Source organism: Notothenia rossii (genome assembly GCF_949606895.1).
Source record: "Notothenia rossii genome assembly, chromosome: 2".
In the NCBI taxonomy this organism is placed as follows: domain Eukaryota; kingdom Metazoa; phylum Chordata; class Actinopteri; order Perciformes; family Nototheniidae; genus Notothenia; species Notothenia rossii.
In genome coordinates this window covers 32682634-32806483 of record NC_136904.1, presented here as the reverse complement: position 1 = coordinate 32806483, position 123850 = coordinate 32682634, and the positions used below count along the sequence as shown (strand labels likewise).

The 123850-nt window shown below is 40.7% G+C and overlaps 7 protein-coding genes and 2 long non-coding RNA genes across 19 annotated transcripts; 5 read left to right on the top strand and 4 right to left on the bottom strand.

Moving 5' to 3' along the window:
• Positions 1-2386: 2386 nt before the first annotated feature.
• jph3a (junctophilin 3a) lies at positions 2387-16023 on the top strand. Its single transcript, XM_079667391.1, is given in 9 exon segments — positions 2387-3391; positions 3393-3419; positions 3421-3525; positions 3527-3664; positions 3666-3744; positions 9639-10419; positions 11202-11326; positions 12140-13374; positions 14423-16023. Coding segments are annotated over 9 exon segments (2613 nt in total). The 5' UTR covers positions 2387-3349; the 3' UTR covers positions 14504-16023.
• Positions 16024-19220: 3197 nt separating this feature from the next.
• Positions 19221-23382, top strand: znf319a (zinc finger protein 319a). Of its 2 annotated transcripts, none has more exons than XM_079667389.1 (2): positions 19221-19557; positions 20554-23382. In XM_079667389.1, the coding sequence occupies exon 2, from the start codon at positions 20699-20701 to the stop codon at positions 22457-22459; it is 1761 nt and encodes a 586-aa protein (XP_079523515.1). In that variant the 5' UTR covers positions 19221-19557; positions 20554-20698; the 3' UTR covers positions 22460-23382. The 2 variants fall into 2 exon arrangements, with proteins under 2 accessions (XP_079523515.1, XP_079523516.1); XM_079667390.1 differs by lacking the exon at positions 19221-19557 and adding an exon at positions 19592-19737.
• Positions 23383-25161: 1779 nt separating this feature from the next.
• Positions 25162-35364, top strand: LOC307029922 (casein kinase II subunit alpha'-like). 2 transcript variants are annotated; one of them, XM_079666075.1, is made up of 13 exons: positions 25162-25431; positions 27913-28292; positions 29511-29622; positions 30340-30441; positions 30591-30641; positions 30801-30860; positions 31323-31406; positions 32507-32617; positions 32729-32830; positions 32952-33052; positions 33796-33944; positions 34527-34614; positions 34898-35364. In XM_079666075.1, exons 2-12 carry the CDS (start codon positions 28186-28188, stop codon positions 34598-34600), a joined length of 1053 nt encoding a protein of 350 aa, XP_079522201.1. In that variant the 5' UTR covers positions 25162-25431; positions 27913-28185; the 3' UTR covers positions 34601-34614; positions 34898-35364. The 2 variants fall into 2 exon arrangements, with proteins under 2 accessions (XP_079522201.1, XP_079522202.1); XM_079666076.1 differs by having other exon boundaries at positions 34527-34627.
• An 885-nt stretch (positions 35365-36249) lies between these two features.
• kiaa0895l lies at positions 36250-43476 on the bottom strand (the record flags this gene model as incomplete). The annotated part of the gene is made up of 6 exons (XM_079666071.1): positions 36250-38812; positions 39422-39519; positions 39884-40189; positions 41069-41201; positions 42546-42689; positions 42769-43476. 6 exons carry the CDS (start codon positions 43474-43476, stop codon positions 38651-38653), a joined length of 1551 nt encoding a protein of 516 aa, XP_079522197.1. The 3' UTR covers positions 36250-38650.
• A 3745-nt stretch (positions 43477-47221) lies between these two features.
• LOC307029226 (uncharacterized protein) lies at positions 47222-66689 on the top strand. Of its 8 annotated transcripts, none has more exons than XM_079664989.1 (6): positions 47222-48458; positions 59054-59378; positions 59546-59692; positions 59985-60061; positions 65086-65220; positions 65506-66689. In XM_079664989.1, exons 3-6 carry the CDS (start codon positions 59609-59611, stop codon positions 65507-65509), a joined length of 300 nt encoding a protein of 99 aa, XP_079521115.1. In that variant the 5' UTR covers positions 47222-48458; positions 59054-59378; positions 59546-59608; the 3' UTR covers positions 65510-66689. The 8 variants fall into 8 exon arrangements, 3 of the variants coding, with proteins under 3 accessions (XP_079521115.1, XP_079521113.1, XP_079521114.1); XM_079664987.1 differs by lacking the exon at positions 65086-65220 and having other exon boundaries at positions 47285-48458; positions 59054-59087; positions 59310-59378; positions 59985-60080; XR_013805255.1 differs by having other exon boundaries at positions 47231-48458; positions 59985-60108; positions 65086-66689.
• On the bottom strand, positions 57564-59042 carry LOC307029227. 2 transcript variants are annotated; one of them, XR_013805261.1, is made up of 3 exons: positions 58411-59042; positions 58275-58322; positions 57564-58187 (listed from the first exon to the last, which is right to left on the bottom strand). It is a non-coding gene; the product is annotated as an uncharacterized lncRNA (long non-coding RNA). The 2 variants fall into 2 exon arrangements; XR_013805260.1 differs by having other exon boundaries at positions 58275-59042.
• A 13255-nt stretch (positions 66690-79944) lies between the features above and the next one.
• On the top strand, positions 79945-84163 carry LOC307029069 (beta-1,3-galactosyltransferase 1). Its single transcript, XM_079664655.1, has 2 exons — positions 79945-80433; positions 81786-84163. The coding sequence occupies exons 1-2, from the start codon at positions 80399-80401 to the stop codon at positions 82993-82995; spliced, it is 1245 nt and encodes a 414-aa protein (XP_079520781.1). The 5' UTR covers positions 79945-80398; the 3' UTR covers positions 82996-84163.
• Positions 84164-102784: 18621 nt separating this feature from the next.
• LOC307030330 lies at positions 102785-103891 on the bottom strand. Its single transcript, XR_013805622.1, has 3 exons — positions 103784-103891; positions 103009-103069; positions 102785-102920 (listed from the first exon to the last, which is right to left on the bottom strand). It is a non-coding gene; the product is annotated as an uncharacterized lncRNA (long non-coding RNA).
• Positions 103892-108884: 4993 nt separating this feature from the next.
• On the bottom strand, positions 108885-112509 carry LOC307030589 (interleukin-17F-like). Its single transcript, XM_079667090.1, has 3 exons — positions 111867-112509; positions 111566-111756; positions 108885-110409 (listed from the first exon to the last, which is right to left on the bottom strand). The coding sequence occupies exons 1-3, from the start codon at positions 111891-111893 to the stop codon at positions 110172-110174; spliced, it is 456 nt and encodes a 151-aa protein (XP_079523216.1). The 5' UTR covers positions 111894-112509; the 3' UTR covers positions 108885-110171.
• Positions 112510-123850: the final 11341 nt, after the last annotated feature.

Here is a 123850-nt window from a genome sequence, read left to right as displayed (position 1 = left end):
GAATATTGTGATAAAGTTCTTTATTTTCTGTAATGCAATTAAAAAAACAAAAAATGTCATACATTCTGGATTCATTACAAATCAACTGAAATATTGCAAGCCTTTTATTATTTTAATATTGCTGATTATGGCATACAGTTTAAGAAAACTCAAAAATCCTATCTCAAAAAATTAGAATAGTTCCTCAGACCAAGTAAAAAAAAAAAGATTTATAACAGCAAAACACAATCAAACATTTGAAAATGTCCATTAATGCACTCAGTACTTGGTTGGGAATCCTTTTGCTCGGATTACTGCATCAATGCGGCGTGGCATGGAGGCAATCAGCCTGTGGCATTGCTGAGGTGTTATGGATGCCCAGGATGCTTCAATAGCGGCCTTTAGCTCATTAGCATTGTTGGGGTCTGGTGTCTTTCAGCTTCTTCTTCACAATACCCCACATATTCTCTATGGGGTTCAGGTCAGGGGAATTTGCAGGCCAATCGAGGACAGTAATGCCAATGGTCAGTACACCAGTTTACTGGTGGTTTTGGCACTGTGGGCAGGTGCCAGATCATGCTGGAAAATGAATTCCTCATCTCCATAGAGCTTTTCAGCAGACGGAAGCATGTAGTGGCTCTAAAATCTCTTGGTACACAGCTGCATTTACTCTGGGCTTGATGAAACACAGTGGACCAACACCAGCAGCTGACATGGCTCCCCAAACCATCGCTGACTGTGGGAACTTCACACTGGATTTCAGCAACTTGGATTTTGCTCCTCTCCAGCCTTTCTCCAGACTCTGGCGCCTTGACTTCCAAATGAAATACAAAACTTGCTTTCGTCTGAAAAGAGGACTTTGGACCACTGTGCAACTGTCCAGTGCTTCTTTTCCTTAGCCCAAGTCAGACGCCTCTTCCGTTGTCTTGAGATTCAGAAGTGGCTTTGACCATGGGAATACGGCTATTGTAGCCCATTTCCCGGACACGTCTGTGAACAGTGACTTTTGATACCTGGACTCCAGCTTCAGTCCACTGTCTTTGAAGCTCCCCCAAATTCTGGAAGCGACTCTTCTTCACAATGCTGTTAAGGCTCGCGGTCATCTCTCTTGGTTGTGCAGCGTTTCCTGCCACATTTCCCCTTCCAACAGACTTTTTGTGGATGTGCTTTGAAACTGCACTCTGTGAACAGCTTGCTCTTTGAGAATTTCTTTTTGTGTCTTACCCTCCTGATGGAGGGTGTCAATGACGGTCCTCTGGACAGCAGTCAGATCAGCAGTCTTCCCCATACTTGTGATTTAGTTTACTGAACCAAGCTGAGTGTTTTTCAAGGCTCAGGAAACCCTTGCAGGTGTTTTCGAGTTAATTAGACGATTCAAGTGATTCGGTTGAACACCCTACTAGTATACTTTTTCATGATATTCTAATATTTAGAGATAGGATATTTGAGTTTTCTTAAGCTGTATGCCATAATCAGCAATATTAAAATAATAAAAGGCTTGCAATATTTCAGTTGATTTGTAATGAATCCAGAATGTATGACATTTTTGTTTTTTTAATTGCATTACAGAAAATAAAGAACTTTATCACAATATTCTAATTTTCTGAGACAGTCCTGTACATACATTTAAATACATGTAATTTGCTTGTAATGTGATCAATGCTTGATTTGTTTGTAATTACCTGACTCTATTACCAGTTGTAATGGTAACAAAGGTTTGATTGTGACAACCATTGAGGGAATTGTTTGTAATCTTTTGCATTGCAACACAATAAAGATAATGCAGATGTGAACTTTAAAAAGACAATTTTACCAGTTTAACCATTAACACTGACACAGCCAGTGTCAATGACACCAATTTCTGGTCACCATCAACCCAGCGGTGGATGTGTTCGATAACAGATAGATTTCCAATACCATCATGCCAAGTTATTGATTAGAAAAATGTTTTACCATGTGACTACTCTGAAAGTAAAGATTGCTGTGAAGCTCCCATATATATTATAATGACAGGCAGATAAATTATATGTTTTAAATGTCAGTCTGAGTCGAATAAAGCTTATTTAAGTGACAGCTAACGTCCATTGGTTTGCTTACAAGATAATGGTGAAAAAGAGCAACAACAATTAGCTTTGCGGAGAGTGTGGAACAGGATCAATGAGCTCACAAACCTCCAGTCATTAGGGAAACAGATTGCTGACTGACCAGATTTCAGTCTCGGAGGAGGAGAGAGTGAAATGAGACTGGATCATTAGGAAAAGCAGGCTGTTTTCCCCAAAGGGGAAGAGCAGCGAGCTCCGTTCATGCAGCTATTCGGACCATCCCTCCGTCTCTATCTCTTTAAGAGCTGAGAGAAGGAGTGTGGTGTTCAGTGTGTGTGTGTGGGGGAGGGGTATTGGCTGGGGTGGAACAGTCCTGTAATGAGCAGATTTTAGAGAGAGAGAGAGCGAGAGAGAGTGAGGCAGAAAAAACAGGAGGACAGATGACTTGGTGGAATTGGGATACAACAACAATCCAGGTTATGGGCGATCGCTGAAATGGAGAGGACAAAGGGAAAGGGAGAGGAATAATTTATTTTGTTCTGCTGCACATCCTCATCTCCAAGGCAGGCTCATCTTGAGATCACAGCAGAGCAGAGGGGAGGAAGAGGAGATATTCCCTCTCCGTTATGTCTGTGTGTGTGCGAGGCTGAGGCTGTGTGTGTGGTTATGTATGTGTGTCTCTGAGCCTTGTTCCAGGCCATGCTATAAAGCTCCTACTTCTCAGATAATTTTTTTGAATGGCGTACCAGTGCAGCAGCATCCCTGCCCTTTCTCCCTCTCTGTGAGCTGGTGCAGCGGGGCTCGTGTGGATGCTGTAATGTCTGATTGAGCTGAGCCCGGTCGCTGCTGCTGCCACCACCGCCGCTCTGTGGGCCTCTGGGACTGCTGGAAAAGCCTGGGCCTCGCTTGTCTGGAGCACCCCGCTGCACCGTCTGAGGCGACGGGACGGCGAGCTTCACGGGCTGCGAGGCTGTGTTTAGCAGGAAGGTGGAGGAGGAAGTGGAGGAGGAGGATGAGAAGCACTCTGAGCCTGCATGCCCACTGGGAAAGCAGCATGCACAGCAGCTGCGTTCGTCACTCCAGACCCGCCGCTGAGGCTTAGACTGCTTCTCCATCGTAAGGCGATGGTCTTCGGAGCAATGTCCTGCTGCTTTTAAAGCGACGAGCCGGTGTTTTACATCCTAAACTTACAGGAGAGGGAGAGCCGAGGCCCTCCATGCTACCAGATTCAAGCGAGGCCTCCTCCCTCTTTGCTCCTTCTGAGTAACCAGGCCCTTGTTTTTTATTTTTCTTGACGTTCTAAGGATTTGCCTAAACCTGTTTCATGCATGTCCACTGGAGGCAGGTTTGACTTTGATGACGGGGGGTCGTTACTTCTGCGGGGGGTGGGAGCAGGGTAAAGGCCCATGGACGAGGGGTCTGCACGGGGCCCCAGGGTCAGGGCGAGTATGCGGGGCGCTGGAGCCACGGCTTTGAGGTCCTGGGCGTGTACACGTGGCCCAGCGGGGAACAACTACCAAGGCACCTGGGCGCAGGGCAAGCGGCATGGCATCGGAGTGGAGAGCAAGGGCCGCTGGGAATACAGAGGGGAGTGGACGCAGGGGTTCAAGGGTCGCTACGGGCAGCTGGAGAGCACGGCGAGTGAGTGTCCCGGTACGAGGGACATGGAGCAACGGGATACAGGTTGCAGATGGATACGGCACGGAAACATACTCTGATGGAGGTAAGGCTGCTAAAACTAATTTCCTGCTCACATGTAAAAAAGAAATGGTTCAGAGTTCATATAGACCTGTGACTTTTTCTGGATAAAACACCTGTACTCTTGGACTGATTTCCAGGCTGGAAGTGGATGCGACTAGCTTACTTAGCATGCTGCTAAATTCCACTGTAACACATCTCCAATGTAGGCTACATAAATAACATGTAGGTCACATCCACATGCATGCATGGATTACTGAGCAGGCCTACAGAGCCCAGGCTCGAGGGTTCAGCGGACCCATATAATGTATGAGTGTGCTGTAGTATAGTTTAACATCAGTGTAACAGTGTGGATCTGCTGTGGCAGGAAGCTAGAAACAGGAGTCAGACAGACTCTTAATTAGCATAGTCAAAATATTCAGTTTTACATGACATGTATAAAGTTCAGATTGTTCAATCAAAAGCACCTGAAAGTTCATCTACATCTCCAGAATGAAAGAAATGACTACATGCAATATGACTATAAAGAGATAGAAAAAAACAGCAAAGATATTTATGAGCCAAAGATAGACAAAAGGAATACAAATATATGCACACAAGCACTAACAAGACACACAAACTAATTATTAGGAAGGAACACAAAAATTACTAAAAGGACACTTAAAAAACTAAATACACAAAACAACTACTGTAAGACACCAAACAACTACAATGAGACACAATCCAAGTAGATAAAATACGACTCCAATTAAGGAGACAAAACAGAAAAACAACAAAGCAAGATGACTTTGAATAGTCATCTTGTAATAGTGAAAATAGATCAAAACAACTACTTAGAGATAAAAAGGAAGACATGACTATAAAGACACACACAACGACTATAGAAGATGCAAAATAAAAACTTAAAACCCAAGCACATCTCTTTTAGTCTAGGTGTTGCACCCTAGCTTACGAGGGTTTTGGGACCTTCTACATGGGCTCTAGCCTCATAATCTGGCCATGACCACATGAAAACATGAGGAGGTCCGTGGGACGGACCAGCCTTCACAATCATTTGATTCTTTTTGAAACAGGCTATAGATGTTAAAAAAATATGTGGATTTCTAATATTAGAAATCTCAGCATTTGCTGTGTCTAGTGTTTAGAGACGCACAGATGCTTAAAAACACACCTTCACCCCACTGCATCACACCCTGTCGCCATGGTAACTCGGAGACAGCAGGTCAGCGTGTCACTAGAGACCAGCTCAAGGCTCCTCTGCTCTCTGATTGGCTCTCAGCCACTGTCAGTCCACTTAGTAAAACTAGGCCGCACGGCCCGCCTCCGAGATTCACTAAAGGACCCGGATAATGAAAGCCAGGTCAATAAGTGATGCAGGTGGAATAAAAACACGGTGTGTGTGTTGGTGTGGGTGTGCTGCACTGAAGGTGGAAGTGTTGTTTACCGAGAGGTGGAGGATTCAAGCAAGTGCATTGAGGCTAAAATGCAAATGCTACTGTTTTACTACGATATTAAAATATGAAACAAAGAGGCTGAAGTGACAAAAGTATTAAAAAAGAAGAATGCGTCACGCGACATCTCTGCTCCCCTCTTCCGCTCACGTGGAAGACCGCCGACAGATGAATGTAGCACGCACCAGCTGACACATTTTCCACAACCCAATAAATGTGCAGGTCGCTGTTTCCACACGCACAATCACTTTAAGTCCTCTTTATTCAGCGAGCCCTTATTAAAAAATGATAATGAAACCATAAAATAGAACACATGCAGACAGAGACAGTCCAGGACTGGCTTCAGCACCACGGACAGCTCCTGATCTAAACAGCATTAAAAATACTTTATACACTTTAAAAAGGAATGTCGTTAAACGAGAAAATGTGAATTACTCAAATGATCGTTTACAAGTACTAACTCACAGTATTCACTTATACACAGTAGATATTCCCTATGTGTTAACATACTACATCTATACAGCTGACATAGGCCTACTAATGTTAGCATATTGTTTCTACTTGTCATTTGATACTTCTACTAAACTGCATTTCAGAGGGATATATTACCATTTTTACTAAACATTTGATAACTTTAGTTTGTTTGCAGAGTCAAACATATAACTATAGAAAATAATAACCCAGCAGTATATCAAGTCATTAAAAAGATAATTGTATTAGCTGCAACACTGTGATGAAAACAGTAACGCTTTGTTTTCTCTGGTCTTTCTGTGGCTGCTTAACCGATATCCACAGTTTCACTTCATCATGTGCAGCTAAGCGGCTGCTCTATTTCCTTTATTGCATGGCATTGTGGGAGATTATAGTCTAGCATATACAAACAAGAAACGTTGTATTTATTTGGCATACTGACAGTTTGGACTTTACTTAAAATAAAATAAACTAATGTTTAGTATCAAGTTAGGACACAGAATACGGGATGCGACCCAATTCCTGACTTCAGTATAAACTGGACGGATATATAATAATAAAATAAAGGCATCAATGAATTAACATTCGATACTGCTTTTTAACCCTTATCTCTTAGTTGATATTGTTTCTATATGTGAAAATACCAACAAACAACATAAATAACACAAGCAGCTGGGCTTTAGCCTCGCACACTGGAAAACTGCCAACATTAACTTCACTCAAAAATGGATGGATTTTTGTGTGTGCTATAGAGAGGCGAAGTCCCGCCCATCTACTTCCGACCCATGGGATCTTATTTCGGAATAATTATGTATTGAAGTCAATGGAGAGAGAAAGCATATCTTTCGATCCCGTTTGAATTGTGCCACAAATTACACATATGATGTCAATCTTAACAAATCATTTTCATGTCAAAAAAGTCACAGTTTGTCGTAAAACTGTTGAAATATAAGACTATGAAAAATACGCAACTAGAAAGACTAGAAATCCCAGAATCCCGGTCCCGCATGCTGGCTCTTACGGAACCGACTAACTCCCCTTTTGTGTATACAGCTCTTAACATACTTTTCCCGAAATAAGGTCCCATGGAGGTCCCCCGGAAAGGGAGGGACTTCGCCTCTCTATCGATAGATACTATTTTCCCAGAATGCAATGCACAAAGGAAAGAAATGTGTATGGCGTTAAAACTTAGTAACAGAAAGCTTTCACTTATGAAGTGTGATTGCAACAACTGTAGTTATAAATACTTACAATACTTATTGTTTATTATACATGTTCAAAAACTGTGATAGTAGACAAATTATTTGTATTTTCCCAAAAATATAGAGAACAGAATGGTTCATCGTAAACTTGTATGTCTCTAATTATTTCAGCGCCATGAACAGCTCCAGTCCCGGCCACAAACCACAGAGTATCTGATTTGAAAATTACTCAGAGAGACACTAAAACATATGTTCTTTTTTTTAAATCATAGTTTAAGTTTGAGCTGAAACAAGTAACAAATAAGTCAATCTAAAAATGTATCTGCAACTATGATAATCAATGAATCGTTAAGAGTAACTTTTCAAACAAATCCAATAAAGTGTTTCTCAAAGCTGGGAATCTTCTGCCAGTCCTGTTTTATATCTCTGTACACTGAATATGTTTGAATATAGGACTTAAAAACTAAGCATTTCATTGATTCATTGAGAACATAATCGTTAGACACAGCCCTAGATTCAGTCTGTGCACGATTTCCTGAGGCTCAGCACAGGTTGGATAGAGACAGTGTAGACAGCTGTTCAAATACCTTTCATGGCATAAAACTCTCTTAGCTTTGTCAGCAGAGGCTGCTGCTGTCGGGCGCTCCTGTAAATGAAACTGACGTGTTGAACAGGAGACAGTAGAGTGTCCTGCCTAATAATATGAAACTGTGGATCCTCTTGACCTCTGATCCTCTCAGGGACTTGAGGAGAGGATGGTGTAATTGTGTTCTTTCCCCACAACAGACCTGATCTTTGTTTGACTTTATCTGGGTACCTTCGTCCAGGAGGTCTGGGTGTCATTGGCTGTTTATGAGATTTTTATAATTGTGTTTATGTATATTTGTGAGGAGACTGGAGAAGGACATTATTTAGAAATGTGTGTAGATCAAAAGGTTTTATTGTATATTTTGATCATTTTCAGGAGTTTGGAAGAAATTCACAAGGAAGATTTCATCCCAACTGTAAATAGCAGAATTCTTCCACCATTCACACATCACACACACAGTAATCCGTTTTCCCTGTTGTAGTATGTTGGTTGGTCTCTGCAATCTGTCAAATCGTAAGAAGCTCAGGGACAAAGATTTCCGATTTACTTGGTAAAAATTGGCACTGGCATTTCCAGTTTTTTCAAAAGTGCATACGTGCTTTCCTGCAGTGTAGGAAATGCTATATATCTGGTGTTTTTCTGGGTGTTTTGGAAGCTTAAAGGTGGGGTAGGTCATTTTGGAGAAACCAGCTCAAGTGCGCTAGAATTTGAAAATACACAGCCGGAAGAAATCTCCCACTTCCTTACAGAGCCCCTCCTCCAACACACACAAATGCGCACATGACCAATGAGGGCACGAGATAAGTTTGTGCACAGATGGAAGGCTGACAGGCAGGTAGGCCATCCAGTTATTTTAGCCGGGCCGGCTAAAATGATTGGTCATGCTTTTTACAGTACTACGGCTTACACAGATGACATTTTTTTATGGATTTTTTGTCAAAGCACTTAAGATATTCATTGCTATCGGGATGTTAAGAGCATTCCATGGAATATAACAACAAGTGTATCTCGAGCCGGTTTCTCAAACTTACCTACCCCACCTTTAAATGTGGTGCTAACATGTCTCAGTTTGTCAGTGAAATATTTCAAAGGTTGTATCCCTGGTGTGGGTAGCAACAACATAAACCTTCAAAAAAATGAAGGATAAACACAAAATAATTATAACATGTCAAAATGCTTCTTCTTTACACTGGAATACTATACGTGGCATAGCAAATACTAATCTATAACACGTTGGAAAGTCCACATCAGGGGAGTTGCCAATTTCTGTCTGACTTGAGTTCTCCTTCGCCAAGCTAGCAGCAAGTTGGTCTGTCTTTCGGTCCACAACTTTGGTTCAGACTGAACAATCTCTACAACTACCAAATATATTTCCATGAATGGGTGTAAAAACAATAGCCAGAGAAAGAATGCTGCTGACATGACTGCTGGTGACCTACTCATTCAGTTTGACACCTTTGCATTTAGTAAAATGTCTTTACATTTGGATGGATTATTATTACATTTTGTACAGACAGGAGAAAGGTTTGTTTTGCAGGTATTTAATTTTAAATATATATATTGTAAATATTGAACCAATGTATGTTTTTAACTGATGATTGCACACAATGTTATCCCCAGGGGAACACGAATGTCTGAACCACACTTCATTGCAAAACATGTTGACACGTCTCGCTGGAAATTACAAATGTCAACCTCATGGTGGTGTAATAAGAAAAAAAAATTGAGAATCACTGAAGTAAGATATGATTAATCCTATCATGAATATCCATAGAAGTTTCAGTCCATCAAATAGCTGTCAAATTAAAGAGTTTTATGCTAATATTTTATGGGTTACAGATATATATAATAGTTACCCTGTTTCAAACTTCGGTTTGACATTACCTTCACTCCTTCTGATTTCCATGGGGTGTCAATCGTTAGAGACCAACGTATGCTCCTGAATCGAATGGCTTGTTTAGTAAACATTAATGCAAATCACTACCAACTGGTTTGCCAAGGTTTAATGATTGGGGTTGCCTGGGTTGAGGGCTGTGTTCATTGGCTGAAACGCTTGTCAACAAGCCACTCAACTCAATGGTAACCCTAACCCTAACCCTTCTGGGAAACATGAATTTGAGTTTCTTGACAATAGTTGTGGAGAAATGTCAGTTTGGACCAAAGTGTAGATCAAAACTGACTGTCCATGTGTCTGCTTGTATTTCAGGAACCTACCAAGGCCAGTGGCTGGCCGGGATGCGTCATGGCTATGGCGTGCGGCAGAGTGTACCGTACGGCATGGCGGCTGTCATCCTTTTCCCTCTGCGAACATCCATAAACTCCCTCCGCTCCGAGCACAGCCACGGCCCCCCGGCTGTGCTGGAGGACGGCAATGCCACCACGCCAACAGATGGGGTGGTAGCCGGCCTGGCAGGGAGCCCCGTGGGCCGAGGGGGGTTTGCTCTGATGGCTCCGAGTGAAGCAGAGCGCCAGAGGAAGAGGAAAGGCCGCTTCCGTCAGTCCATCCTGAGTGGACTAAAGCTGCGACGCTCAGAGTCCAAAAGCTCGCTGGCAAGTCAGCTCAGCAAACAGAGCTCCTTCTGCAGCGAGGCTGGCATGAGCACCGTCAGCTCTGCTGCATCGGACATCCACTCCAACGCCAGTGAGAGTGAACAAGGAGCCCCTGTGGACGCCACTGTCACTGAAATGTATGCTGGCGAGTGGCGGAGCGACCAGAGGGCTGGCTGGGGCGTGAGCCGGCGCTCAGACGGCTTGCATTATGAGGGGGAATGGACGGGAAACAAGAGGCATGGGTACGGATGCACCACCTTCCCGGATGGCACCAAAGAGGAAGGGAAGTATAAGCAGAACACGTTGGTGAGCGGAAAACGCAAGAACCTGATCCCACTGAGGGCCAGTAAGATCAGAGAGAAGGTGGACCGGGCTGTGGAGGCTGCGGAGAAGGCTGCGGACATCTCGAAGCAGAAAGCAGAGATCGCCATGTCAAGGTAACGTGCTCACCTTTTGGCAGTGGTGGAAGAAGTATTCAGAGGCTTTGCTTAGGTGAAAGTAGCTAACACTGTGAAAAGCCCTGTAATCAAGATAAAAGTATATGAAATGTCCATAAATCATGACATGGTTACTCAAGATTATCCACAGACCTTGATGTGAGCAGTTTCATGTAGAAACAATTTACTTTTTCATGTATCAAAGCTTAAACAGAAGTCCACATTTACTTTTTTTTACTACTTTGTTTACTAAAACTTCTAACAACAAAGTGTTCATATTATCTTGAGTAACCATTGCTGTTAATTTTTTCAAATGTCTTTTACAGCACCACCTGGTATTTTACAACCCTTCTGAGCATAACAAAATAAAATCAAGTCAAATGTTAATTTGAAAACTAACACTTTTAAATTTGATGTTGTGGAGTTCAATATTTGCCTCTGAGATGTAGTAAAATAGAGGAATAAAGTTGCATAAATTGTGAAAACTGGTACTATTCAAATATCTTCAAGTTGTACAGAACATGAATTAAATATACTTTGGATTCCACCTCTGTTTTCAGCAACACATGTGGGAGATGGGCACCAAATATGGATTTGTTTCTGTACCAAAACAGATTATGTAAAAACAGATTAAGAGGATGTGACTTAAAAAATAGCCAGGTGCTTATTTAAAGCAGAGAGAATATTTGGCATAAACAAGTCTAAAAAAAGAAACTCAGAGTGGATAATAAGCATTATAGCTGCAGCCTGTTTGACGGCAGTGTTTCTACCTGTGTATTCAGGATGAGCCACGCTCGTGGGAAGGCAGAGGCGGCGGAAGAAGTGGCGCAGAAGGCCACGGAGGAGTGTCGACTGGCCCGGATTGCTGCCAAAGAGCTCTCTCCCTCTTTTCACATCTATGGGAACGGTGAGTGGACCGCGCAGAAGAGTGTCCAGTTTGAAGTTAATGTGCGCTTTCACACATGCTGCTCTATTTCATTTAGGTGTCTGAAGTGCAGAATTACATGTATCATTTTATCAGACAAATTGATATCTATTATTTATGTATTTATATGTATATTATTTTATATTACCACTAGCTCTTATGTAAAATATATGATAATAATAATAACATTATGTTTTATTATGTTTGTGCATCTTAGATTCTTTAATACATTGTATTCAAAATGTTACAGTATTATTTTTTCTTTTGGATTTTCTGCCATCCTTTAAGTTGTATTGCCAGATTTCTGCCCACTTTTATGTTGCTTCATTTCCCCCCGAGACCAGGATTGTAACAATTAGTAATAAGTCGTGACTAAATAGTTTTTTTTAAAAGCAGCATATTATGAACTAATAGAATAAGACTCATTATCTTCATTTAAAACCTAGATAATAGCGTGTATAAGTAATGCCTAAATGTATCGTATATGTGGATTTACAGTAGGCTCAGTGTTTACATACATACTGTAGGTTGATCTCATAATAGACTACAGAGGATTAAAGCCTTTGAGAATTCAACTAAATCAAGTGTTTTCACTTAGTTAATCCCCTCTAAGCCAACAGTGACTGCCAGCACCAGATCCAGTTTGTATGCAGCTTTTCTCTCTTTTTGCTACCCTGCATGCTAATGACACTCATAAACACCAACACAACACACTCACACCATACACACTGATGGACTTGGCGTGGATTAGTGCCAAATCACTTCACTGGTGTTATTCACCAACTGTTTTCGCAGGGCTCGAATGTCAGAGGCCCAAGCACCAGGACGCCAAGGACAAAGACCATGAGGTGATCTCCACGGGAACAGACAGTCCGGAGCTGTGCACGCCGGACACCACGCCGCCTGTAATAACACCTGATCTCAGCCCTGTGCTGAGCGTGCCCACCTCGCCCCCCCACAGCCCTGGCAAACACGCCCATCGCCCCAGAAATGCTTGCTTTATGCGCCAGAGCGCCGTGGACGATCAGGGCGGGGCTGAGATCCAGGTGCTGGTGGAGGGGCGGGGCATGGATCTGCCAAGGGGCGGGGCTAACAATTGGACTGATGACATGTATCCAGATCGCGGAGGCAGCAGCCGCTCCACCACACCCTCCCTCCTGGAGGAGCAGGAGGGCCAAATCAACGGCCATGAGCAAGCCCCAATGTCCAACCACAAACCGCGGGAGAAATCCAATCACAAGTCACGGGAGCACGCCTCCTCCTACAGAGCGTGGGAGCACTCCAACCAAAAGCCCTCCAAGCAAGTCTCTTCCAATCACAAGTCGAGGGAGTACTCGTCGTCCAATCATAAAACATGGGATCATTCTTCCACCAATCACAAGGCCTGCGAGCATGCCTCTTCCAACTACAAGCCGCAGGTGCACATTTTATCCAATCACAAGGCCTTGGAACATAACATTTCCAATCACAAGACTTCTGAGCATGCTTCTTCCAATCACAAGTCCCAAGATTATATCTCCTCAAATCACAATGCAAAGGACCACGTCTCTTCTAGTTACAACCCTCGAGAGCATGTCTACTCCAACCACCATCCAAAGCAGCACAACCCTTCCAACCACAAGCTTAGCGAGCATGCTGTAATCGACCAAAGGCTAGATGGCCTCACCGGGGGCTGGACTGCTGAAAGCACCCTTAGGTGGAGCCCGGCCCACTCGCGCCTTACAGAACAGGACGAGGAGAGGATCAATGACTATACGGTTGACATGAGGCTCCAGTGCCCGGACTCGCAGAAGTCTCGGGGGCTGGGAGCAGAGTCCCCGGCCTCAAAACACAACAGGTTGCGTTCCCGGGGCCTTCGGCCGGTCAGAGAGGGATCCATGGACTCTGTACAGATGCTGGACAACCTGAATGTGGGGGCAGAGCTGGAGGAGTGGCCGCTGCACAGGGACCTCACCCTCTCCCCACCCCTCAAGTCTCAGCCCATCACTCTGGAGCAGGAAGGAGAGCACCTCACCCTCAAATCAAACTCAGTGAGTCATCACAATCAAAGTTTAGCTTTGAATCATTATTAATAAATAAACAAATATCTCGACAAATACTGATGGAGCAAATAATTATGTATTCCATAAATATAGAACTTTTCCTTTAGAACAATTACAATTTTGTGCATTCATAAAAACAACGTGAGTAATGCAACAGTCAGTACTTAATAATATCCAGGCACCATTTGTTCTATCCTTGCTAAGAAAAGACAATATAAATTGTGACATTTCTTTATTCAGTATTAATTATGCGAGCCACAATGTGTATGATTAGAACATTTTGATTTCAGAATCAATTTAGTTGAATTCATCGAATTTGACGTAATATTTTGTTCCATACAAAAATGTTGAGTTTGTTAAAATCAAGAGAGACTTATTGTCCATATCAATGGTTCATGGGTATAGGTCGAATTTAGAGCTTCTGTGTGAGTGTCATTTGGGCCCATTTGGACCCAAAAATACTTTTTCCCCATTGGCTTACATTGGGAAAGATATGTCTGTAAATCATTGGATATATTTTTTTTAACTTAATCAACTACCCAGTACAAACACTTTAAAAATCCCTTATTTAATTCATTAGGGTCTAAAATGCTCTAAAAGCAGAATCCAGTTATTTTCTCTCTCCATTAATCTGACTGAGCCGAGGAAAACTCAAGTCCACCCGCTCTATGAGCAAATACGGTTACTTTTGCTCTTGAGAGGTAGGGCATTTTGGCTTCATGCGCCGCTGAGCAACTTTCACAGGAATGAAAGTGTCCCGAATCCAATGCTGTATCCAGTTCTCTTTATCAATCCATGGATTTTCCATTCAAAAAGCCTGGTGGATGTAACATAAACCTATGGTATATTGCTCAAGTTAAAATGTAGGATCTCTTTTAATGAAAAAAAGTAATGAAAAAAACGATTAAAAACAATACGTGTTGCACTTTTAACTGCCATTTGTTCTATGATTGATTCAATGCAACTGTGTCATTTTCTGTCTTTTTGAAGTCATGCAACTAAACTCTTTCTTCTTTTCTCCTCTCTTGTCTTTTAGGGCTCCAGCTCTATTCTGGTGGTTATGGTCATCTTACTCAATATTGGAGTAGCCATTCTTTTCATTCACTTCTTTATTTAAGCTTATAACGGTATGATCTACTAAGACTTATTGATAACTACGGTATATTATATTATTACTTGCTGAGATGGACATTCTGCCTATTCGACTGGAGCCCGCAGTCCGAGTGACGGACACAGCAGAGCCTTTCTATTGTTGCTTCCGGTCTTTTCACCTCTGTTGAAGCCCGTTTCAGTTCCTCTGAAAGCACCGTTCCTTTTCGAATGCTTATTTTGAGCTTGCAACCATAGAAAAATAAAGTAAGAAAGTTTATTTAGAAAAAAGGAAGAGTGCAGCTTTAAACTAGCGTGGTGTATTGGGACACACATGCACGGATGTTCATCAGCTCCTGCTACATGGACTGGAGATGGCACAGGCAGTTTTGCCCATTTTTCCATGACTCTAGACAAGAATATAGCAACCCTTGTTTCCTAGGTTATCATGAGAAACATGCTAACCAAAAGCATGAAACACACATCATCCTAAACCCCACAGACAATTACCCCTTTTGCCTTTGAACCCTTTCCCCTTTTGGCCCCCATCCACCAGTCTCTACCCCTTATTCGCACTATGCGCTACATACAGAACTATGCTGCAAGAGTAGATCCATTTTAAAGGGCTCCGTCATTCTTCTTTTCCTTTTTCCACTACGAACTGCACACACAACCATTGCATGAGGATGTGTGGGGTTTTAAAAGTGCATTTTATATCCCTTTAACATCACTGTTCTGTCCTCATTCGTATGCACTCCATCTTGGTTATCACGCATGGCGGCAGATTTGGAAAGTCAGCCGCCAACGCCACCTTACGTCCAATCAAAAGTACAGAATCTGACCAAACCAGATTCATCAGCGACCAACACACTCCAAGACCCAAGAGTCTAAACTTCGAGGAACTTCCTGAATTTATTGCTAAGTGAAACATATTCACACGCAAAAGAAAAACACAACACATACACATTAAACTGCTGACATACTGAGGAGGGCTCAGCCTTGACCCTTTGTACAGCCTTGAGACTGTTATGTTATAACCACTAATTCTACTATATATGTGTATGTGTCATTATTATTCAAGTTTGTTAGTTTTTTGCAGTTTGCAAGACAGAGAGAATGCTGAGTGCCTCGTAATTATTCATTTCCGTCTCAAATTTATTTAAAAAGAAAAACCCCGACCCAAGATAATTAAACACCCAGGCTAAGAGGAGACGAAGAACTTCGACATTAAAAAAAGGTGACCCCCACCCAACCCCCTTTCCTGCCCAACACACACTCACACACACAAAAACACAAAACTTCCCTTTCACTCTGAAATGGCATGCACTGTTTGGTCTCTCTCCCAGTCCCCCTTTTCGGACCAGTCAAAAGGGAAAATGGGGTTTCTACGGTGTCATTTCCAGACACTCTTTGGGCCGGATGAGATTTTTTTTCAGCATGTTTGTTCAGCCTGCTCAATCTGGTGTCGGTTTGTGAGTTTCTCCCTCTCGTCTCTTTTAATCCAGCAACACAAGGCTACACGAGACATGGAGAGCAGTGTAAAATAAACGCTAGCTTTTAAACTCTCAGTGGATTACCGAAACGTCCCGAGTTTACGAATGATATAAAAAGAAACTCTCTGCTACTGTATGTTTTATACTTCGCACCCAGTGGCATCATCATGTTGTGACATCATTGCATGCCCGAGCATGCTCTTTCTTACTCTTTGGTTTATGAGGTTGTTTCAAAGTTAATGTGGAGAAAATAATGAAATGTTTGAAATTAACAAGTTTGGTGTGATTTATTCCTGCTCTCTCAACTACTCAATAAATTGCTTCAGTTTTATATAGGTGGGAAACATCATAACAAATGAAACCGACGTTCCGGTCAATGTGGTTATTTTATATATAAACTGTTTTTCAATAGATTTATCAGAAAACGTATATACAGCATCATATAGCAATATAAATATAAAATATCACATGCACTGTGGGAGAGGATTTTATCCATGATAACAAATTACATTTCTAAAGGCAACATTCAGAAGATTTAGTGATGAATACCACTGTTATTCAAGGTTACTGCAGGTAAGGAAAGCACACATTTTATTGTTGTAGTATGTCCTTTTAAAGGAATAGTTCAACATGTATGTTATGCTACTGGTTATACACACATGGGTGCGTACCCACTAGGTAGGTAAACAACTATCTGGACAGCTAGTTTTCTGCAGTAAGAGAAACATATTGTTTGCTGTGATGACATTGAATGGTAAAGTCAACCCTATGGGCTTAGACAAACACTGTATTACATGGATCATCTGCTACTGAAATATGTCCAAAGGCTGTAAGCATTATAGTTGTGATGAGTCCACTGAACTGAAATAAATCTGTTCACATTAATACTCGTACATTAATGTATATATTGTAATATATATTATAATAAAAGCTATGATTATTGGATTTGGAAACAACATTAAAGACACCAAGTATGATATACATACAATATGATACATCAAGTCAAAATAAACTAAAACCTGTATGTGTAGCTATAGCCAGGGAGTTTAACTTGAGCCCTGAAACATATGAAATCTCTGATGAATCAAGCATTACTAATCATAACTATTTCAATTAATTGATATTGTATTAGCAAAAAAAAAATGTCTATCTCCCTCGATAAACTTTTAAAATGCCTTATATGAAAATACAAGCATGATGTGACGGTTGTATATCAAAAATATATAAGATCAGCTAAATGTTCTTAAAGTATGGAAGGTCAGGTTACCTATTATCCAAAATATACTCACCCTTCTGTGAGTGATACAATATAGTGTATATTATAATAATAGACTATTATCACTGACTGAATTTTAATATTGCAGCAATTCTAAATAATGTACTAGGTGATTAAATTAACTGAAAAAAAACAATGATATACCATTTTCCCAATATAGGTTTTTTAATCTGAATGCAAAGGATTGGGTTATTAAAGCTGAAGAATGAATCAAAACGTAAATAATGTGCCTCTCAAAATAAATGGAGTAGAACTAAGGTAAAAGTCCCTCAAAATTTCAGGCTTAATTATTGATTTACATCAAACTAAAGTAAAACGGCCCACCTTCATTTGCAAATTAAGTTGAAACCTAAAATGCAAGATTAGTGCGCCTATTTAACCAGAGTGTGTGAAGACTTCCATGGCAAAAAACAAACAGCTGAATAAGAGCAATAGCTCTTGGAACACCAATAATATGAGGTGTGTAAAAACCTTTTTTTAAAGCCAAGTAGCCTTAAAATCAACCAGATATTTAAAATGATGTTAAGTGTCAGCGGAAAGTTTGAAAATAAAAAAACACAAACACATTATGGCCTGTGAACAATATTATTTTATATTATAATTTAAATGGGATATATCAAGTTGCAGTTTTATATGTACAATACCAGTGGTGGGAGAAGTACTCTGATCTTGTACTTGAGTAAAAGTAGTAGAATTTGGAAACAACATTAAAGACACCAAGAATTATATACATACAATACGATACATCAAGTCAAGATAAAATAAAATAAAACCTGTATGTGTAGCTATAGCCAGGGAGTTTAACTTGAGCGCTGAAACATATGAAATCTGATGAATCAAGCATTACTAATCGTAACTATTTAAATTCATTTATATTGCATTAGCAAAACTTTTTTCTATCCCCTTTGATGACCTTTTAAAATGCCTTATATGAACATATAAGGCACTTTTACTCAAGTAAAAGTATGTGTGTGTGTGTGTGTGTGTGTTTACTCAAGTAAAAGTACCCAAGTATTTGCATCAAAATATACTTTAAGTACTAAAAGAAAAAGTTCTCATTCTGCAGATTAGTCCATTTCAGAATAATATATGATGTGTTTTATCGTTATTGATCATGAAAGTGTTCTCAAAGCTGGTAAAGGTGCAGCTAGTTTGAATGACTTTGTATACTGCAGGGTAGCTTGTGAATTTACTCCAGGCGGAACTAAAATCTGATTTAACACTTGATTATATTTCACATCATTCATCAAAATCTGTAAAGTAACTAAAGTAAATAATTGTAGTGGAGTAAAACTACACCACTTACTTCTGAATTCTAGTGGAGTAGAAATACAAAGTAGCATAAAATGGAAATACTCAAGTAAAGTACAAGTATCTCAAAATTGTACTTAAGTACTTGAGTAACTTAGTTCTGTACAATAATTTAAAGACAATTTTTGCAGTAATCACATCAACTTTGGCTGTGGTCTAGACTCATCCGCTTAAACAGTGTTAAAATAATAATTCAGGTATTCAGGTAACTCGCATTATTGAATTATTTAAAATGCCTCTTTACACTTTATCATAATTAGGATTACTATGACTGATGCCTTCATGAGTAAGCTGAATGTAGTTTAATTGAATGCTGTTACTGGTGCAAGTATTTTTTTTAATAGGCTTACTGTTTGGTAGATTAAATTAGTAAAAATATATATATTATTTTTCATTACATGTTAATATAATTAAAGTTCAACTTTTACAACAAGGTGTGTGTAGACTACCACAGCAAACACACAATAGATTTTGTAAGGAGAAGAATAGCTCTTGATGTTACTATAAGGGCTGACATTACGCATTCAATGTATTTAAGGTTATACTTACTACTACTGTTAAAGTTGTGATTGTTATGGAACAAGTATCTGAAAATCGGTGAGGATGGCAGTTGTGGTTTTACAGTCTTTACGTTGCTTGAAGAAGAGAAACACTCCCCCCTACAGTCAGATTGTAGAATTACATTTGCTAAAATCTTTTCGGCTCGTATTGTGTTTGTGTGGATGCCCTTGAAACTAACTCAAAAAGCAGGAAATCTCCACCTAGGGCTGTTTTGGGGACTACTGAGTGTACCTCCAGGATGGAGCGGCTGTAGAAGCAGCAGATCCGCGGGGAAAGCTCACTGCGTGGCGGCTTCCGGTGTCCGTCCGTCTGCAGGAGGATGGCGTCCGGCTTCAACCGCATCCCCTCCACCGCCGGTCCTCCGAGTCCTAAATATACCGAAGGTTGTCGACCTCAGGTTAGAGACGGCAGTGAAAAGCATCGATAAGCGGGTCCAGTAAGGTATGTTTTTTATTTTAGATTGCAAATGTTGTTATTTGCAGATGTGCGAGGCTCCTCTAGAGGAGGTGAATTCCTCCCCGCAGCTCCGGGGAGGCCTAGTCTGATTTGGGTTCCGTTTACAGCGGAGGTTCGTATCGACCGGTTATTGTGGCCTTTCAGAAAGCGGCAATCGAAGCAACGGTAGCCCACAAGCCTCTTTGCTTCTGTCGCCTTTCCTTTTTGTGCTTTTGTTATTGTGTGATGCTGATATTGGGACGATAATACTGAGCAATGTTTATTAATGTGGGAAATAGCGGATAATAATCTCGGAGGAAGTCCAGTTAGCTGGAGCTAGCGGTTAGCTGTTAGAGTCGCTGCCGAAGCTGACAGGCTAACGTCGGGTAGCTACATCCTGGAACAGAAACCAAACCATTAAATAAACCTGCAGAAAAAGAAAACAATTCCCGCGATAAGAAATATAGATATGATTAAGACATTTGTATTGAGTAGCAAACGTTTTAAATACACATTACACTGAAAATGGGGACTATTACGTGCCTGGTTGGTATTTCAGGAAATAGACCGAGCCCAATTCAGGTTAAACGTTATTCTCTATTATTTCCGTTTATAGAAAGTGCGTCAGCTCTCTCCACGACACCATACTGTCTGTCTTACTGATACAAAGACGTACATATCCCATAACGATATATTTCCTGAATAACTGGAGGATAAGTTGCAGGCCCCTCAAGCTAGCTTAGGTGGTTTGTTTCAATTGTATTCTACAAGACTTGATCAGCCACTCACAATATTGTGAAACTGGCTAGAGGACCTCCTCTGGATGAAATGTAAACACACGTTATGAATGAGCTATTTATAATATATCATTGTAATGTAAACTGGCAGCTTATCAGCCCTGCATTTCATACTCAGACCCAGAACTGATTGTATGTACTCATTGCAATAATTTGGATGAAAATTCAATTTAGTAATTTATCTGTATGTTTTTTTTTCCTTTAGGTATTAACACCTTAAACGACGTTTTTAAGGGCAGATATAGCACTCAGCCTCTCCGTGTGCTGGCTACCATTTATTAAAACACATCCACCCTCTTCAGTTCAGCACTGAAACACCCTTCATCTCCTGAGAGCTGCGAATTTGAAGGATGACGGAGGCGTGGCAGCAGCAACATGCAGTGGCTCCACCTTCGGTTGTGCACACACTCCCCCCGGGAACGGAAAACTCTCTGGGCTGCACAGTGTATGGAGTGGTCCTGCAGCAAGATGCCTCAATGCAACAACAACCCCAGCACGGCCAGCAGCTTACTGTTCAAGCCCAGCAGCCCTCCTTACAGGTAGGGGGCGAGAGAGGGCACAAGTGTGGAGCCTGTGGCCATGACATCTCTCACCTGGCCAACCCTCATGAGCACCAGTGCATGGTGAATCAAGACCGATCCTTCCAGTGTACCCAGTGTATGAAGATCTTTAGCCAGGCTACGGACTTGCTGGAGCATCAGTGTGTGCAGGTGGAGCAGAAGCCTTTTGTGTGCGGTGTCTGCAAGATGGGCTTCTCTCTGCTCACCTCGCTGGCCCAGCATCACAACTCGCACGGCAATGGAAACAACCCAATGAAATGCTCCATCTGTGAGAAAACATACCGGCCAGGTTCTGGAAATAACTCACCAACCTCGTCAGCTGCCAACCCCCAGCAGCCCTCCACTGGTGAGACGTCCAGTGACGGTGCAGCAATCAGTGCCTCGTCTCCTCCTTCCTTTGAGGCCTCTGCACCAGACCGACCATATAAGTGCTCAGTGTGCCATAAGTCCTTCAGGCATTTGTCAGAGCTAACCCGCCACGAGAGAGTGCACACCGGTGAAAAGCCATATAAATGTGACACTTGTGATAAAAGTTTCAGCCAGTCTTCTCATCTAGCGCACCACCAGCGGACACACAGCTCCGAGCGGCCGTACAAATGTGCCGTGTGCGAGAAAAGCTTTAAGCACCGCTCTCACCTCGTGCGGCACATGTACGCTCATTCAGGCGAGCACCTCTTCAAGTGCAATTTGTGTGAAATGCACTTTAAGGAGTCATCGGAGCTCCTGCACCATCAGTGCCAGCCGGAAGGGGAGAGACCTTTCCGCTGTGGTTCTTGTGGAAAAAGCTTCAAACGCCCATCTGATCTGCGGCAGCATGAACGCACGCACTCAGAGGAGCGACCTTTCCAGTGTGAGGAGTGTCAGATGAGCTTCAAACAGCAGTACGCTCTCGTACGCCACCGACGCACACACAAAAATCCAGCTGATCGCCCCTTCAAGTGTAACCTCTGTGACAAGGGGTTCCTCCAGCCATCCCACCTGCTTTACCACCAGCAGGTTCACGGCATGGAAAGTCTGTTCAAGTGTGCGTCCTGCCAGAAGTCTTTCAGCCAGTCAGGAGAACTGCTAAGGCACAAATGTGGCGGGGAGGTCGAGAAGCCCTACAAGTGCGAGGTGTGTGGCAAAGGTTACAAAAAGAATTCAACGCTGCAGCGCCACCAGAACTCTCACTGCACAGAGAAGCCGCTGAAATGCTCCCTGTGCGACAAGCGCTTTGTGTCTTCCTCCGAGTTTGTTCAGCACCGCTGTGACCCGACCCGCGAGAAGCCGCTCAAATGTCCCGACTGTGAAAAACGCTTCAGGTACTCTTCCGAGCTGCAGCGCCACCGCCGAGTTCACACAGGGGAGAAGCCTTTCAAATGCGCCAGCTGTGACAAGAGCTTCAAGCAACGCGAGCACCTGGCCAAGCACCAGAGCGTGCACTCGCGTGAGACACAGTTTAAGTGTGTGTGGTGCGGGGAGCGTTTTGTTGACCTCACAGCACTGCAGGAGCACACAGTCCAGCACACTGCTGAGGGGGAGAGTTTCCCTGAAGCACAATGCATCCCATGAACTGAACTGCTCTACAGTCCTGGGGAGCAAACATGACATTCACCCTCGAAGGAACTTATGCCAGCCTCCGCTCCCCCATTTGTAGTGTATAACAAAGAACCATTAATTAGTTTAATGTTTTTGTTGAGTCATGACTGAATTCATCCTCATTCTTTGTTGTTTATTCATCGTCAATAACCGTCTTATTTTGGAACACATGGAAAAAAACGAATGAAAAAGGTGTAACAATATGGTAAGATCTGGGTTTTGTTTTGTGCGGGACATTATTCTGTGGTTGCACGTGATCGTCTGTTTTGTAACTGTTCATTCTGTTGTTGAGAATGATGGAAAGACCTTCCAGACTGTGTGTGTGTGTGTGTGTGTGTGTGTGTGTGTGTGTGTGTGTGTGTGTGTGTGTGTGTGTGTGTGTGTGTGTGTGTGTGTGTGTGTGTGTGTGTGTGTGTGTGTGTGTGTGTGTGTGTGTGTGTGTGTGTGTGTGTGTGTGTGTGTGTGTGTGTGTGTGTGTGTGTGTGTGTGTGTGTGTGTGTGTGTGTGTGTGTGTGTGTTCTTGTCTAAGCTCCTCTGAGATCCATGTGCCTTTTTGCACCGATTCATTCTGTGTTTTTTTTCTTAACGTCACGTCCAGTTTTAGCCGATAATTCCCTCCCATCCGTATAAAGCGGCTGGCTTGTGCAGCAGTATCTTTTCACATATTAGATCTTAGGTAGTATCATCTGTTTGTGCATGCATATTTATCACACTTTAATATCACTGTTGTATTATAGGTTTGGTTTATTTAGGAAAACATCCTATGAAGAAGAAAAAAAGTGGATTTGTGAAAATGTATAGCCCGTGTCCTATGAACTCTGTGTTGTTGCATCTTTGTATTAAAACAAACGACATATAGGTAACTAACCCATACCTTTCATGTCATACAAACACTTGACATGTGCAATAGAATATGCACAATGTAATATTTATGACTACTGATTCATGGCATAGTCTACTCTGTTATATTATAGATTGTGTGTATAAGCTTATGTAAACATTGAAAATTGTATAGTGCTTATGTTACCTGCTTTTGTATTCACTATGAATGAGCTTGCAGTATTTTGCAAGACATTTTAGTTTCAATTCCACATGAATTATCGGAAGATTTAACCCGACAAGACTTTAAAGCATTATATAACTCACTTGCCACAAACTAGCTGCATTAGTTACTGTGCGATAGATTTAACAAAAGTAATATTATTTTTTAAGTTTTTTAAGAATTTGCCTTGGAACATCCTCATGGGATCCTAGCCCCAGACGTTCAGCAGATAAATACGAGTAGCCTCAAAGTTACGAATCATGTGTTGGTTTATGTCGGTCATAAGGTAAAACATTTGTGTACTTTGGTTTACTGTGTGGATTTTTATATTCACAAGCTTTGCAGTATATTTAATAGAAGGTTTTTGAGGTTTACAAATCAAGGAGAAAGGGAAATACAGCGGGGAGGGGTGGGATGGGACTGTGTGGTTGTGCCATGGTTGAAGTCCTGGTGGGTCTGCTTCAAAACTTCCTGTTGGGAGGTGAACGAGTTTAATGAAGCGTTGGATTTACACATAAGGATATCAATATAGACTCCTGTTCATACTGTATACAGACAATTAAAATAAACCACCCTTATTAAAAAAAAAAGGTGTACATTTCTTCCATCACAGCCAATTCTACAACATGTATAGTATGATGATTTCAATTAGAGATGCCTACTTTCATCATAAGGTATACATTATTTTTACTTTATATGCAATATTATTTTCTCATAAAATCCTTATCTACTGACAAAAACATTTTTAGAATATAGTAAAATGATGTCTTCGATTGATTAGCACAATACATATGAATCAATCATTTAGATTGCTGCTGCCTTGGTAAATAAATGAATGTAGGCTAATTGTAGATATCGTAATAAAATATTAAGAATAAGAATTGGCGAGTACAGACAATGGCCAGGTCCTGATCAATTGAAGCATTTGCTGAATTTCTGTTGATATCAGACAGATAAATGTCATCACAACAACAAAGAATATTTGATTTCATAATCAGCAAGCTCTTAGATTGTTTATGGACACTTCTTTTTATTTCTAAGAAAAACATATTTTAGAGGCACTATCAAATATTTGATCACAACTTCTTGTTAAAGGTGTGATCATCCAAAACTTTAACTATTCTCCAAAACTTAACATTTCAAGATGTCAATAATCACGTTTTATGCTCTGGTCATTTATCAATCAATAATATATTATTTAATATATCAATATTGATTGACAAATGATCAGAGCATAAAACGTGATTCAATGAATATATATTATATATTATTGAATTCCTTTAAATTTAAAGTAATTAAGAGATCAAATAATTTACTTAGCATTTATGTACAGTTTCACTAATCCTATTATGAGTAATAACACCTAATCTAAAATTTAATAAATATATACGTTTTTTTTAATGTGTGTCCAGCTTCAAAAGTATTTTTAACACCTTGTTCGTGTTGTGTTGTTTGCTCTTATATTTATATATGTTTTTTTTCTTTCAAAAAGTAGTGGAGCATCTACATCTTTAGATATACATCTTGATCTAAATACATTCTTACAAAAAATCGTTTCTCTTTTTTTGGTATTATTATTATTTCCAAGGTATGTTTAATTGCTTCTTTTTTTGTTGCATTGTCGGGTCATTGAGCTTTTGATTCACATCCGGGTGATGTTTACCGCAAGAGGGAAGAGCATCCTGGTTCTGCTAACGAACCGCTGCTAAATGTACCTCCACCACCCATCCGAGGAAATTAATATATCACCGAAACTGCTGATATACACACACATTATCACTGTCGTCAAACCTGGAGCTGCTGCACCAGCTGTACGGAGTGCAACGCACGGCTAACGAGGTGCTAACGAGCTAACGTTCATGTCGGGCGGACTTCCTGTGAGCTCGGATATTTCTACGACGAGGTTAGCTGGCTAACTTTAGCCCCCGTTATTGATCTCACATTTTATCAAATGTCGACACTAATGAGTAGTTTGTAGTTTATACGTGTCTATTTGACCTTAAAATCCATTACAGTTTGTATGATAGTGTATTTCTCGTTCAAGGTTTACATTTTTTGATTTTCTGTTTTGCTAAGTAAGCTAGCCTAGGTCACCGTAACTAGCTAGTTAGCGTAGGATGAAATATCGCAAATGGTGTAAGTCCTCACAGATATGTCTACATTTTAGGATAACTCGACGCTAATCAAGATTATTTTTGTTAAGTAATCTCTTATTTAATTGCACATTTCACCTGTTTTGCCGGTGAAAAAGGCCCCGGAGAGCCCGTGTCGTGACGGGGTCCACACAGTTTAATGTAACGTTAACTAAAGGTAGTTACATTAAATTGTTGGCTGGGTTAGGGGCAAACTAAATAAGACATGGGTTTACCATAATTCATTATAGTAAAGGGTCTCTAAGCTGATCTAGTTTAGGTTTTACAAGTTCAAATACCTGGTTTCCAATAAAGCTAGGCCTGGTCTAAAGTGATCCAAACGAGAAAATGATGTGAAATCACACCTTTTCTGTTTTTCGTTGAGGTATTTAAAGCTTCGACAAACCTAAACCTATGTTTTAAACTGAATTGCATTTATGTTTGTCTGTTGCAGCAATACTTTGTCTAACCCTGGGTTGTTGTGATGTGGATAGAGAAAATGTATTGACGATATGAAAAGGAGATTTAGACCGTTTTATTGAATATAATTGTTAACCCTCTCCAGGTTTGATGAGAAAAAACGATAGATTTTCTCTTTTTAAAAATAGGATTAATCACAAATCTAACGGTTCTTTTTTAATCCATCCAGATTTACGAATGATCTGGCATTGTTGGGGGTTTTCCTTCTGATAATAAACCGTTCCCATTCTGAAACTAGGTGTTCATATTTATGTGTAAGAATAGGGTTATTTGTTCGGTTGTGGTCTGTATCTCTGGTCTCTGTCAAAGATAGTCACATGGAAATAAAATAAATGATTCTAAATGTTGAATGTTAAATGACCAACTCAAAATACATTTGTTGAGAGCTATGTCAATTCAGAGATATTTTAGTTGGAGATTGCCCTTGTCTTTTTCCTTAAATAAAAAATAGAATAAAAGCGTCACTATCTTAAATTGGAACCTGTGCATAAAGAGTTAAGAATTCCTCGTGTATCAAGTACAGGTTCAACACCTTTTCAGTAAAGTGTTTTAGATTTAAAGTTAAGATGGTATTGGTTTTGAAAAAGCAGTGACATTACCATTTATTTTTGTTATCTTATAAGAGGACTGATAAAATAGTCTGTGAGCATGGGGAAGCTGTGTTCTTGGAGGGTTACACAACCTGACAATACATTGTGTCACCAACTGGATGTTTGTTCTGTGTACAAGGTCTCCTTGTTTAGGTGCAGTGGTTTTTCAGGTTGACCTTGTCTGATTTTAGCCTGATCAGAAAAAAAGCAAAAGACAGACAGTTCCAAAAATACTGCTCTGGGTTTGCAGCACTCTGTAGGGTCTCCATGTTAATCTAGTCCAGGTTTAACAAGTCAAAGGGTGGTCGTTTTTGGTCTACACTCACTCTACTGTGGTCTTCATTGAGAAAAGGTAGTGAAATCTTTCTTTTTTAATTTGAACAAATCCTAATCTTTAAATCGTCAATTAGTGTTACTCTCATGCGAATTTTTACAGCTTAAAACATGTGGAGTATAACACTGTAGAGCTGCAATGATGAGTTGATTGATTTGTAAATAATCTAAATTGAATCAGTGCCTATTTTTTAATTTTACATCTCTGGTCTTTGTGAAATCCTTTATTCATCGCAAAGCAGGTACATTTACAATGTAACAGCAAAGAGAACAACATTCTGTGTTTCCCCTAGGTTTACTGCTTTGGGGGGTTGCTGCCTTGGGGGGGGGGGGGGGTATATATATTTTAAATCCTCCGGAGCAGAGTGAGGAGCTGTGGTTTATTGTTATTGATTAATGCATGAGTGTATCTTTTGGTCAAAAACATTAAACTCATGATTTAAAATGTAAGCGTTAAGTTTATTTAATAAAAGAGCACAAAGTGACCGTAGATAGATTACTTCAGTTGCAATTTGATGCTATATATATATATATTATATTAATAATAATACAAAAACACGGGGCGTGGGGCTCCTTTGTACTCAAATAAGTACAATCTCAAGGTAGAAAATATAAATAGTAGCATTTTTAAAGCAGCCAGATATCGGTAGTATATTTTGCTCTGTGTGACTTCACAACTGTATTACAGTCCAAACCATCAATGTAAAACAATAAATACATAGAAAAAATAGTTGCAGCCCTACATACAAGAAATATTGTTTGCTTTATTTCCAAATCAGAAGGCAACTCTGACCTCTTGTTATTAATGCCTCAGGTTATTCTCTCTTTTCTCCCTGTTTGTTCCTGCAGCTGGCGGCTCTTCATCCCATCCTGCCTAACATCTTGCTCAGGGGCTTCACACACTCGGTCATCGTAGCTCTGTCAGTCTGCACCACCGCTGCATCACACCGGCCTGACGCCTTTCCTCAGAGGGCGCAAGCAGCCAAAGCAGATGGTAAGCAAAGCACAGAGACCTTCTTAGAGCCACAAATTCTGGAGACTCGCTGCGCTGCCTTCCAGTATCGAGCCACGAAGCATTCAGAGGGAGGTAAAGGTCCTCGACACGGAGCCGCGAAGCTAGCTATGCCCGGATCCACGCCGGCCAGCAGCAAGGCTCGGGTGTACACCGATGTCAACACACAGAAGAACAGAGAGTATTGGGACTATGACGCGCATGTGCCAAACTGGAGGTAGAGTTAGTGTTTTACTATTTATTGGCTCTTATTCCATTGCTGCATTTCAAAATATTGTTTCATTCTGCTCACAGCGGGTGGCTTCTTTTGTGTAAAAAAGTTACAACCGTCCATCGAAATCTTGTCTAATTTGATTGTGTGCAGAATATGTCTTTTGTATATATATCCTTGTTTTCAACACATACTTTTACTGAGACAATTTTTATGACAGTGTTAGCATTTCATCGATTTTGAAAAGATAGCAGCCTGTCGAAGACAGTCCTTAAAGTGTACATTGTTTTACTGCATTTCCTTATACAAACAGAAATGAAATATTTATACAAAAACCAGTATATAAAATAGAAATGGATGATGTTTTATATAGAAAATTAAGTGAGTCTTTCATATGAGACAAAGTTATTATCGTGATTTTATTTGCATGAGTCTCTGCCCTGTCAACCACACATTTTGTTTTTATTTGAGAACCCAACATTGGATTTTAAACATTACTTTTAAGTTCACTCATTTAAAATATTTAAAGTTACAGTTAAAGGTGGGGTAGGTCATTTTGGAGAAACCAGCTCGAGTGCGCTAGAATTTGAAAATACACAGCTGGAAGAAATCTGCCACTTCCTTACAGAGCCCCTCCTCCAACACACACAAATGCGCACATGACCAATGAGGGCACGAGATAAGTTTGTGCACAGATGGAAGGCTGACATGCAGGTAGGCCATCCAGTTACTTTAGCCGGGCCGGCTAAAATGATTGGTCGTGCTTTTTACAGTACTACGGCTTCCACAGATGACATTTTTTTTATGGATTTTTTTGTCAAAGCACTTAAGATATTCATTGCTATCGGGATGTTAAGAGCATTCCATGGAATATGACAAAAAGTGTATCTCAAGCCGGTTTCTCAAACTTACCTATCCCACCTTTAAGCTGTAAATCTATTGAATATATACATATAAAAAAATGTATGTCCGAAAAAATGCCTGGTATAATTTCAAAGAGACCCAGGTGACACCTACAAATGTGTTAATATGTCCAACCAAGACTCCAAACCTAAGGATTTCAGAAACAAACATTTAAAACAGACAGTGTTCAGTTATTAATTTTTGAAAGGTTAGTAATTTATTGATTTTTCTTTACTAGTCTTCTTAAAAAGGAGACAGTTGCTTTTGCTCATGAAGATCTATTTTTGTTTAAATGTAGCTAAATGTTCCTCTCTTTCTCAGCAATCAAGACAACTATCAGTTGGTGCGTAAACTGGGTCGAGGGAAGTACAGTGAAGTGTTCGAGGCCATAAATGTGACCAACAATGAAAAAGTTGTGGTGAAAATCCTCAAGGTGAGTCTTATTTTTTTCCTTTATGTGACATTTTCCTACCTTGTTTTCCAACCGTCTGGACAGCTCAGTCGTGACTACATTTATTTTTCAAATCGTTCTGAATTGGATATACTGTTAAAATGTAGTTTTTTACTGTGTATATTTTAGCTTATTATCTGGATTCACACCAAGATTATCTCAGCAGCCCTCACAGCAGATGGCTTTTTCGTTCTTTTCTTTTTTTAATATAAAGTTACACCCGTCCATCCAAATCCTGTCAAAAGTGTTCTGATTTTTTTCCCAGTTTAAATATCCTTGTTGTCTACACGTCAATGACAATCAGTGACAAAGTAAGCATATTGATAGATATATGGCGCTGTCCAAGACAAACTGCTATCATTCGAAGATACCTGAGTTATTCTTTAACTAGCTCCTATTTTCCAATGAGTTTGTGTCTGAGGGACTTGTTCCAGTATTGAGCAACAGCACTGAAAAAGGCAAATACAATTTTTCTTTTTCTTTTTTTTCATCTGCTTGATCTGGTCTGGTGGGTTATGCTGATTTACCAATTTGCACTCAATAAGAAGCCTCAGAGTCTCACTGTAGCAACCTCTGCTGGTCAAATGTTGCTAAATTCCAAGTGAGAATATATAAATATAGGGGGCCCATTTAGAAACGTACATTTATTTATTTCATCATCAGATTGTTGTATTTTGAACCACCTGTTTTCTTCCGCAGCCCGTCAAGAAGAAGAAGATCAAACGTGAAATCAAAATTCTTGAAAACTTGCGTGGAGGAACCAACATCATCCGCCTGGTGGACACAGTCAAAGACCCGGTGGTGAGTTAGATCCATCCCTTTGATGCATGTGGGCCCGCCAGTGGAGATAATCCAGTCATGCGAGTAACCGTGTGTGTGAGTGTGTGATAATGATCTCCACCTACCTGCTGCTGTCCTCAGTTAAGCCTTGTGTTGTCCTCTCTTTGCAGTCCAGAACACCAGCGCTTGTCTTTGAGTGCATCAATAACACAGATTTTAAGGTACTTAAGTTTGGCCGTCATCATACGTGTAGAACGACCATTGGTATCATTATTAATAAAATGCATAATAACCCTCTAGTAAGAGTGTATTGTGTATGGACACCAGTTGAGCTGCTCAGTTTTTTTTTAATCATTTCTCCAAACATTGTTGTTCTGCAGGAGCTTTACCAGAAGCTGACTGACTATGATATCCGTTTCTACATGTATGAGCTGCTCAAGGTAAAAACACATTTTGTCTACCTTTCCATTTATCTAAATTCTATAATGACTTATTTATGGAATACTCACTGTTGTTTACCACTTTTAAACAAAAAACTGAGTGTGGACGTTCATTTATAGGGTTATCTTCAGTAATAGACAGTAAGCAGATTAATGCTGAGGAAATTGTAAAAAGTCAGGATTTGGAAGTTTCATACATGTAACCTTAGGCATTCTGCTATTTTCTGACATTTGTATTGATTAAATGATTAATCAAGTAGAACAAAATACAATCAAGTTAGCAATCAATAATGAAAACAACCTTAGTTATTTTCCTTTTGGCTTTATGAGTCCTGACTTTGTTTAATCATTGAGAAGAGAAATCTGGAGCGGTGATACCCACTAGGATAAAGAGAGAGCAGGGCAACATGGACTGTTACAGACTGGCTGCAGTGTTGACTGTGTGTCTCTGTCTCCTCTAAGGCTCTGGACTACTGCCACAGTATGGGGATCATGCACCGGGACGTGAAGCCCCACAATGTGATGATCGACCACCAGATGAGAAAGGTACTGGCTACGACATTTTTAGAGCGCTTTACCATTCTTTACAACCCCTCAGGACGCTTTACATGTTCAAGTGAGCATTCACACACATTCATACAGAGGCTTTGGCTGCCATGCAAGTTGCCACCAGCCCAAGTCATCTTAACATTAACAAAATGAAGGATATTATGACACTTTTAGGAAACACCTCAAAAGTTAGCTGTGGCCGATCTAACACACATAAAAGAATGTGTCAGAAGAATACTTTTGGTTTTCTTCTTGGGTTTTGTGATATTAGCTTGATTTTAAAAGGAGATTAAATAAACTTAAGTTAAAGTAAGAATGTGCATTAAAAAAATTATGAATAAACCTAAAAAATGTATTGGTAACATTTCCAAAGAAAATAAACAGTTAAAGGTGGGGTAGGTAAGTTTGAGAAACCGGCTCGAGATACACTTTTTGTTATATTCCATGGAATGCTCTTAACATCCCGATAGCAATGAATATCTTAAGTGCTTTGACAACAAATCCATAAAAAAATGTCATCTGTGGAAGCCGTAGTACTGTAAAAACTACAACCAATCGGCTAAACGGATTGGATTGCCGCCCTGTCTGTCAGCCTTCCATCTCGTGCACGCACAAATGTATCTTGTGCCCTCATTGGGCGTGCCGTCATTGGGCATGCATTGCAGCAGTTCTTCAATGACTCGCCAGCAACATGGCAGAGTTAGGTTCAACATCGTCTACTGGTCGCAAAAGAAAAAATGTAACGGAGCAAATTAAGAACAAAAAGAAAGTGGGAACTAGGAGAAGTCAAACCAGAGTCAATATCGGAGTTGCTTTGGCTGTGTAGTATTGCTAACCTAGATGTGTTTAGCTTTTGCCTGATATGTAACGTTACTGCAGCCTGCTCTCGCGGAGGAGGTGCTCTGTAAGGAAGTCTGAAGGAAGGGGCGGATTCTTTTTGGCTGTGCACTTTCAAATTTTAGTGCACTCGAGCCGGTTTCTGAAACTTACCTACCCCACCTTTAAATTAATTTGCGATATTAAAATGTAAAAAAAGATTGATGCTGAAGTGTTACACTGCATTGTAAAACTTTTTATTTTCCCTCTCTGTGTCTCAGCTGCGTCTTATAGATTGGGGTTTGGCAGAATTTTACCATCCCGCTCAGGAATACAACGTCAGGGTGGCCTCGCGCTATTTCAAAGGCCCTGAGCTGCTAGTGGACTATCAGGTAAATGCTTTTACAGATATTTACTCTTCAAATGAGGACAAAACACACAAGTCCTTGTCTTCTTTTAAATCGTTTTTTGGTGTCTTATTTTCTTTTATTTCCTCCATCCAGATGTATGACTATAGTTTGGACATGTGGAGTCTAGGCTGCATGTTGGCCAGCATGATCTTTCTGAAGGAACCGTTTTTCCACGGCCAGGACAACTACGACCAGGTGACCAGTCTATTATTTGAACATTCAAATGTCAAATCAAGAACTAAATATTGGGATGCATTTGTACTTGCCAATGTATCCAAAATATGTAATTAAGGGATTGCATTTGTTATTTTTCCAGCTGGTCCGCATTGCTAAAGTTCTGGGCACCGATGAGCTCTTTGGTTACCTGCACAAATATCACATAGAACTGGACACTCGCTTCAAAGACCTGCTGGGACAGTGAGTATCAGGATTTATTACCAGAAACATAATCAAATATATTCAAAACACATGCTATAAAACACAATACGTGAACAAGTTGTTTCTTTGGCAATGTATTTGGTCAAAGATGCAGTTTTATACAACATGTTTGTCTTGAATATGTTGCTATGTATTACATTGTTTTAGCTGCTTTTGTTTTTGTGCGTCATAAGACTAGAGTACTGAAAATGGTCAGTTTCCCCTTTCATGTTACCTTTAGTCATTTGATCCACTGTTGCCCATGTTTGGACATCTGCTCTGTTTAAAAACAAACTTACCTTTTTGCATAATGAAAACGTAATTATATCCTTTTTTAAATTGAGGTATTTAAGAAATCTGCAGTTGGTTCCATAAACCAGATTTTAGCATTTAGTATATGCAAAGGATAACTACTCAAAACACACTCTTTTTTTCTGAAAGTTTTAACTGAGGGAGTGTGTTTGAACCAAAAGCTGACGTTTTGACAGTAGGAAAAGCACAAGTGTAAATTATAAAGTGAACAATAGTTGATTTCTATTTAGCCGCATCAGTGTCCTGGTATTGTAGGTTTAACAGTCACACTTTAATAAAACACCATCATTGTTAATCTTATTAGATTACACCCTTGCTTTAGTAAATGTTTAAAAAGTCAAAGCTGCTAGTACTGTTGGATTGTCACCACAACTGTTTAATTCACATAACAAAAAAGAGACATTTTAGTCATGATAAATGTTTGTGTGCAGACAAACGAGGAAGCGTTGGGAGCAGTTCATCCAGTCGGAGAACCAGCACCTGGTGAGTCCGGAGGCTCTGGACCTGCTGGACAAGCTGCTGCGCTACGACCACCAGCAGAGGCTGACCGCTGCCGAGGCCATGCAGCACCCATACTTCTGTTAGTACTCACACCAACACATACGGACAGAATCCATGTTTTCTAAATACTGCCACCAGTCAATTATAGATTACAGATCTAGTTTCTCCTCTCCTACTTATTGTTAAAAACGCTGTGTGTGTTTGAGGTACATTTTATTTTCACTTTTAAATATCAGTCCAGATTAAAGAGTCTGTTTAACTCTCACCTTTGCAATCAGATCAAATCTAGCCACAAGGATTCTCCCTCTCTAATCCACATTTGCTAAATAAATCATGAAGAAAGAACATGAAACGTGTACAGTAAATTATATTTTCCTTATCAAACTGAATTCCATATTTCACTACTACTCAAAAGAGCTTAATCGCCTCGTAAATTCATAGTTACACACTTAATTTAAAGTTGACATAAATTAGGCATCACATTTTACAAGTCTGGTTCCACTGGTATGTTTATGTCCTTTTATGGACATTGCTGCATGTTTATAAAACTGGTCGGGCACCAGGACAAATACGTACCTGTATTTACTTCATTTACCTGAGGTCTGGATAAGTAAATCAAATGCAGTCAATGATAATAAAAATTCCAATGTTTCCCCATCAGATCCTGTGGTGAAGGAACAGGCAAATGCCAACACAGACGGCACAAAGGCCATAAGCAGCTCCAATGCAACATGATAACCAGAGAGCAGGTAATCCACGCATGTATGTATATTTACACTCATATCATTATATATAAATCATATTTTCATGAAGGTTTTAATATTTATTTAATGTGTTTGAGTCCTGTTCTGATTTGTATATACTGACACTTTTTTTATCGTTATTTCTACCCCGTTTGTATCATAGTAAACTCAGAGAAACAGCTCTCAGTAAAACGCATGGCACTTTCTATAATTCTCCTTATTATAAAATCTATCAGATGATCATTGTTTGACATTTAGTCTGTTTATCGTCCCTCTTTCGCCCAATCAGGAAGAATCTTCGTTACCTCAACTTGTGACCTTTTCGTGGCAGAAACCTCTGCCTCCACATCAACAGCCATACTGGAGCAAGATGTCAATTTTGCAGCATACACAAAACACGCACGGATTAAACTTTCTCCTAACAAAGTCCAGGGGGGGAGGGGGGGGGTCTGAGCTGCTTGGTCCGAGTCACAGATAAATCAGGTCTGAAATCAGATCCAAACCCCCCCCCCCCTCCTCCTCCTCCACCCTCCTCCTACTCCTGCCTCCCAACACCCCCAACCCGTTTTTAAAATGAGCAAAGTGACTGTTGTTGGATCAGTATCAAGCCAGTGTTGTGCCGTAAGACGTTTGTCCGTCATTACGATGCTGTGGTGACCTGAGATCCAGTTTTAGCACTGAGTGGCATGGAGGCTCTTTTCTGCTACGGATAGAACAAAAGCTATATTGAAAGAGAATAAACCATTTTTATTTAAAGACGCGTGTGTTGGACTTTCATTGACTCAGAAAGAGGTGAAATTCCACCTTTTCTGTTTTTCAAATGGCCGAATCTACAATCCAGATGGCAGTGGTGGAAAAGTACATTTACTCCAGAGTATATACTTGTCATGCCACGTTCTGCTTCTACTCCACTACAATTCAGAGGGAAATATTTGTACTTTTTACTCAACTACATTTGTCTGACAGCTTTAGAGACTTAACAAATTACTTTTTTTTTGTAAATAGAACATGTGAAAAGTTTATTACAAAAATGTGACTACCCAACAGTTAATTAAAGTGTAGCTGCAACAATCAATAAGTCAATGAGAGAAAACTACTTTGATCATACTAGTAATATTTCATGTAAGAACAGTTGATGGTTCTAGACTACCTTTTCTCCTAATTGTAATGCATTTGTATTAATATTGAGGTCTGAGCAAGACAAACTTGATGGCATTTCCCACTATTTTCAGTACTTTTACAAAAACCAAAACATGAGCAGAAATGACCTCCAGCAACCAGAGAGTACAATCCTGCTATTACATTAATGTTTGAGTTATAATCTGATGATTTAATATATAATAGTATGAAACGTTTTTTTCTATCCGACTGCAGACTGATGAGATTTTACCAGTAGTGAAAGAAGATATCAAATTTTTTTACTTAAAGTAAAAGTTGCAATATTATAGCTACAGGTAAATGTCCTGCTTAGTAAGTTTAAGTGTTACTAAAATATAAGTACTCATTATGCATAATGTCACATTTAGAGTATTAAATTGTGGGGCTCACAGGGTCCATTCTTATGTACAAAAGAAACATTTCCTAGGTGAATTTGTCAGCAGTGATTGTTTTGATGCTTTATGAAAAAGACCAGAGAGCTCATTAAATGTGTACTTTTTAATAAATAAACTGGAACTTCAAGATGCTTTCCAGAACATAAAACACTTGTGCAACATTCGTGCGTTACAAATAGGTGCATTCGTTTCGGCGAATCCAGGGCAATGGTTTGATGAGGTCAGCATACGACCACCTGCTCCAATTTAAAACGTACATCTGCTTACCCAATGGCTAAATTTGTAAACACAGCAGAATCAATTTTTCAATTACACAATGGTCTTTGGGTCCAAAGTATTTCAGAAGCATCACATGAGTAGAATTCACATTTTGTCAAGTTGTATTTTTGAGTTAAAAACTGGAACTACTAATGCTGTTTAGCCCACATCCCGGCTTTATTTCAGCTCAAAGACGGCTTGGCCCAAACTGAATGCCCTGACTGACATCTGAAGTTTTAAGTGTCAAACGCATAATAAAAAGCAGTCTAAAACCACACAGCTAGCTACAGCAGATGAGCTTTACACCCATCGAAGGCACACCCACAACACCCCCGCTTTCCCCTCAGCCAGTGACTCATGCCTGAGTGAAGAACCATGATGAATGGCTGCTTCTCTAAAAGCATGACAGTGAATTTAAATTGCCGCTTTTTTTTTTACATGTAAAAGAAAAGTTCTACATTACTGCAAATTCACTCATTGGCTTATTTTGCAGAGAGCTAGAGGAGAAGATTGATACCACTAATATCGACATGGCTGGTGTTAAATATGAAGCAACAACCGGTTAGCTTAGCATAAATAAAAACAGCTAGCTTAGCTCTAAATTCCCTTTTTTATGTAGTGTTATTTGCAGCAATATTTCTGGTTGTACAAAAGTACATACAAAAAACCAGCTCTGCTTTTGTTCTGAAAAGTACAAGTTTTGTATTATACATAAGGCTGTAATTAGCTTATTAAGCTAACATTAGCTCCATTAATTAAAATAAAGTTATGAATAGCTGACTCATTGTCGATATATATTAATGTAAAGTTTCTTAAATGCACTTGATGAATGTACACATATAATGCGAAAGGACTGATGCTAAAGCCAATAATTAGCCTTTAGTAGCTATAGTATAGCTAGTCCTTGTGTTAGAAAACATGTAGGTTGCGACTGCTCATTCTCACGCATACATGTATTTCTAAATATCATGATTTTATCTTCACAGGAAAAGGCTATCATAATGAGGTTCTAACTGATGTGTTAATGGCAACATCTGGAACCGCGTCTGAAAAGTAAATGTCTCTAAATTAAGGAGCGGGACAGAGCCGCTAAAATTACCATAAACACTGTGATAAAGGGCTGCACAGTGGATGTTTTTGTCATGAGTGTAGCCTTTAACTACATAAACAAAAATTATATGCGTCTTGGCTTTGGAGATTGGAGGCATGCTAACATTTGAGCAAAAAAAACCCACTATTTATTAACCTTTCCTTTCTCCTGGTTCTTCGGTTTTAGGTTTGAGTAAGACCAATTTTTCAAACAACATATCTATCTCTTTCGAGCCCTATGGAGCTAGCCTCAATGGATACATTTGAGTTTCCAAGCTATGATTGTTCAATCAATGCTCAGTGTAGGGTCAATTGCTGTTTTTATATTTCGGACAGAGCGAGGCTAGCAGTTAGATGTGACCAATATTAATCTTCTCATCTACATTTCTGTAAAAAAAAAATATCCTTCACTTTAGCATGAGAAAGATTGGCTTCTGCAGAGGGGGAGCTAAGGGAAGGGGTCACATCACAGTAGCTTATTGATATGAAAAGACCACCAAGGACACTGCTTAGACAGTAAGAGCTGATTTTCTTCTTAATAACACTGATATCTTTAAAAAGTACCCTGGAAAAGCTTAAATACTTCACCAAGTCCACTGGCACTTGACAACTTAATGATTCATGGTCTCAGTAAATATATCCTCAGGGTTTATAATATGTCCGTGCTTGGTGTCTTTTTAAAAATGCAAAATATCTAAGGCATAAAAGCAATGCTGTATAAAATAAAAAAGTTATAAAGCTAAGACCAGAGACATTCATTGTGTTCTCTTAAAAGTAAAAAACTTAAATAATTGCATAAATAAGCATGTGATTATGTATAAATCTGTACATGACATGATAGTGGTGTCCTGTACAGGCGCTGAGAGCAGTGATTATGTATGAGTCTACATATTTAATGTTGGTTACATCGCAGAGTTGCAGTATTGAGGTAACTTCATAATAGGAGTAAAGGCGAGGAGGGTACATGCAATTGGACAAAATGTATATAGAGGTGTTAGTGTGTTTGTCCCTTTTTGTTCGTAACATTCAAGTTTTTACAAAATTTGCTAAAATAAAGCATAATACTGATTTCTTTTAGTGATATCGAACACACCACGTGCTCCACGTCTTCTTCTTTGATTCAGGTGGTGCGGGGGGGGGTCTCAGGGTAGCAGGTGTTGAAGCGCTGAATCGTCCAGTTCGTTGACGGAGACGATGTGATCCAAGTGTTGCAGGTAACGCTCCTGGTCCCGCATGAAGTGAGGGATTCTGGTCCGTGGGAGGACAGCCAGGGGACGCAGCCTCTCCACGTCTTCGAAAGACACCTGAAGAGAGGAAGAAGAAGAAGAAGAAGAAGGTGCATCGGTGGAGGGGAACACCTCTAGGACAGTGGTGGGGGTACATTTTCTCAAACTCTACATATTTAAAAAAGGTATTTGAGAATTTAATTTAATTCAACTATCTACATCACTGTCAGAGGTACATTTTGACAGCTTTAGTTACTTTTCAGATTGGTTTTCTTTGGATAATGCATCAGAAATCCTCACAGAGCTAAAAAAGGGCTGTTTTTTTCCCCAGGACAATGCTACAGCCATACAGTATGAAACTGTTACGGAAAATAATTGATTGCGACCTCTCAGTTTATAGAATTACATTTTATACTGAAAACGTCCTGCAGGGGTCAGAAGCTGCACATCACCCTTCTTTAAATCTGAACAGGAGTCTGCATTTTTAAAATCAATCCAAACAAGCCGATAAGACATCTTTATTATAATCTTTTGATATTTTAGGAACTGGTTTAAAGTTGTTCATCTACTTCATTATTAACAGAAGTTAAAGGCGGTTTAGAGATAAGGGTTCCTTACTTACCTGCCATATAGTAATCGTTGTATTAGGAACAAAGGCTCTTATTATTTGAAGCTGACGACACTGACCTTGCCTAAAGAAGTCAACATCTTGAAGTCAATGTTCCTTCGATGCCTAAGGATACGAAGGATCCCATCCAGGTAAACCTGATCTTTACTGAAGCAACCTGAGAAAAACAGACACACAACTTGCAGGAAGAAATCAAATAAAAGTATAATCTTTCAGGAAGACCCCTTCATAATATAAAGATAAGTTATGGAGAGGACTGGGTTTCGTCTCTCAGTCTACATTAATGCTACTTTCTTGTTTTCCAATTGGTATCTTGTAACAATAGGCTGTATTACATTTGGACATAGACTGTGTGTGTGTGTGTGTGTGTGTGTGTGTGTGTGTGTGTGTGTGTGTGTGTGTGTGTGTGTGTGTGTGTGTGTGTGTGTGTGTGTGTGTGTGTGTGTGTGTGTGTGTGTGTGTGTGTGTGTGTGTGTGTGTGTGTGTGTGTGTGCGCGTGCGTGCGTGCTGCGCATGCTGACCTGGCTCCGAGGTGTCGGTCTGCCCCCTCTTGGCTCTCAGGCAGTACTCCCAGCGGACGTCGGGGTCCTGTACGAAGCGGGCGATGTGGCTGAAGACGCGGCTGAAGCTCATGCTGGCGGCATGGTACACGGTGTAGTACAGCAGGGCGGCACGCCACAGGTAGGGCTGTTTCCGTAGCAATACGCTGTGCAGGCTGGCCAGGCCCTCCTCTGTGGGATTGGCCGGTTTGAGGCCGAACTGCTTCCTGCCTTCAGTGGTGCACCACGGCTGCAGGTTGTTGTTCACCCCGCGCAGGTAGTGTGTGCCTGAGGAGAGCATAAAGGGCCATGAGTCAATCAACATGGAATCTTTGGTTATTTTATTTCCCTTTTTTCACTTTCTATTATTTTATTTTTGTATCCATTATTTTATGCCGTTTTTCTTAGTTTCTTTACATTTTTCAGTTTACTTACCTATTTCTACCATGTTTTTAGTAAGTTGTATTCATATAGTTAATTTTTCTTCCATTATAATTGGTTTAGTTCTGTTTTTTTCTTTCTTCTATGGCCTTGTTATGAGAAGGTAGTATCTGATGCTAACCTGACTGATAGTACTGATCGGTTTACGGAAATGTTATTGGGATACTATTTCATTATTAAGCGCTTTGAGCACCAGGAAAAACGCTTTATAAATGTAATGTATTATTATTATTATTATTTTTATATGAGGTTGGTTGTGTTTTTTCTTTTGTGAGACATCTTTTCAACCCGCTGGTAAACAACCTTTATCCAAATGTCATCTGTGCTCCTCTTTTTCTCCAAACAGGTCGGATATCAGCATGCTAATGTTATTGGTATCAGATGGGTCAGTTTAAGGTGAATTTAATGATGCCTACTGATCAAATGTCAACATGTTCCATTGTTTTCCTCTATCTTCTCCACCCAGTGAATACACTACTGTTTCTGTAGCTGCTAGTTACACTAAATGTTTTTCCTGTACAGCATTAAAGGATGTCGTTGTGTAACCCTATTTTGTCAATGAGAGCAAAGATTAAAAACTTTTTTTTAAACCTGAATGAATCAACTCTGAACTTCGAAACTTCTGCAAATACACTCACTGAGAGATTCCTGTTGTGTTTGATGATTCATTAAATATCCAACTACTTTGTTAATGATAGGATTCTCTGTGTTTGAGCGGCAGCATACCGATCTCATGTCTCAGCATCCCCTCCAGCCAGTACTGCCGAGCTCCGGCCAGGTTGATGGTCAGGGTGGGGCGACAGCTCTCCACCACCATCACCGCCTGAGAGAGCAGCTCGTCGGACAGACGCACCACCACCTGCACACACGCACACACATCCTTATTAATGATATCTTATTCCTCCTCCAAATCCTGGCTGGATTTTTCGTACCAATACGATTTTGAGTGTTCAATCAGAACTAAATGTACAAACAGTTTCCATCTTAGGCAAATAGAAAGGTTAACTGTAGCTGCTCAAGGCCGGACCTAGTTTGTTAGCTGCCCTATATTGCTTTTGGGAGGTTTTCCCTTTCCTGTAATGTGTTATATGAGGAATTTTGTCCCCCACACACCTGCCTGAAATGCACCAATCGGACTCCTTTGTTTACTTCCGTGACATAGTAGACGGAAACATTGGTTTAATCTTTGAATTTTTTTTGTATTTTACACCATTTCTTCATAATTTTTTATGTCAAATCTTAATCTGAAAAGTATTAAATAATGTGAGGAATAATAGTTGTTATGGGGGGAAAAAATATGATTATTTCCCACTGAGATGTAGTGGATTACCTTAACATCTTGAAGTACCTGAGAACGACTAATTCAATACTTCTCAGCAAAATAAGCATATGGTTGCAACTAACTAACAAATTAAGAATGATTTAAATTGTCTAATTTTCTACTGTTTATTAGTCAAGTTATGCCTACATTGTTTTTCCTCATATATTTTCAGATGTATCTACACGTTAATTTAATCTTTTCTTTGAGTCGTGTTATATCCAGAGGCTGAATTTGTGTGCTAGTGGTTATATGTGATGTACTTGTGCCAAGCTCAGGTTCAGGTGGAAAAAACATCAAACAAATCTCACTGCAGGACGGTAATGGGGTGATTTTAGCAGGGTAGGTCAGGGAGGGTAAACACGGTGAAGACCACCAACAATGTATTATGTGTTAAAGACATCACAGACATCAAGTTCTCACAGTAAAGTCTAAAGCTTGTACCAATTGATGATAACACTGCAAGCTTTATACTTACATTTCTACTACAGCGTTTTTATTGGGCATTGTTAAATTAGATCAAAGATGTTGAGAACTTGTTTCTTAACTGGATTTCCTTTATCAAACTACACTCTGCACACATGTTGATATATATCAAACCACAGGTGTGAATAATAACAATTCAATTAAGTAGAAGAATATTATCGTCACAAGTTTATGTCCCTGCCCGGATCGAAAAATAAAGAGTTTGGACGGGTAGCTCGTCTGCTGGGGTGTCTGAAATGTCCATGAGCAAGGCAGCTCAGACTTAATGCATTTGTTTGCGCATACAAGCATTTTGGGCCTAAATGTGGGTCACTTGAATAAAACCAAAACCTTTGTTTTTTCCTGCTGAACGTCAAAATACCTGCTGTTGTTTAAGTGTCTGTGCTGCATGTCACTCACCTCTCCCACGCAGCCTTCTTTCTGCAGATATTTACGAACAGCAGCCCAGACTTGACTTTTAGGGAGGATGCTGCCGCCTGTCACCACCTCGAAGTTCTCATAGCAGCCAAACTTCCTCAGGACACACTCCATGATCCCAACCGCCTGCAGTGGAACATAAAAATCTTCATCACCATCATCATGTGAACTCACAGGTGATATGTGCCGATGTGCAGTACTGTACCTGTTCCAGGAAGAGGCCGGATCCCTCTCGGTACTTGTCCAACACGCTCCTCGGCTCCGGCTGGGCGTACTCAAACTGAGGCTCGTACTTGTAGTCGGACTGGAAGAAAGTCTGCTTCTCCTGCTCCAGGTTGAGAGGCCTGAGGGCCACCAGCAGACAGGGCCTGGAGGATGTGGGCAGTGACCTCCCGGCCACCCCCTTAGGTATGTGTGGCAAGGAGGTGGCAGGCCGCATTTGCCCCCTGCTGGCTCGTAGACCGAGGGAGTAGTTGACGGAGCAGGTGCTCTCGCTGCGCCGCATCCAGCCTGCGCCGAGGCTCGGGCTGGTCAGGCTGCGTGTGGGGGGCGAGGGGGCGGCCGGACCACTGCGCCAAGGGGGCTGCACCATCCGCCTGTCTGCCATCTGCTCCTGAGACCCTCTCAGCCGCTGGGGTGTCATCTCCAGGCTGAGGGGGCGGCGGAGAGGCGGTCTTGGAGTAGCCCCGCCTTTTGATGATGATGATGGCGTCCTCTGTGCCTGGCTGCTGTTCTTCTCGGTCGGAAGTCCATTTTGGGACACCTTCTCTTTCTTGGCATCATTGCTCTTCTTGGCGGGAGGTGTGGCTTTGGTTGGATCTGCTCGGACGTTTGGCTCCATCAGGTCCCTGCTGCTCCCAACACTTTCACCCTCAACCTGATCCATGAAGACTTCAACTGAGTCTAACACCATCACCACGCCCGCTACGCCTCAGTCTCAACCTTCCTCCAGCCCCAACGCTGTGGGCACACAGATTCATGCATACTGCTTACTGTTGCGAGTGATGGTGTTTGTTTGACAGATGAGGAAAAAATGGGTTGATGTCTTTCACTACACGTGGTGGAAGTCCTGCATTCAAACCTACATTATAAAAAGTAAAAGCAGTCACTGCGCAAAAATGTTCAAATGTTAATGTCATATATTATGTTTTTGGATTGATACAACTAGGTGTATGTTGCATTTTTCTTCTGAAGATATTTAATGTTGTTTTAATTGTAACTCTTTTGTATATAGAAATTCTATGAGATCATCTTTGAAAGTAGAATGTATTATAACTTAGGGTTACAGCTTTGTTATGATGCAATCTCCAGCTGATCCAGGGGGAGGCTGAAGCAAAAAAGCTTTGAAATACTTTTTTAAAATAATAGGAGAATTGTATCACACTTCATCCCTGTCAGACAAATGCAGTGTAGTAAAAGGAACAATATTTCCCTCTCAGATGTAGTGAAGTAGAAGTATAATGATAAGAGTGAAAAACTCAAGTAAACACAAGTACCACACATGTTTATCCAAGTACAGCAGTTGAGTAAATGTACTTAATCCACCACTGATGCTGTTTATTGTTGCTGCTGGTATGAAAGAGGAGAACACGAGGCTGATGTCACTGTCAGTCACTGCTGATGCTTTAATTAGATTACAGTTGAGAAGCATGTCAGTGAATGTGTCAGTATGTATGGACACAGATTAACCAACAGGAAACAGACAGTCCATGTTGTCTGGACAGGAACAAAGCACTCATCAGAAATCAGAAATCATAAAGTATACAGCTAACCACTAGTAACATACTAAGCTAACAGTTACTTATATTACATGAAAGAACAGAATACATTTTAATTTTGAATTATCCATGGAGACAGTAGACCAAATAACAGACACAGGGATTAATTCTGAAGACAACTCTTAAAGAGCCCTTTAACTCACAAACTTAAATAAATAAGCTTACTTACCGAGGAACAGCGAGTCCCAGGACTTCTTTAAAGATGCCTGCCGTTTCGTTCACTCATTCCGGCCTCAGCTCCACAAACCGGGCCGAGGAGGCTGTGTGTTTGCCGGGGAATGATGGTAATTAGCGGATAGCGGTTCAGTAAGGAGCGGGGCCTGAGGCGCCTGCCTGGGCCGGCCAGGAAGGAAGCGGCGGTTGTGTTGGAAGATATGACGCGTTACGCCGGTTACGTCTGTACGTCATGACGCTACCTTTTGCGTCCTTAAAAAAAACCAAATTATGTCAAATACAGAATAAGGCACATTGACATCAATGTCCATCATATAAGCGGCACAACTTTATATTAAGGTACACAAATTAACCATCAACTAGTTGTTAATTAACATGCATATTAACAGTATATTGGCTCTTTATTAGTCATTATAAAACACTTATTAATGCCTTATTCTACATGACCATATTCTACAAGTAATAGGCCATTAGTTGAGAGTTTTTCCTCAATAACCCTGTAATTAGTCCTTATTTATTGCAAGGAAGGAAGTTGTTGTATATGAGCTTTGGTCTTAATATGCTCTCCTCAATATGTCTAAATAACTCAAAATTAGGTATTTCTATGTTCCCTTGTCTTGTTCATAACCAATAAGCTAGTAGTTTGACTCTAATTGACCTGAACAGGTTCCCTATTCTAAAGTTGCCTCCTCTTCACACTTTGTAAATACATTATAGCACACAACTACTGAAATCAACCTCAACAGTACATGAACAAAGTAGGCACACGTTGAAATATCTGTTTTACTAATGAACCACTCAAGAGAGGTTCAGACACATGTACCAAAACGTCAAGTTTCTCCAAAGCTGAAAACACATAATGCAGCCTGTAATTTTTTATAAAAACCGATTTTTAACAGAGTTTATGTATTTGTGATCATACTGTGTGACCTGCTTGTATACTTACACACTAGGTGTACTGTTCTCTCTCCCTCTGTTGTACTGTCTCAGTGTGAACATAGATTAAACAGCCCGCCAAACTCTTTTGAGAGCCAGGGAATGAGCAGCCATGCTCCTTTATTGACTTGTTTGCAGTCCACTGACATTCAAACGGAGTGAAACTATAAAAAAAGAAGTTACAAGGCACTTAATGATCTCATACATGCAATTGTAACATACACAGATTACTTGTAAAATATGGTCATGTGGAATAAGTCATCAATAAGTGTTTTATAATGACTAATAAAGAGCCAATATACTGCTAATATGCATGTTAATTAACAACTAGTTGATGGCTAATTTGTGTATCTTAATATGAAGTTGTACCGCTTATATGATGAACATTGATGTCTATGTGCCTTATTCTGTATTTGATATAATTGTTTCAATGAAAAAAAAAAGATATAAGTCAATATATTGAGTTAGTAAGTCAATATATTGAGATAGTAAGTCAATGTATTGAGATAGCTAAGTCAATATATTGACTTATTGACTTTTTTTTTTTTTCCTGTGGCGCAAACAGCCTTCCATAATATTCCATTACTCAATTTTTTTTAAACATATTTTTAATGCTTAAACACACTGCCGCTCCTGTATTTCCTAATTTTGGATCAATAAAGTATCTATTTATCTATCTATTTATCTAAGATATGTGTGTTAACGAGCAGTTGAACAGGTGTACCTAATAGAGTGGCCAGTGAGTGTATGTTGAGCAACTCCAAATATAAACCTGTAGCATAAGGCTATAAGGATGGATAAAGTGCATTTACTATAGCATATGTTTGCACACTTACGATTGGTGTCTATGCGTTAGCATATTTTTAGCCCTAGAACCTGCTCCTGCCACCTGTAGCTCCTTTGCTTTACGTCGTTGCTCAATAACATGTAATTGCTGCTATAAAGATAATAACGTCCTCTGTGGTGTTTAATAAAAGTATGATAGTTGTTCAAACAATAGCCTTGAGCAATTACCAGCCTTCTATATACACAAATATATTGTGGTTTTTACATCACATTTGCATTTGCAAATACATCAACATTCATCTATTAATCAGGCGGATACAAAAAGAAGGGCAAGGACCTTAAAAATGAGTGGCAATAATCTGAAAATAAAAAAGAAAATGCTCCCCACTAAGGCCCGGCTCCCGGATGAAATGACTGACGGGGCTGTTAAAAAATCAGAGGGGGCGATTTTTTTTTCACAACAAGGAAAAATACTGGTAATGTAATTAATTGACACACCAAGCTTTTTTCCTCCTTACTGCTCTACAACTCTTTTTTTGCTTCTTTATTTGTATTCCGGATTTACTCCTCTCGTTCTGTTCTTTTCCTCTGATCTTTAATGATAGTACATTATTAGATGGCTGCACTTTGGTTAAGAGACTAACATTGATTTCTTCAATGTATAAATTGACAGGCTCTGTCATAGCCGTGGGAACATGTTTCAAATGGGGGGTGCTGTGGGGATGACACCAGGGGCTGGTTCTGACCAATGTGCTGCCCTATAGGCAAGATTTTAGCTGGCAATGAAAAACCTCTGCAAAAGACAAATACACTACAAAAAGAGAAACATATTGACATGGTGGACAGCTTATATAACAAGGCTTCAAATGTATTTAGTATTAAAACATGTTTAAATTGGAGGGGTGGACTTCACATCCTCTAGGGGGGTCCGGGGGTGCTCCCCCGGGAAGATTTGTTTTAACATTTTGAAGTCAAATGCTTCAATCTGGTGCACTTTGAGCGCCCAATTACTAGACTGATCTAGAGGGTACAACAGATCGGTTTGCATTTTATTAATCAAATAAGTATGTGAACATTTCCAATAACCTACCATAGCCAATAACAAATAAATGTAACTTATTTTATTTGTGTTCATATTTGTGTTTATATTTTTAAATCTCTCCAGTTTTAAACGTTATTTTTGGTTTACTGTCCTATAGTATACATTGGAATGATTTCAAACCTGTTTTTATTTATCCTAATAATTATAAAAGGTGTGCCTTGGAAATATTTGTTTACATAAATTGTGATCAAAACGTTTGAGACTCACTGAGATAACTTAGACTAAAGTGAGTTATCCAAACCCTCAGAGTCCTTTACCTCACTGAGCCTCTCAGTCTGATAGGACAGAACTCTCCCTCCACATTATTGTAGAAACAGCTTCTTATATCCGTTAGCGCAGCAGAAGCTAACAACAATCCCCGCCGGTACCACGGTATCCCCGCGGTATCCCCTCTCTCTATCTCTCTCACTTTGGCTGTGAGCTGTGGGCGCCTGCTAAGCCAACATCCTCCACTTTCATCACTACAGCGCCCATCATACAGGGCAAATGGCAAATGTAACCGGGTTGAAAAAGGGTGTTATCTTTACTTAATTATGAATGTTGTACATCAAGGCTGAAAATTCGTTTTTTTTTGTATTATATCTTGTTGAAGTGCAGATCCCCTGTCCTCCACCAGGGGGTGGTGCAGCACCCTCAGCACCCCTACTTCCCACGGCCCTGGGCTCTGTAATTATACCATAACCTTTTCTCCTCTATCCCTTAACTCGTCTTCCTATAGGCTACAGATTTACTTACTTACTTACTTATCTACTCTACACTGTAAGACCGAACAGTACAAGCTTCTTGAAGAATATGGGTTGTTTTAACCCACACATTTATAAAAGTTAATTCACCGCAAATTTTCTGATGACTATGAACTGATTTGTAATATTGTGTATACGGTATTCATCCACTTTGGGTCATATCGGGGATTGTACTCAAATGTTTTTACTCTGTCTGGCGTCATCACGTATGTCCTCCGGCCCCGACGTGCCTCACTGCTCTCACCATGGCTCTCACCCATGCGTTCATTTGAGTCCACCATTACAGCTCCTTTCGGATGAAATCACTCAAACTTTCAGAAGTATACTTTGACCAGACTCTCGAGTCTCACTGCCGGAATTTGATCGCGCTACTCTGGTAAGTTACGTCTTGCCTTTGCACAGTATTTAAATGATGTTTTATTAATTTCTGCATCTAATGCACTTTGTGTCGCATGGTGTTTGATTTGAGCTCTTGTTAGCTAACCTAGATTTAATATCTGCCTCTCTTGAAAAATTATTTAAACCTGTAAGACAGTATTTTATATTGCTTTAAGTTATATCTAAAAGTGGAACGTTTGTGTTGCAAAAGTTCTCTGGAAAATTCGAACCGCAAATGGCGGCAGTTTTTACAATCGGTTTCAAGTTAGCTTGCTTTTACAAAACATGCAGAACGCACGGTTATGGTACAACGTTAGTGGATAAAATGCCTCTAGTCAGCCTTTCCCAAACTCAGGGTCGCGACCCGTTTTGATTGGGTCGCCATGTTAAATGCATTGCTACACACACACAGCGTCAGAGCTGATGGCTGCGTTGCAAATACAATTTTTTTTATAATTTTTGTATTTTATTTTTTATTTTGAAAATGAAATTATGCAATATAGCATTGTATATTGAATTATTTAATTTTCTAAATACAAATAAACTAAAATTAAAAGATTGTATTTGTATCAGCTCTGACGCGTCCCCCGCGAAAGTTTTCGCGCCGTCTCTTTATATTGTTTATAGAGAACCGCAGTGACGCGTCGTAAAACCCGGAAGTAAACTTCTTCCGGTTCCGTCGCGAAAAACCAATGCAAATTCTCCATAGGATTTTGGAAAATAGCTCGAAATAAGGTCTGTGGTTGACACACATTTAAGAGAGGGATCACGTTTTGTTCAGCCGGATAATCTCCACATGTCAACCCTACTTTTATAATTTTTGAATCATAAATCTAGTCGCCAAAAGTGAAATGCTAACATTATGCTATAAACGAACTACAAGCCAGTACAGCAGCAGGGTCGCACGACTTCAACGTCACGCCAACTTAAGATCGTTTCAACTGACTTGCACTGAAACTGCTCTTTGAACACTTTAAATATATTAACATTTTAAACTGTATACCCCGGTTATCTAGGCCCGTTTTGTTTAATGTATACCACGTTTAACTAGGCCCTTTTTGTTTTATGTATACATGTCACACTGTGGGAAACAATATTTCGATATTCCTGGATGTATAACACATGTAGAGTTTTTGACAATAAAGCTGAATTTAACTTTCGCGTGCTTGCATATTTTAACAAAGCTTTTTCATTTTAGCCACACTGAATTTAACTAGAAGTCATGGCTGTGTCAATTACCAGTCTGATATCGTTTTACAAAATAGAGGAGAGAACCACTACAAGTCAGGACACGTTACAGTGCAGCCTAGATGAAGGTGTGCTTACCGGTGTTGTCAGGGCTAGCATGAGGGACAAGGTTTATAGTGTCGGTGAGTAGTTATAGCAAGAGTTAACCTTTTAAGACCGAGTTAATTTATTCACATTAATTCCCATCAACAAATCAATTGTATGTGTCACATGAAATCTTTATTAGGCAAGGCAAGGCAAGTTTATTTATATAGCACTTTTCAACACAAGGCAATTCAAAGTGCTTTACAAAAAATGAAAGACATTAAGAAAATGGCATTTAAAATCAGTCATTAAAAAGAAAAGCTAATCAAATAAACATTAAAAGAAAAAATACATGGATAAAAGTTACAGTGCAGTCTAAGATATGAATAGTTCAATTAAGAGCAGCGACAAAAAGAAAAGTCTTCAGCCTGGATTTAAAAGTAGTAAGTTGCAGCGGACCTGCAGGTTTCTGGGAGTTTGTTCCAGATATTTGGAGCATAATAACTGTACGCTGCTTTACCATGTTTAGTTCTGACTCTGGGGACAGAAAGCTGACCAGTCCCTGAAGACCTGAGAGATCTGGATGGTTCATCATTTAGCAGGAGGTCAGAAATGCATTTTGGTCCTAAACCATTCAGTGCTTTATAAACAGCAGCAGTATTTTGAAATCTATTATTTGACACACAGGAAGCCAGTGTAAAGACTTCAGAACTGGAGCGATGTGATCCACTTTCTTAGTGTTGGTAAGGACTTGAGCAGCGGTGTTCTGAATCAACTGCAGCTTTCTAATAGATTTTTTTAGTGAGACCTGTGAAGACACCATTGCAGTAGTCCAGTCTACTGAAGATAAAAGCATGGACACGTTTTTCCAAATCCTGCTGTGACATTAGTCTTTTAATCCTAGATATGTTCTTTAGGTGATAGTAAGCTGATTTAGTAACTGTTTTAATGTGACTGTGGAAACCAATAACTAATTTAACCCGCTGACAAGAGAGCTCACCTCCGAAGATCGTGACTGGCTGAGGGACAGACTCTGGGGCAGGTTCTCAGGAATTTCTTGGCTTCTCTCCCCCGAGCCAGAAGAGGAACACTACAGCTTGGAAACACTTACTGTTCCTGAAATTATCAAATCTGTTGGGCATCAGGGACCTGAGGCAATTGTGGCAAGCATGGCCTTGTCTGAAGAGCAACAGAGGGCAATTCAGGTGGCTACCACTGGTCAGCGAACCAACCCAAACTGGCATTTGTTCAGGAAAGGAAGGTTGACTGCCAGCAACTTTGGAGCTGTCCTGAGGTCAAAGCGTGTGACTGCTTCCCTTATTGCCAGGGTGCTAGGGCAACAACAGGCCCTTGATGGAGTTGTGTCTGTACAGTGGGGGACTATGAATGAATGTGAGGACGTCAGGGCATCCACCACTGCAACTCAGATGCAGGTCCATGAGTCAGATTTGTGGCTCTCCTTATCAGGATTGTTGGGGGCATCTCCGGATGGTCTGGTAGGGTCTTCCGCTGTGCTGGAGGTAAAGTGTCCCTACGGAGCCAGGGAAATGACAATTAGTGAAGCATTGCAAATCAAGGGCTTCTGTGTCATTAAGGAAGGAGAAACATTCAGCCTGCGTGAGGAACATCCTTACTGGCACCAAGTGCAAGGTCAGCTTCACCTCACTGCAAGGAAGAAGAAATAAAAAAATTGTGAATTGTTTTTAATTTACATTTACTCGCCTTTGCAATGTTGTGGTTGTTAGAGTGTTAGGTTTCCTGTCAGCTCGTCTGTTGGGAAGATATAAAATATAGTTTCATGGAAGTCACACCGTCACATATACTGTAAGAGCATTAAGACATACAGTACATAGGCTAAAACAAAAACATCTAAAGATATAACCTTGCACTTTGATAAGTCTTGTGAACATTTTCACTATTTTGACATTTTTATAGAGGAAAATTGAACTAAAGAAATAAATGGTAGATTAATCTATATTGAAAATAGGTGTCAGCTGCTACACTAATTATAATAGTTATATTTCTTAATTAAGATAAGATATTACTGTATTGATCCCAATTTGGGAAATGTTTGTGTTGCAGCAGCATAACAAGAAAAACAAAATATAAGTTATTATATATACAAAAGTATGTGAGGGATGGAATATTAAATTGAATATAAATGTAAAATGTACATGTGATTTTACGTCCAAGAAAAGCTATGGAGCAGAGAGTTCTCTGCCAGCCAGAGGTGATTTGTTATTAGTTCAATATGTCAAACTGATTTCCCTGACTACAATCTTTAGTTACATGGTGAAACGTTATGCTGCTTGTACTAATAAGACTTATCATATAAGCCACACAGGTTTTAATAGGATGTATTCATTATCTTTACTTATGTTGCGGTCTTTTAAGCAGCGCCATCTCTATAACGGCAATACAGTCACTACCCATTATTTACATTTCACCGTGACAGGGACAAAAATGTAACGTCAGCTTACCTCATGGCACGAATCCAGACTCTCCTTTGGAAAACATTGGCCGGGAAACGATAGAACAAGCACGTTTCATGCGAAGACCTGTGGCTGCAACCCGGAGCAAAGCAACAAACCATTGCGTAGCTAACTAGTAGCGCTAGCTTTAGCTAACGTTAGCCAACGAAACGAACTGCCGAGTAAAATTGGAAAACACTGGTAATTAATTATTCTATAATTTTTAAAACTACGGTGTTAAAAACGACAATTTCAAAAATACAGATTCTAATGGTCAGATATAGATATACAGATACTAAAGATAGGCAGGTACTTGCTTTCAAGCAGAACACAGGGGAAAACAAACTTAGCGGGAGTGTTTACGTGTTCGGCGTAATGACGTACAACGGCCTCGACAATTTCTGTAGTCCTATTCAGCCATTCGGTAACAACCATCGTTTTTCAGACACGTAAACTCTTCAAAAATCACCAGTGGGGTCACTGCTGATGTATTTAATGTCGTAGAACAAAACGTCAATTACCTCTTAAATTTGTGTCAACCACAGACCTTATTTCGAGCTATTTTCCAAAACCCTATGGAAAAAATGCATTGCTTTTTGAGGAAGGAACCGGAAGTGCTAAAAATGCTAACTTACTTCCGGGTTTTACGACGCGTCACTGCGGTTCTCTATTGTCTGTTGATTAATCCCGATCGTACATGATGGCAAAAAGACGATACAAAGAGGAGTTTTTAAACGTTGGCTTCACAAAAGCTGTTAGAAATGGAGAGGAGCGGCCTCAGTGTGTTTTTATATGGAGAGGTGCTCAGTAACGAAAGCTTGAAAATGAACAAATTGGACCGGCATCTCCAAACAAAACATCCTCTGCATCGGGACAAATCGAAGGATCTTTTCCTCTGCAAAGAAGAGTTGTTCAAGAAGCAGTGCTTTGACGGCGGAAAAGTAAGTCACTCATTTTAATCATTTGATTTGTGTGTTTGTGAGTTTGTCAGGGTCTGTTGTGAAATTGTTTCGTTAATGCAAAGTTGGATGAAATGCAGACTGAGGCTCGGAGCGGACCGCCAGCTGCGCGCTCTCGCGCGTCCTCTACCTGCTCCCGCGAGTCCACTACATTCTGCAGCGGCACAGAGCGATGTTTCAACTTTTACTAGCCTAAAATGTTTTTATAACGGCCGGGAGAAAAACAGAGAAACAATAACCACAGGAAGATTAGAGGGAAATGGGCAGGTAGTATGAGAAGGAAAGCGAGAGAAAGCTTTTTTTCACTGCAGCCGCACGGACGTGACTGCTGCAGTGTGATGCACAATACATATGGGGGTTATTCCCTATCTTTATTCAAGAGCGTGGTCTTTAAATTTGAGAGCATACTTTATTGATTTCAGGTTCAGAATATGTATTGCTTTCCCTCAAACCCTGTCCTCACACTCAAATAGTGCCTGCTTGCACTTATGGCGCGTTTCCACTGCAGCGGGTAGCTTGCTTTAAGCGTGCCGAGCCGTGCGGGGCCCGTTTTTGGTTTCGTTTCCACTTGGCCTAGTACCGGCTAGCAGGTCCTAATTCACAGTATTGAGTATGTATGTCGCTTTGGATAAAAGCGTCTAACAAGTAACATGTAATGTAATGCGCTATAAATGTGGTTGCCAGGTCCACATTAGGTATACAGCGTACGCCGGCTGGTGTTAAAAATCACCCAATAACCCAGCAATGTTAATGATGATATCTTCTCTGTTATTTTCAGGCATTCAAAGGGAACAGAGGGGCACTGAGGGTATCCTATCAAGTCAGCCTCCACATTGCCAAAACAAAGAAGCCCCATTCCATCGGGGAGCAGCTGATCAAGCCTTGTCTTAAAGATGTGTGTCTCTCTGAATATAGTCGCGCACTTGTCTCAACTACAGGAGAACTTCAAGCTGTACTTCCCTGACTCACAGAGAGCTCAAAACCTTCAAGTGGGTGAAGTTTCCCTTCCAAGCTGTGCCATAACAAGACCTGGGTCTCAGTCAGGCAGAGTTAGAGGCACTGGTCACACTGCAGGTCAACAGGGGCAGTAAGATGCTGTTTGAAACAACCACTTTGGCACAGTTTTGGGTTGCTCGTTTCCAGCAGGCTGAGTTCTCCTGCTTGGCTAAGATAGCTGTAGAAGTATTGATACAGTTTGGCACCACATACTTGTGTGAATCTGGGTTTTCTACTTTAGCATACCTGAAAAACAAGTACAGAAACAGGCTAAATCCTGAGCATGATCTCAGATTGGCACTGTCAAAAACCCAGCCCAGAATAGATCTGCTGGTTGAAAACTTCAACCAGCCACATACCTCTCATTAGATGTAATTGTTATTATATTTTATATCATGTATCAATATATTATATAATACCCCTTCTAGCATGTCAGATGAGAACATATTGTAAATAAGTCAGTAAAGTTAATCAGTTGCCAAGTGTTGGAGTTTCTTTGTCTCTCAGAGTGTTTTACAACAGCTCTGTTCATTTAAAAGGGTGTGTACATAGTTTTTGATCTAGTGACAAACTTAATGTTGCACTTCTGATAATTTAAATGTGGTTTCACCTGTGATGTACTGTATACTGCACTTCCTATAGTTAGTGTTTAGTCCCTTTCTGTTTACAACATGTTTGTTCTTTGTTAATTTAAAATACTTTAAAATGGTGTGTACATAGTTTTTGAGCTAGTGACAAACTTAATATTGCACTTTTGATAATTGTATCATTTAAATTAGATTTGTACTGTATATACTTGACTGCACTTCCCATGTTTCGTCTTTTTGCTTTGATCCTTATTTTTTCTGGGCAAGCTCAAAGGGAAGGTTTTTATGGTGAGAAACCTAATTGCTAAGAAGCACTTTTATAATTAAATAAACATTTTCATTTACATTTAAAATTCATGGTGTGTTGCATTCTTTGTTTATAAATGTAGATATTATGGAAAATCTTGATTTTTTTTTTTAGCTTGGGTCCCTTAGGACCACAACATTTCTGTTTTGGGTCTCATGCTGAAAAAGTTTGGGAACCCCTGCTCTAAGTTAATAAAACACTATAGGCCCTGACTGCAGCACGCAGAATGGGGCGTGGTCAGATGTGGGCGGGGCTGGACGTCCGATGGGCGGGGTGTATGGATATCGTAGTGAGACAAACAGCATCATCTGCTGGACAACTACAAGACGTACAAATACAAATCTGCACTCGACTAAATATCATTTAAAACTAAATATAAAAACTTCATACTAATTAAATGCATGAATGTATTTAAATATAACTTTTTATACCACATGTGCAATGTGGTATAAAAAGTCATATTTTCTATATTAGTGTATTTAAGTTCATTATTTAATATTTGTTTTAATTGATTATTCATTTTGTCAGTTCTGTGCATACTCATATCTAGTCCATATATTTCAAATGATACATTGCAATGCATTTCATAGAATGATAGAAAAAGCATTTATTATTTACAACATTTATCATATAACAGAACAATCATTAAGAACCGAAAAAGCAAATACAGTAAATATAAAAACCAAACCAAGTATATATATATATATATAAAAAAAATCTATACAACAGTGAAAGGCTTTGCTGATGCAAACATTCAACCGCGCTCTTCAAAACAGGCATGAACCTTAAGGTTTTTTTTATCAATGCACTGCTGAAAAAAAATTAAATAGTCCGACTCTAATTTGAACCTGAACATAAATGGGTCCATCCTGTCTTCCCAGCTGTCTTCGTCCCTCAGGTTGCTGGCTTCACCAAGGTTATGGAGAGCTGCTTCTCTGTCCAGTGGGGCCATGGAAAGAATTTGTGGCAGGATGACTTTATCTCCCATTTTCTTTGCAGAGCACCACTGCGATGCCGCCATAGCACTACTTATAAAGGGGTGCTTCTCCTACAGGAAGAAGAGAAATAGTTTATGCATTGCTACTACACTGTACATTTACTATTCTTATAGTGCTGCTGCTGATTTGCAACAAGATGAAGGTGAGATTATATACATTATATACACATATTAGACCCTCCAGAAAAACGCGATTCTGCGATCGCAGAATTTCCCGCATAATCAGCAAAATGCCGCAGATTTTTAAAAGTCCGCATATTTATCAAAAGGCCGCATAATCCCCGCATTTTTCCACACAAAGTTGAGAAAAAAAATTAAGAAGTTAACTCGTCTTGACGAGTAGTGATGATGACGCAACGTCATCAGCCCGCGCATCACATAAGGCAAACACCGTCGTGTGAAGGTGTGGAATTCACACACCAAGATGAACAAATCGAATCCATCACATTTACCCACGAACATTTCAGCTAAAGACCGGTCAAAGCAGTACCCCAATGTCTTGCACGAAAGTGGGGGGAAACTGTTCTGTACCCCGTGCAACTGTGTGTTGGAGCATAAAAGGAAATCGACTGTGAATACCCACTTCGATTCGCTCAAACATTCAAAAATGGTTTCTGCTGCGGACAAGAAAGCCAAGCAACTCACGCTCACAGAGGCTTCAACCTCCAAAACCCTTTCGAGGGTTGCAAGAAATGAGGTGAGTAGCCTACAATATTGAAGCTGGTCAGATAACGAACGAGTAAATGAAAACAGAATGAGGAGGAGGAGGTGGTGTGTGTGTGTGTGTGTGTGTGTGTGTGTGTGTGTGTGTGTGTGTGTGTGTGTGTGTGTGTGTGTGTGTGTGTGTGTGTGTGTGTGTGTGTGTGTAGCAACTCTTTAAAAGTACTCCCTTTCATTCAGTAGTAGCCTAGTAACAGGGTGCGGGAGAATAATCACCTTTTTTCCGCTTCCCGCATATTTCACAACTGTTCGCATATTTCGCAACTTTCCGCATATTACGCAATTTTCCCGCATAAAAACCCCGCATTTTTATCGCATAATCAAGGATTTTAGCCCGCATAATTAAGGATTTTGGCCCGCGTTTTTCTGGAGGGTCTAACATATACACACACACACAGTGTAGGAATCCAGGAATCAAACTCAATTAGTGTGCATCATAATTACTAACTTGAATGTCGTTTGCACAGAATTCTCTTCAGGGTCCAGGTGACACAAGCAGAGCAACTTGTCTAATGGGGGATAACACACAGCTGTATAGACAAGGACATTCAAAAAAATTGAAAACTGGAACATATAACTGGTTGAATATTGTCAAACTGGTGGAACCACCAACTTTTGAACACTGCAGAACTGCAAAACCACCAACAGTGAAATAATGCCGAACAGGTTGGCCAAGAGCTTGATTTTAAGGAAACAAACAGAAAAGAAAGCTTATAAATGGGTGGTAAGTTAACAGAACATTCCCATTTTAAATGTCTTATGCTCAGTTTCAGTGCAATCTTTTGTTCAATAACATGTCAATTTATGCTTGAGGTCATCTTTTAAATGTAAAACTGAACACAGAGCCATAGACAAAAATAATACAAATATAAGAACAGAACCTTAAAACTAAACATAATTTCTGTGCTTAAAAACCTCAATGTTTCCATTTGGCTTTCATCACGGAAGCCAGTGCCATTTAGGGAATCTAAAAAAAAAGATCTCCCTTTCTTGTGGCTTCATTATCTACAAAATAGTTACCACAGAAAATAGAACACACAATTACAAAATTTGAGCTGAAATACTTATCTTAATTTTGAAATTACAGTAACAGTATAAGAAGATATTATACTTTATTGATGAAATTAGTAATATTTTGTGTTTAGCTTGAAATACAGATAAGTAAATTCATATCACTGACACATATTGTCCAATGCCCTGGGCGCCACACAGGAACCAGAATCCACTGGAAATCGTCGGCTTTATCCTTGTGAGAGATTGTAAAATGAATAGTTTACATTCAGTGATTCTCATATGATTCCAGAAAATATAATAATGATAATACGCATAAGTACCGGGAGATGCTGTTCAGGATTCTGCAACATAGGTATAAACCAAGTGTGAACGACATAGCTGTTTGCCGAGAACACTTTGATGCCCTGTAAGACAGTTGTTATTTCAGTCCAGAAAAGATTATAAACAGAAGGGGATACATTTATATTGGAAAAGGTATGCAACTTCACTACCTGGTCATTGGCCAGCTTCTCTATGACCTTGAGGCAGCTGTTTAGGATCTGTAAAAGAAGAGGAAAATGGCAACATTGCCTACATTTGTACTGATAAAATAACAACACTTTGTCTATGCATTATTTCCATACTTACCATCCCTTCAACATCCTGTGGTCGTCCCAAAGTCCAAAAGTCAGTGCGTGTAAGGATCTGGTTGTTTACATAGGCAAGGCGTTCATCTGGGCTCCCTATGCTGTCCAATACCTGTGAAAGCTGACAGACACATTTAGAAAATTATTTTTAAAATCTCCATGGTGTGTTCTAGATTCAAACAGTCTATTCACCATATTTTCCTGTGTTTGAGTCAGCTTCTGTCCCCAACAGGACTGGTGGGCCTTTACTGTATGAAGAGTCAGTTGTGGGGTCGTCGTCTCTTTGCTTTGATGCCTCCGGGCCGCTCAGCTCCGGGCGCATTACCGCCATCTACTGATGTGTAATGTGGACTCACAAGGCGGGGTCGGACATCCAACCCCGCCTTTTATCCGACCCCGCCCCATTCCGCGTTCCGCGGCGAGGACCTTCTCATAAAACATGCCCAGACATGCATGCAAAAGAGAAGAAAAAAAACTGCCGCCATTTGCGGATCGAATTTTCCAGAGAACTTTCCAGTATGCATGCGGTAACAAAAGAAGAAAGCGCGCCGCCTGCCTCCATTTTATGCTCGAAAATAGTGTTTCTCTGATCATTTTGTGAAAACTTTGCAACCCAGCTAACCTTCAATGTTTTTTCTCTTTAGGAGCAACTGGCAGATGAAGGGCTTCTTCAACCTGGTAAGCCTTGCAGTGGATAAACTGTAACGCACTTGGGGGGGGGGGGTGCGCTAGTGGAGCCTGTGGAGCCACGCAGCAGCGAAACTGTGGTGCGCTTACACTGTAGGTGCGCCGCGTTTGGGGGGGTCGGTGGTTGGGTGCTAGTGTGTGTTAAGATGAGATAAAAACCATCCCTTGATTGCAAAGTTAATGCAGACTACCTTTGCCCTGCGGCGCAATGAGATCATCAATGATGAGCTACCTGTTGGAGAGATCCTGGAATGCTGGCTTGCCTTGACAATGGAGTCACAGGTGAAAATATTTGAGATATTACAACTATATAATAATTTTGTGTGCCTTTGTCACCGATAACTTTGGCATGTTTACTCAGATTTAGCATGTCATGTTTCTGTTTATCTCTGCTGCCTTCAGTCCACATATACATTGTACTCTGAATTAGTCATTTTATATTTTGGCAGATTTGTGCAGAGTTTCACAGGACCTCAACCTGAAGAACCATTTTTACGCGGAGTTGGATCGGCATGCCGTTGAGCTTGTTCAGGAAGAAGGCGGCACGCAAAGGCGAAGTGTCTGAAGTTCAGCTCTTCACTGCCTATGACCTCCAGGTGAGTCGGTTAAGCCTCTTGGAGTGAATTTTCTGTGTGTGTTGGGGGGCGGGGGGTCAGCCTGATAGACTTAGATTTATTATTAAGATAATTGTGTTTGGGGAGGGAACAGCAGTGTTAATGTTATTGCACGTTGTTGTTGTGCTAATGAGATATAGGTGGGATCGCAGACGCCTCAATTGCTTCAAATGGTAATCTCTTCAGTCATGGAAGAGCCCTTGGGATATCAATTGTTGTGTGGCTATGCTGTTTAGCATTCAAAGTAAAACAAAGATATGTTTTTGCACTCAAGTATCAAGGTGACGTCCATAGCCGACGTGCTGCTCTCCTCCCTGGTCTGCTTGGATTTCTGCATGAGGATGACTCCAGGTTTCTGAGGCTGTGGCTTGTAAATCAGCATAATAACTGTTTTGAATGTATGTGACAGATCATCAACAAATATAGTTCATCTTATAAATATACATACACACACAGACAGACAGACACACATACACACACATAGACATACACACACACACAGATAGACACACACACACATACATACATAGACACACACATACACACATACAGACAGATGCATACACACACACACACATACACACAAACAGACATACACATACACACACACACACACACAGACACACACACACACACACACACACACAAACACACATACACACACCAGGGTGTCCGCGGGGTCTTAAAAAGTATTAAAAGTTGATAAATCAATTTAGCGAAAATTAAGGCTTTTAAAAAGTATTAAAAAGTATTAAATGGCATTTTCCAAGGTATTAAGAAGTCCCACAGCAACGACAACATGAAACACCCTTTAATTTACTGAAACGACATGTCGGGAAACCCCACAAGGCGGCCCCATGCATAGCGCGCCGTAAAATGTTGCTTATTATTTTAAGTTTCGTTGCCTTGCTCCGCTCTGTGTGTGTGTGGGTGGGGGGGGGGGGGGGGGGAATAAACGACTACGGTAACGGGTCCCAAGGTGGGAAGACCGGCATACGCAACGCTCTGGGGGTCCAACGGCTCCGTGTGTGCCCTATATGATCATTTTCTGATAACGATGAAAGAGCCCGCCTCCCTCTCCCCACGTCTCCTGCTGCTGCTGGGCTGTCAGAAGAGGGGGAGGAAAAGAGAGGCAGTCACCGTTTATTAAATATTATTATATTATTATACAGAGAACAGAGTCGTTATCAATTTGTTTTAAAGCTCAATAAATAACAAAGAAGACCTCTGACCGGCACTTTCCTAATTTTGTACGGAAGATTTAAACTTTAAGGGACATGTTGACCGGCGGAACATTTTTTTTACGGAAACTGCCGCACGGTCCCCTCGTTCCTTGGAAAAGGCGGAGAGGTGGGTGTTTTTCATCTGCTGGTGGACTACCTGAGAGATACAGCAGGAGAACACGCCGTCCACCGAGGAGAATAAACAGAAGGGCAACCATGGCAACCATGCTCCGGGTTCTTCTTCGCTGCTTTTGGTGTATTTCGGGCGGCAGCAGCGCCACTTACAGGCATGACATAGTACTACATCGTTTCCAGCATTTGCAGCGGTCTAGTGTGAACGGACACGTTAATGAATCGAATGTGTTTGAAAGGAAGCCTTTTTTGCGCTTGCGTATGCGTTTTACCGTGTGGGGCCGGGGTCTAAGCCAAACTATATACGGTCACAGAGATCTGCTATTTTAAAGTAAAGTCAACACATATAGACCCTAAATATAGTCTATATTAAGAACGAGAAAAGTCTTAACATATATATCCTTTTTTGTAAACATATGACAAATGTGTGAGGGTGATGACGTCAGAGCATCGTCCTATGTGCCAGGCAGGGGCGGATCTAGACAAATATTCATGGGGTGGCCAGAGGGTGGCAGGAGAATTTCAGGGGGGGCATCCCCTGGCAGAAGTATATGCTGATTTAATCGCAGTCATATCGATCAATGTTAACTTGGAAAGCCACAATATTGATATTTTAACTCAATAACATTAGGTGAGATTATTGTGGCACATCAGTAAAGCCTTAAATATAAATATATAAGGTGGCACACGTCATTTAATGAATTTTAACTGAATGAGTTGGTTTAACTCTTAGACCAGCAGGGTTACCAAATATGCAGACTGCTGCAATAAGTACATTAATTAACTGTCTCATCGATGTGTGTCTGTATGAATATGATAATATTAACAATCATATTATTCCTATCAGCTGTCAATCACTGTTATGATTCACATATTCATTTATTATTGAATAAACTATATTTTTTGGAGGAGTTAATGATGAACGTTCCTCAAGATTCTTGCTCACCCTCCTTCACATTTGAAAGACCAGTAATTATATCATAATTCAAAAGAATCAAAGGAACAGTTCAGCGCCCCACGACTTCATTGCAATCAGTTACAACCTGGACTTTACATCAGAAAGAACAAACATTAAAGAAGTGACTAACTGCATCAGTTAGGGTGTATTCAGCTAAAACATACATCGCTGAATTTATGATCCAGTGGAAAGTCTGTTCTCAGGACTTGAAACTGTTTTTTGGGGGCAGACCCCCACAAAGAAGAAACATATATTTACACATGTAAGGTCATCTTCTTAAACAGTTTATTATTCTCATCGACTCATCCGTGAGCAGAGCATCAAGTTGGCATGCCTATAACAGCTGAATGTGGCGATTTCCATCTTGTTCAGCAAAACACCTCACAAACGTATTAAGATTTAAAGCTATGGTGCGTTTTGATTCAATGCTGAGTACAGCCAAACTTGACAGGCTCTTCTCTGTCATAGTAGACCGCAAACAGTTGCGGCGCCAGAGTATTTGTGTTGGGTAATCTGTGGTAGGGCTAACCCATACAGTGGTGGGGCTCAAGTCAGTATTTTTGTTGGGTAATCTATGGTAGGGCTAACCCGTACAGTGGTGGGGCTCAAGTCAGTATTTTTGTTGGGTAATCTATGGTAGGGCTAACCCATACAGTGGTGGGGCTCAAGTCAGTATTTTTGTTGGGTAATCTATGGCAGGGCTAACCCATACAGTGGTGGGGCTCAAGTCAGTATTTGTGTTGGGTAATCTTTGGTAGGGCTAACCCATACAGTGGTGGGGCTCAAGTCAGTATTTGTGTTGGGTAATCTGTGGTAGGGCTAACCCATACAGTGGTGGGGCTCAAGTCAGTATTTGCAATGTAATTACATACACGCTCCCCTTGACAGTGAAACGCCACGCGTGAGGTTTATATTATTTCCCTGTCTCAATCCAAATTGAACTGTATGAAATAAAAAGGCACATTTGTCTTGTAGCAAATAAAAAGGGCGACCTGGAGCCAATCCTGCAATTTCCCCACAGGTCAAAGAGTTGACATGCTGAAAACCCAACCCCTGCAGAGGGGTCTGGGTGGATTCTCCCCCAGGAGATTTTTTGAAATACTAACATCAAATACAGATTCTGGTGCTCTCTTGAGAAGAAAAATAAATAAATATTACTACACAACGTATTTAAAAAAATGAATGCCATTTTAGTTTTTTGTTACTTTGTTCTGAAAGCTGAACCTGCTGCTCCTCACAGAGAGAAGAGGGAGGGGCTGAATTACTTTACTTTGTGGATAAGGGTGGATAGCCCCCATTGTTCTGTGTGTCAAAATGAAAGACAGCCCACACACCTATCAATCATCAAACCGTGGGGTCTTATAGTTGTACCGATGTATATCGATATGTACTACAGCAAAAGTATTCTCCGTCGGGACTTCCTGCAACAACACCACGCCGTTATCTTGATTCTGATTGGCCAGAAGACATTATCAAAGATGTTCTATTGAGAAGACGATCACTACGCGACAAAAGTTTTCAAAACCGTTTCTCTTCGGTATTTCCAGACAAGTGGCTACTGAAATCAATCTTACTAACGGCTGCCTGTGCAATTTATTCTGCGCGAGTTGGCAGACTTTATTTTGCTTACTTTAACATCATTTTTCATGGTGGGACTAAGCCATTTATTGGTATGGCTGTAGCCTACCCCAGTCATACCCTGACCGCAAATACCTCATTCCTTCTGTCTACTTGTATCCGAAATGCTTCTCGTTTTGCGCTGTCCTCCCGTTCAAATGAAATCGCCGCCAATCATATTTCCAAGCTCGCGCCAGGGGGGGGAGGGGTTACAAGGCTCGCGTCTTGTGCTGCATTCACTTGCACTCGGACATTAGAGATTTTCTCTCATAAATGTCCGATGAGCCACAACTTTTCTTTCAAAACAAAGCTGCCAAATGGGGTGGCAGCTGGGGTGGCAAGGCATTTTTCTGAGGTGGCAGCTGCCACCCCGTGCCACCCCGTAGAACCGCCACTGGTGCCAGGGCTTAGCCCCGGACAGCCCCAGCCCAATTTAACCCCTGGGTATTTGTGAGGGAGCTCCTATATGGGATTACCCCGCTGAAGCTCACCAAAGTTTAACATATTTCAAAGTTTTGTCAATTGTTTTGTTTATTGGTCAAATACTGGTTTCTAATGTTTTCTGAGGAGTTTTACTGGAATGAAAGAGCACAGAGTACAGAAGCAACAAAGCAGCATACTGCATTAAACCTGACCTTCACAGAGAGGTTGAAGTTCATGTGGAAAGGAGGCTTCAGTAGTCTGTCTGCACTCTGTTTAGTTTTGCTATCTTACAATCAATATAGTAAATTTGAGGTAAAGTGTGTTGCCAATGTAACCGGTTAGAACTCAAAGTTGCGATGAGGTCTTAAAATGTATGGAAAGGGTCTTAAAAAAGGTCTTAAAAGGTATTAAATTTGACTTCAGGATTCCTGCATATACCCTGACACACACACAAACACACATAGACACACGTACACATAGACCGACACACACACATACATAGACACACATACATAGACACACGCACACACACATATACAGACACACACACACATAGACAGACAAACACACACACATGCACATACACACACACACATAGATACACACACAGATACACATACACACACACACACACACACACACACACACACACACACATATACACACATATACAGATAGATACGCACACACACATACATACAAACAGACACACACACAGACACACACACACACACACACACACACACACACACACACACATAGATACAGACACACACACACATACACACACACATACACACACAGACACACACAATCAAGAGAGGGCTTTCTTTCCTGCAGCACCAGTGTTCATTACAAAATAATCCCTAGTTTTCCCCATATATTTTTGTATGTATAGTAGGGTGAGATTATACTGTAAATATATATTGACAGAGCTCTCAAGTCTCACGCATTTGGCGTGAGACACACGCATTTCACTCCATTCACACGCTCACACGCCACACCTTGTATTTCTCCCGCAGAAATTTCTTTCCAGGGTACCGCCCACCAAGTTGCGCCGCAAGCCAGAAGTTGGAGTACCAAACGCCGCTGCCAAAATCTCACTCTGAACTCTGTTCAAAACTTGAGAGCCCTGTATTGAGTTTCCAGTTTATTAGGTACAACTAGCTAATAGTAACGCAGTCTAATACAGTGATGCAATAAATACTACCCTTATGAAGGTTATACATGTTTTTTCTGTAGAAAGAATTTATGTCAACTGATTGGTTATTTTAGAGGTTTCTGGTGCAATGCGAATAGGCGTTTCCTTAAACCCACGTTATGCACAAAACATTAGGTTATTTTATGTGATATGTCACTGATGTATTTTTCAGCAAACATATTTCTGAGATAGCTAAGGCAATTTGGGGTAATAGGTAACGTGTATCTGTTCTTGTCATCAGGTAGAGCAGTCTGAGGATCCAGAAATAGATGACGTCGCGGTCGGACTTCTCCTGATCAGTGCCAGGTCGACAAATGCCACGCTCTCAGAGAAGATCGCTGTTGTCATAGAGGGGGACAAAGTTATGGAACTCCCCACACTGGCTGATGCATTCATCCATCTTTTTGCACTGATCTATGCCCTCCATCTGAGTTACCCGAAAGAGTTGGCAAACACTTTCGACTTCATCCAGAAAGTATTGATGGGCCTGGATGAGGGGAACATGAGGCCCAGGGTATAACACACACACACCACACTCCCTTGTGGCTGGACGCTGGCGTTGTGCCACACACACACACACACACACACACACACACAGACAGACACACAGACAGACACACAGACACACAGACACACAGACACACAGACACAGAACACACACACACACTCTTTAAATCTGCTCTATGCATTGTAATATGTGCAGGGTTCGTACGGGTGCTTGAAATCCTTAAATGCTTGAAATTTGACGTGGCGTTTTCAAGGTTGGGAAAGTGCTTGAATTTTGGGAATGGTGCTTGAAATTGAGAAAGTGCTTGAAAATGTAAATAATTTACTTTTACAATAAATTGCTGTCTGATTGAATAGTTCGCTTTTTAGATTAAAAGAAAAAAATTGCTTCGCTTCTACATAAAACAGCTCCGCTGCGGCCTTCCCGCGGTATGAGCGTGAACTGCAAGTGTTTTAGTTACGTGTGACCTGGGCATTTTGATGAGTGATAGATGACAGTGTGCCAGGAGGTTGCAGTTTCAATGAGCGTTGGCTATCAGAAGACAAATGCAAGCTATGGCTAATGTGTTACTGTTCAAGTTTGTTTGGTTTGTAAATGTTAAAAAAGGATGGAAAACATTTTCACATACATTTTTGTTACCTCACAATACATAATCTACACACACACACATACACACACACACACACACACACACACAATGTGTACTTTAAATCTGTTCATTGAAAAATGTGTTACTGTTAAGCTTCAAGTTGAAGGACTGTTTCCCATACATTATTGTATACTTTTAAAAATATATATCTGTATATTTGTCAAGGCCTTAGCACTGTTTAATTTATTTTGTATTTAAAAGTTAGTTATTTGCTATAATTTATATTGTTTGGTAAAGTGTGTGTCACTTAATAAAACAGTAATTTGAATTTAAATCGTCAGTGTTAAAGTGCTTTTTAATGTCAACAAACGTTTTAAGTATTCGACATTCCGTTTTGAGGACTACTCAATTAACTCATATTGGGGTTTAGAGATAATAAAAATATTTAAGTTAAATCTACCTGATTTTCATATCTACTGTGCTAACAAAATAGCTAGTTGAAGAGATATGAAAATGTTTTAAGTTAAAGATACTTGATCTTTATATGTACAGTGTTAACCAGTGTTGGGTGTAACGCGTTACAAAAGTAACGGAGTTACAGTAATATATTACTTTTTGCTGTAACGAAGTAATGTAACGCATTACTAATGACATTTGGGTAATATATTACCCGTTACAATTCTCAGTAACGCAGTTACACAACATATTTTAACCCGAAATTAAATGGTGTTTTGTTTTTTAAGAATTCACAAATATCGCGAGACATTCCGACACCAGAGAAAAAATGTACGGGTAGATTAATAAACCTGATACATTGTTTACTATTGGGTTAAAATGGCAGGAGGAACTTTTGAGCGATGGGTGTTCTCACATTATTATCAGTTCATTAGAGAAAAAGAGAAAAACATAATAGTCAAGTAAGTGCAATCTATGTTCGTCGGCAGCAAAGGAATTGTCTACATCAAGAAATAGCACTAGCAACTTAAAAAAACACCTGGACCGGTGCCACGCTAACACTAAGTTAGTCGAGAGATCTGCCGGCTCGGAGTAAAGAAAACATACAGAAGACGTGAGTGCAGGCACGCCGAAGCAACAAAAGTTAACATTCTCTCGGTCTTCCTTTATTCTGGAACCCCGAGAAGTTAAGAGACTCGTGGCAGAGTATGTTGTGGAAGACATGCAATCTCTGTCAACTGTGGAGTCGCTCGCATCTTATTCCACTCGCTTTGTACATGGTTAGCTTAAATGTTATACTGCTGCCTGGTGGTAAAAAGATGCATTGCCTATACATAAGCACCTATCATTACAGTAATATTAACGGTATCCAAATATTATTTAGCCAAGTTATAAATGGAGCATTAGTTTATTATCTAGCATGACTTTAATATCTCTATCTTCTTAATTTTCAGCGAGTGTTGCCAGATAGAAAGACATTTGCCAAAGAGTTGAATAAAGAATATGCTATCATGGAAAAGGAGCTGAGGAAAACTATCGATGCCCTGGATTATGTGTCAACGGCAGACATATGGAGTGCTAACAACAAAAGTTTATTGGGGGTGACTGTGCATTGGATCGATGCAGATACCTTGAAACGAAAGAAGGCTGCGATCGCTTGTAGAAGATTTAGGGGTCGACACACGTACGACGCAATAGCAACAGAGCTGGAGGACATTTTCTCCCAATATGGACTTACCAACGATAAAGTGACTGCATGTGTGACGGACAACGGGAGTAACTTTGTGAAGGCGTTCAAGGAGCATCAGCAGTGGCAAGTGGAGTCCGATGAGGAGGAAGATGAGGTGGATGGTGATGGTGAGGCAGACTTTACAGACCTTCACAGTGTGCTTGCCGCCGCCAAAGATAATAATGCCCGGGACGGGCTATGTGTACTGCCTCCCCATCATAGATGCGCAGCCCATACACTTAATCTAATTGCGAACAATGAGGTTGATAAATGGCTGTCATCTAACGTAGAATCTAGAGCTGTGTATCGTAGTGCTACAGCCAAATGTTCAGCGTTGTGGACGAAGGCCAGCCGCTCCACAGTCGCATCAGAGTTCCTGGAAAAGGTCAGTGGTAGAAAGTTGATTGTTCCCACAGTAACAAGGTGGAACTCATACTTTGACGCCTATTCTCGGATCACAGAAATTCCCCTCACTGACATCAATAATATCTGCACACAATTTCAAATGAAATGTATGAACGACAGGGAATACCAATTTCTTAAGGAATACTGTTCCATTATGAAGCCTTTCACAGTTGCACTGGATATCTTACAGGGTGAGGACACTTGTTTTTATGGAACGCTTCAACCAACACTAGAAGTTCTCATGGGAAAAATATTAGCAATGAAAACTGGCCTATCAGCAATGACCACTGGGCTGCCTGAAGTTATTGTGGGAGCAATCAAAACTCGATTTGCCGCAATAATTGACTCCAAGGAAGCGCTGCTTGCCGCTGACTCACTGCCTAAGTTTAAGCTGCGTTGGGTAAAAGAAGAAGCCAGAAGAGACCATATCAAGATACTCCTCATGTCAGAGTGTCGTTCCCTAACAACACAAGAGAAGAGCCTGCAGCCCTCATGCCCGATGTCCCTCAACCTGCTGCTGTTGCCTCCAGCGAGGAGGATTTTTTTGCCTTTGACTTACAGCCCGTTACCACAGCTGATGCCCATGTCTGTGGAAAACAGAGGTAAGGTCTTATTTCAATTCTGCCCCTACGATGGAAAGTCTGCACCAGTTTCCAAGAATTAAAAAAATCGCACTCCGCTGTAATGCCCCAACGCCATCCAGTGCACCAGTACAAAGACCTTTCAGTCTTGGAAATCTTGTGCTCACCCCAAAACGCAACCGTCTCGGTGATGGATGCTTTCAACGCCTTCTCCTGATGTGCTTCAACCGTCATTTCAGTCAAGGCGGTAGTGGAATAGGCCAGCCCCCCACCATAGAAAAATAAGTAGGCTATAGGTCAAGGCTTAAGGGCTTTCATACTTAAATGTATTTTACGAGCATTAATTGGCTGTATTCTACCTCTGTTTTGGCAGTAACAGGTTTCCTGTTTATTTTTTTATTTTCAATATTCCAATGTGTGTGTTAAATATAGTGGAGCTTCATTTGTTTTGTGAAGTATTTCCTACGAGGCCTTTTTTGTATTTAGATTTGACCAGACTTTGTTTGGTAGCCTATGTTCTAGGCGTTGTTTGGCAAATAGCAGGGCTCCTATTTTTGGCCTACGTTGCATTTAGTAGCAATCTTAACTTAAGCAATGTTTGGCTTACATGTTAATAGTGTTGGACTGAAAATGGCTGAGCCGTAAGCTATTCCTTGAGGCCTAATCCTTTTTGTATTTTTGATAAAGCTTCTTCTTTGTCCACTCAATACATTCAAACTTCTTGTGCTTGGAACTTGAATTAAATAAAAGAAAGTAACAAAAAGAAAAATATATTGCACACCTTGTCATTTCATAATGTTATAGATTTCATTATAGTGAGCTCTAGCTCTATTGTATTTAATATATATAGGCCCTAGACTTATAAATATTTACAGTATCTCTACTATAATTGACCAGACTTTGATCCTTTGTCTGCTTTAAATAAGTTTATAAGTTGTTAGTACATTACATTACATTACATTGCATTTAGCTGACGCTTTTATCCAAAGCGACTTACAATAAATGCATTCGACCAGGAAGATACAACCTTTAAGAAAACAGAATCATATAAGTACATCAGGTTTCATAGAGCCAAACATTTCAAGTGCTACTCAACTGGCATTTAGAAAGCCAGCCCTTTATTAGTATATAAGTGCTTTGTTAGTAATTCTATCGCTCGAAGTGGAGTCTAAAGAGATGAGTTTTCAGTTTGCGTCGGAAGATGTGTAAGCTATCTGCTGTCCTGATTTCAATGGGGAGCTCATTCCACCATTTTGGAGCCAGGATAGCAAACCCACGTGTTTTTGCTGACGGGAACTTGGGTCCCCCTCGCAGTGCGGGTGCAGCGAGCTGTTTGGCTGACGCAGAGCGGAGTGCACGTGCTGGGGTGTACGGTTTAACCATGTCCTGGATGTAGGAAGGGCCAGATCCATTCACAGCATGGTACGCAAGTACCAGTGTCTTGAAGTGGATTCTAGCAGTTACTGGAAGCCAGTGAAGGGAGCGGAGGAGCGGTGTGGTGTGGGAGAATTTGGGAAGGTTGAAGACCAGACGAGCCGCTGCATTCTGGATGAGCTGCAGAGGTCGGATGGCACATGCAGGTAGACCAGCCAGGAGGGAGTTGCAGTAGTCTAGGCGTGAGATGACGAGAGCCTGGACCAGAATCTGCGCTGATGTCTGGGTCAGCTGGGGACGTATCCTCCTGATGTTGTAAAGCGTGTATCTGCAGCAGCGGGTTGTAGCAGCGATGTTTGCAGTGAAGGACAATTTGTTATCTAGGACCACACCCAGATTCCTTGCAGTCTGAGTCGGGGAAACAACAGAGGTGCCGATGTTGATTGTTAGGTCAAGAGTGGGACAATCTTTTCCCGGAAGGAAGAGCAGTTCAGTCTTGTCAAGGTTGAGCTTGAGGTGATGAGCAGACATCCACCGAGAGATGTCTGCTAGGCAAGCAGAGATGCGTGCGACGACCTGGGTCTCTGAGCGGGGAAAGGACAGAATTAGTTGGGTGTCGTCAGCGTAGCAGTGGTATGAAAAACCATGCGGGCTAATGACAGACCCGAGCGAGTTTGTGTACAGGGAGAAGAGGAGGGGACCAAGAACCGAGCCCTGAGGGACCCCTGTAGTTAATTGACAAGGGTCGGACTCGGACCCTCTCCAAGTAACCCTGTAGGTGCGGTCGTTGAGGTATGAGGTGAGGAGGGAAAGTGCAGTGCCTGAAACTCCAAGTTCTTGGAGAGTGCGAAGGAGGATCCGATGGTTCACTGTGTCGAATGCAGCAGACAGGTCCAGAAGGATGATGACAGAGGAGAGGGAGGCTGCTTTAGCAGTGTGCAGTTCATCAGAGACAGCAAGGAGAGCAGTTTCTGTTGAGTGACCTGCCTTGAAACCAGACTGGTGCGGATCCAGAAGGTTGTTCTGATGGAGATAACAGGAGAGTTGTTTAAAGACAGCGCGTTCAAGTGTTTTAGACAGGAACGGGAGGAGAGAGACGGGCCTGTAGTTAATAACATCAGACGGATTGAGAGTGGGTTTCTTAAGGAGAGGGTTTACTCTTGCCTCCTTGAGACTGTTTGGAAAGTGACCAGAAGTTAGAGAAGTGTTGATGAAATGGGTGAGAAATGGTAGAATATCAGGAGCGATAGTCTGAAGGAGGTTTGAGGGGATAGGGTCCAGAGAACAGGTGGTAGGACGGGCAGAGGTAACGAGGGTAAGAACCTCACTTGGAGAGAGAGGGGAGAAGGAGGTCAGTGTGTGGGTGAAGGGAGGGTCTGGTGACCCAGCGGTGAGTAAAGGTGAGTCAGAAAAGGAAGAGCGAATATCATCAACCTTTTTTTCAAAGTGGTTAACAAAGTCGCTTGACAGAAGGGAGGAGGGGGGAGGTGCTTTGGGAGGGTCCAAGAGGGTGGAGAAGATAGAAAATAGTTTTTTGGGATTGGAATAGGAAGATTGGATCTTATCTTGAAAGAAAGTGCTTTTTGCCTGAGAGATGGAAGCAGAGAAAGAGGAGAGGAGAGCCTGATAGGTTAGGAGGTCGTCATGGTGTTTGGATTTCCACCATTTCCGCTCTGCTGCCCGAAGGATGGTTCTATTAGCACGCAGTGCGTCATTTAGCCAGGGAGCAGGAGGGGACTGACGAGCCGGCCGCGATGTGAGAGGACAGAGAGAGTCCAGAGAGGATGAGAGAGTAGAGAGGAGAGTTTTTGCAGCAGCGTTTGGAGGCAGGAGTTGGAATGAGTCAGAGGAAGGGAGGGCTGAGAGCACCGATGAGGCAAAGGTAGAGCCTTAAGGGCCTACACAGTTGTTATGCTATACCACATTGCCTTTCACTAGATGTATAATGAGCTGCACTAAACTACATTTTAGCATTTAAAATACCTAGCCATTCTTTTGCGGTTATTTTGGTGAAAGTAACTAAAAAAGTATCTAAAGTAGTGTAACTCATTACATTTCAGAGACAGTAATATTGTAATGTAACTTATTACTTTCAAAAGAGAGTAATAAGTAATATGTAATATATTACATTTTGGAAGTAACTTGCCCAACAATGGTGTTAACAAACATTATTAGTTTAAATAACTTAATATATCCATGTTTCTTTAACTTAAAACAATATGTTGTGTCACTTAAAAATTACTAGTAAATAGAACTCAATTGATAAGATTATACTTTAACTTAAAACATTTAAGTTAAGGTACTCAAAAATGTCGATGTAATCAGTTTTCAAAACACGTTTGAGTTCTATTAACTTGTCAGGTTTTACAGTGTATATCAGGATTAAAGAAAAAATCATCTGGTTTATTTTTTATTTCCAGGATTAAACCCCACTGCAGTCAGCTGGTCGTTTTGTCCCTGGGCAAGACACTTCACCGCAAATTGCTCCTGTGGGGATTGCCCACAGTATTGAGTATGTACGTCGCTTTGGATAAGAGCGTCTAAGAAGTAACATGTAATGCAATGAATGTTCAAACCAAGCCCTAAAACCTGGCATTTCATAACAAAGTGACTAATATATAAACCAAATGTAACATTAGATAACATACTACACCAAATGGACAGACACAGATTAAACATAAAGTCCCCTGGTTTTTCTAGAGTCTAACTGCCATGAGAAAAATCCAATCAATGTTCCAAAATCCGTCAGTAGATGTCGCTCTTTGTACCAATACGGTCAGAGCCGGCCCGGCCCATTAAGCGACATAAGCGTCCGTTTAGGGCCCCGCAGCCACTAAGGGCCCCCTAGCAAAATATATAATAATAATAACTTCCTTCACCATCGCCGTGAAGAGTATGTTTAATTAATTTTGTTAATATGCCTAGATTGCCTACTCTCAAAATCATGTATTATATTATTGAATCAAAAATATAATACATTAACCGTGCTTTGCCTGAACCTCATCATGACACTAGAGGACGGCAGGATTGTAATTTCCCGTGTTCAGTGAATGCTGTAAGGGAAACTTCTGCAGCAATGGAGAGTCAGGACTCAGAGAGACACGAGGAGAGTTGGAGCTTTGATGTCAAACACTGAATGTTTATTTACAAGTATCGGCCAGAGAAATTCACATCACAAGTCACACAGCCAGAGATTCTGACTGCCCTGGTGGGTTGCCATGTCAAATCTGACCAGCGTCTCTCTGATAGACCTTTTAACTAGTTTACAGAGAGTTAATCCACATATTGGGGAATGGTGCGTAAACACTACACTGGCGATATCCCCGATATCTGGAAATACTCAATCACCTGTCTGTGAGGCTTAGCAAGCCAGCGTTCTCACAGTCGTAAAACCCTCTGTGACCGATAATAAAACTGAGAATAACATCACATGACTGCATTATCACATTCCTTACGGGAGATAACAGACTTACGGCCCGTCCACACCGCGGCGTGCGTTGACGCTTGGCGGTGGGCGTATCTTTCATTGGCTGACGCTTCTGCCGAGGCGCCAAAAGTTGAACATTGCTCAACTTTTGAAGCGAGCCACGCCAGCAACGCGTCGTGTCGCTTCCCAAAATGCAGTTCGGCAAAAAGTGACGTCACCCCATTCAAATTAAATGGTGAAGCGTCAACGCACGCCGCTGTGTGGACGGGCCGTTACGGCCCCTACACACGGCGGCGTGCGTTGTCGCTTTCCGGCGGGGGGGGCTGAAACTCGACCAACAACCAATCACATGAATCTACCGCCCCAGACACACAAGCACGCGGTTTGATTGGCTAGAGCTTGTACTGGCATATGATTCGATTGGCTAACGCCTCCATCGAGGCGGTAAAAGTAGAACATTGCTCTACTTTTGCAGCGAGCACCGTGAGAGAAGCTACGCTTTGCTCCCACAATGCAGTTCGGCGAATCGTAGGACGTCACCCCATTCAAATTGAATGGGCAGAAGCGTTGAAGCGGCAACGCACGCCGCCTTGTGTAGGGGCCGTTAGGGTTGGTCGTAAACAGGCAGAAAGGTTAAATATCTAAAGTAAAGACAGAAATATTCCCTCACAAATGCAAAAGAGGCAAGACACCAGACCAACCAGAGAGTTGAATGGAAATAAACATCTGTCTTATTGGCTGACAGGTAGGCTTACCTATCCTGTGACAAATTGACAATGTTTAAACTGTCAGTCGGACTCAGAGTTTTTGAAGATAGACATAAGAACATTTTTTCTTAAAAGATACGACAATTCTCAAGTGGTGGCTCACACAACAACCCCAGAGCCACCACTTGAGCCAGGTAAACAAGGTATGTATGTCAGTAAACTTCCAAGTTATAAGAACATGGAAGCAAAGCATAAATTACAGCTACGTTGACGTTACTTTGAATCGCGGGGTAAGCTAAACCGTTAGTAAGTAGCTATAGCTAGCCAGCTAACACGTTGTCATACAATCTAAATGCAATGTTTTTTAGCTTATGAAGTTACCAGAAAAGAGGAACAGACGGCCACCAATAACTCCTGTTTGACAGATACTGGTCGTAAAAAGAAATAGATGACCCATTACCACAGACGCTTTTATCCATATCCAACACTATTTATTGTTACTCACAGAAAACAGTGTTTACACACCACTTGTTTAACCAAACAAGAGCTGACATACATGCTATTCATCATCTCTGCCATGATGTGTTTGTTTAGTATCTGAAATCAGTATGGTCGGATTTAGTTTATTACAGTTTATATCTCTATTTAAATCAATATAAAAAATAATCCTTGGATATGAACACATCAGATTTGCATGGTGGTAGATAGTAAATAAGTTAATTTACTCAAGCACAATATTGAGCTACCTTCATTTTCATCTCAAAGGTTGATTTGATCCTTTTACAACACTTTTATTTATGACAGAATAGAAGCAGTATATGTGTTCTGGTTTCAGTTAATAAACCCTCCACACACCTACTTCCTCATCAGCGCCTGACAAGGCACTTTAATGGCCTTTGTGTCACAATCTTAGTTTTATGTCACGGTTTTGTTTGGTCTGTCTTGTCATGGTTTTATTTTTGCAATTCTGTTCTCCCTGTGTCTTGTTTTCCTCCCTGTCGTTAGTTTCCCTGGTGTGTCTGATGGTCTTCACCTGTTGCCCTTGTGTTTCTCCTTCCCTGCCCGGCTGTTTTTCGTCTCGTGATTACCCCTCCCTGTATTTAGTCTTGTCTCTTCCTGTGTTCGGTGTTGGTTAATTATTTGTCGTTCATGTCTTCCTTCATGTTGGTCACAGTCACCTTTGGTTTGGAAGCTGCCTCGTACCTGTTCATGGATTCTTGTTTTGTTCAGCTTTTGTAAATAAAGCTCGACTTTTTGTTTCCTTTTGAAACCTGCTTCCTCCTCAATCTGCATTTGGGTCCTATTTTTCCCCAACCCTGACAATAGGTCTCAATAGGCTGTGTCCTTGGACTCTGTCACCGTGGGTGATATAGGTATGCAGTTTAATTGATAGCATGTACAGCTTAGCCTCTTTGAAAACATACTCATTAACTGCTTTTTAAAACAGTTTCTGATCCATCAAATTGGCAGAGCATATTCGTGTTGGAAGCCTTTTGTTGTTGTGCGCTCCTTTTGGAGTGATTTGTAAACACCCTGATATAGTGCACGTGCCCTAACAACTAATGAAAGGAATATTAATTGTAATGTATTGTCTTTCTGATTTATTTCTTGATTCTTTTTTTGGTTGAAGTCAATACAAAAATCTGTGTGCCTTGGTTTATTCTTTTTTTGTTGTTGGTATACCTGTTTCCTGAAGTGCAAGTCCCCAGGTGGTGTTGTCTGCCTTATCGCTTCTTTAACCATAATTTAGTAATTTGCAGTACAGATTATTAATACCAAATATAAACAGCAACACATTCTGATACATTTTATATAGAATACAATAAAGTTATTAAATGAGCTCCACCTTTACCAGCTGCAAATTAATCAATATATCAATCAAATAACGAGTGTTTAACTTTTTGAATGATTCTTTAAATTTCGCTCCTACCCTCACCTATGCTATTGTACGGAGCCCTGGAGGGTTCATAGAGAGAAAAATAAATAAAACGTGGCCACGTTTTACTAAAGCGTGCGCACGAGTTACTAAAGCGTGCGCACGAGTTACTAAAGCGTGCGCACGATTTAATAACTAAAGCGTGCGCACGATTTAATAAAGCGTGCGCACGAGTTAATAAAGCTTGGCCTTGTTTTATTTATATTGAGGGATTCCTGTCCGTGACTCACAGTATCTGCTGCCCACAGCTGTTTTATAGAAGGAAAACCTCCTTCACTTTATGAAATCTCTGCGGCACCAGTGGCCTGTGCTACGAAGCAGGATTCGCTATTTACACTATTCATTCATGAAGTATGACACTGCGCTGTCAGCACGCGTCTCCATGTTTGTGATTGGTCAAATGTTGCTAACCCCGTCCCTTTCACGTGAACGCGCTCTCAGCCGGTCAGAGAAACCCTGGTTGATTTACTGAGTTGATAACCAGCTTCGCAGGACCGCTTATCGACATTGCGTTTGTTAGGGCTAGTTAAGCCGGGTAAATCGAACATATCCAGGGTCTGTTGAACTGGCTCCGTAGTACAGGGCTCTGGAGGCAGTAACGTGTAACTCAGCAGAATCTGAGAAGAGCAGCACCAGCTGCAAAGAGCTGTGCCTTTTACTGTTTACTTCACTGTGTTTCCCTTCATTAGAACCGCTTAATAGAGATCGAGGCTGCTACGTTTAACCACACACACCTCTACACACATCGAACTACCAGAGTATTCCGCCTCGTTTTATGAAGGAGATGTCCTGTCACCGGGGCGCATGGTGTGTGTGTGTGTGTGTGTGTGTGTGTGTGTGTGTGTGTGTGTGTGTGTGTGTGTGTGTGTGTGTGTGTGTGTGTGTGTGTGTGTGTGTGTGTGTGTGTGTGTGTGTGTGTGTGTGTGTGTGTGTGCACGCTCAGCTCCGCTCTGTGTGCGTGCTCGGTGTGTTTGTGTGTGTCCGACACCACCGGCATTTGTTTTCAAATGACCACGAACAGTAATTTACACAAATCTGGTTCTCCATAGTTATATGTGTATTCCCAAGTGAAAGAAATTCGTTTAATCTTAATCTCGATGTGATAGTCCTGCCGGAGTACACCGGAACGAACGATACTATCATAAACAAATGCCGCCCCCCACCCAAACGCCCCTCACACAAACACACACACACACGTGTGCGCGCACACACACAAAACGAGGCCACGCTTTATTAAATCGTGCGCACGCTTTAGTTATTAAATCGTGCGCACGCTTTAGTAACTCGTGCGCACGCTTTAGTAACTCGTGGCCACGCTTTAGTAACTCGTGCGCACGCTTTAGTAACTCGTGCGCACGCTTTAGTAACTCGTGCGCACGCTTTAGTAAAACGTGGCCACGTTTTATTTATTTTTCTCTCTATGAACCCTCCAGGGCTCCGTACTATGGTCATGAGTTGAACCGCTCCTCCTTCGCGTTGAAAGGAGCCAGTTGAGGTGGTTCGGGCACCTAGTAAGGATGCCACCTGGGCTCCTCCCTAGGGAGGTGTTCCAGGCACGTCCAGCTGGGCGGAGATGATGTGAGACCGAGGGGTAGACCTAGGACCAGGTGGAGGGATTGTATCTCTTCCCTCGCCTCGGAGCGCCTTGGGATCCCCCAGTCAGAGCTGGTTGATGTAGCCAGGGAAAAGAACGTTTGGGGCTCTCTGCTGGAACTGCTACCTCCGTGACCCGACCACGGATAAGCGGGAGAAGATGGATGGATGATTCTTCAAATGTAGTTTAATGCAAATACTGGCATTAAAGCACTATACTGTAATTTAACAAAGGTAAAACACTTAATGCATGGCTTTTAAGTCACTGTTTCGTCCAGTAAAATATTTGACTTCTTGTTGAACCACTGGTTGTATTCAAAAACATGAAAATATTTACATGCACATATTTGCATAGACAACCAACAAAAAAAGTTTTGTGTGTAAACATTGAACTCTGTCACTCTTTAACTGGATTAATCATTGATTGATCAAGGCTGTGCTGGTTTGAAGGAATCATCCACGTCTGCTGGCATGATTGTCAGAGCGAGTGCACCTGTAAGAAGAGCAAGTTAATCTCTAACTGGTCCATTCAGAGGTCACAAACGTGTTGTACTCAACACAAAAGGAGAGTGTTCTTGTTCATGATGTGTTGTTGGCTATTGGGTTAATGAAAAAACGTACCTTTTGACTCGCCTACTTTTTATCCGGTGATTCAAGAAAATCCAGTCATTGTTGGGCAATCACCACCCCAATACGAGAACTTCTGTATTGTGAGCCTCTGTATCACATTATCGAGCACATTGGTGGTGAAACAAGACTCCGGGGTGTGTGTGACCAGATGATTAAAAGATCATAAATATATCTAATAGGCACATTTGTGAAAATATAATTGGATTTACCTGTTGGCCTTTTACCCCCTTTCCCTTCCATTAGGGATAATGGTTTTTCAAAGATGCAGTCAGACCAACAATGGGCTTTCTGTCCGAAATGAAGTCCCCTTACTGATTAGCATGAAGCAATTCTGAAGAAGTGGGGATGTAGCACTGTACCAGCAAATGCAATTCATTTGAAAACAAAGATTTCAATAAATTCTCAAATCCACCCAAGTGCACATTCATTGGTAGGATACTTTGAATGCTTTCATTTTTGTACAACAAATGTATGTCTTGATCAATGTAAAAAAAAGTATAATTGCCACTTCAAGGTCTAAAACTATTCACATGAGATTATAAACTGAAGTATGTTTTGTGCAGTGCTTTTCACAGGTGTTACTCAAGCAAGAGCAGGCCTATTGGATGACTCAGAGTGTCACCTGAAACAAACGCCGCACCCTACCCACACAAGTCCATGCATTGTTTAAACAGTCTTGACACCTTTACAAAGCCTCCATGGCGTCAAAAAAAAAAGGTCTTTCTGAACAAGGTCGCTTGAAAACTCAGCATTCAGTTTTGGCCTTTTTTTCCATTTGCTGTGTTTGATATTCAAAAGGGATACTTTAAGGAATCCTTTGAACATTTATGCAGCATGGTAACCAAAGTTCACTTCCACAAAACCGGTCTTTCAGTTTGACAGCAGACTTTTTCCCCTTCTTCCTCTTCAGTGTGTAGACACACACACACACACACACACACACACACACACACACACACACACACACACACACACACACACACACACACACACACACACACACACAATCTATGTCCAAATCTAATACAGCCTATTGTTACAAGATACCAATTGGAGAACAAGAAGGTAGCATTAATGTAGACTGAGAGACAAAACCCAGTCCTCTCCATAAGTTGATACTTGATACTGATGATACTTTTTTATTTATTTTTATTCTTCCTGCATGTTGTGTGTTTGTTTTTCTCAGGTTGCTTCAGTAAAGGTCATTTTTACATGGGATTTTACATTAACATTGACTTCAAGATGTTGACTTCTTTAGGCAAGGTCAGTGTCGTCAGCTTCAAATAATATGGCAGGTAAGTAAGGAACTCTTGGTTTCAGTTGAGAGGAGGTGTTCCTAAAGCCTCTTGTGGTTACAGGCATTACAAGCTTAGAGGGAAAACAACACTAGCGGACCATATGGGTGGAGCAAATAAAGGTGTGGCTATACCTGCAGGTAAAAGAGGTCGGAGTGCCATGGTTACATGATAGACCCAGGGGCTGGCTAGACAACTGGAGTTTCTCCCTCAGTTACAGAGATGGCAGGATCCGGACTTAATGTTTGGAGATCTGATTTGTATGTCCTTTACCGCTCCTGTTTGTCGTAACAGGTATGAGTTACACTTACCTGTAACTAAAAGCCTCAAAAAGTCAAGCCATGAATTTTTCAGCGTGATGTTTCTTCTATTACTAATCTAAAAAAGGACGGCGGGGGTATCATCATGCTGGAGAATGGCTTTGCTGACAGAAAACCGAGGTATGTCAGCTTTTCAAACAGTTTTTTCTTTATTCACGAAGTGGTTCTACCAAGAAGAGGAAGCAGAACAGAGGAAGGAAGGCACTCTTTATGTTCAGATAAATGTCAGAGTAAAATATATTTATGGAAATATATAAAGGTAGGGCATTTCATCTGTAAAACGTTCTTTCAATCATTCTACAGAAAAGGTGGAATCTGGGTGATACAAATCTGCTGAAATATATTCCTTCTAAACAAATCTAAAACCTGTTAAATAGCAACAACTAACTCTTAACTTGATGAATCCACAAGTAGAGCTTAAAGTATTTGTATTATTTGTATTATTTTTATACATTATACAAAGCTTATTTATATCGTCACTGGTGTTACGTGTTACCAGGAAGAAGAGTAACACCAGTGACAATTTGGAGAAAACACTACAATTTTAACAAAATTGCTGCCATGTGTCAGACCAAATATGGCTTCAGTCATTATCAAAATCGTTTAACTCTTCAATACAATACATTTTCCCATTCAAATGTTCACCCCCAGGGCTATGAAAGAACTTGTGTTGTAGCTGCTTTATAATGAACCTTTTTAAGACTAGCATTTGATCATGTACAAAATCGTATATATATTGTTACATTTAAAACACTGATAATACATTGTCTGCTAGTGCCAAGAGATTTGACTTAACCAATAGTGGGACTACCACAGACATACAGCTTTTTTTTTAAATTAAAAGTCCTGCATTCAAAAGTGAAAGAAAAGTGTTAGCATTAAAGGGGACATAGAATGCTAATATTCTTATAGTATCTGTATAGTTGTGTTTTATATTTTTTACTATCCATTGTTAACATGCCTTAATGTTCGAAAACCAGCCAGTTACAATGCACCTTAAAGGATTATAGACTTGTTTTAAAAAAATAGCATGTTGCTATAGCACATTATATGACTGAAGCATAACGCAAGTTTATATGTCGGCACAACGCAGCATGTAAAAAGTAATATAATGATGAGTGACAATATAATCTTTAGGTGGTGCTGTCTGTACCTTTGACCTCACACACCCACACACACGCACACACACACACACACACACACACACACACACACACACACACACACACACACACACACACACACACACACACACACACACACACACACACACACACACACACACAAACACACACCTACATTTACATATAAATCAATACCGGTTCATACTAATGAGTGTGCATGTGTAGGAGTAACAATATATTATAATTTACCAGTGGATTTAGACTATATTTTTAATAAAGTAAATGGTAACTGTCTTTGAGTAAATTAACTTCATTTCCCTGCTCCTTGTCTCATGTCTCTGCTCTCAGCCAGGTTATGGTGCTGCTGGGAAAGTGGAGAAGGGGTTTTTCACGGCGCCACTGCCTCTTTTTCGTCCTTGTGCTCACAGCAGTTTTGTTTTTCTACTGCACAGACATAAAAAAAATGACGACTGGCTGGAACACAGCAAAATGGTGGATTCCATTTAAAGATAACAGACAAAACGTGGGCTCTCTCAAAAATGGCTCACTACCGTCTGAACTGACTGGATTCCAAACTCAGTCAGGCTTGACTGTCCTTCTTCAAACTGAAAATATCACAGCAACCAACATGACCAACAGGACTGCCACAAATACAAAAGCTTCAGCGGTGACTCAGCAGTTGGCACAAACTATACCACCATCACCAGTTCCATATAAATCTCCGGGCCTGTACTTAGTGGAATACCCATATAAGTACAGCTTCATCATAAACGAGCCAAAGACATGTGAACAGCAGAAGCCCTTCCTGGTTCTGATGGTTCCCGTGGCGCTCCACAACAGGGCGCATCGGGACATCATCCGCAGCACTTGGGGAGGTGAAAGTCTGGTACTGGGCAAAGTGGTGAAGCTGTTCTTCCTGCTGGGGCTGCCAACCGGAGAGGGAGTTCAGCAGCTCCAGGATCAGCTGCTACAGGAGAGCCGAGAGCACCACGACCTGCTGCAGAGCGACTTCCTGGACTGCTACAAGAACCTGACCATCAAGACCATGGTGATGCTGGAGTGGCTGGACTCCCACTGCTCCATCATATCATACGCCATGAAGATTGACTCTGACATGTTCCTGAATGTGCCAAGACTCGTTCATATGTTGTCAAGTGCTCCAAAGACAAACTACATGACCGGACTAGTGGCGAAGGGAGCAACAGTTCTAAGAGATCCACGATCCAAGTGGTTCGTTCCTGTGGAGCTTTACTCTTTGCCAAAATACCCACGTTACGCTTTGGGTCTGGGCTACGTTTTGTCTATTGACCTCCCTAAAAAGCTTATTTTGGCATCCAGACATGTGAAAGCTATTTACATTGAAGACGTGTATTTGGGGTTGTGTATGCAGTACTTGGGCATCCCCCCAGCGAATCCCCCAAACTGGGGATATTTCCAAGTGTTTCCTGTGTGGTACAGTCGCTGTGCTTACTCCAGGCTGATAGCCACTACCACACATGATGACACTAATCGTGTGAGGGATTGGAAAGACTTTAAAAAACCAGGTCCATACTGCTGAAATGTTGAAAGAAAAGACATGACATTTATTTTAATAATTATGGGTAATGATTGCCATTCTATGTCCAGTATAACAAAATACTGGAGGAAAAACATCTAAATGGGTTAACCCTTAGATGCACAAGTGGGTCTTTTTTGACCCGATGAGGTGGTTTTCTTAGAGTATCTTTGTAATTACATTTTTTTATCATTTAATATTCCAGCTATTCCTCAAAAAACATGATTTGGAGATCATGCCATTCACATTTTTTATTTAAATGTTATACATTTTAAGAAATTGTAGTTTTTGTATTACTACCCCAAGCTTCCATAAGTGGGTCATAAATGACCCGCATGCATTTTCTATGGAATTTCGTTTTTTTTTCAAAATGTTATTTTATTTTATAAAATTATAAATAGTGACAAATTAAATATAAAATATTTCTAGTGTGAACCAAAATATAATACTAAATATTATACAAGTGATCTTTGTTAAACAAAATGACAAAAATGGCATAAAAACACATATTATTCTAATACGGGTCCTTTTTGACCCACTTATGGAAGAGTGTAGGGTCCAGTCACTCTTGCATCTAAGGGTTAAACATGTACACAACACGTATACATTTACATTTTTTAAATCAATCCCATGATTTAAGAGAAAGAAAGAGAAAGTGGCACTAAGGCAAGTCATGAAGGACGACATACCTCTCCGCCCTCAATTGCAGGGCAGCTGAATGAAGATGAAGGAAATAGACGTATGTTTGCTTAAAGCATAGTAATCTGATATGTGATAGGTAGTTTGCTTGAAGAAATAAAGTTTGTTAGGCGTTTGGTTGTCACCACAAACACGTTACAGCCTTGAATACATACTGTAACATTGGTAGAGCCACATCAAGGCTCTGTGCCATCTGTTGTTTTTGTATAAACCCTGAGAAATGCTCCCCAGCACAAGACATGTTGGGACATGTGACAGCATTTAGTAATACCCTGCAATGTATGGGCTCAGAACAGTCTCATAATACACACATGCACACAGAAGGAATCACACTTGTATTTCATGATCCGCAAAAGGATTCACACTTGTATTTCCGAATCCACACTTGTGTTTTTCAATGCACACACAAATGTGTTCCGCTTCACATGTAGCCTAAATAAAATCCAAATACAGAAAAAAGTTTTATGGATGTATTTTTGATCCTCACATATTTGTTTTCCGTTTAAAACCTCTGAACCTGCAAACACAAACCACTTTCTGTGCATGGATCGCTGTGCATTCGTGTGTGGGTTTTTTGAGACTCCCCTGACGGTCAGCCGATTCGTACTTGTAATTTTTTCTATCTATAGCCAATCAGATGTCTCCTCAATTCTAAGCCAATCACATGAGCGCGCCCCCAGGGTAGATTTCTTGCGTTCATGACGTATTCATTCTAGCTTGTGTAGCGTGTATACAAGATCATCCTGCTGACTCCCATTCATCGGCTCTACAACACTGTCGATTGTTCTTTTTTAACATTCAAACATAAAAAATAACAATCGACATTAATCTGAATGAGGGAGGGGATTTATTATCATTACAACGTCATTTCCCGATCATTTAAATATGAATATGGTGAAATACATTCTTACAATAAGCGAGAAATTGATTTAACTCCTGTTTGACAATAACTGTGAATTTATTTCCTTTTATTTAAAATTAGAAATCAAATTTGATCATACGCCAATAGCTCTGATCCCTCCTCCTTCCCTCTTTTCCTGTGAGAAGTACTTAGTAGAAGCCTCGGTCACCATTTTAACAACCCCGATTCATCTTATTCTTCTCCTTCTCTCTCTCTCTACCTACACTCATTCGTCTTTGATCAGACCCCCGGTATACGCTAGTCAGCGCCCCTAGTTACACCAATCAGCGTAGGAACCTTCCTAACCAAGTGAAATGACCCGGAAGTACGTCAGTGGCAGCCATGTTAAGTGCCGTTCCAATTCTCTAAATGAAAGGAAAGGAGGTTTCAAACTTCCTTTATAACCTCCTTTAGCTTAGGAACAACTGGACCTTCCTAACCGAAAGGATAGGAGAAAAAGCTGCCCCACAATGCCTTGCAGCCGCAGAATTTGCCGTCACACAACAGTCGGCCGTTCACGGAAACAAACGATTATGACGGAGATATGATATCATGAAAGTTACGGTGCTTATTAAGCATTTTAAAACGTATGTGGTAAGTTGCCAAAGTGCTTTGTTTTGAACGTTCATCAGTATTATAATCAAAAAGAGAAATATGAACGTTAGTTTTTACTGAAATGATCAAATAAAGTCAACATTTTACTGAGCTGTGTGGGGTTTGTTCAACTTTTAAAAGATGTTTGAATGGTGATGTACACAGTGATAGGTGTTAAGGACTAACGTTTATAATAAATACGAAAGCAAAGCAACAGCATCAGAGCACGGTGCAGAGTCTCTAGATGAGTCTGTCGTTCTTATTAAACATCCATGTTGTAGTCCGCTGTATAGAAAACTAGTTTCCATAGTTTCCCCACAGCAGCAGACGCACAAAATGACGTCCGCTGGCGCATCATAAACACTTCGGATAGTGAAAGTGCATTCGGATTCTCTAAAGTACCGCAGTCCTATTCTCCTAAGTCCTTTTTAATTCTCCTATCCACTATCCCTTAACTCCGTGACGTTTCACTCAGAGGTCAAGGAATAGGAGATAGGGTTAGAATTTAGGATCTGATTTTTGGATTATCGGAACGCAACCGAATAGTCCATTTAGCTTAGGAACCTTCCTAACGGAGTGAAATGACCCGGAAGTCCCTCAGTGGCAGCCATGATAAGTGCCGTTCGAATTCTCTAGAATGATAGGAAAGGAGATTTCAAACTTCCTTTATAACGTCCTTTAGTTTAGGAACCACTGGACCTCCCTAACCGAAAGGAGAGGAGAAAATGCTGCCCCACAATGCCTTGCAGCCGCAGAATTTGCCGTCACACAACAGTCGGCCGTTCACGGAAACAAACGATTATGACGGAGAAGTTATATCATGAAAGTTACGGTGCTTATTAAGCATTTTAAAACGTATGTGGTAACTTGCCAAAGTGCTTTGTTTTGAACTTTCATCAAGCGAAGTCCCTCCCCTTCCGGGAGCCTCCATGGGACCCCGGAAGCGGAAAATTATACATTGAATTCAATGGAGAGAGAAAACGTATCTTTTGATCCCGTTTGAATTGTGCCACGAATGACACATATGATGTTTGTCAATTTAAAAGAACATTTTGCAAGTGAAAAAAATTAAAATGTGTCGTAAAACTGTGAAGTAACAAAATTTTTTGTGTTAAGCCGCTCAGTGAACTACATGTCTCTGGGGATAGGAGGCTCGGAGGACAGCTTGGAGTGGTCGCGGACGTGCTGAGACTGAGTAGACGGAGATAGGAGTGAACATTGAAGTGAGTGCGAGATTGAGAGCAGCTGGTGGAATGGCTTCTTGAGTCCTGGAGAGGAGGATATGGAAAGTGCATCTAAAGGAGGATGGAATGAAGTAAGGAAAAAGACTTCAAGAAAGAAGATAGACATGTCAAGTGACAGTCTTAGTGAATCTGATTCACAGAATGAATTGAAGAGAGTGAAGAAAAGGATTGAGAATGAAGAGTGGAAAGTGATTGTGGAGTTTGGTGAGCAATCCGCAGCTAAGCTACATCCAGTGGCCCTGACTAAAGCAATTCACAAAGAAATTGGATCGATAAAACAAGCAAGATTTCTTAGCAAAGGACGGATGTTGGTTGAGTTGATTAATGCAAGACAACAGGAAAAGTTACTGAAAATGAAGACCCTGAATGAAGTTCGAATTAAATGCCATGTTCCTGGAGCAAATCGGAAAATACTTGGAGTTATCAGTGGAGTTCCCATAGAAATCGGCATAGAAGAACTCAAGAAGGAAATTAAAGGGGGGAAAGTGACTGTAGTAAAGCGTCTTCCTACTAGGTACCAAGGTAAGATAGTGGATAGTTTGTCTGTTCTTCTTCAGTTTGAAGAAACAATACAACAGAAGGTAATGATCGGTTGCATGAGCTTTCCAGTAAGAGAATTCATCCCTAAACCTTTGCAGTGCTTTAAGTGCCAAAGGTTTGGGCATGTGGCAGACAAGTACAAAGCAACTAAGCCCAGGTGTCCAACATGTGCGGGGGAACATGAATATGGTAGTTGTACTGCAGGTGCTAAGGTGAAATGTTGTAACTGTGGTGGGGAACATAGTGCTGCGTATCAGGGCTGTGAAGTGCAGAAAAAGGCCAAGGAGGTGCAGAGATACAAAGTGCAAAATAAAGTCTCATATGCTGAAGCAACAGAAAAGGTTTCACTAAACATAGCTAGGAAATCCCAAGTAGCATCAAGTATGTTCTCTTCAAAAGATTATCCCAAACTCCCACAGGCAAAGGAAAGCTCCACAAAGTGTTCACATAAGTGTGTGATAGGAGAAGATGCATTGATTGTTAATAAGTACAAGTTTGTGGCCTTTATTGGAAAAGTGGTGAATGTTGCTTTACAACAGACAAAAAAGAGGTCAAGATTGAAAACAATAGTGGAGGCAGCAGGTGAATTTTTGGGGATAAAGGATATAACTGTTGAAATGATACATGAAATGCTAGCCACCAATAATGATGATTCACAGATTTGTGAATAGATGAATGTTTTTTCTCATTCTGCAATGGAATGCTAGAAGCCTTATTGCAAATGGACAAGAATTCAAGACCTATATATATCAGTCAAAAGAAAAACCAGACGTTATTTGTATTCAAGAAACATGGCTGAAGACTCATTTGGACTTCATAATTGGGGGATATACTGCTATAAGACAAGATAGAAATGATGGCCAGGGAGGGGGATGTTCAATCTTTATCAGAGAAGTCATGTGTTATAGTAAGCTAACTTTTAAGAACAGTCATGATTTAGAAATAGTGGGTGTAGAAGTTTGGATTAATAAAAGGAAAATTAGTGTCCTGAATTTTTATAATCCATGTAATAAACTCAAAATAGAGGAATTAGACAGTCTTTGCCAAGGAAATGAAATAATATGGTGTGGCGATTTTAATGCACATAATACAATGTGGGGAGGGAGATCAACAGATTACAACGGACAGGTGGTGGAGGATTTAATGGAGGCAAAGGAATTAGTTTGTTTAAATAATGGGCAAGGTACAAGGATCAATTTTAGAGATGGAACAGACTCTGCGATCGACCTAACTCTTGTAACAAGTGAATTAGCTTCTGGTAGCAGTTGGGAAGTATTGGCAAATAACAGTATTGGGAGTGATCATCTTCCGATTATAATCAAGTTTGATATAAATCATGTGGTTGAGCTAGACGGTATCATGAGATGGACTTTTTCTAAAGCAAATTGGGAGATGTTTGCTAAATTGTGCGATAATGAATTGGATCAGATTGATATGGCAGAGAGTATTGATGAAATAAATGAGCAATTTACTTCAAATATAATTAAAAGCGCTAATCAAACTATTGGGAATAAAACTGGGAAACTTGGTAAATGTGTTAAGATGGTACCGTGGTGGAACAAAGACTGTAATGATGCAATCCGACACAAAATCAGGCTGTTTGGAAAGCTAAGAAAGACACATTCATTACATAATTTATTACAATATAAAAAGGCACAGGCTCAGGTAAGGAACATTGTTAAAAGAGCAAAAAGGGAGTGTTGGAGAGGATTCTGTTCAAGTATTGGGAGAACTACACCATTAGATAAAGTATGGGGAATGATTAAGAAGATGAGGGGAATAAGACATCAGAGTAACCTGCCAGTATTAGAGATTGGAGGGGAAGTTGCCACTGGTGCTTTGGAGAAGGCAGAAATTCTAGCTGAACATTTTGTCAAAGTTCATTCTTCGGAAAATTTGACAGAAGAAGGTAAGATCAGGAGGCAGGAAGTGTTAGATGAGCATCCTAATGTGTATGAAGAAAGACATTCGTCGCAGAGTGTTGTAAATATACCTTTCTCTATTCAAGAGTTGAGAAGAGCATTAAGTAAGTGTAAAATGACTGCTCCTGGGAAAGATAATGTATGTTATATAATGTTGACCAAATTAAGTGATTTTGCATTAGGAAAGCTGCTGGAGAAGTCCAATAAGATCTGGGAGAAAGGGAAGCTGCCAATAATATGGAAAGAGTCAGTCATTATTCCTGTTAGGAAACCTGGGAAAGATCCAACCAGTCCAGGCAGTTATAGACCTATAGCTCTGACATCACACTTGTGTAAAGTTATGGAAAGAATGATAACAGAAAGGCTAACATACTACATTGAGAAAAATGAACTAATGAATCCTTATCAGAGTGGGTTTAGAAGAGGGCGGAGTACTTTAGATCCACTGCTGTGCCTGGAGTCTGAAGTCAGGAAAGCCCAAGCGAACAAGGAGTGTGTTGTAGCTGTATTCTTTGATGTGGAAAAAGCTTACGATATGATGTGGAAGGAAGGATTATTAATAAAACTGGACATTATGGGTCTGGGAGGTAATGTACAGGACTGTCTCAGAAAATTAGAATATTGTGATAAAGTTCTTTATTTTCTGTAATGCAATTAAAAAAACAAAAATGTCATACATTCTGGATTCATTACAAATCAACTGAAATATTGCAAGCCTTTTATTATTTTAATATTGCTGATTATGGCATACAGCTTAAGAAAACTCAAAAATCCTATCTCAAAAAATTAGAATAGTTCCTCAGACCAAGTAAAAAAAAAAGATTTATAACAGCAAAACACAATCAAACATTTGAAAATGTCCATTAATGCACTCAGTACTTGGTTGGGAATCCTTTTGCACGGATTACTGCATCAATGCGGCGTGGCATGGAGGCAATCAGCCTGTGGCATTGCTGAGGTGTTATGGATGCCCAGGATGCTTCAATAGCGGCCTTTAGCTCATTAGCATTGTTGGGTCTGGTGTCTTTCAGCTTCTTCTTCACAATACCCCACATATTCTCTATGGGGTTCAGGTCAGGGGAATTTGCAGGCCAATCGAGGACAGTAATGCCATGGTCAGTACACCGGTTACTGGTGGTTTTGGCACTGTGGGCAGGTGCCAGATCATGCTGGAAAATGAATTCCTCATCTCCATAGAGCTTTTCAGCAGACGGAAGCATGTAGTGCTCTAAAATCTCTTGGTACACAGCTGCATTTACTCTGGGCTTGATGAAACACAGTGGACCAACACCAGCAGCTGACATGGCTCCCCAAACCATCGCTGACTGTGGGAACTTCACACTGGATTTCAAGCAACTTGGATTTTGCTCCTCTCCAGCCTTTCTCCAGACTCTGGCGCCTTGACTTCCAAATGAAATACAAAACTTGCTTTCGTCTGAAAAGAGGACTTTGGACCACTGTGCAACTGTCCAGTGCTTCTTTTCCTTAGCCCAAGTCAGACGCCTCTTCCGTTGTCTTGAGTTCAGAAGTGGCTTGACCATGGGAATACGGCTATTGTAGCCCATTTCCCGGACACGTCTGTGAACAGTGACTTTTGATACCTGAACTCCAGCTTCAGTCCACTGTCTTTGAAGCTCCCCCAAATTCTGGAAGCGACTCTTCTTCACAATGCTGTTAAGGCTGCGGTCATCTCTCTTGGTTGTGCAGCGTTTCCTGCCACATTTCCCCCTTCCAACAGACTTTTTGTGGATGTGATTTGAAACTGCACTCTGTGAACAGCTTGCTCTTTGAGAAATCTCTTTTTGTGTCTTACCCTCCTGATGGATGGTGTCAATGACGGTCCTCTGGACAGCAGTCAGATCAGCAGTCTTCCCCATACTTGTGATTTAGTTTACTGAACCAAGCTGAGTGTTTTTCAAGGCTCAGGAAACCCTTGCAGGTGTTTCGAGTTAATTAGACGATTCAAGTGATTCGTTGAACACCCTACTAGTATACTTTTTCATGATATTCTAATATTTAGAGATAGGATATTTGAGTTTTCTTAAGCTGTATGCCATAATCAGCAATATTAAAATAATAAAAGGCTTGCAATATTTCAGTTGATTTGTAATGAATCCAGAATGTATGACATTTTTGTTTTTTTAATTGCATTACAGAAAATAAAGAACTTTATCACAATATTCTAATTTTCTGAGACAGTCCTGTATATAATTGGATTATGGATTTTTTGTTTGGCCGTGCCATCAGAGTCCGAGTTGGCAAGTCATATTCTCGAAGGCATGAAGTTGAAAATGGAAAGCCCGCAGGGGAGTGTCATCAGTCCTCTTTTATTTTCTATCATGATCAATGATATATATACACAAGTAGGATCTGATATTGGTAAGTCACTTTTTGCAGATGATGGAGCTATTTGGAAAAGGGGCAGAAATGTAAAATATATTGTAGCTAAGATTCAGGAAGCCATTACGGAAATTGAAAGCTGGTCTCTGACATGGGGGTTTAGATTGTCGGTGGAAAAAACTGAAACTTTATTTTTTACGAGGAAAAGGATAGGTGAGGAGGTTAGGTTAAAACTTTATGGAAAAGATCTAAAGAAAGTGAAGACATTTAAATTTCTGGGAATATGGTTGGACGAGAGAGTCACATGGAGAACTCACATTGATAAAGTAGTAGATAAATGTAAAAGGGTTTTAAATGTTATGAGGTGCTTGGCAGGCACTAAGTGGGGGGCTGATAAAGCTGCTTTGAGGAACGTATACACAGCCTTAATAAGATCAGCCATAGAATACGGACTAATAGTGTATGGGTCAGCTGCATATTCTTCTCTTCAAAAATTAGATAGAGTCCAGGCACAAGCACTAAGGATATGCTGTGGGGCAGTAAGATCTACACCAGTGTCGGCACTTCAGGTAGAGGTCGGAGAATTACCTATTTCTTTGAGGAGAAAGCAGTTAATTGTTAATTACTGGGCAAATCTACAGGGTCATAAAGATACTCACCCTACTAAACAAACTGTACAAACAAGTTGGGAAAGTAACAAAATAAAAAAAGAAAGTTTTTGTTTTTGTGTTTCGGAAATATGTAAGGAATTCAAAGTTAAAGAATGGAATATTAGTCCGACGGTGTTGTTATCAGCTGTTCCACCATGGTTGCTACCTCAACCTATAGTAGATTTGTCACTAGTGAAACGGGTACATTCAATGAAAAACAAATTCAATGTACAGGCTTATGTGAACACTGTTCTACATGAACAATATGGGCAGTTTATAAAAATATTTACTGATGGATCCAAAAATCCAGAGAATGGTCTAACTAGTTGTGCATTTTATGTTCCTGAGTTAAAAGTCAAAGTGGGAAAGCGTACAAGTGATCACATTGCAGTATATACAGTAGAGATGATGGCTATCTCTCTAGCACTTCAGTGGGTAGAGGAAATACAGCCAATGCGAGTGGTCATTTGCTCTGACTCCAGTGCAACTCTGGAGAGTATAAACAACTTCTCTTCAGAATGTCGTCAGGATATTTTACATGAAATTTTACAAAGCATGTTTAGGTTAGTTCATCTGGGAATTGTTGTTCAATTTGTGTGGGTTCCAGCGCATGTGGGTATTAGAGGGAATGAAGTAGTGGATCAAGTGGCAAAATGTGGTTTGAAAGCAAACCAGATTGATATTATGGTACCCATCAATAGAGCAGAAGTCAAATCTTTTACAAAAGTGGTTATCAAGCAACAATGGCAAAAACTATGGGACAGTAACACCAAAGGAAGACATTTATATCAGATACAAAGGGAAGTAGGAACAGGAAGCACGTGGGGGAGTAGTAGAAGAGAACAGAGCATTAACAGCAGGATAAAATTGGGACACTCTGGACTAAACTCATCACTGCATCTGATTGGAAAACATCCAAATGGCAATTGTGATGGTTGCCAACAACCAGAGACAATACATCATGTATTTGTTAGCTGCCCGGATTATAACAGACAAAGATTCATTCTGAAAACTGCACTGGAACAACTCAACATCAAGGACATGGATTTCAAGGCAATATATGAAAGTAAATCAAGAAATGAAGCAAACAAGCTGATCTTCAAATTCCTCAAAAGCACTGGTCTGAGGATAAGGATTTAATATGAATATGTAATAACTCAACAGTAGGTGGCGATATATGCTCCAAGTGGAAGCGATTCGCCATTAAAGAAAAGAAGAAGAAGAAGAAGAAGAAGACATGTCTCTGGTCCCGCACAATACGCGTCACCAACACAAAGATGGCCGTGACGTTGGCACATTTCACCTCATTCTTTCAGAATGGTAAATGGACTGTACTTATATAGCGCTTTATCCAGTCTTTAAGACCCCTCAAAGCGCTTTACATACTACATGTCATTCACCCATTCACACCCATTCATACAGAGCAGTTTACCTTACTCTATAGGACCTAACATTCATACACATTCACACACCGTTGGCCATGCCATCGGGAGCAACTCAGGGTTAAGTATCTTGCCCAAGGATACATCGACATGTTGACTGCATGGGCTGGGATCGAACCCACAACCTTCTGGTTGAAAGACGACCGCACTCCCTCGCAGCCACAGTCGAATGAGAATAAAAGTATAAAACGAGGTGAAAATCACTACAAGTCTGGGCACGTTGAGAGCTGTACATACACGAAAGGGGAGTTAGTCGGTTCTGTAAGAGCCAGCATGCAGGACCGGCTTTACAAGGTTTCGGTGAGTAATATGAGTGCAATGTTAACAGGTTAATGTCAGTCAATAAGGAGGAGAATGAAAAAGAAGATGATGAACCACAGACCCGGCATATAATGACTGCAGTGTGCAGGGCTGTGTTAATTTATGTTACTGTTATCAATAGCATTAGTTGACTGAGAAAACCGTCAAGAAAAGAAGTTTAGCGATGTTACGAGTCGACTAGCATAATATGAACCACGGCTGTGATTGACAACCTGGACAGCCAGTCAGAAGCTAGAATGCCAACCTAGAGAGCCAATCAGAACCTAGAACGGGTGTACTGTATACGGGTGTGTATGCTGTGGATAACATTAGTGTTCACAAGAACAAGGTACACTCCCGTGTTTTGTTTTAGTTGCTCTTCCGATTGAAGCGGCCAGTTTTATATCGACTATATGTGTGATCTCCTTTTTACATCTCGTTGTGTCATTTGAGTTTATTTGCTGTGTGTAGATTCAAGGATTTTGGTTACCTTGTCAATTTGTTTGGTTATCTAGGCACAGCTGTGTGTGACTCCCTCTGGTACACTGGTATGTGTTTTCCTGATTAATTCATAAACTACACACTGAGTCTAGATCCTGACCAAATCCCTTTTTGTTGATCAAATGTTTTTCAAAAATGTAATACACGTTTAAAAAAACACAATGTACAATCACAACCAATACAACACAAATTACAAAAAATTCAGAAAAAACAAACAACAACAACAATCAGACAAGAGGACAAAACTATGGAAAAATAAACCCTCCCACCCCCAGATCTGGACCATCCTTGTATTGCTCATTCAATCTATTATAGCATGTTAACAAACATGGTACTTACTTTATTTGTACAGATCTACATGGGAGAGGATGGCGCGATGCAGAGCGCTGTCTGTGGTTGTGCACGGAGGATGTACAAATGCAGCCACGCTGCAGCATTGGCAATATTTGCCATGCGGCAGATCAGCTCCACAGAAGTTGAGTGCCAGTGGAGGAAGCCTGGCACTTCAAAAGTAGTCCAGCCGGTGTCTCAACTCTACCAACAGCAAGAGGAGACATACAACCCACTGGCCAGAGACATCGCCACTGAGGAAGTAGACTGGTTCAGGTCTGCACTGAGGGGCGCAGCGTGGCATGGCATGGCTTTTGTCACCTGAGCCAGAGCTGCAGCCTCAACATCAGGCAATTTTCAACGTGCCGGAGCTGGTGAAGGAGCATGGGGGTCGGGGGTTTGAGGCAATTCTTGCCTCAATGCGACTGAGCAGAGACCATTAAGCTGCCATCCAGACAGCCACCGTAGGACAGCAGACAAATCCTCAGTGGCAGTTACACAGGCAGGGCAGGTTGACAGCCAGCAATTTTGGTGCTGTGCTGAGGTCGGGACTTTCATCCACTGCATGCGCGTCCCTCATGAAGAGGGTGCTTGGGGGGTACAATTTAGACGGAGTCATGGCTGTCAACTGGGGAGTTGTAAACGAGATGTGTTTGGCCAGTGTGTTTGGCCTTTTAAGTGTGACACATATGTAGTGATAAATGCTTCACCTGACCACTGTTCCTAAATTTAAAAAAATGTCTGCATCGTCAGTCATTTTTTCCAAATAATTACCAATATTTCACAAATTCTTCATGTCAACTTAAGAGCACAGCTTTGTGTCAGCTTTGCTTGGTTCATCTTACTGGGGGGCAGCTACATGGATGTCAGTGCAGTCCACAATCATTTTGCAGTTGAAGGCAGAATTAATTTATTATTGACTCAGAATGAAGCACAACTTCATGTCATACAGTACATTGACTTTATTTGTAATTGTGTAAAAACATATGAGCATTGATTAGCAAGCAGGACCTGCAGGAACAGAGAATGGTGATGGATGGAGCTAGGAAGAGAGAAGAATAAAGAAAACATCAACTTTATTATCGGATATTAAAAATTCAATTTCAAAACAAGTTGCCGACCCCTACAGTTTTCTAGTATGTAAAGATGATTTCACATGACCTATGCAAAATATCACACTCAATACATGTGTCTCTCTGGGGGGTGCATTGTGCCTTTGATGTATATAAATAATATACCATAACCAAATACTATTACGTACAGTGGAAATCAGGTTGCCAGAGCAGGTCAGTCCAGTGTGCATGTTCCTCAGGGTCTCAGCAGTTACAGGTGAGGTAAAGAAAATAAAAGAGAAAAAGGTCAGTAACAACACTTTAAAGTAACAACACTGAATAATTATCTCTTTTAATAATTTTCTCTCAGTAATCACTCAACTACTGTCTTTCCAACCAACAGATTGACTCACCCTCACTGTCATCACAATGACACATGTCCAGAAGAATGTCATGCAAAGCTCCCTGCCTGCCTGCCTTCCTTTGACTCTCCCTGAACTGCTTCCTTAGCACCCGGTGGAGGGCGCAGTAGGCTACTCTTCAAATGTTACACGAAATACTTACCATGATGACTACTTTTACTGTTTAACATTTTGGTGTACTTCATGTAATAAAATAATAACTTCATGGTAAGGCTACTAAAAAGGACAAGGCTAAGTAATGTAATGCTAACTAACGTGCTCGCTACTAGCTAGGTAGCTAACTTGACTATGTTCCATGCACAACATGTATATTACCTATGATATTACCTGATATGTCTGATCCAGCGACTCCTGGTCCTTTCATAAGACGGGAAGCGATAGAACGAGCAAGTGGTATGATCACTTTTGTGATTACAACATGTTACAAAGCACACAGGCATCTTATAAAAGTGAATTTATTGGAACAAATCAGTTATGAAATCTTCTTCGCTTTAATTACGAGTCGCAACCACTTGGAGCATTATCGCCTGTGACATCACATGCGCGACCCAGAATGGGATTTGTAGTCTTTGTAGTCGCGTCTTATATTTCAACAGTTTTACGACAAAATGTGACTTTTTTGACATGGAAATGATTGTTTAAGATTGACAAACATCATATGTGTACTTCGTGGCACAATTCAAACGGGATCAAAAGATACGTTTTCTCTCTCCATTGAATTCAATGTATAATTTTTCGCTTCCGGGGTCCCATGGACCGGAAGTAGATGGGCGTGACTTCGCCTCTATTATAATAGAAAAGAGAAATATGAACATTAGTTTTTACTGAAATTGTCAAATAAAGTCAACATTTCGCTGAGCTGTGTGGGGCTTGTTCAACTTTTAAAAGATGTTTGAATGGTGATATGCACAGTGATAGATGTTAAGGACTAACGTTTATAATAAATAAATGTGTATTTATTTTAAGATATTTTCATACAATCATACGTATTAGGATCATTTGTATTAATGTGGACCGGATGGAGAAGGTGACGAGCATAAATTTCACTTTCCTTTTTTATTTCAATTACAACTTTGGTCATGAAGAATATGTTTCTCTGTTGTCCAAGTTCATAAAGCATAAAACAACAACATCAGAGCACGGTGCAGAATCTCTAGATGAGTTTACAATAGTCCCTCCTTCTTATTATACATCATGTAGTCCGCTGTATAGAACACTGTAGTTTCCATAGTTTCACCACAGCAGCAGACGCACACAATGACGTCCGCTGGCGCATCATAAACACGTCGGATAGTGAAAGTGCATTCGGATTTTCTAAAGTACCGCAGTCTCTTCTCCTAAGTCCTTTTGAATTATCCTATCCACTATCCCTTAACCCCGTGACGTTTCACTCAGAGGTCAAGGAATAGGAGATAGGGTTAGAATTTAGGAGCTGATTTTTAAACTACCCGACCGCAACCAGGAGCTGACAGGTCCAAAGAGCCTGTCTGCAGGCGCTAATCGCAGTACAGCGTCACTTTCCGAACAGGAAATGCACGCAAATACAAGCCTTTATAATATTAAGGTACAGCGCCACTTTCCGAACCATTAATGAATGCTTGTGTTACACGGTTTTGCCTGCCATTTTTGTGTACACAAAAACGGCAGGCAAAACCGTTTTAAATGTGTGCTTCCTGTATGGCGAATACAGCTGCTTTATTTATGTCTGTATGAAGTTGTTGTGAGTGTGGAGTTTAGTTTAGCCGAATCGATCAGTGCACTACGAACGAACACGAACATCAGGAACATCGATATGGACATAAACGACTGCGGTCAACTCAGCCGTCTCTAGCGTTTGCTTGGTCAAATGAGCAGTTCTTCATCTTTGAGTGCGCGATTTATAGCGCCTTTACGGTAATTTCCGAGAAGTGGCACAAACGCAAGAGAATGCATGTTTTTTTCTGCTACCAACAATAAAATTGGTACTTTTGGACTCAGTACTTTTTAGACTACTACCACAAATACAATCAAGTACTTTTACTGTGTACCTTTTGAGTAATCCCCTGTCAAACTCCCATGCAGAGTACAATAATGCGTGTTTTCTGCCATCTTTGATGAGAGATAAAATCATTTGTTGCCATAAGTTCTCAGTGAGAGATGTACTGTTGGACAGAGTGCTACTAGGACTACTACCACAAGTACAATCAAATACTTTTATCGTGTACTTTTTGAGTAATCCCCTGTCAAACTCCCCTGCAGAGTACAATAATGCATGTTTTCTGCCATCTTTGATGAGAGATAAAATCATTTTTTGCCATAAGTTCTCAGTGAAAGTGGTACTGCTGGATAGAATGCTACTAGGACTACCACCACAAGTACAATCAAGTACTTTTATCGTGTACTTTTTGAGTAATACCCTGTCAAACTCCCATGCAGAGTGCATGTTTTCTGCCATCTTTGATGAGAGATAAAATCATTTTGTTGCCATAAGTTCCCAGTGAAAGATGTACTGTTGGACTCAGTACTATTTGAACTACCACAACAAGTACAATCAAGTAGTTTTATCGTGTACTTTTTGAGTAATCCCCTGTCAAACTCCCCTGCAGAGTACAATAATAGAGGTTTTCTGCCATCTTTGATGAGAGATAAAATCATTTTTTGCCATAAGTTCTCAGTGAAAGATGTACTGTTGGACTCAGTACTATTTGAACTACAACCACAAGTACAATCAAGTACTTTTATCATGTACTTTTGAGTAATACCCTGTCAAACTCCCCTCCAGAGTACAATAACGCAGGTTTTCTGCCATCTTTGATGAGAGATAAAATCATTTTTTGCCATAAGTTCTCAGTGAAAGATGTACTGTTGGACTCAGTACTATTTGAACTACCACCACAAGTATAATCAAGTACTTTTATCGTGTACTTTTTGAGTAATACCCTGTCAAACTCCCATGCAGAGTGCATGTTTTCTGCCATCTTTGATGAGAGATAAAATAATTTTTTGTCCTACGTTCTCAGTGGAAGTGCTACTGCTGGATAGAGTGCTACTAGGACTACCACCACAAGTACAATCAAGTACTTTTATCGTGAACTTTTTTAGTAATACCCTGTCAAACTCCCCTGCAGAGTACAATAATGCATGTTTTCTGCCATCTTTGATGAGAGATAAAGTCATTTTCTGCCATAAGTTCTCAGTGAAAGTTGTACTGCTGGATAGAGTGCTACTAGGACTACCACCACAAGTACAATCAAGTACTTTTATCGTGTACTTTTTGAGTAATACCCTGTCAAACTCCCCTCCAGAGTACAATAATGCATGTTTTCTGACATCTTTGATGAGAGATAAAATCATTTTTTGCCATAAGTTCTCAGTGAAAGATGTACTGTTGGACTCAGTACTATTTGAATTACCACCACAAGTACAATCAAGTACTTTTATCGTGTACTTTTTGAGTAATACCCTGTCAAACTCCCCTCCAGAGTACAATAATGCATGTTTTCTTGATTGTACTTGTGGTGGTAGTCCTAGTAGCACTCTACCCAGCAATACCACTTTCACTGAGAACTTATGGCAAAAAATTATTTTATCTCTCATCAAAGATGGCAGAAAACATGCACTCTGCATGGAAGTTTGACAGGGTATTACTCAAAAAGTACACGATAAAAATACTTGATTGTACTTGTGGTGGTAGTCCTAGTAACACTCTATCCAGCAGTACCACTTTCACTGAGAACTTATGACAAAAAATGATTTTATCTCTCATCAAAGATGGCAGAAAACATGCATTATTGTACTCTGCAGGGGAGTTTGACAGGGGATTACTCAAAAAGTACATAATGAAAGGACTTGATTGTACTTGTGGTGGTAGTTCAAGTAGTACTGAGTCCAACAGTACATCTTTCACTGAGAACTTATGGTAAAAAATGATTTTATCTCTCATCAAAGATGACAGAAAACATGCATTATTGTACTCTGGAGGGGAGTTTGACAGGGTATTACTCAAAAAGTACACGATAAAAGTACTTGATTGTACTTGTGGTGGTAGTTCAAATAGTACTGAGTCCAACAGTACATCTTTCACTGAGAACTTATGGCAAAAAAAGATTTTATTTCCCATCAAAGATGGCAGAAAACATGCACTCTGCATGGGAGTTTGACAGGGTATTACTCAAAAAGTACACGATAAAAGTATTTGATTGTACTTGTGGTGGTAGTCCTGGTAGCACTCTATCCAGCAGTACCACTTTCACTGAGAACTTATGGCAAAAAAAGATTTCGTCTCTTATCAAAGATGGCAGAAAACATGCATTATTGTACTCTGCAGGGGAGTTTGACAGGGTATTACTCAAAAAGTACACGATAAAAGTACTTGGAAGTACCTGTGGTGGTAGTCCAAGTAGTACTGAGTCCAACAGTACATCTTTCACTGAGAACTTCATAAGCTACTACCGTCAGCGTCGCTTCTCGGCGATTACCGTAAAGACGCTATTAATCGCGCACTCAAAAATGAAGCCCTGCTCATTTGACCATGCAAATGAGAGAGACGGCTGAGTTGACCGCAGTCATAAACGAGAGTGAAGCATAACCGGACGCGAGAGAGAGATCAGATCAGCTGCTGAGTCTGACGGAGACACGCAGCTCTATGGCTCAGAACAGTCTCATAATACACACATGCACACAGAAGGATTCACTTGTATTTCATGATCCGCAAAATGATTCACACTTGTATTTCCGGATCCACACTTGTGTTTTTCAATGCACACACAAATGTGTTCCGTTTCATATACATGCAAATAATTTTTTTTTAAAATCCAAACACCGAAAAAAGTTTTAACATGTATTTTTGATCCGCACATATTTGTTTTCTGTTTAAATCACCTGAACCTGCAAACACAAACCGCTTTTTGTGCACGGATCGCTGTGCATTCGTGTGTGGGTTTTTTGAGACTCCCCTGACGCTCACCCGATTCGAAATTGTAATTTCTCTCATCTATAGCCAATCTCCTCCAGTCTAAGCCAATCACATGAGCGCACCCCCACGAGGGTATGATTTCTTGCGTTCATGACACTTCATATACGCATTTTGCGCAGTCCGGTCAGCTCGCTAAACAGAGGGCGGAGCTTCAGGTGATCATGCAGAGCTGCATGTCTCCGTCAGACTCAGCAGCTGATCTGATCTCTCTGTCGCGTCAGGTTACACTTCACTCGCGTTTATGTCCATATCGATCAGATCCAGCTCTCCTGATCGGCCTTTATAGAGAGCACCGATCAAACTATTTAGAGTGAATATCGGCCGATAATGACCGGCGGGGCTCCCCCCCGTTGACAGTTCACTGTCTAGCACTGGCTTCGAAGTGAATAATATAAAGGCTTGTATTTGCGTGCCTTTCCTGTTCGGAAAGTGGCAATGTACTGAGAGTGTATGGCGTTATATTTGTGCCTCTATCCTGAGCACGCAATGAAACATGTTGAGCCTAGAAAATGCGATTGAGCGCACACTTGAACATTTTTGAGCACAGAGAAATATATTTTTCTCTCATAAAACTCCTGCTCCGTGCGCAAGCAGACCGCTGCACGCGCTCTCTCTCCCTCGCTCGCTCGACCTCTCCACCCTGTGCGCGCTCAGCTTTGCCTGCCTGCTCGCTCAAGTTGTCACAGCGTTACAAATGTGCCACGAAACCAACCAATCGGAGAACTCGAGAAGGTCAATTCTGATTGGCTGGTCCAGCACCATGTAGAGAGAAGAGTTGCGACAGCGGAAGTCCAAAATGCTTGATTGTCACGTGGTTCAGAGACTCAGAAAGTTCCCGGAAGTTTTTGGCGGGCCATTTGAATCACGATTTGAATGCATTAATAACAGGATAGAAATGCAATTTTTGGTAGTTATTGGTCAATAAAGGTTTTGATTTACAATATGTATACAACATATCGATATGTGTATGTAGTTACATCAATGTGCTTTTGTTATTTTTAAGTAAAATGTGCTAATATTTGAGGATTAAGACAAAATAAGAAGTACTTTATTGATACCAATTGGGGAAATGTTAACGCGGCAGCAGCAAAAGACAAGGCATTGTACATTAGACAGTTAAAAGACTAGAATTAAACAATCGAAAATGTAAACATCTTAAATAGAAATAACATAGCATTGCAAAAAGTAGAAAATATACATGGATAGTGTGAACAGCTATCTTACCTGTTAACATACATGTTAGGCTAACGTTGCCTTGGTTACAGAGCCTGTTGCTGTTGTTTATTGCTTTTAATTCTTTTAAACAAATATTATCTTCTTAAACTTGTATGAGTCAAGAACATCTCATCCTTATTGATATATTTAGAGGGAGGGAAGGAAGGTTTCAAAATTCTGATTAGAATCATTTCTACCATTTCTTTAATTCATGGTGGTTTCAGTAATCCTCTGGTAATTGAGGACATAAGTCATCTAAATGACTAATGTAATCTTTATGACTTTCAGAAAGGACAGGAGACCGAGAGGTGCCTATCAATGATTGTCAATGAGTCAAAGCACTAGCAGCAGCAGCAGCATGATGTTAAATGTGTTGTTTTAGGAAAATCCATTGTAAATAAATGGAATTCAATAAACATTCAATAGCATGCGTGCAGTTTGTCTGTGCCTTTTCCTCTGTGTTGTCCTGGCATATAGTCTCCCCCATGGTTTGCTGTGCTGCTGGGGGATGCTCCAATCACTCATAGAAAGGAGTACACATGTACGGCTTCCCCACTGACACAGAGAGGAGGAAAGAATGGCTGGCTCAAGTCAGCAGGAGCCTTTTAACTATCACAAAAGACAACAACAGCAACAAAATATGTGAGGTAATCATATTTTTCACAAAAGGAAGACCACACCATTGGGAAGCTTAATGTCTTTTTAATCAAAAATAAGGAACAGGGAGAGGCTTGCAAAACTCTGGGAGTTGAGACTCAGGCTCAAGGTGAGGGTCTCATTGCAGGTCTTCAGGCTCCATTGAATCCCCCTGGGGTTCTTGTGCTGAGAGAGGGAGACAAAGACAGGAGAAAGGGTTAGATACATCTCGCAACCTATAGGATGGGAAATGGCTGACCTATTTTAAACTTACCTTGTATTTTCACTCTAACTTAAGTCCCTCTCCCTTTGCCATCAATCCAAAATCAGCTGAGCTGCAACATAATACAGAAAGGTAATAATCAACAGAATCACAAGGACATAATATGACTGCTAAAAACACTCACCCATAAATTACGTTTTTGTTTACTTGTCTCAAATATCCACTCTAAATCCATATCAATAGCAATGTATCACAAAAATAGCTCTCTTCCTTATTAGTGTGCAACGTTAACTATATTATGCTAGCTTGAACTCCAAAATGGATATCCTCATTTCACCACCTCCACCCACTACAATCACACGCCCCAATGTTATATTTAACTCCCTCCACCCCGGATAAAAGCACGTTAAGAAGCCCTTTCTCTCTAATTCCACAACGTTGGACGGAATAAACATTAAGAGAACGGATTAATAGGCTGTTTATGGTTAACGTGTGTTGCTAACTTTATCCGGTCCTAGCCTAATCTGTTTAGCTTTCCGGTTGAAAATTAACGCAAGCTCTATGCCCATTGTAGAACCGGAAACAGAAGTTGGTCCAGGTTCTGGTCAACCCAAAATTGTGATAGAGAGAGAAACATGTTTGTCATTCTGCCACCTCTAATGCTTACAGCAAGTAATCAATACCTCAGAAGGGTTCATGGCGTACATGTAGGCTACGGTTTGTTAGCTGTTTGCTTAAACTACCCCTATAGCTATGTTGCCGGCTAGCAAACTCAGGCATTGCAAACAATAACGGGATATCAGAAAACTAGAAATGTATAACTCACCTGACACTGTGGTGTGCTATTTTCTTCATTCGAGTCTGTCATGTCCTGTAATGTCAACGACGGATGTGTAATAAGAACGTCAACAGCCTGATGGCAATCGAAAATCCCTCTCTCATCTCAGATAGAAGATATGATTGGAGACGACCAGCCAATCACAATTGACCTTCTCGAGTTCTCCGATTGGTTGGTTTTGTGGCACGTTTGTAGCGCTGTGACAACTTGAGCGAGCACAGGCAAAGCTGAGCGCGCACAGGGTGGAGAGGTCGAGCGAGCGGGGGAGAGAGAGCGCGTGCAGCAGTCTGCTTGCGCACGGAGCAGGAGTTTTATGAAAGAAAATATATTTCTCTGTGCTCAAAAATGTTCAAGTGTGCGCTCAATCGCATTTTCTATGCTCAACATGTTTCATTGCGTGCTAAGGATAGAGGCACAAATATAACGCCATACAGTGGAGGTGTCCTGAGATTAGCGCCTGCAGGCATGCTCCATGGACCTGTCAGCTCCGGACTGCGCAAAATGCGTATATGAAGCACTACGTCATGAACGAAAGAAATCTACCCTCGTGGGGGCGCGCTCTTGTGATTGACTTAGAATTGAGGAGACATCTGATTGGCTATAGATAGAAAAAATTACAAGTACGAATCGGCTGACCGTCAGAGGAGTCTCAAAAAACCCACACACGAATGCACAGCGATCCGTGCACAGAAAGCGGTTTGTGTTTGCAGGTGCAGAGGTTTTAAACGGAAAACAAATATGTGTGGATCAAAAATACCTATGTAAAAATGTTTTCTGTATTTGGATTTTATTTACATGTATATGAAATTGAACACATTTGTGTGTGCATTGAAAAACACATGTGTGGATGCGGAAATACAAGTGTGAATCCTTTTGCGGATCATGAAATACAAGTGTGAATCCTTCCGTGTGCATGTGTGTATTATGAGACTGTTCTGAGCCCATACAGCTCTGCATGATCACCTGATGCTCCGCCCTCTGTTTAGCGAGCTGATCGGACAGCGCAAAATGCTGAAGTGTCATGAACGCAAAAAATCATACCCTCGTGGGGGCACGCTCATGTGATTGGCTTAGAATGAAGGACACATCTGATTGGCTATAGATAGAACAAATTACAAGCACGAATCGGCTGACCGTCAGGGGAGTCTCAAAAAACCCACACACGAATGCACAGCGATCCATGCACAGAAAGCGGTTTGTGTTTGCAGGTTCAGGGGATTTAAACGGAAAACAAATATGTGAGGATCAAAAATACATATGTAAAACTTTTTTCTGTATTTGGATTTTATTTACATGTATATGAAACGGAACACATTTGTGTATGCATTGAAAAACACAAGTGTAGATCCGGAAATACAAGTGTGAATCCTTCTGTGTGCATGTGTGTATTATGAGACTATTCTAAGCCCATAGCAATGTTGCTTAGCAGTGGATAAAATGCAGGCGGACATTTTTTCCTGTAAGGTTATCTGACAGTTTCCTTATCTTTTTAGCTTTGTTGGAGCTATTATTTTGGCTGCAGAAGCTTCAGATTGTAGAAGAGTTTCTGGAGCAGGGGTGGAGCCAGACGTTGTAGAGATTGAGAATGTGTTCTGATATATCTGTTCTTCACAGAAAATTCAATTAAAATCCTTTATTTATCCAGGTGAAATCCCATTGAGATCATTAATCTCTTTTTCAAGGGAGACATGCAGAGCCAAGGCCATTGAGTGAGTTAGAGAAAAATAAATTATCAATTTTCTTAAGAAAAATAATAAACGGGTCCCACAGACCCGAACACCATACAAGGGTTACATCAAGCATGAAGCCTTCTTTACAATTAGACATACAGAAACACACATGTTTACTGAAGATACAAGGAGATATTTATTTTATACAAAGCTGAATATACATTTTATGATTGTGACCTGACTGAAAAGCCAACGTTTTTAAAGTATTTTTGCAACCCAAGGCATAACTGTCTATAGTCATACAGAAAGTCATGGCTACTGATTTCCTTTTTTTAAATCTCCACCTCAAATAATTCTGCGCATAAACCAACCGTGTGTAAAGTATCCAAATGCAATATCAGGGATGTTTTATTATAAATAATATATACATTAACATTGAGGCAAGTTTCTGCATGTAGCTCAAACCCTACATAAGTAAAATTGCTAACACATGTCTCTTCTTTCTTTTCAAGTTCAGTCAAAGCATAACAATATTTTATCACTGAACATGACTCAATTTCAACACTAAACGTAACACTTTCAAGAGATTGTGTGATGGCCTATTTCACATACAATTTGTAATAAAGATATGGGTCTGTAAAGTCCTTTGCTCTAAATAAACTTGAGCAAGGTGAAATTACTGTAACAAAAAAACTGGCCATAAATAAAAATCCTCTCAACAATAATCGTGGTCGTTCAGCTGGACCGGGTTGTGGTCAGGAGCCGAGATTTGGTCTGCCAGTCTGTCTCTCCGGCCCTGTCCACCTCGCTCCCCCCTCACAGGACGAGGTGGAGACCTCTCTACCCCCTCCTGCTGCTGCTGCTACTGCTGCTGCTGCTACTGCTGCTGCTGCTGCTGCTGCTGCTACTGCGGCTACTGCTGCGGCTACTGCTGCGGCTACTGCTGCGGCTACTGCTGCGGCTACTGCTGCGGCTACTGCTGCGGCTACTGCTGCGGCTACTGCTGCGGCTACTGCTGCGGCTACTGCTGCGGCTACTGCTGCGGCTACTGCTGCGGCTACTGCTGCGGCTACTGCTGCTGCGGCTCCTCCTTCTCCTCCATCGCCCCTTCAGTATCCCAAAAGCGCGCTCAATGATGCTGCGCGCTTTGGCATGGCAGCCGTTGAAGCGGCTCTGTACCCTCCCCTGTAGTGGCTCCCGATACGGGGTTACGACCGTTATGGGGTGTACAATGCATGGATAGCCACCATCTCCCACTATAAAGTACCCTGGTGGAGGGTACAGAGCCTCTTTGTATAAGGTACTGTTTTTTAGGACACGGGTGTCGTGCACTGAGCCCGGAAATCCTGCGAATGTTTGTAGGAATTTACCCTTCCCATCGCATACAGCCTGCAGCTGTATGGAAGGAAAGAGCTTCCGATTTATGTAGTCCTGGCCACTGGGTCCGGGTGGGGTCTTTATTCTAATGTGGCACCCATCAATGGCACCCACACATGAACTAAATGCCGGGCTATCGGCCAATTGCTGGAAACCCTGCCCGAAGAATAAAATGTACAGGTCAATACCTTTATCCATCAAACTAAACTGCACATACATATTCTGTCATAACAAATTAATCCATTGTTGTATTCCAATGAAAAAAGCCAGCTATTTTTCAACTATTTAAAACAATTGTAATCGAACACTCAAATACCTCAAGATGAAGCAGGATGGCTTTGCGCATTCTCGCTTTCCAGCGCTGGGATCGGCGTCTCTCCTGATTCCTGTTGTTGGTCAGAAGTTTTTGCCACTGCCGTAAGGCACATGCTACAGCGGGTTTCATGACTCAATTTGTTTCATGTGGTCACTGAATATGTTTTTCGTTGTTGAGATTTAAATCACAGGTGTGCCTGGACCTTATATAGCCTGTCAGGTCCCTCATGATTCGTTAATTATTTGGATTAGAAATTCGTTGCAGGTGTTTTGTGAAAGAGGTGTGAGTTGATGATTTATCATGTCATTTAGCCTACTAGTTTAAAAAGGTTAACATAGCCTATAGTATAGTGTATAGACAGTCATTGTTTTTTTGTGTGTGTTTGTATGTGTGCATGTGTGAATATATGAAACGTACATAAGCCTCATGTAGCCTATATGTCTCCCTTTATTTGTAGGGTACTTTTTATAATAATGTTTTAGTGCTGCCCAATACAGAAGAGATGCTAGTATGTGTCGAAAATACTCATACATTCGTGTCATACTTGTTGCAAATGGAATTAAAAGTAAATATGTGGGGGAACAATGTTCAGCTGATCTAACAGAGATTACAAAATACAGCGCTCTAACAAAACACTCACAGCTGATGCAGCTGTTGCCACGTCATAATTAACGGACGTCGCTTAAATATGACCGCGCAGAGGAGAGGAGTTCTCATTTCTCTAACCGCCTGCTGCTTCCCCTCCTCTCTCCTCGGTTCTCCTCCTTGGCTCCTCGGCTCGCATCTCCTGTGGGCGGGGCTAAGTATCGAGGATAGGAGTCGAGGAGGGGAGTTGGAGAAATGAGAAAGGGCCCATGTGGACCTTCTGTGAACTGCTACTGGATAATATGACACATTTAAGACCTCAGTGTTTCATTTTCTGTTCTTCGTGTGTGTTAAATAAATGGGTGAGAAAATGGTTATTTACTGATAAATACCACATAAAGTCGGCTAATAACTCGTGATACATTATTATTGGTAAAAGAAAATCTATAAGCTAACTAACATAAACTATACAGTAAAATAATATTATTTGTATTATTAGCTTCAACAATAAAGTAGGAGACTTGGTGTATAAACGTATTGATCATTAATTATAATCCAATAATATAATTTATATTATTCTGAAATAAGCATAATTCTAAATAATCAGTCATCTACTTAGTATTTTTAAAAGTATTTAAAAATATATATATTTTCATGCTAATACTTTTGTAAAAGTAATAGTCCTGGATCCAAAATCCAAATCATGATATTTCCCTACATTTTGAAATCACATCATAAAAAAAATGCTTTTTCAAATAATATTTTGAAACCGTTTTGGAACATTATTTTCTCCCGTTGTTTTGGACAGCGCATTTTGCTCAAAAACATTCCTTATCATCACATTTGAAATCTGAACACAATGACATTAAACACATATTTTTAGATCCATTAGGTCCATACATCATAGGAAAAAAAAGATGGCATGTTAAGTTGTCTCTCACCCATTTGCCAGAATGTAAACAAACACAACAATATATACTATAGTTCATATTATGTTTTTATTATTAGTGTTTTATAACAGTTCTTGGGTAGAGCAATACAAATAAGCAGCCAGTAGTAGAATATGAACATAGTGTATATATATATATATATATATATATATATATATATATATATATATATATATATATATATTGCAGCTTGGCCATAGATAACTAATAGTTATTTTAGGTGAAAAATAGAAAATAGTATAAAAGTGTCAGTCGAAAGTACAAATACTTTATAAAAGGTCGCACAGTGCAAGGCAATCTCTCAATTATCTAAAGTAGTGAATGAACTGTTCACATCTGTAACCTGCAGAGGTGTCTACACCCTTCATCCAGCAGAGGCCAACATTCACAGTTTTAAAATCAAATAACTTAATTCACTGACCCGTCACAGTTATCAAATCTTCATTACATTTGATCGCAATAAAATGATTCTATAAATAAAAAAGTATGCTTTAGAAAAACAATTAAATAAAAAAAGTATTCCTGAACTCATTTAGCTGAACGAGTCTTCATATGAAACACAAAACACATATTCAAAGTGTGTTTGAAAAATGAAAGTAACTTTAACATGTGTCTAATACTGTCCTTTTTATAGCTTGGCATTTTGAGAGAGAAGTTTATCCTCTTTTTAATAGCACATGAGATTATCAATAGTTAAAGTCACAGCTGATTATTTAAATAAACAAGCTAAATGTATTGAACAATTAACTGAGGTTTAAAGGTGCTTGTCGTTTACATACATGCACATTTCAGATGTCTATCAGTTATACAAAAACTCTGCTCTAAACTTCTCACATGGTTTCATTTACGTATCCCTTTCTTCCTCTAAATGGGCCATCATTTAGTAAACAAACATCCTGCTGCACTGAAGAAGACTTGAAACGAGACCATAAAGTCCTTAGGGTAATAAATCAAGTGAGAAGTAGTCCTTTTCTCACAGACTTCTATATATAGACTTATCTTTGCAACCAGTGGAGTCGCCCCCTGCTGGCCATTTGGAAGAATGCAGGTTTTAGTAAGGCTTCACTTTTCACTTTTCCTGGCAGCATGAACCTGATGTGATCTGTACACACGATACAAAAAAAAATCGTATATAGAGACTATTTGGAAGGATTGGACCCCCAGGTTGGGAATCACTGGACTTAAATAGCAAACGTATAAGTGGAAATCTGCCCTATCTCAAGTATATACAACAGTAACATGCTGCTCTAACATTGATATATTGTATCAGTATCTGGTACAGCATTAGATATTGGAGGTCTGATTCTTTCTAAATGACTCTTTATATTTACAAATGAGTTACACCGCTAATAACTTACCATCCCTGTCTTTACACATGTCTGGTTTAATTCCTATTAGTTTGAGGAACTGAACCCACAAGTTCTGCTTTCACATAAAAAAAAAGATTCTGCATCATGTGATCAAGATAGTTTCTTTGATCATTTTGTGTAATTGGGCACAGCACAAGTGCAGGCTACAGGGACAATGATAGAATACTGTTTGACCCTGTATCTGTCTGGGTGTCGTTTGCATGGAGTCTTCCTCATGATGGTCAGCTTAACATGCACAGGAACAGAGTTGTAGCTCATGTCTTCACGCTGGTTGATGAAGCAACCTTTATAAAGGCACTCGGCAAAGGGGATCTCATGAGGAAACCTGTTGTCGTCTCGGGTTACACTGATGGGAGACAATCAGATAGACAGACATGAATAATGAGAATGATTTCTGTTTGTAAATTGTTCTTTATTGTCTATGTGATGATACTGACCCTACCCCAGAAAAGTCTGTTCATAGGACAGATTCACAATTTCTCAGAAACTATAACCCCATTTCCAAATGTACACTGAAAGAGTTAATAGTATTTGGGCAGTAAACACTCAGATGTTCTACTTGAGCAAAACTAGCAAGAACACGGTGAAGAAAAACGTTATTTTTTTAAAGAATGACACAATTGCCCTGAGTTGATTGGAGGTTATCCAGATCACCTATTGGCCCCTAATTATGAACCGAGAGCACCTGGATGCTTTTCCCTCTCGTCCAATCAGGTTGAGACGACGCCCTTTATTTAGGACTTAAGAGAGGTAGAGAATGGCAGCTTTCGTAACTGTCTTATATTAGCATTCTGAACCCAGCTTTAATTAAAAAAAAACAGGGCAGATTTTCTTACTATTCCAGAAATAGTTTATGCTTGCCTAATGGTAACCTAACATCCACAGGGCTGATATTAACTGATGTATCCCTCAATTCATACACAATTCCTTACTATAAAAGAGGCATTATATTATAATTAGTAGAGGACATTTGGGGATTTTTATTCAGGATTAAGTTTTGCAATTTTGAATAACTTTTGAGATTTTTTTCTCAGTCAATATTTATTTTTGCTGTTTGGAACTATAGTTCCCAAGTTTCTTCCCAATTATCTGAAATCGGTTTTACAATATGTATTAAAGTTGTAATCTAGTATTGTTTGAACTTTATAATCATAGTTAATTAATAATGCTAAAGTTAAACACCATTTTCACTATTATTTAATTGTTTATATTTACTATTACAATTATGAAGTAGGCTATGTATGATTTGGTACTTTTATTAGTATAAGTATTTGTATTTTCTTAAGTACGCTACATTGATATATTGAATACAGGACATTTACTTGCAACATGTAGATACTTTTAATTAAGTAAAAGATCTGAATATGTTACACTGCAGTAATGTTAAAATGAAGAACACCTCTTTTTGAGAGACAGTGATTCTTACTCAGTCATGACAACGGTAAGCGCTTTTGTCCCCCTGCGGGAGCCGTAGCTGCATGTTGTCACAATGATCCACTTGCCTGTAGACCCACGGGGACAAGGAGCGGTTCTGCAGAGAGTTTTCAGGGAATCTCAGCTTGCTCCGGTTGTGATCCAGAAACCTTTCAGCTTTCTGGTTCACGTCGTTCACAGACATGCACTTGGGTTTAAAATCCCCATCAGCAGAGGTAGAAATGAAGGTATTGAAGATCAGCAGCAAGCCGATGGAGATCTATAAACATTGAGATACAACATATTAAAAACAATGTGGACACTTCAGCTCACAATTTTCAGGAAGACAGCAAATCTTGTCTGGTGCGCTTTGGTTCATTTTCATATTACCGTTTGTAGACTGACAGATGATGTCATGTTGAACCCGGAGAGGTGCGACTGTGCCCGGCCGCTCCATTGCAGCCAGTATATATACACACAGTATCTTTGCGTAGGGCTGCTCAGGTTTGAATGGAACAATCCTTTTGATTCAGCTGGAGTATTTCCTCCAGCTGAATCACTGGGTGTTTCTCAATGTCGAGGACGCTTCCTTGGTAGGACATGTCTTCCGAGTCACTTCATTCAGAAGCTTGGCAAGAATCCTTCCCGGCTTTCGGAAAACGATGAGTGGAATAGGCTAGCAAGTGTGCAGGTGTGTGCCATGTCATGTGAGAGGCCCCGCCTTAAAGTTTCCGCCACACATTTTGGGAAATTGCTCCGTGCGCAAACAAAGCAGTGTGGGGATTTTAAGTCCGCAGAGGATACACATGTGCAGCCTCGAAATGTCTCGCTACGAAGGACGCCGGGCTCGGTAGAATTCCAGTAGCCTGGACATTGGAACAGTCCTTCGGCGGGACTCGATGACGTAGCATCCTTGAAATAGTGGCTCTGGAGCACCCTTCCTTGACTTTGAGAAACAACCAGTGCCTCCGAAAAAGAGAAGAACGTGTGCACCATGTCGTCGTCGTCGTCCCCGCACCCCCGGTTGTCTCTGAAAAACAAAACAATCATCCTTCATGTAAATGTTGCTTTACACACAGGGTCTGCCACATCTGCTGAGCATATTGGGCTGCATATTATGTTTTTAAATGGCTATATGTAATTATTATTATATATCTGTTATTATTATTATTTACCGTACACATATACAAATTATAAAGATTAAAATAGTAATTGCAGGAACAGCAAATGAGCATATCTCTACGGCAAAGAAATACATAGATATTGTTTATAACCTTTTTAGACAAAACTCAATCTTCATTTGTTCTATTTTTACAGTCCTGTTTTCATTAGCACCAGATTACAGTATTATTGGGACCATTATTGGTACATTACTGCCATAACTTGTGTATTTCAAGAACTTACATTTTAACCTATGTAATCATAAAGTGTATTTAGATATAATATCGTTACAAGCTTATAGAAGAGTTGTATTTGTTGCAAATATATCAATAAACACAGATTCTTGCATTCAGTGTATTACATGGTGTTAGACTGTGCATGGTTCACAGGCCAAATAGGATATACTATATAAACTCTTTGTTCACCGTGGAGTTATAAGAAACGCTTTTTTCACTGAATTCAAGGTAACAGAAATTGTCTTTTTTATAGATAAAGTATTTCTTGAAATGAAAGACTGATTCGCAATACCATCTATTCAGAACACAAATTGAACATCATATTATAAATATCAGTTTCTACCTCTTTAGTTTATTTTTGTATTGTTGTTATTTTTTAGTCCTTCTTGTGTCACCTCTGTCACTAAATATGCTGACTCTGCCAATAGGAATTTCCCTACTCATTTATTTCCATAAATCATAATGGACTGGTTGCCTTAGAGAAGGCATAACTTCCCCTGGACTTTGACCTTAAACCAGAGAAAATCCCACAGCGTGATGAGAGAAAAATCTGTGATGCAACGCCTTAAAGATCTCCTCCCCCTTTCAAGCTACTCGATATATAAATACTCTGCAGCCTGTATTTAGACACCCAGTGAAAGCTTGGTCCCATACTGATTTGGCTGCTTTACTTCCTGATATTTCTTCTGAAAGTCATCCAAGTTTATAGAGGAAGTAAAAACAAAACACAAAAAATGTGTCAGACAAGTTGTGTTGTTAGATATTTTAATGAAGTCCTTTGTTCATTTCCAAAAAATCAATCCTCAATGTTGTCTTTATGCTCTTGTTAAGTTTATACTTTATTGCATATTATATTGTTATCTTAGTTTTACTTTCTCTGTTCTTACATATACTGGTAAAAGTAAAGTAAAGTAAAGATTCATCTTCTGGAGAGCATGAATGCCTTATTAAATGACATGACATTTTATCCAAAATGTGTTGAGATCGTTATGTCTGGATTAAACCGGGGAATTAACTAGCAAACAGACCCACATGCCCAATACAGAAGCAAGCCCCTAACGTGGCTATTGAACAAAATTACCTACAGGTGAGGGCACTTCCTACTTCCTGTTTTGAATTTTAGTCAAATCTCATCAGGAAGGGGGATTTGCCACAGCACAGTTCTGATTCAGCTTGTTGAAACATGTTACCGACTTCCGGTAACTTTTATTCAATTTAAAGGAAAGACTCTTTGGGCCAAATTGTGTGAACCTGCTCACCCTAACACCATTGACGTCCTGCCATGTGTCAACAATAGTGGAAGATAAGAAGTGACCTCGAGAAACCAGAGAGAACTTTACCTGTGACTCAGCCAGGCCTTTTTTGGGGGGTTTTGCTGGTTGTATCGTCAATATACTATTAGTTCCCGTGGTGTGCTGGGGTGGAAACATCAACACAAGGGATGCTGACAGGCTGAACAAGATGGTGAGGAAGGCTAGCTCTGTAGTTGGAGTTAAACAATTTGGAGAAGGTGGCAGAGGGGAGGACGAGGAGGAAGCTGGACTGCATAGAGAGCCCCTCGCACTCCATGCAGAGCTAGTGAAGATGAAGAGCACGTTCAGACAGAGACTCATCCCTCCATGCAAAGAACCAAGCGCCTGGGACATCTCCGGGGAATTTACAACAGCTGAACTTAGGGCGGCCATTAGCAACCTTAGGGAAGGCAAGTCCCCGGGGCATGATAATATCCATCCGGAGTTCATGACCCACCAGAGTGAGACAACATCTGCCTGGCTCTGCTCCTTTTTTACATCCTGCTTCCAGAGGTCCAAACTGCCGAAGACCTGGCGCCGTGCTGTTGTTATCGCTCTGCTGAAACCAGGCAAAACTGCGGAAGACCCCAAGGCCTACAGACCCATCTCGCTGCTCTGCGTCCCATTAAAGATTCTGGAGAGGATGATCCTCAGCCGCATAGAGCCAGTAGTAGACCCACAGCTTCCAAGGGAACAGGCTGGTTTCCGGCGGGGCAGATCAACAGTAGATCAAGTAACCCTGCTCACCCAGGACATCGAGGACAGCTTTCAGGCCAAAGACAAAGCTGGGGTAGTGTTGCTCGACCTAACGGCCGCATATGACACCGTCTGGCACCGTGGACTTCACCTGAAGCTGCTGAGGACAATCCCAGACCGGCATATGGTGAAGTTCCTAATGGAGATGCTGTCCAACCGCAGCTTCATCCTTCGGACCAGCGATGGCCAGCGAAGCAGACTGAGAAGATTGAGGAACGGGGTGCCACAGGGGTCTGTCCTCTCACCACTGCTGTTTAACATCTATATCCACGACCTCCCGGAGATAACATCCAGTAAATATGGTTACGCGGATGATCTGGCCATCATGCTGCGTCAACCAACATGGTCAGCGGTGGAACAGGGTCTCAACCAGGACATGGGCATCTTGGCTGCCTACATGCGCATGTGGCGTCTGCAGCTCAGTACTGGGAAGACTGTGTCGGCCGCATACCACCTGTGCAACAGAGAGGCAAAAAGGGAACTATCGGTGTCCATTGACAACAAACGTTTGGAGCACCAACTAGCCCCCAAGTACCTCGGTGTTCGGCTGGACAGGACATTGTCCTATAAACAACACCTGGAAGAAGTGAGAGCCAAAGTGACAGCAAGGGTCTCGCTTATCCGCCGCCTCGCTGGTACAACCTGGGGTGCCTCCGCCAGGACGCTACGAATATCCACACAAGCCCTGGTGTTCTCTGCTGCCGAATATTGTGCCCCAGTCTGGTGTAGAAGCCCACATGTGAAGAAGATTGATCCTGTCATTAACAACGCCCTTCGGATCATAACTGGTTGCCTGAAGCCCACCCCCGTGTCCTACCTGCCAGTCCTAGCGGGAATTGCCCCGGCCGGCCTCCGACGAGAGGCCGCTACCCTTGCACTTGCAAGGAAAGCCCAAGAACATGACTGGCATATCCTGCATGAAACCACAACTAAGGCAGCGACCCCAAGCAGACTCAAGTCCCGTCACCCCTACAACAGGAGAGCACAAGAGATGCTTGGTTCCATCCCTGAGGACCTGTCTACAAGGGCATGGTTAGCAACTTCCTGGAAGCAGGAATGGGAGTCGGCTGAGCTCACACGTCTGCACCATCACATCCAAGACCCGGGAGATGGAGTCGAAGGAGAACATCTACCACGCCGGCACTGGACCCTACTGAACCGCCTCCGTACTAGGGTTGGTCGTTTCAAATCATCAATGAAGGAGTGGGGCCTGGCAGACAGCGCAGTATGCGAGTGTGGCGAGCCTGAGCAGACTGCCGACCACATAATCACCACCTGTCCTCTGTACAGACCTCCTTCAGAGGCTGGCCTCTTCCAAGTGGGACCAGAGACGAGAGCGTGGCTTTGTGACACTGAGCTGGACATATGACGACGATACACGAAAGAGAGAGAGCGCCTGGGACAGTCCTTTGTGCACAACAAGGGGTCAACAATGTGACACAATTACTGGACATAAAATACACACTGTTTTCGCAATAACTTTTTACCGGCAAACATTCATGTAAATATACTTAATATGTGATTCAAATATGTATATATGTTCATTTAATTCATTTCTTATTTTAACAGTTACTTGTATATCATTTTAATTTGATCTTTAATTGTATTAATCTTTAATCTTGTGTAATCTGTGCTGTCCTGTTTGTCAATCTCACCCTGTTACTAAACTACTGAATTTCCCCACAGTAAATAAATAAATAAAAGGTCATTAAAGGTCAATCTTATCTTGTCTTATTTACAGCGCCACTGCCCATAGTGATAGCCCTATACTTTGCATGTAGTACCCAAATAGAAACATATGGACACAGGTTACTATTTTAAAAAGTGTGCAATTGTATTTGGTAACCTGTCCATGGGAACATATTTTAAGTGGGGGTGGACCTCAAATCCTCTAGGGGGGTCCAGGGGCATGCTCCCCTGGAAAGATTTTAAAATTTATTTTGGAATTAAATGCATCAACCCGTTGCACTTTGAGGGATAATAAAGAGACTAGATCTATGGAAAAACCCTTATGAAACAGAACTGTATACATTTCAATTATCATACAATCGTAAGAATATGGCCATAACATACCATATCCAAATGCAAAACATTGAAACTTGTTTATTTGATTATTTTCGGTTAATGTATAGTTGTGAGTGTGTCTGGGCTCCTGAATCAGCCTCTCCTCTCCCCCTCCTCCCCCTCACCCCCCCCCCCCCTGCTCCACTGTGACACAGCAGTAAAGACTAGTTTTTGCTCTCAACAACTTTTTTAAGTTTATATTATCTTATTTCACCTTAGCATTTTCTCCTTTTATTCATGAATATGTTACTAATCACTCCCCTTTCAAACTGTATTTTTGTTTTACTGTCCTATAGTATGAATTGGAATGATTTCATACAATTATTCTGTTATTTTGTATAATAATGATATAAAAGGTGTGTCTTGGAAATATGTGTTTACAAAAATGGTGAACAAACCGATGAGACCAATTGAGATAACTTAGACTGCGGCGTCAAGTTGCTGCTGCTCGCCTGTAGGCTCGGGGGGGATAGTGATCTGATCTTCACTCAATGTTCTATGTAAATCGGTGATGAGGCCAAAACTCCTTCTGGCGTAGTCTTTGGGATTTTAGCCTTTGCAGACCCTTTACATGCACACAAACCTATACAACAGACCATAGGAAAGGGAAGTCCTCTTTAATACAAAAATTGGCTGAAGTTACGTGTGTGTGTTGGAAATTCTAAATAGAGAAAATGTTCTTCTTTTATATATGCTTGTTATACTCTCTATAGCAAATTATTAAATATGTTTCACTTGGTTATCATGATTTCCATGATAATGTAAGTAAACCAGAAAAAAGTAAAGATAAACATCGATTTCCAAAGTCAACAGTGAACCTTAAAACTGAATAAATTATCATTGTTTCAATCTTGACTAGTGTTTTCCTGCAATATCATTGATGGATGATCAGTTCTAGCGTCTTTCCAGGGGAATTATCTGTATATAAAAGCATGTTAATGAGGGGGACCAAATCAGTTTATGTGAAAATATGTGTATCCCAGTCTCTCCGGGTAATGTTACCTGAGAGGAAATCTTTACCACAACAAAACAAACATTGCCTTTGATTGGCTGCCACACTATCCCACATAGTTGGCAGGTAACATGAATACAAATGATGTCAGTGGGGTGATGCAACGTCACAGAAATCCCCTCCTCCTCAGTATAAATGTGTGTTGCCTGTCTTTAGACTCAGAATGAGTTGAATGACAGAGCCGGCCCACTTTTTCGGAGACTCCACACCTTTGTTTAGTGGCTGATGCAACTCAGGACATGCTCTTGCAAACATAGAGCAGGGTGACACTACCTGACTATCAGATGAAGCAAGCACAATCCATGCTAAATTTAGAGGTGGAAAGTAACTAAGTACATTTACTCAAGTTCCGCACTCAAGTACACATTTGAGGTACTTTACCCGAGTACTTTCATTTTATACTACTCTATACTTCTATGCTACTACATTTTGTACTTTTTACTCCAATACATTTATTCTACAGATTTATATACTAGTAACTTTATCAATTCAGATTTTTACAAACAATATGAAATACTTTCAAAATATTGTTGTTTGGTATAGATTAAACCATTCAACATTATGCTTAAGAACTAAAACCATGAGTCGATTAAAATAAAACTAATTGGAATTAAGAACTTTTATGTTTGAAATTATTTCCCAGTTCAAGCTTCTTAAATGTGAAGATTTGCTCCTTTTGCAATATAATATTCTAAAATATTTTTTAAATGATTTTCTTTCTCTGAGTACTTTAAGTGCATTTAACAAAAGTACTTCTTCTCAGTGCAGTGCTTTTTACTTGAATTTGAGTATTTTTACAGTGTGGTATTAGTACTTTACTGAAGTAAAGTATCTAAATACTCTTTCACTGGTAACCGAGTATATTGACTTAAGTTTAGTACAACCTTGAGTTTTTTTATGTTAGTACTACTATTCCATTCTCTTTATACAGCTACTAATGGAGGTACAATTATGTTTAACTTGAACTTTGTCTGGGGGTTACTCTTCAGATTGAAGAGATGAGAAGCTCTTTCTAAAGGTAAATGAAGTATATAATAATAATAATAATAATTAAAGCTGCGAGCAGCGTTGAGCGGGTCTTCGACGCTCCGAAGGCTGTTGTCCGCACGTCGACGTCAGGCAGATGTCTCGAGGACTCGGCCGTTGGCAAACGTGGGAAGTTTCAGGCCGATCGGACAACGTACACAGGAGTTACAGCAGTATCACAAACATTGTGTTTGATGGGGAGTGATCTGTCGCCACGGCAACGGAATTTGATGACACCCCATAATACGCCTAGATGTGTTGAGGGCTGCATCGTTATCAAACCTGTGAAGTTTTGGGCCGTTTGGAGCAAGTTAACTGGAGTTATGAGAGAACCGTGTTTCACGGCGACCATTTAGTTACCATAGCAACGACATTTGACGAAATCTCAAAACTGACACATATATGTCTCGAGGGGTTGACCGTTAGCACACATGTGAAATTTGAACACTTTTTGAACATTTAAACAGGAGTTTTAGCAATATCGTGCTTAACGGCGAGGGATGTGTTGCCATGGCAACAGCTTTTGAGGAAAACTCACTATTGTCACATTGAGGTGTTGAGGGCCGGACCATTAACTGTGATCTGAAGTCTGGTGCCGTTTGGACCATTTTCCATTGAGTTAAGACAACATTGGGTTTTATGGAGGGGGATGCGTTGCCATGGAAACGGCAAATGATGACATCCCATAATTGGCATAGAGCTGTTTAGGGCCTGACCATCACCCATCATATGAAGTCTGGTGGCGTTTGGACGATTTTCCATTGAATTACGACAACATAGAGTTGTATGGCGAGGGATGCGTTGCCATGGAAACGGCATACGATGACATCCCATAATTGGCATAGAGCTGTTTAGGGCCTGACCATCACCCATCATATGAAGTCTGGTGCCGTTTGGACGATTTTCCATTGAGTTAACAGAACATCGTGTTTTTTGGCGAGGGATTCGTTGCCATGGAAACGGCATACGATGAGATCTCAGATTTCATGTAGAGCTGTTGAGGCATTCACCGGTGATATAAAAGTGAAGATTGGGGGACGATGGGACCGTGTCCATTGGAGTTACAGCGACACCGTGTGTTATGGCGAGGGATCCGTTGCCATGGTAACGCCATATTAAGTAACATCGGATTTGACGTAGAGCTGTTCAGGGCCGCAGTGTTAATCATCATGTGAATTTTGGTGGCGTTCTGAGCATGTCAGTTTGAATTATGACATCATCGTGTTCCATGGCGAGGGATGGCCTAGCATCGAGCGAACGCGAACTTTGGCGCCAAATCACGGCTGTGCCGTGCGAAAGAAAAGAAGTTCCGTGATAACTTTAGATCGCCCATTTGTCGAGAAGCTACCCGACGAATTTGGAGTCGTACGGATAAAGTCCCTAGGAGGAGTTGGTTAAAGTGCGGAGGACGAAAAACGCGATAAATCGCGTTTTTCCAACGCCAAATTCAAAATGGCCGACTTGCTGTACGTTATTTTATACCCCTCCAAGAGGCTTTTTTGCCCGTCTCCGCACCCTAGATATGCGTAGCGAGTTTCGTTGGTTTACGTGAAAGTTAAAGTAGGGGGAGTTAACGTTAAAAACGGAAGTGGGCGTGGTCTACGCAATTTTTTACGCGAAGTTCCGGTACCAATTACACATCGCTATTTTCACGACTTCTGATGCGCATGCGAAATTTGGTGAGTTTTCACATATGTTGCGGGGGTCAAAAGTGCGCGCAATGTATTCAAATAATAATCAGAATAATAATAATAATAATAATAATAATCGGACCGATATCAATCATGTTTATGGACGGCCTAGGATGGCAAGCGCCCATGTGACTCGGTTGGCGTGGGCTACCTACTGTCATGATTTAGGCCACTTTTGCCCGTCTTTTGCCCTGTTTTGTGTGGGTTTTGCATGGTTATCGCTCGCATTGCGAGCGACTAAATTGATCCTACCGATATCAATCATGCGAGTTGCAGTCACGTGGGCTTCGCCAGATAAGACAAACAAAAATCTAAAGAATTAAAAGGCATTTCCCCTTTTACTCCACACAAACAGTAGTTCCCTTTTCAGCTCAGAAATATGACAGTATTGATTGATATGACAGACATAAATGATTACAGTATATAGAGGTTTGGTTTTAATAAACACCGTTATATGCCTTCATGTTGTAATTTAATTCCTGTTATGTCATAAATAAGAGGGTTCAGGGTGTGTGACCAAATATCCCTTACTTTAATGATTAATGGCTGTCTTTGTGAATTCATACTCTGTATTGATATTAAAGATATGACTGAACAAGAAATGTCAAATTTAAATGCATGGCTACTGGACAGCAGACTTTCGTTTATGGCCAAAACATGTTTGTTTTCATCATGTGACGTGGTTAATAAAACTGAGCAGAAACCACCATAATCCTGAGCTTGAATAAATAGTTCACCCTAAATCAATATATAGTAATCACTTACCTACTGTATGTATGCCTTTAGGCCAAGAACAACATGTTTTTTATGGACTGGTGTATGCTCAACAAAGTATTTTTGGATTATCAGGAGAATCATTCCAATATGTTTACTTTTATAGTTTCCTGAACAACGTTGTGCTTGCTTTTCCAATACCTCTGGAGTATATCATTTTAAGGCCCCGGCCACACGAAAACGGTCGTTTGCGTTACTGTTTAGTGTCATATAGACCGTTCGGCCACACGAGGACAACCGAATATGATAGTAAACAACTGCGGAAACGATAACGGGTCCCAAGGTGGATAGAACGGCATACGCAACGCTCTGGGGGGTCCAACGGCGGCCTATACGATATAATGAAGTAAAGTATAATCCCCGCATTTTTCCACACAAAGTTGAGAAAAAAAAAAGTTAACTCGATGACGTGAAGTAGTGATGATGATGACGTGACGTCATCAGCTCGCGCATCACAGAAGGTAAACAACACCGTAGAGTGAACATATGGAACTCACACGACGAACATTTCTGCTAAAAACCGGGCAAAGCAGTACCCCGATGTCTTTCACGAGAGTGGGGGGAAACTATTCTGCACCCCGTGCAACTGTGTGTTGGAGCATACGTCTTACGGCCCGTCCACACTATAGCTTCAAAAAAAGCTTGCCGGCGGGCGTGTCTGAAGCTCGACCAACAACCAATCACATGAATCTCCCGTCCCTGACACACAAGCAGTGGTTTGATTGGCTAGAGCTTGTACTGGCATATGATTTGATTGGCTGACGCTTCCACCGAAAGCTTCAGAAGCTTCAAAAGTTGAACATTGCTCAATTTTTGCAGCCTGAAACGCCAGGAAAGCTCCGCTCTGCTACCCACAATTCAGTTCGGCGAAAAGCGAGGCAACGTGACGTCACCCCATTCAAAGTGAATGGGCAGACGCGTTGGAAACCGTTTTTGAAGCTGTCGAAGCTGTAGTGTGGACGGGCCGTTAGAGAAAATCGACGGTGACGACCCACTTTGATTCATTCAAACATTCGAAAATGCTTTCTGCTGCTGCGGACAAGAAAGCCAAACAACGTTCACCGAGGCATCAACCTCCAAAACCCTCTCGAGGGCTACAAGAAACGAAGTGAGTAGCCTACAAGATTGAAGCTGGTCAGATAATGAACGAGTAAATGAAAACAGAATGAGGTGGAGAAGTGTGTGTGTGCGCGCGCGCGCGTGCGTGTGTGCACGTGTGTTTAAAATAGCCCCATTGCATTTACAATAAATAAACATTGAATGTGTTTAATTGAATAGGAAAGGGGTTCAACGTTAGTGGCAGGATGTGTGTGAGAGAAAATAATAAGACAGCCTAATATTTTAAAAAAAATCTATTCTTTTTCGCAACTTTCCGCATATTTCGCAACTTCCCGCATTTCACCGCATAAAATCACATAAAACCCCCCCATGTTTAATCGCATAATGAAGGATTTTAGCCCGCATAATCAAGGTTTTTTGCCCGCGTTTTTAAACGCGAGTGAAGTCTAATCTGACAGGACGGAGACACGCAGCTCTGCTCACCTGCAGCTCCTCCCGCTGTGATGCAGCGGTGAACGGAGCAAAACACACAATTCAAGTCAGATCATCACCCTTAGCTATTTTAATTACCTCTCAAACTACCTAAACTAGTTATAAATATGTTTATTTTTACTGTCGGCCGGGTCACTCATTACTGGATCAGTTGCTGCTTGAGACAGACACTGACAGACACTTTTTTTTTTATCATCCACTCTACATTACGCCAATAGATAGAAAACGTTTGTGACAACGGAGAGCACAGGGAGATGAGCACAACATAAAACTTACATTTTTTAAGAGGAGTGTTCTTTGACTCCCCTTTCCTTTTCCTGACCCTTGGAACCACATGCAGCCAATATTTATGGCTTGTTAAAGTTTCTGAAAAACAAAGACAGTAACACCGGCACAGCATTCACTTTGAATAAAACCTAATGATGTTGGAGGGAAATAATGAGATCCAGTTACACGACAGGATCAGACTTTCTGCTGTGTGCTCTCAGCGTGTCTCGATTAGAGAGGCCTGCAGGGCACACTGAAAAACAAAACTGTCACCGCCGAGGTGCATGAACTAGAAACAGGCAGGAAGGACGCAGTCTCTGGAAACCCAGGAAAACAGTTTTATCTTCACGTAATAAGTCCTAAATTAAACTGTGGTTAACCTTGGGCAGGTTAGGCAGGAAACAAGCAGGCCGTACACTGTAAAACAAATCTGTAATCTAGGCAGTAGATTGCTTTATTACCCACAGTAATTTACTTTGAATTTGTAAAAAGTGTGATACTGTACATTATGCTGCATTGTGGGAATATTATCCTTAGGCGGGAA

Excerpts from the sequence above, each read along its gene's own strand:
- znf319a (XM_079667389.1), top strand. The coding sequence starts at position 20,699 with ATGACGGAGGCGTGGCAGCAGCAACATGCAGTGGCTCCACCTTCGGTT.
- LOC307029922 (XM_079666075.1), top strand. The coding sequence starts at position 28,186 with ATGCCCGGATCCACGCCGGCCAGCAGCAAGGCTCGGGTGTACACCGAT. Across the intron at positions 31,407-32,506 it reads TCGACCACCAGATGAGAAAG|CTGCGTCTTATAGATTGGGG; the intron begins GTACTGGCTACG and ends TCTGTGTCTCAG. Across the intron at positions 32,618-32,728 it reads AGCTGCTAGTGGACTATCAG|ATGTATGACTATAGTTTGGA; the intron begins GTAAATGCTTTT and ends TCCTCCATCCAG.
- LOC307029226 (XM_079664987.1), top strand. The coding sequence starts at position 59,609 with ATGCCGTTGAGCTTGTTCAGGAAGAAGGCGGCACGCAAAGGCGAAGTG. Across the intron at positions 59,693-59,984 it reads TCACTGCCTATGACCTCCAG|TATCAAGGTGACGTCCATAG; the intron begins GTGAGTCGGTTA and ends TTTGCACTCAAG. Across the intron at positions 60,081-65,505 it reads GGTTTCTGAGGCTGTGGCTT|GTAGAGCAGTCTGAGGATCC; the intron begins GTAAATCAGCAT and ends TCTTGTCATCAG.
- LOC307029069 (XM_079664655.1), top strand. The coding sequence starts at position 80,399 with ATGCTGGAGAATGGCTTTGCTGACAGAAAACCGAG. Across the intron at positions 80,434-81,785 it reads TTTGCTGACAGAAAACCGAG|CCAGGTTATGGTGCTGCTGG; the intron begins GTATGTCAGCTT and ends CTCTGCTCTCAG.
- LOC307030589 (XM_079667090.1), bottom strand. The coding sequence starts at position 111,893 with ATGACATCATCTGTCAGTCTACAAACG. Across the intron at positions 111,757-111,866 it reads CATCTGTCAGTCTACAAACG|ATCTCCATCGGCTTGCTGCT; the intron begins GTAATATGAAAA and ends CAATGTTTATAG. Across the intron at positions 110,410-111,565 it reads TTGTCCCCGTGGGTCTACAG|TGTAACCCGAGACGACAACA; the intron begins GCAAGTGGATCA and ends GTCTCCCATCAG.